Source organism: Glandiceps talaboti, chromosome 14 (assembly GCF_964340395.1).
Source record: "Glandiceps talaboti chromosome 14, keGlaTala1.1, whole genome shotgun sequence".
In the NCBI taxonomy this organism is placed as follows: Eukaryota; Metazoa; Hemichordata; class Enteropneusta; family Spengelidae; genus Glandiceps; species Glandiceps talaboti.
Genome location: NC_135562.1, coordinates 13,474,883 through 13,582,042, shown reverse-complemented (window position 1 = coordinate 13,582,042; position 107,160 = coordinate 13,474,883). Strand labels below are relative to the sequence as shown.

General features: G+C 37.3%; 7 protein-coding genes across 7 annotated transcripts in view; 2 read left to right on the top strand and 5 right to left on the bottom strand.

The window, feature by feature from the left end:
• LOC144445290 (hephaestin-like protein) overlaps window positions 1–5,979 on the bottom strand; it is a 30,838-nt gene extending 24,859 nt beyond the window's left edge. The window contains exons 1-6 of the mRNA XM_078134832.1: window positions 5,813–5,979; window positions 3,569–3,813; window positions 2,697–2,916; window positions 2,184–2,311; window positions 1,398–1,564; window positions 68–191 (exon numbers count right to left, since the gene is read on the bottom strand). Of these exons, the coding sequence (XP_077990958.1) occupies window positions 68–191; window positions 1,398–1,564; window positions 2,184–2,311; window positions 2,697–2,916; window positions 3,569–3,813; window positions 5,813–5,979 (1,051 nt within the window). The remainder of the gene's footprint in view (window positions 1–67; window positions 192–1,397; window positions 1,565–2,183; window positions 2,312–2,696; window positions 2,917–3,568; window positions 3,814–5,812) is intronic.
• A 3,986-nt stretch (window positions 5,980–9,965) lies between these two features.
• On the bottom strand, window positions 9,966–18,133 carry LOC144445289 (uncharacterized). Its single transcript, XM_078134831.1, has 9 exons — window positions 17,539–18,133; window positions 16,277–16,447; window positions 14,975–15,159; window positions 14,126–14,285; window positions 13,419–13,515; window positions 12,676–12,841; window positions 11,779–11,923; window positions 10,614–10,779; window positions 9,966–10,194 (listed from the first exon to the last, which is right to left on the bottom strand). Exons 1-9 carry the CDS (start codon window positions 18,131–18,133, stop codon window positions 9,966–9,968), a joined length of 1,914 nt encoding a protein of 637 aa, XP_077990957.1.
• A 7,800-nt stretch (window positions 18,134–25,933) lies between these two features.
• Window positions 25,934–50,259, bottom strand: LOC144445686 (uncharacterized). Its single transcript, XM_078135328.1, has 3 exons — window positions 50,033–50,259; window positions 28,046–28,677; window positions 25,934–26,737 (listed from the first exon to the last, which is right to left on the bottom strand). Exons 2-3 carry the CDS (start codon window positions 28,629–28,631, stop codon window positions 26,673–26,675), a joined length of 651 nt encoding a protein of 216 aa, XP_077991454.1. The 5' UTR covers window positions 28,632–28,677; window positions 50,033–50,259; the 3' UTR covers window positions 25,934–26,672.
• A 3,344-nt stretch (window positions 50,260–53,603) lies between these two features.
• LOC144445288 (endoglucanase F-like) lies at window positions 53,604–61,083 on the bottom strand. The gene is made up of 10 exons (XM_078134830.1): window positions 60,720–61,083; window positions 59,055–59,225; window positions 57,789–57,973; window positions 57,279–57,438; window positions 56,843–56,939; window positions 56,331–56,496; window positions 55,650–55,794; window positions 54,836–55,001; window positions 54,323–54,516; window positions 53,604–53,659 (listed from the first exon to the last, which is right to left on the bottom strand). The coding sequence occupies exons 1-10, from the start codon at window positions 61,081–61,083 to the stop codon at window positions 53,604–53,606; spliced, it is 1,704 nt and encodes a 567-aa protein (XP_077990956.1).
• Window positions 61,084–84,422: 23,339 nt separating this feature from the next.
• Window positions 84,423–92,962, bottom strand: LOC144445566 (endoglucanase F-like). The gene is made up of 11 exons (XM_078135173.1): window positions 92,714–92,962; window positions 91,140–91,470; window positions 90,569–90,739; window positions 89,881–90,065; window positions 89,286–89,445; window positions 88,728–88,824; window positions 87,877–88,042; window positions 87,014–87,158; window positions 86,598–86,763; window positions 85,861–86,051; window positions 84,423–85,269 (listed from the first exon to the last, which is right to left on the bottom strand). Exons 2-11 carry the CDS (start codon window positions 91,366–91,368, stop codon window positions 85,235–85,237), a joined length of 1,545 nt encoding a protein of 514 aa, XP_077991299.1. The 5' UTR covers window positions 91,369–91,470; window positions 92,714–92,962; the 3' UTR covers window positions 84,423–85,234.
• A 1,439-nt stretch (window positions 92,963–94,401) lies between these two features.
• On the top strand, window positions 94,402–97,632 carry LOC144445287 (uncharacterized). The gene is made up of 4 exons (XM_078134829.1): window positions 94,402–94,515; window positions 95,131–95,275; window positions 96,810–97,138; window positions 97,541–97,632. The coding sequence occupies exons 2-4, from the start codon at window positions 95,235–95,237 to the stop codon at window positions 97,630–97,632; spliced, it is 462 nt and encodes a 153-aa protein (XP_077990955.1). The 5' UTR covers window positions 94,402–94,515; window positions 95,131–95,234.
• An 870-nt stretch (window positions 97,633–98,502) lies between these two features.
• LOC144445958 (uncharacterized) lies at window positions 98,503–100,751 on the top strand. Its single transcript, XM_078135613.1, has 2 exons — window positions 98,503–98,669; window positions 99,297–100,751. Exons 1-2 carry the CDS (start codon window positions 98,562–98,564, stop codon window positions 99,579–99,581), a joined length of 393 nt encoding a protein of 130 aa, XP_077991739.1. The 5' UTR covers window positions 98,503–98,561; the 3' UTR covers window positions 99,582–100,751.
• Window positions 100,752–107,160: the final 6,409 nt, after the last annotated feature.

Sequence of the window (107,160 nt, the reverse complement as noted above, 5' to 3'; positions counted from 1 at the left end):
TGCTCGGTTAACAGAAGGAAACTAAAGAGCAAATGATATTAAAATGTAAAGCTAGTCAGATATTTACCATCATAAGATTCTGTAACGATACACTTCAAAAGCCATGTTCCAAGATGAGCTGACGTCATGGAGGCAGTCACAAAGGTTGCTGGATACAGTCCAACAGTGTCTGTTCTGTGTGCCGAATACACCTGCGTGACAATTTAGGACAACGTTAAGCACTAAAATATAGTTTGTGGTTAGGACATATTGTCCGATGTGATGTGACGACGCCATTATGTGTGTTTTTTTCATTCTCAACAAACATGTCACTCAGTCTAGTATTCATGGCACTTGCTGTTCGTTTTATTTAGTACTTTAGAGCAAGTGTGTATGTGGGGCCTATGTCATTTGCTTGTCCACGATTGGCTCTGCAATTGTCTTCACTGAAGAAGCAATTAATGCAGGGAGGGTTATTTTTCTGTTTCCCCCCCAATTTCTTCAGACTGCATGAGTTGGGCAAACGCCAAAGAAAAGATCTACGTGGAGGTATTTAAGTGATGCGCCCCCTTAACACTATTTTTAATGATTTTTATTTACCCATGTGAGATTGGTAACAATACCTATGCATTCAAATACATCATTCGTATGATACATTTTTTATACTCAGATAATTGTTGATGATGATGATGTTGATGTTGTTGTTGTCGTTGTTGTTGTTGTTGTTGTTGTTGTTGTTTTTGCTGCTGTTGTTGTTCTGTTGATAATGTCGTTGTTGTCATCGTCTTCGGCGGCGACGTTGTTATTGTTATTATTGTTGTTGATATTGTTATCATTATTATTATTATTGTTGTTGTTGTTGTTGTTATTGTTGTTGTTGCTGCTGCTGCTGCTGCTGCTGTTGCTGCTGCTGCTGCTGCTGCTGCTACTCTGCCTCTGATTATTATGTTTGATCTTTTAGGTTGTTTTAGCAGTACTGACGTCGACACGGTATATGTCCTGGCCATGGCTAGCTGTCCATCAATATAACATGATTGCCGTAATAACACATGTAATTCATTTCGTCTACAATTTTGAGCGATATAAATTTAGTCCATGACTCAAAGCAGCTACCCACAATATAAGATAATATTTTAAATTGACCAGTTTTTATTGCTTCATGCCAAACCCAATGTGACTCGGATATAAAACTTAATAGCGAAGATGTCTGGTTTTCGAATCATGATAATTTACAATAGTCAACTATTCCAATCCATGACAAATTGCGTCCAACTCATAATGCATCTCTACAATCTGTCATGGATTTATGAAAGTCCCCTTTGCATTACATCGTAAATAGAGGAGAACATGTGAAAAATTGGGAACATAAAAGACTTTTTCGGATTCCGTCATTAAAATATACGAAAACTAACAGTTACCAAATTATGTCCGTGGATGTGCACAGAATGCATATCATTTTCACCTCCCATACCAAACAAGTGCCAGGTGACCTTATCCCCAGCACAGACTCTGAGGTTTGGAAGATTACCATACATGTATCCATTGATACTGTACATAAGATTACTTTTCACAAAATCACTGTCACCTGCAATGTAGAATAAATAATTCTTGTCAAAATTCTTATCAATTCAGCATATATTTTGATTATCTGGTATTACATTATTGAGAACTTGGGGGCTCCCTGCAAATACTTTCGCAGTAACACAAGATTATGTTCTGTGTCTCTCTTTCTTTCATGTTCCATTTAATATATGGATATTGCTTCTGATGAATTAATTAATTAATTAATTAATTAATTAATTAATTAATTAATTAATTAATGGAATTTATTTCACCAGGTAACAAAAATAAGCTACTCTTTCAAAGAAACATATGATACAAATGTGCAAAATGAATTCAAAAGACTAAGTGAGTTACACAGTTGTTATCTGATGTGGACCATGGAAATAATTCAGCGGAACTAGTCTTGTCCATGGACCATACATTTTTCTACATTTCAAATCGATTATGGAAGCAATAAACTTTCAGAATGTAATAATAAATAATATAAAATTGCCCCCATAGTTAAACATATCATACCATTGTCAAAACCACAGCCGCTCAATTCTACAGGGATTTCAAAGAAGTAATCAATCAATCCTCTTTTGTAATCTATTATCTGTATTCATCCTTGATGTAGGCATAGTTAAACCTAAATCATTTACCTTTGTCGACGCTTGCAGGATCTTCACAGTAGGTGGCTATGTTATCATCAACGTACCAACTTTTGTTTTCATTAAATATGGTGAAAAATAATGAAAATTCACGGTCTATGTCTGTTCTATCGTTGTTGCTATCCAACACTCCTAAGAGAGAGAGAGAGAGAGAGACAGAGAGACAGACAGACAGAGAGACAGACAGACAGACAGACAGACAGACAGACAGACAGACAGACAGACAGACAGACAGACAGACAGACAGACAGACAGACAGACAGACAGAGAACATGTTAGATGTCAGAATCGTTTTGGGTCTGGAATGAACAGAGTACACTTGGAGAAAAAAAAAAATTCTCTCCATTTTGTATGAAAATCACAAACTCCATTTTTAGTATACCTTGACAATTGAAACGATGACAACAAATGAAAACTTAATGTTGTCCTTAAATTCTGTTGATAAAAGTGAAAAAGCAGTATATGAGATCCCTAGGCTTTTCACAGAAGATTAAAACAGTTTACTATATACCTTTTCGACAGACATGGATAGATCCAATTAAACCAGTATTTATATCTCTAGTTGTCTCGACATGACTATGATAGGCCCACATAATACAAGATGGATCATCTGCAGTTGGCCCAGATTCCTCCTTAACATTCCATATGTAAGTATGACTGCCACCAGGTGGTACTCTGTCATCTTTCTTTTGTTTTTCGTCAGTTTTATCATGGTATAAAGCCCCTGGAGGGAAGTTAAAGAATGCAATGCAATGTAATACATTTGGCGATTGTATAATTTCAGGGAGAAAATCTTAGACACATGTGAACTACAATTGGTAAGCTGAGTACGAAGCAAACATAAAATCATAATTTTCTCATGTTCTTCTGTATCCTTCTGTATTACTTGTATCTAAGATTTAGCATTCATTTTCACATTTGTATCGAGATCCTAGTTATAGGTGTATAAGATAATTATATACACAAGTGTCTCTGTATTAGTATGTATATATATATATATATATATATATATATATATATATATATATATATATATATATATATATATATATATATATATATATATTTAGTAATTAGTATCAAACTCGTAGAAGAGAGTGCTCGATGCTTGGGTAAGCAGGGCGGAATAAGTAAGTAAGGTGCTTAGGTGTTACTTCGAGTTACACGCTCAATATGATCTTCAGACAACTATATATATATATATCAGACTGACAGACAGGCAGACAGACAGACAGACAGACACATACGTATTTTCGTGCATGTGTCTGTGTGTCTTTCTATTTGTATGTGTCTGTGTCTTCCTATCTGTGTCTGTGTCTGTGTCTGTGTCTGTATCTGTGTCTTTGTCTGTGTCTGTATCTGTGTGTTGTAATTACCTTCTGATACCTTGTCATAAAACAGTCCATGTGGATGTATGGAGTATTCACGTGACGCAAGATTTTTGAAGCGGATTTCTATGACGTCATTAACTTCTGCTTTGATGATTGGTCCAAGTATTCCTTGCCACTCTTTCTTTGGGATCTCAACAGTAAATGTATCATCTGTGTACTCTTTGAATACTGCTTTTTTGTAGACCGCCCCAATTCTAGATCGCCCAGTTAACAGATTCTTTGACGATACGCTGAAATGGTAGCATTGCAGAATTTCTTAAGAACTACATTATGATATGGATAATAATTGATAAAATAGTGCTTTCTTTTAAAAAACAAATCGCACTATATTACGTCTCAGTGCTCTTTGCAATGCTAACAATGTACATAAGTGGATAAAATAATAATAATTTATGTGTAATAAAGAAGTGTAATAAAGCCAAGGAAAGTTTATACTAAGTGAAGAACATGCTTAACTATACCTTTATACAAAAGTATTTTCTTCCACTTTTTTCTAACCAATATTAAAATCTTGCAAAAAGCTTCCTCGTTTTATGTTAACCACGATGTCCATCTAAAAAATGTAAATCCAGTTCGTGACCAGCTCTGATGTTGATCACATTCAATGTTTTGTTTAAAGCCTGTTTCTTCACATCCTTATGAATGTGTATAAATGAGTATACATACATAATGCATACATGCAGGCAACCAGAAAGACAGACAGAAAGACAGACAGACAGACAGACAGACAGACAGACAGACAGACAGACAGACAGACAGACAGACAGACAGACAGACAGACAGACAGACAGACAGTCAGTCAGTCAGGCAGGCAGACAGACAGACAGACAGACAGACAGACAGACAGACAGACAGACAGTCAGTCAGTCAGGCAGTCAGGCAGGCAGGCAGACAGACAGACAGACAGACAGACAGACAGACAGACAGACAGACAGACAGACAGACAGACAGACAGTCAGTCAGTCAGTCAGTCAGGCAGGCAGGCAGGCAGGCAGGCAGGCAGGCAGGCAGACAGACAGACAGACAGACAGACAGACAGACAGACAGACAGCATGAGTATGTATGAAACAATGTGAACTTGAAAACTGACCCAAATGAGAATGTGTACTAGAAAGCAAGGCTGGGGCTATCATGTTATACGTTCCTGTAGAGCCGTTGGTAGTCTCTGCATGTATGGGGTATATACAGTTCAACCTTCGAACTGATTTCTTTCATGCATGGCATAAGACAGACAGGTGCGCATGAATGGTCATGAAAAGTACGGCTACAATTTATATGTTGTTAACAGGACTCGTTTGATGTTTGTGATTTTGTTTACGTTCGATAATCAATGTGTCCTACCAACATCCTCACCAAATATTGAACCAACTGAAACCCCAGAGTGTATATGTTCTTCAAATGGGATATGCTTTATGAAGTCTACGTACTGACCAGACTGTGCACATGTTTTTCACAATGATCGTGACCTGCGCATTGATCACTTTCACCTGAGGGTGACTACAATGACCTCTGAGGAGATATTACGTTCCCAACCAAATAACTGATAACAAAAATATCAAGCTGCCAAAGCCATATACTCTCTTCACAAAGTTTAATCAAACAGTATGATGGCATTTATGTTTACAATACTTTCTCAGGCCTTTGACCTAACAAGGAGTGCTCTACTTTAAGTTCATGTTCATTTTAAGTGTAAACAAACATCGACTTACACATACACATATATACAATGTCATGTATTTGCCAACACTTTGTCATATCTGGGTATTCACTACTTAATTATAATCCTAAGACCAGCCTTAGTATAACAAATAGAAAATAAACGAGAAAGAATGCCTAAACCACCAAGCAGTAAACGACACTATTGATACATTGGGTACATATGGTTTAACTGCAAAAAAAATAGGTCAGAATGTAACGATGACCACATGCTACTCATATGTTATTTATTTATTTATTCAGGTAAACCAACGGGCATAAAGCCCATTTACAGGCACCTTAAAACACCCAAGAAATCCAGTGAGGGCCATCCCTCATGGGTTCAGTGTTAATGCAGGAGGAAACCGGAGTACCCGGGGAAAACCTGCGTTGTTCGGTAGAGTCAAACTGAACGACACTCTTCTTACTTACAGCGTGGTAAATTTAATCGAACCCTGAATGGGGTTCGAACCCCGACCGCAGTGGTAAGAGGCAAGTGGTTTAACCACCGACAACCCCTATATAAGCACTTACCTATCACTGGCTATGTCCATTCCGTTGATCAAATTTTCACCAGTCGGTGCAAAGTTCCATTCTACTTCAACACTAGCCAGGAAAAACACCTTTGTAGCAGCAAAAGAGACGGCAAAACACCCATAGAAGACCGCTGCCGAAAGATGAACGTATTTCATGGCTGCCATTTGAGGACTAGGTACAAAGCGTTCTGATTTTGTAAGCAATGTGACCTCCTAACACATGTATAATGTATGCTATAAATAAACACCATGCCAATTTAAACGCTTGCCCATCATATTGTCTCATATTTCCAATGCAATAGGGGCAGATTTAAGTTGGAAATAGTGACTCGGGTATAATACTAATTTATACTGGATAGTTCTTTATTATCGTATGCCAAATATTTAGCGTTAGGGTTTTTTTCTGATATTTTCCACAGTAATGACTTCATTGAAATGGACCTGGAGTAACATTGGAAGTCGGTTACACGGTAGCCATCATCATAAATGTGGGACAAGTCACAGAGGGTACATTTTGCCGCTATTCGCAAGCATGGAATATGACCCTGAAACATGTGAGGTATTTTGTAGTCTATTAGCCTAATTTTGGGTGGGATTTAGTGTATTAAATGGGGAGATTTTCCTAGATTTCGTTAGTCAACCTGGGGACTCACTGGATGCTGCAACTTTGGGTAGGGAGTAGCCGACTTCTATAATACTGTCCGAGCAACTAACCCGGCAAGCCGAGCCCGTCTGTCTGGTCCGGTAATGTGGACGTTGGTAGATGCTATACGAACTGCCAGCAGTATAGCGAGACGCTGGACTTTGTAATAGACTCCATCCCTGAAGTACCAAACTGATGTCTTGTATGACTATTTTTAGTTCGAAATAAAAGTGACAGCTAGTCTGAAACGTTCTTACTGTGCGTTCTGTTTGTAAGTATAATTCATTGGGGCGATCCCTACTTACTCAACAGATATACTTTGACTTGGAGTCACGGGCCGGCTAGATTTACTGTTTGAACGTGGATTCGAATGAGAAGAAGAATAAAGAAAGATCACGCAAGAGAGAGAGTGTGAGAGAGGGGGGGGGGGGCAAACAGAAAGACAGACAGACATAGCGACAGAGACAGAAACAGAGACAGAGACAGTGCCAGACAGATAGGCAGGGCCAGACAGAGATCTAGAGAAAAAATATAGAGAGGGAGGAGGGAGGAGACAGACAGACAGACAGACAGACAGACAGACAGACAGACAGACAGACAGACAGACAGACAGACAGACAGACAATAAGTTCATAGTGCTGAGATGCATTTTCTTAAAACCGACACCTATGTATATTGAAAAGTGTTTCTTCTTAGAGAATGTAATCAAATTTAACTATTCTGTGGACCTTTCGATTTCTAACAAGCACTCATTTATTTAATTTTTTTAGTCTATAAGATACCGCTATCACGTGTCAGGGCGCCCTCATGGATCCAATCCCTGTATGTAAAGAGAACGCTAGTGATGAGGGCAAAACAACACGACGTGCCGAAGGGAGCCTTCAGTCTTTACAAGGAGGGGGTTGGAGGAAATCATACACGGTCTGTCAAGTAAAACATGACCCTCACCCATTCTCCATTTGTAAAAAGTGACCCTCCCCTTTGTCCCATTTTGTAAAACGCGACCCTTCCATGACAACTGCATATACTGAACGTCAATCAATATTCCCATTATATGTATACATACAAATTAAATGATTTTGACTCTGTATGAGAAAGCAATATTTCTACATATAAAATGACAAACAGTAAAAGACTGGCTGGTTACCTTTCTCTTATAATCATACACAATCTAGTTAGTATCTAAAACGTGCTTTCCATGTTGTGCATACTCTGTCTGATCTGGTCACTTGTAAAAGTTCCCTGATATTATTGTCATCATCATCACGTTCACCTTCAGTATTGCCATTATCAGTGTCACTCTAATCTGACTCACTGGTACTACTTGAGTCAGTACATGTATCACTGTCCGTGTTCTCTGTGACAAAACTAAATCATCAGCATCATCCTCATCCTCATCATCCTCATCATCATCATCCTCATCCTCATCATCATCATCATCATCATCATCATCATCATCATCATCATCATCATCATCCTCATCATCCTCATCATCCTCATCATCATCATCATCATCATCATCATCATCATCATCATCGTCATCATCATCACTGCTACCATCACCATCATATTTTAACAACAACATTCACGTACAGTGTGAGTGATAAGGTGAGATGGGTACAATCAACAAAATGTATCGTTTTATTAAACAACTTTCTTACAATATATGTATTTTAATTTTTGTATTTTTTCACGTAAAGTACTCGTAAAAATAAATGTTGAGTGCTCATCTCACTTTTACATCAGTCAAAACATACAAAACAAATTGACAATAATTGAATCTTCAATTTGGTCACAAATGCAAAATATGACCCTCCCCCAAGAACAGGTTTGTAAAATGTGAACCCCCCCCCCCGATTCCCCCCCCCCTCTCTGTAAATCCTGAAGGCTCCCTAATACGTGTACAGTCTGAAAGCCCTTGCCATTGCTATATCATATAACCAAGAGGACACACACACAGGACTCAAAATGATGACAATTATGTGTGTCCTATTACGTCAAATTTTAGTATATAATAATAGTTTATTGACCCCTACTCCTAAATGTTATTTTTCTCGCTTCTCCAAGTAAGTCCATTTTGTCTCTATTGCAAAACTAAAGGGTCCATCCACAATAGTGAATGCTTTATTACAAATGCAAAGGCCTCGGCCCATCGCACAAAACATTATACATTACAGTAGAGAAGAAAAAGAACATAAACATTGCACCTATGTTTGCTGCTTGAAAGTGGACCGAGTGTTAAAAACTGATATAGTTTATACTGAATAACTCTATTTCCATCCACAACACACATATACTAAGCCCATTGCTATACCGATTAGTCAGACTATGGTATATTATGCTGTCTTCGCCGACGATATTTATACCTTCATCTTATTCAAATAAACGACTCGTTTTCCATGTAAACAGACATTGTGTCATTTTTTTGCGGTTCCAGGTTTAAAAGGAGACATCTTCATAGCATATTGAGTATATTTAAGTACAGCAAACCTACATGACATAGATAAAGAAAACATGCAGTTCAATTATATTAGCCAATGATGATGTGTTCTAATCATCAAAAAGAATATATTAATAAATAGTGACAGAACAGTTTTAAAACAGGAACATATATGAGCAAAAAACTTAAGTGAGTAGATTATCTTATCACGTGACTTTTGTAAAAGAGTTATCGCCGTCAAAAACTACAACAATGTTCGACCAACTGTATCTCTTAGCCTGTCTCAAGCTGTGCTAAAACTACCTACTAGCAGCAAGTTCCTCTATTGATCACAGTATAATCTTTCACTCCCTGATGTTTAATAAGTGTACATTTCACCAGTGGATAGCCAAACTGTGGGATATCTAATCTGGTATAATAAACAAAGTTGCAATGTTGTATTGTGTTGTAGTTGCTAAATTTAACATCAAATGTTGGAATTGTTTGTTTTTTAGTCTGAGTGACGTGAGTGAGTGTATGTGTGTCATATCTGTGTAGTGACTAACCAGCCTTGGTCTTACCAACAATTTACTTACAATTAAACACCAGGGAGTAAAAGATTCCACTGTTATCAATAGAGAAAATTGCTGCTAGTAGGTAGTTTTAGCACAGCACAGCTTGAGACAGACTAAGAGATACAGTTGGTCGAACATTGTTGTACGTGTGTGTTTATGCATGTACTGGCGTATATTGTGATAATGGAGAAATTTGCAATACTGCAATGAGTTTTTTATACTGCAGTAATTTTACAAATGAAGGAGTAATTTTTAATACTGCAGGGAGTATTTTTTAGGGGTAGGTGTTATTTCGTTCCAAAATCAAATCGACCCAAAACCGACTAGCCTCAGGTCATCTCGTCCTTTTTAGGATTATGCCATCCATAAAGGATGCACTTTCGAGTGCTATAACACAGGAATTCCATATTTACTGTTCCTTCCTTGATTTAAACTATAGCTTTCATGTTAGTCAAGACATGTAGCTCAAGGTAGTATGTGCTTCGGAGACAAATTTTCATAAAAATCAAAGACCTTAGGCGGGAAAAAATAATTTGAATCTTAGCTTGCCTGCAACTGCTGATTGAAATCCAGCGTTGAAGTCACAGGCCACTTCGTTTGCCCTGTAGTCTTGTCTAGTGTCAGTATAATAATCCTCCATGTCAGGTCCACCGACGAGGGCGCCCTCCAAGCAGTGGGGATTCGGGTCGTCACTCAAGAGAGCATCTAATCCCTGTGGACCATCCCCAGCTGATGAAAGTGAACTAGATGAATATAAGAGGTAGTTATATCAACCATTACAGGAGGAATTTCGTCATTATCATTAATTCATTATCACACCAGTACATTTTACATTTTACAGAGATACATAGAAAGAGACAGGCAAACGTTATACATATACATATACATACATACATACATACATACATACATACATACATACACACACACATACATACATACATACACACAGACAGGCACACAGACAGGCACACGGACATACATACATACATACATACATACATACATACATACATACATACATACATACATACATACATACATACATACATACATACATACATACATACAGACACACACACAGACAGACAGACAGACAGACAGACAGACACACACACACACACACACACACACACACACACACACACACAGATGTAACTACCTTTCTCTGTGGTGTGGCCTAACAGGATGATTTTCACCAAATCCACAGACATAACTTCGTCCAGAGTCTCCCAGAATGTAATGCATTTGTTGTGTTGCAAAGGCGATGCTACTCTCCATATTTATTCCATTATTTGCTGCCATCAACGCTAAGAACGCATTGTTTCCTGCAAGGAAAGGGTCAGTACACTCTTGGAGTAATTGTACTGTCAGTCAAAGGGCTGGCGAAAGACTGTGTGTATCATTCAAATTTTGTGTTCCCCAAGATAGATAATAAGAAACAGGCTTCTCACAGACCAGTCGTTACACATGTAAGTAACACCACACTCCATGTGTACACACGTCACCAAGAGGAACCATGCAAGCAGATTCAAATTCTTGCTATCAACAATTTGTATTTGTCAAAATTTGAGCCTGCAATGTGATGACATTAAATAGCTTCTTTGTTCCAAGGCTGCTGTGTGTGTGTGTGTGTGTGTGTGTGTGTGTGTGTGTGTGTGTGTGTGTGTGTGCGTGTGTGTGCATATTAGTTGGGGTTGGATGGTGTTGTTTACATTTATAGTGAGTGGTCTGTGGGAAGCCTGTCTCTTACATGTATCTATCTATTATAAAATAATTTTTGTTCTTATATAGGGGACATGTAAAATGTATATGATACCACAGACAAGTAGCACGTTACTTGTCTGTGATGATACACACAATCGTTGGGCAACAATTCGATATTTCTGCTGTGAATATGTTTGCGTCATCGTATTAAACCACAGCCTCTTTTACGGCACCGTCTAAGATGCACCATCAAGAGGTGTTCGTATTGCCATGGAAAAAAATATCAACTCTTGTTTGCGAGAATGGTTTGCGTCTACGTGACAGCCTTGAAACTAAAAGGTTTGTTTGATTCACGCCACACATCAAATCGACGTCACACGTATGTGTTAATCCTTGGAGATGTTATTTGTGTTCGTGGCATATTGTCTGTAGTGAATTCTTCAACCACTAATTAGCTTATTAAAACACCAACTACCAAAACTATCACAGTATCAGATACCATTTCTATCTCAAGAAAACATTAGCTTCATTGATAGATTGAATAAGACACTTTGACACCTATATGCTAAATATTATAAATGACAATCGGGAACCCCAAATAAAAATACTCGACAGATTACCTGCATATCGAAGACTGCCCCATGGATTGCGATATACAAGGCCTTTACGTGTGTATGGAACTTCATTATAGGGCATCCATCTGTCGAAATAATCAGTGAAGTTGTCTCGGTATCCTTCATCTCCCGTCAATAGATACATCAATAACTTTTAAAACAAAAAGAAATGAAAAGTTAAACTTTCTTGTTTTGATTGTTTTTGACGTTGTCACAACATGATATTTGAAGTTGGACAGACAGACAGACAGACAGGCATGTGGCACACACACTCACACACACACACACACACACACACACACACATACACACACACGCTTGCGCACACACACACACGTGTATACACACATAAATATATACATACATACATACATACATACATACATACATACATACATGCATACATGCATACACACACACACATACATACATACATACATACATACATACATACATACATACATACATACATACATATTATTATTATATTTATATATGATTATATTATATTATTGATTATATTTAGAAATGTTCGGGTTTTGACCTGGCATTTTTGTGTCTCGCCAATGTTTCCTTTGAAAAAGAATATTTATTCGAAACGTCGAATTTAACAGCTATATATACGGACTGGTTTATTAGTTCCTTATGCATTCCTTTCCTACATACATAAAACATACATACATACATACATACATACATACATACATACATACATACATACATACATACACACACACACACACACACACATACATACATACATACATACATACATACATACATACATACATACATACATACATACATACATACATACATACATACATACATACATACATGTGTAAAGCACAAACTTCCACACGAAAATCAATCAAAATCTCCCCCGCCAGTTTTCAGACGTACCTGAACGCCTGGGCCAGAGTCGTCCCAGGCAAATGAATACGCACGGTCATATAACTCAAATTCAGTGTACAACTCTTTTGCATAGTTGAGATACCTGTCCTTATTGGTAGCATAATACAGCCAGGCTGCAGCCCAGCACAGTTTATTACCATACGACCGAGTAGTCCTAAAGAGAGATTTAACAAGAATAACGTTTGCAATGGTTAGATGTCCCGTCATGTCAAAACGACTTGAATAATGAAAATCATTTATGTGCCTAAAAAACTGTGTGGATCCGATTACGCTCAATTTTAGAATAGGTGGGTTAGGCCAATTTTAAATATATCTTTTATGTGTGTGTGAGTGTCTAGTTCAGGTAGTTATGTTTTCCGTTGATTTCCATATGGTTTTTGTGTTATTGGATTCTTCCAATCGGATGTACATTCATTACAGATTGGAAGAACAGTTTTAAATTGTCTTTTTAAGTTGATGTCAGTTTCTGTACCCATTATTTCTCGCGAGACTTCACAATTTTCGCAATTTTTTATTATCTTTTTTTTTTCGAATACATAGAAATAGTGTTTAAACTTGTAGTGAAATACTAGCATACATAAAAAAGGGGTTAGGGTCGGTAGTGAAAAACTATTTGGGGTCGGGTAACCGTAACCAAACATTTGTTTAGTCCTAATATAATATAATATAATATAATATAATATAATATAATATAATATAATATAATAGCAATAAGCCATAAAACTACTTACGTATAATATTCCGCACTTGGATAATTTGAACGATACTTGTCAGCAAACTTGAAGAGCTGTTTGGCATGTTTTAATAACAAAACTGCGTATGACGGATCTAATTAAATTAACACACGAGTACAAATAAAATAAATATACAATCACGCTTAAGTTTTAGAATACGTAGTTGTTTTAATGTATGCATTTACTATGAGTGCGTTATGGAATGTTAATGTGGAGGCAATAGTTGAAACTAAGGACGACATGACCATATATACAGCCAGGCTCATTCTCGCAAAACAGAGCTATTATTTTTTCCGCGACGTCGACACTGCTGGCGCTGCGCATGCGTTTTGGACGGTGCCGTAAAAGAGGCTTAGTTTTACGACGACGAATCTGACTGTATGTATGTATGTATGTATGTATGTATGTATGTATGTATGTATGAAAAAGAGTTTCAGTAAGCACTAAGTATCGATAATGTGTCATTTTTCAGTCGTATTTGCCATGAATTGTACAGTATGGCAATGTATACTTTCCCATTAAAATTTCTTATGTCATAATCTATGGAACATACCTAAAGACTGGACATTTGCCTTGATTTACCAAATTAACGGATCGTCATCATTTCGCAATACCTCTATACGTAGACAAAGGTTGTACATATCCACAAAGAGATACAAGTTATTCTAACGTCTAGGGTAACGAATAAACATATTTCGTCTAACCTTGGTCTTTGAAAACTATTGCACATGCTGCCAGGGCCGCTGCTGTTTCACCAACTACATCTGATCCAGGATTTTCGCGGTCGACTTTGAATGAAGGACGTGGAATATCCATGTCTTCAGCACGCCCCCAACGTCGATGGTCCGGCCCCGGATCACCAACCTGTCAAAATTATGACAATGATTGGTTTCTTGCGGAGAGCGAGAGAGAGAGAGAGAGAGAGAGAGAGAGAGAGAGAGAGAGAGAGAGAGAGAGAGAGAGAGAGAGAGAGAGAGAGAGAGAGAGAGAGAGAGAGAGGGGGGAGGAAGAGAGACAGACAGACAGACAGACAGACAGACAGACAGACAGACGCGAGAGACAGGGACAGAGACAGACAGAGTCAGCCAGATACAGGCAGAGTGAGGGGCCAGTTAATGAAGGAAGTTGCATAACAGAAAACAGTAAACACATCTGTAGGTAATTGTACATGTAAATGATATTGCTGGAGTCGAGAAGTTCTCATCTCAATCAGGGTTACATCGTACTCAAACACCAACTAGCAAAAAACAAGCATAATATGAAGAACGGGAATGATTTAATTTGTAAAAAGGTATTTTAAAAAACAGTTTAAAATTCAAAGAAGGGGAATCGAATACTTACTAGTTTTTTATCAGCGGCGTGGTTTCCCACTATTAAAAATAAAGTGTACACCTACACGGTACACATTGAAAATAGGCCTCTATTCAAAGTACTTGAACATTCTTGGTAAGAAGTACCGTACATCTGTAGCTAACGCCAACCTGTTGTGTGTGTTTTTGTGTGTGGGGGGGGGGGTATATTTTCGGTTCCCATCACTGTCATGTGTCTCTCACCTGATAATAAAATTCGTACTTCTTTGTGTGGCATTTCATGAAATAGTCTGCTGGCCATTTGATGCATTCCAGCATACTGGTGTAGTGACCGGCTTCTTCATAAGCATCCTTGAACGCAATGAGACCCCAAGCCAATACGGTTGTACTCCATGCCATTGGCAGTCCAAACTTGATAAAGTGACCAGCTAATAATAATCAATTGGTATGAAGAGGGAAATACGTACAGTGAAATATGGAAAGTGTGTTGTTTTAGGGTATAGGGGTTTAAAATATTTGTATATCCATAGTTCCAAGATTCAATTGAATTTAGCCTACAAAGATAAGAACGCAAAACGCAAAAGCAGTTTAAATTTTTTAGCATACACATTCGATTTATCTTGGTCGATGACCTCATCAGAATGACAAATATCCATTACAGCAGTCCGCTTGGTGTTGGTAAGATATCTGAAATGGCAGTACAAGTGTGCTGTAACTTTGACCCCTAACCTTTGACCCAGCTTACTTTCGGCGATAAAGTGGCATAGGAAAGCACAGAGGAAGTGAGAACTAATGGCCAGTGGAAATATGGCAAATTCAAATAGTGGTGTGCCATTCGCGTTTATTAGGTATACGTTATATATTTTGTTGTGTTGTCAAAATAAAAATGGGTGTTGGTATATGTAAACCCCGCTTTAATTATTTAAAATGATTTCTTTTCTCTTGTGTATTTTGCCAAACTTTGATATATCTTTTATAAATGCACTGTTGGAGGAATAGCCTGGGATATATCCCAATGATATAACCTCGACTTTCATTAATATATTATTAAGCTAGCACTTATAATCCATATGATCCTCGTTGATCGAATATTGTAGAATTATGTGACACCTGTAGGACATTTCATGGTGTTACATGTTATTATACCATGCATAAGCCATAAATATGGAATATCTACACTGGTTGTTCTACGTCACGACAACAGGCGTCTATGTCACGACAATGCGTGTCTACGTATACGTCACTGGTTCTGCTGTACTGTGTTCGAAATATGAGTCAAAACATTCAAAATTGCCATTACTTTCCCCGATCTTTCTTGGATATTACTGGCGGTGGTATAATTATGTTATTCTCCAATATTTTTCTTCGTTTAGCTGGAAAATACTCGCGACTTTAAGGGTGTTGTCACTACTCGTCTATATAGCAACTGGTAGCGACAAAGACCCCTTAGGTCACTCGTGTTTTCCGTGGCTGAACGATGAAAAATGCTGGGTAATAGCATCTAATTACCCCCTAGAATAAAGATAGCATTGCTATTACACTTACAATCATACCAGCCTCCGGATAGATCTTCCCCGAGATGCCCTTTATCGTCGATACAAGAGTCACTCCGCCATTCGATACGTCTGTTTGGTGGTAGGCGACCAGAGCGCTGGGCTTCATAAAATAGAATTGATTTTTCAAGAACTTCTCCATAATTATATTTTGTTTCTTGAACTGTGAATAGAAATAGCAGCAAAGCATGACTATGGGCAACTTGGAGACTAAGAAATGCAGTTAAAAACTGGAGACACAAATTAAAGTTTCATTAGACTGCGTGCATGCACACATACAAATGATAGAATACATATTCCTTCGAATCATCGTATCGAAACAACGGTAATTTTGAACCTCACATTTTTCAGCCTGTCTGTCTGATTTGATTATTTCCTCTCTAGTTCTATGTCTCTACGTTATACGCCTTTATTAACAGTGATTATATCAGTATATCCGAGTCGTTTCTAGCACATCTATCATTATCTGTGCATGTATCATGATCACTCTACAGAACTTGTTTGTGTCAAGGATTTTCCTTGTCTGTGTTTTCAACGTCTAAGATCTCTAGCCAAATACACAGTACCGTCCACTCTCCATATACCGCGTATGTCCGTCTTCTCTAGATCTGTCTGTCTGTCTGTCTGTCTGTCTGTCTGTCTGTCTGTCTGTCTCTCTCTCTCTCTCTCTCTCTCTCTCTCTCTCTCTCTCTCTCTCTCTCTCTCTCTCTCTCTCTCTCTCTCTCTCTCTCTCTCTCTCTCTCTCTCTCTCTCTCTCTCTCTCTCTCTCTCTCTCTCTCTCCCCCTTCCACTAGTACCATCCCAGCTGTTTTTTCTTTTTTTCTTTTCTACCATCCATTGTCACTTTCAATATATACCATTGTTATATTAGTCGAAAAGTATATATTTGGGAAGTGCTTTAAATGCACATTTGGAAATTAGTGTTCCACATGATGCGAAATCTGATAGCAAGCACTCACTATTCTCTTTTTTACGAAAACTGGGTAGCGTATACGTAATCGGAATTACGCGTGTTTTTGTATAGGTAAATATACATTTGTACTACCAAACCAGAGAGACTATAGCGTTTGAATTCGACGACACAACGTTTTTTTATGTCCCACATAACATTTTTGTTAATCTATTTTGTTTGTGTGTTGTGACAAAAAAAAACTGTGTGAGATGGGGAAAACATTGTGCCGACCAATTGAAAGTCTATACTCTGTCTAATTTGGCTGCTGTACTTTGATTAAAAATATAATTTTTTTTTTTTACCATTAGGGTTATATACCAAGCTATCCTTCGATAATGGCGAAATGTTCAGCTCAGCTATACAAATTCCAGTTCCAGACTTTTTACTGGCGCTCTTCTCTATCAATTCGTCGTCTTCTGTTTTCATCATTCGTTCCATTAACTTGGACCGCCAAACGGCAAATTCTTCGTCAAATTCAATATTTCTATCTGACACAGCTCTTTGTGTTTCAAGCTCTTCGTCAGACAATGATTCCTGACTAGAGTGGGGTATTTTCCTTTCGAGTATTCCCCTTTCTTCAAATCGTTCATTGTATTCTAGATTGTCCTTTTCAAGGTCAAAGTTTTGATGTATCGGTCTATCAGTAAACAAGTCGTCCTCGTTATCATCCTGGTACGGTTTCTCGTCTTCCGAAGCCATGCTGTATTTCCCTCTTCTTTCAACGCTAAGTTTCTTCAGGTTATTTTTGGAGCAAGGATGTGGCGAATGTCGTTGCCATAGTGAACTGCTTTCCTCAGATGATGAGAGTAAACAATCATCGTCTGAGACATCATCAAGTGTCAGTTTATCAATGTTCAGATTCTGGTCTAGGGTGTTATCACTTTGTAATGATGCCATCGTGTTCGCGATTGTCTGTCTGTTCTTGTTCTTGTTCTTGTTGTTGTTTTACCTGAAACAGATTTACAAGCACAACTCAGTACCTATAAATTGTGTATGTAAATTATAGCATAAACTTATATGTTGTTATTTATGTTGTTGTTATTCTTGTTGTTGTCTGTATGTTTACGTAATTGTTATTATCATTATCGTTGTTAATTATTTATAAATGTTGTATTGTGTATTGGTGTTACTTACTTCTGCTGTCGTTGTTAATGTATGTATGTATGAATGTATGTATGTATGTGTGTATGTATGTATGTATGTATGTATGTATGTATGTATGTGTGTATGTATGTATGTATGTATGTATGTATGTATGGCTGTGTCATTGTTTGTTGATGTTGTTGTTGTTGTTGTTTTTGTTTTTGTTGTTGTTGTTGTTGCTTTCAGGAGACATTATATACACCATGTGATCCTCAAATTAGCCGTACAAAATATTTCAAAAACGAAAGTGATTCAATTACTATAACACATCATATATATATATCATAAACGTCAATATCCCTAGATTCTACCTTTCTAATGCATGTTAGCCATTCTTATATACATATACATCGTGATTTCCAGTACCGAGTATTTTTAGGATTTTTTTTACCTTACACAGAAAGATAAACACACCAAAGTTCCTAGATGTGTTGTTCGCGAGCGTATAAATAATACAATCATCTGTAATAGTAGCAGTAGTAGTAGTAGTAGTAGTAGTAGTAGTAGTAGTAGTAGTAGTAGTGGTGGTGGTAGTAGTAGTAGTGGTGGTAGTAGTAGTAGTAGTATTAGTAGTAGTAGTAGTAGTAGTGGTAGTGGTAGTAGTGGTGGTGGTAGTAGTAGTAGTAGTAGTAGTAGTAGTAGTAGTAGTAGTAGTAGTGGTGGTGGTAGTGGTAGTAGTGGTGGTGGTGGTAGTAGTAGTAGTAGTAGTAGTCGTTGTTGTTGTTATTGTTGTTGTTGTTGTTGTTGTTGTTTTGATCACATGGGGGTATTGAATGCATCTGTGAATACCAACATGGTTTTCTATCCCACCCCAACCTCAAAGCAAATTTTACAACCCATAGCCCAATGCATGCATCAGTACATCATGTGACTGTTGTTGTTTGTTTGTTTGTTTGTTTGTTTGTTTGTTTGTTTGTTTGATTGATTGGTTGGTTGGTTGGTTGGTTGGTTGGTTTGTTTGTTTGGCATTATACGCTCCCGTCAATGTTTCAATAGTTTTCACCCACCCACCACTCCAGAGATAACATTCTAGATTCAGGTCGTATGGAGAGTTTTTGCTCATACCTTTCAAACATACCACCCACATGACCGGATGTGAGGCTAAAATAATAGCAATTTAACCCTGATGTAAATGTACTATTAACTTTTACTAATAAGGCTAATATTATATAGAGCTTTCCCACACTGCACTCAAAGCGCTGTCCAATTGTGTGTGTGTATACATGTGTCTCTGTCTGTCTGTCTGTCTATCTGTGTGTTTATGTATGTATGTGTTGGTGGGTGTTTATTTTGGACATACAGTATATTTTTACCAGTATAATCTTCTAGATAACCCTCTTATCTAATCTAACACGGTGGGGAGAGAGAATGGCATTATGATATCTTAATAGCTAGATATTACATCACAACAGCATACATTCAACACTGATTTATAGATATATTATAATATTTATGGACAAAACATTAACCTTGCCTTGATATCGTTCAGATAAAATATTTCCTCAGACCACCAATTAACGATGTTGGCAGGTACAAATGGAAGTTGAACTCAGTACATGTGTACATGGGTATAGTTAGGCGAGCTGTGTTGAGATATGCGAAATAGTCCATGGTTGATCCTTTTAAACTCGCAGTGTTACGCCTTACAAAATATTTGTTCAGTTATGCCAAACATCCAAACGATAAATACACACACATTATACCCCGATTACCCTGCGGGAACGACTACTGGTCCATAAAGAACACAAATAGGTGTGAGCATGCGCAATCGTTAAGTTAGTAGCATGCTTGTGATTAGGTGTTCGACTTGAACAGTACACAGTTATAAATACACTTTAATGATCTAGTTTTACAACAATGTGGACTAACAGAGTGAAACAAGACAAGTCATTAAAACAATGGTTTTAGAGGATCTTTACTCGATAGATAGAGTCAGTAATTATAGCTCCTGTCTTGTTATCAAATCACGGTGTACACTTATTTGGAGAAGCCATGGTCGAGTTCAAGTTAATATTACAAAAAAAGAATATACGCCCATTGTCAAGTTTACTTTTCTTGCTATCTATGAATGACCTTCACTGGTGTGCATAATAGAGTAAATTCAATCACCTGGTATTTCCCTATTTGTATTGCGAAGTCTGTTGACATGGACCATGCTGTACTGATGTTACTAGTAGCAATGCTATGGTGTCTCATACTATATCAATGCTAGAGGCTATCAGGACAGTTTGTACTTACCTATCATAAACATGCTGTCTGACTATGTCCATCGCGGCAGCTGACATACAGCTATATTCTATTTTCACCGACCCGGTGATGTTAAATCTGTTTGCTCAACTCCAGTGGTCTTCCAAGTGGTAATTAGGCTTTGGTAGGAAATGATTAATCCGCATTGACTATGCAAGTTATGTCAAGGGTCAAACGCTAACATCATAATTCACGGATACACATGATCTGTTTGGAAAGTTTAAACCACGATTTGGACACCGTGGTGAGGTAGTAGTGAAAGCGTTCACGGTAGCGTGGAATAGTGGCAATAGATTGATCCGCTTTTGTTAAGCCCTTCTTTTCAGAAGTCGTCGTTATGCAATTGTTGTGAGGCACTATATATTCGGACAATGAGATTGGCCATCTAATGGAGCTGTAACGAGCGGTGTCACCTATTCTTTCATGTTGCCTGTGGAAACATCGTCCGCCAGCCATCCTTTCTTAAGTAAACATCGTACTCACGAGAATTTAAATTCTAATGCAGATTCGCCGTCTATTTTGTTCAAAACTGGTGCCATTATGGAACATGTTCCGCCTTGCGTATATTGACCACTGAAAGGTTTCATTTAGACCATTTTATTTCCTGATGAGGAATGATTCTTTACTCGAGGGAAAACTATTCCATTATCGTCAACACACACACACACACACTGTCACTTACCAGACCTTGTTTTTGATGAATGTGCAAATGAAATGTCTAGAACAAACTTTATATGGCAGTGTTAAACGTCGGTACGGTCTGGACGCATTACCCCCGGGGATCCCGGGCTACTCCCCTTATATGAGTATACGTATATGTGCCGCCCTTTAGGGTGTATTTTCTAGCTCTTTTGGTCTGAAATGGGGTGTGTTTTTTCGAGTTGAAGAGTCTAAAATGGGGTCCACTTTCCATTATTTTTTATTTTGCTTGGTCTAAAATGTGGTCCACTGTCCTTATTACCAAATTGTAATTGCCATTAATTGCCCCAAAATGATGCCTCCTAAGGAAAATGTAGTTAGGTCTAAACTTTCATCTTTTAGAAACCAGTAATGGTCTAAAATGGGGTCTTGATTTTTGGTCAATGTGGGTCTAAAATAGGGCCTGGGGTTTCCAGCACTGGCCACACACCCCTGCCAGAGTTGGCCACTGGTACCGCCCCCGGGGCATTACTACGATCTAATAGTAAATTTGTCATCAATTGACCAATCAACATTTCATGAAAACAGCGTTGCATTAAGATATATATGCAATACATTATTGACTATTCGTTAATGGGCGTCAGAATTATTGGAAAAGAAAAGAAAAACGACAACACAAGCACACTGCAAAATATATAGCGCAGGGAGAGTAAAGGGTTTAGGGTTACTTCATGTTAGTGTTCACTCACTCTGTTTGATACAACCACCAATGAGACAATTAATTTAAATAATATACTTCAGACTAAATGTATATGGTTTTCTTGCGACACTTTTTTCTAAAATGAACTATGTTATGCCACCATGCAGACATCAAATGCAGACATCAAAACATTGGCGTCCGCGTGTCTGCGTCTAGCTAGTTTAAATCGTGTATTTTAATTCATTTAGTCAAAATGTAGCAAGAAATTGGCGATCTTGCTATCTTTAAAGTGTAAAATGTACATGTTCTTATTGGGGGGCTGTCTGATTGTGTCAAACGGGTGTCAGTGAATACCAACATGGAACGGGTTATAATTTCATGACTGCAAGGACGTACGCGTGTCTGACACTGAGTGTATCACTATCAGTGTTGTGGAGGTCTCAATCGCGATCTCACTATGAAGTATATTGATTACAGTGTACTTGACAGACATGAATTCACCATTTTCGTTGAATCCTTTCAAAGAATGACATAAGTTTCATTCTACATTTCTCATAGACCATTTTTAAAAAAAGCTCACTGCCAGTCGAATGCCATATGTATATCGTGTATTCATTAGTCCATTTTATACATGTAAATAGTGAATACCAAGTTACGAGTCGCACGTTTACCAAGGTTGTAGTCAAGACTACTGCGGACATCTAGTTATCGGCAAACTATGATAGCCACAACCAAAAACTATAGGATTGTCAGTTGATATGATATTGATTACACTCACAGTGGGGTGGCGCTTCTCAGTGATAGCAAGATTTCGAGTCCTCAAATGGTCACACATTTGACCCGATTTAGCGATCACACCATCTTGACTTCAAGGTAACTTTATCCACATAATCAAAGGCATGTTGCCACCCCCACCCCCCGGGCCGGACCGTGCCCCCCCCCTCCCCCAGCATGTTGCCATCCCCCAGTTCGTTGCCCCCTGGTCATCTTGCCCCCCCCCCCCCCGGCCTTTTGCCCCCCCCCCCCCCCATAGTATATCAACATAGTCCAAATCGTCAGGTTGAATTGATCATGAATGTACTTAAGAGGTATACGTCCATGGCTAGATGTCACATACATACATTGTACTACGTAACTGTCACGTGGGTTCATTTAAAGGAACCTTCAAGTTATATAATTCTTTGCGGTTATCGAATCTACTATAGTATTGCTATAATGCTGTAGAACTTTAAAGATTATCCGTGGGGTGGAAAACATTAGAGAAAATTATTAATGTTAAAATTGTTGGTCAAAAAGTGTCGTCATTTTTACTCCCGAGAGTTGACATGGCGGTTCGTATTGCTAAGAGAACCCATTGTATTATTTATTTTTATACTTGTAATTGTTCCCTGTGGCAGTGCTTTCTTATAGTCGAAGGTTGCCTATGTCGTGATTTCCGTAGAAGTGTGTTATTTCTACCCCAACAAAGAATTGTGTGAAAGCTATTTCGACGTGATTTTGATTTGTCTAGCATCATTCCGTCCCACAGATGGAAAGTAATCATACATATAAGCTTATGCATGCACTTGGGCCACTGACCCTTCCCTCTCCGCCATGCAATAAATTAACGAACATGTAGTTATTTTCCGGAGAAAATATTGTTCTCGATCAGATGGATTACTAAAAACAAATGCTTTCCTAGAAACCATCTTTTTTCTCTTTGTGTGTGTGTGTGTGTGTGTGTGTGTGTGTTTGTGCGTGTGAATAGATAATTTGCCAAAATGTCTTTGAAGTGTATTTTCATCCTATTATTCATAATTATAGTTTGTATGTGTATCTAACAGGAACGGCGATATGCCATATAAGGAGATTTTATTCTCATTTGCATACAGCGATATCGTTCGTCAGTTATCGTCAGCACGTGGCAATACATTTTCTATCACAGTTTACTAATTTGCATATCATACTCTTGTTGTTTCTTCACGGATTACAAATATATGAAATCCAATGTTGTGATCGATATACTTAGAGCGCGTTAACACCAGATAAATGTTTCAATATCTTAACAGATTACAATTCTTACTTGTCTGTGATAACAACTACTTCAACTCTTAAACAAACATGGACATACCATGCTTGAAGAAACGCGAGAACAATGCTTGTAATTACCCACTGCTACCATTTGTAAAGTTTCATTCTCATTGAAAATTGGGAGCACCATGATGTACAACAAATAATGAATACCTTCACGCCCCATTCTTCAAATAGCCCACGGCCTTTATTAACGGCTGAATGTCATTATAATTAAAATTTTCGGCTTCTCAGGATAAAATCCAAATCTGTGATTGGAACATCTAATAAAAGCGAGATAGGGGAAGGAGGACGGGGAGGAGGGAGGGGGGGGGGCAAAAAATAATGCTTCCTGCGCACTTTTTATCTTAGCCTATTCTTTTCATTAATCATCTCCAGAGAAAAGTTCATGCAGAAAACAATTGTTTACGCACGTTATACAACGTAGTTTTGTACCTTCAACGTGTGGATAGGTTAATACTGTGCAGTTATTCACATCCGCTATATCTTGTCATGAATGACCTCTAGCTGTCATAGACACCATCTTTGGTGATATCATGAGTCGCCGAATCGAATGTCTTCACTGTAGCATTCACAGGCAAATTTAGAAATTGGCCCAATGTCATCTCTGGAGTAGCATACCTTCAAAGAGGCGTTGCTGGTTTAACCATATAGCCTATAGGCTGAAAACTTAGTGCAGACACCTTGACTCGGAGATCCTTGTAAATCTATGTCAATACTATTATAGTAGGAGAGAATGTTCTAATCTAAGGGCAGGAACAACATAGTTTCCTCCTTTATCTTGCAAATTAAGAGTATTAAATCTTAAACTAAACACTACAGGACTGGTGGTATAATAGCCTCTAGTCAGAATGTTGAACCCACAGTTTATACACTCTTCTCGCAGCGTCAAACTGGCGGAATTTCCGACCCCGACGACAATACGTATATCTGTAACACGAAGGCTATAGAATTCTTTCACGTGTATGTGCATATCAAATATTAACTCAGGACCCATTTCAATAAAATGAATTAAATTGAATTACATTGAATTGAATTGAATTGATTCGAACACAATTGAATTGAATTAAATTGAATTTTATTCCACCGGAAAATACAAACAAATAATCAACAATAGATGGAAACAATGAATAATATGATAAAAGAAAAGTAAATATAAAACAAACGTTTCATTGGATGGTGGCTAAGTTAAACAGGTATGATATTATGTGTCGAGTACAAGAACAGTACCAAAGTTTTAGAAACTCTCACAGTTTGATGAGTTTTAAGCTTTCTAAAGTTACCCCTACATTTTAAACATCTGTATATTCGTCAGACATTGATTGAAACTACAAACTACAAATTAAAAGATTGATGTTGACAAAAAACTAAATATTTCCTAAGTATCAAACGTGTAAACATAAGTGTCTATTATCAGGGAAACAAGATTAATTACACCCTGAAAAAAATAAAACTTACTAGATATATCGGTATGTATACCACCTATTAACGCTAGGTGGGCTTTTATTTGTCCCACAAACCACATGCTAAACAAGGTATGACCGAGTGACACAGAGACAGACAGCCAACCAGACAGGCAGACAGACAGACAGACAGACCCATATATACATGCGTGCGCACGCACATACATACATACATACATAGTATACATACATACATACATACATACATACATACATACATACATACATATACACATACACACATACACACATACATACATACATACACACATACACACACACATACATACATACATACATACATACATACATACATACATACATACACACACACACACACACACATACATAAACACATACATACACACACACACACATACATACATACATACATACATACATACATACATACATACATACATACATACATACGGAAAATTACATTAGACAGGCTAAAAACAAAATAAAATACACAATAATTGTTAAACTATCTACAATAGCTTGCCTTTTGAAGTGACCCAAAAAATCTATTGTATACAAAAAATATATAAACTAAATAGGTTCATAGTGAACACTGAGAAGATAATAAACCGTCATCAGTATAATGAAATACATATAAGCCAGTCTTTGAACTTGGAAAAAATCCCACAATCCCTAAAGTCTTTCCGATAAGCTTAACATGCTATCTATTCGCCATATATTTACTATAATACTGTTTCAGTTATATGCATTCTGATCTATTACAGTTAAAATCGCGAAACCTGAGACAAAACGTCGTCTGGCGCGGCAAAAATCTGAAGAACACTGCTACATTTTAACGTCTGGCTAGACAAATGTCTCTTATTCGTAAGATGTTTTCCTGAGACAGACGATAAATAGAATATAGTATTGTAAGTAATTTTTTTTGTTGAGCCAGACGATAAACTGTAGCAATGTTGGTAAGATTTTTGCCGAGCCAGACGACTTTTTCAGTCATGATCAGGTTTCGTGATTTTAGTTGTACTTCTTATCAAACGAATACCATTTACATAATGTCGAAACGCCGGTTGTCCTAGCAACTAACAAAACATACAAATAAATTGCTCCAGAATCTTAAACCAGAACTTCTTTCCATAAATATGTTAGATCGTTACATTTTCCGGACTCCTTTTATACGAATTGCTTCTCATATGTATTACAAAATCACACAGGACCTTTCCTTCTTTGGCTCCGATTTGTCCTCTTCCTTCGTTTCTGTTACTGGTAACAAAACAAAGAGAACAAATTTATAGTTCAATAATTTGACACATTTGGCGAGGCAATATTAGTGTTTACTTGGATATACGTGTGTGTTTATTTGTTGCTAGTAGTTACGCTTACCTTAACGTCACGCGACTTTAATATGGGATGGTTGACGTCATGACATTCACCTTAAACGTCATCAGAGATCACCTTCTTGAATGAAATCTTTCAATTTTAGAAATCGACACTATCTCCATCAACCGTCACAATATTGCATGACGACCATGACCCGAAAGTGGATCAGGCGCAAAATTTTTGCTACTTTTTTCCTACCCACAAACGGGTATTTTACAGTTACAGAAGTGCTCAATAAGCCATGTAGTCCGATTATCAGAAAGACAAAAGATTGTGTAGTTTGGCCACTAGGGGTGCTGTTCAGAAGCAGCTTTTGGCTCAGAAAGTGATATGAGAGAACAGACTTTTATTTGAAAAACTATCATCCCAGCGTTACATGGCAAAGTTGGTTTCATTCTCAAGCACTCAAACCATTCTGTTAACTTTGCTTAAAGTGACCGTATGCATGAGGATTGGGTATTTATTTTGAATTTGAATTTACATAACAATTTTATCATGGCTTCCTTCTTGAAAAATCAACGTGAAACAACATATACCAAGTCCTTGTTTGTAGGTCAATGAATTGTACAAGCATAAATGCGTAAAATGTTTGTTATTGTACCTACGTACAATAACAAACACTTTTACACATTTTTTGGCTTTTTGCAATGTATTAAGTGACAAACACAGACTTAGACAAATGTTGTTTCACATAATACACAAGAACTCACGTAGTTGCTTTAGTATATTACAGTATGATATATATTGTGTTGATGTCTCATGTATTGTTCCACGATGGCGCCTCTCATTTTTCGTCACGTGGGGCGCCCTCTAGTGACACTTCTTTCGAAACGATTGCAAAGTGGACAGCTAGTTTTTCAATTATGCAAATAAGATATGATTGATTATAGAATGGTATGTCATTTTTTGACCAAATGGTCTTTGTCACTGTGGTCGTCTTATTTTCAGAATCAATGTAGCGGTCAGATGGACTAGTCACTGCTACAAATGTATGGTACATGGTTTGGGGTGAAAAGAAGGACTGGATCACTTCGATTAGATCTCACAGGATCATTGGATTTTATTTGATCACCATGGATATTACTACCTATCGATTCATTTCTGAGTCAACGTTAACTACCTCTTTATGGATGGTAGCCAAAATCGTAAGAAATAATTTTTGAATGACAAATATATAAGTACTCCACTTACCCTCTTCACTTTTGGTCTCATCGGCTGGCGCAGATGCTTCCTCATCATCTTTAGGTTTAGTTTCTTCCGCTACATCTTTTGTTTCTGTTTCTGGTGATGCACTTTCAGCTTCGGCTGGCAGAGGGGTGTCTTTAGCTTCTTCTACCACGGGTGGTACTTCAGGAGATTGTTTCTCAGTCTCGACCTCATCACTTTTCTTTTCCTCTTCTACTGCCTCTGGTAATTCCGCGGCAGCAGGTTCCTCTGTTTTAGCCCCCTCTTCCTCAACATCGCCTTTAGGGGGAGTAGACTCTTCCTCCACTGCTGGAGTTTCCTTACTACCAGCTTCTTCTATTTCAGCTACTTGTTCACTAACGGCAGCTTCGTCAGTTACCGGAGTTTCGTCTATTACGGTAACGGGATCCGCTTCTGGTGTTTCTTCGCTTACAGGTTCCTCCTCAGCGGGAACGTCTTCCGAAGTCTCCACTGGTTTTGGAGTTTCTTCTTGTATGTCTCCAGTTGGAGGAGCCGCGTCCTCAATCTTATCAATGTCCTTATCAACGTTTAGATTTGAATCAAATGCTTCGCTTCCTTCTATCGTCGTCATGGTTACCGGTTAGATATGTTTATATTTTTACCTCAGGTAGTGATTCCTACAGGTGGAAAAAGAGAGAGACAAATGAGGTGAGATGTAGCCGCGAAAAAGAACAGACAAATCGAGAAATCATTGTCTCAAATTTGAAATTCATGGAATGACGTTTAGCGAATGATACCTATACTAGTATCTATGCATGTGCTCGATTTACATAAAAGTTGGTATTTTAGTATTTTTTGGTAAAGTTGGTATAGGTATTGGTGATAGGTATGTTTGATCATGTAAAATGGCCATGTGGTGAGTTTTCAGTGTTAGTCCACAGGTAAAATATATAAACAGATAAATTCCAGACAAACAGATGGACGAGCGATATATGGTTAAGTCTTTAAAAAATATACGATCAATTTAAGAATAGGTGGGATACGTAGATGTTTCATTTTATGTTTTCTGTGTGAGTGTCTAGTTCAGGTAGTTATGTTTTCCGTTGTTTTCCACATGGTCGCTGTGTGATTGATTTCTTCTCGTCAGATGTACAGCCATTACAGACAGTTTTATACGGTCTTTTTAAGTTGATGTAAGTTCCCGCATCCACTATTTCTCGCGACACTAGTAGAAAAAATAGTACAGTTTACGACACTTTCCGTACTATAGTTCAGATTGAGTTCAATTCTGTACTTTTATGCTGATGAGGTGGACGTTTCTGTACTTTCCCATTAGCGCCTGTCTAATCGGATTATACTCGATCTGAAAAATAGTTCAGATTGCGAGTCGGAAGTGATTTGAATACATTTGCATTTAGTTCAGAATATATTCATGAGTTCACCCCCATAACCGGGCAGTAAACAAATGAATATTCAAATCTATCTCGCCTGCATGTGATTCAAGGCGTGTACACTAATTGTTTGACCCACAGAAAACTAACAGTAACACTATTTAGTTAGTTAGTTGTCTGTGTTTGACCACATGAAGGCGGAGGGGGAGGGTGCAAAAGAAAAGGGTTACACACATGTACAGTGTATGATATGATGAGAGCTACATTTAATGTACATGTACATACGAACTGACATGTATACGTACATGTACAACTACGCTAGCATGTAAACGTTAGCAAAAACTCTTACTACTACCTCAGACCACTAAAATACTAGAGTGGTCTGAGCTACTACTACTTGCAAAAAGTATTTACAAGCATTTCCATGTAGGTCAATGAAATATCACCTATGTGGGTTATACTTCAATAGTCGGTCAAACAGCGTAAAGGTCTACATTCTACAATGACAGACATGATTGTTCAACTCGGTGCGATCTAAGATGAATTCACGGTGTATATTTGGTTACGTCGCCTTTGAATTGATGATGACGACTCGTCCGACCTAGACTGTTCTGGTCCAGTTTCAAGTGAAAGTCAGAATTATCACGGTGCCATTGATTATACTAACTGTGATGAAACTCGCCCACTCTAGTCTCTATGACTTCATTAGCCCCAAAATGCAAGAACTTAATAATGGTATTGTAAATCGAAGTTCATGCATGCTCTGACTGTCGCCTGTTTTTTGTTTTCTTACATTTTATACAATTTTGAATTGTTAGCTTTGTATTTCCTGCATTAATGTTGAAAACTGGTCTTTTTACTGTGCGTCTTCAATGCGCAGGTAAAATAGTGTGTTAATCTAGCATCGTGAGTACGCGCTCGCTTATGGTTTCGCATACCTTGGACTGCCTGTCATTCAGTATTGTTTTAGCCTATTTATTTCTAAAGAAAAATGGTCTGTAAAGGGACTGCTTTAGTTGTCACAGTGCCTTTGTGGATTTATAAATCGATTTATGACAAGTGAGTCTACCTATTTTTTTCCCGACCCACTCAGTCAAGGAGTGCGATACACCAATCACAGTGTATTTAGCTTTGTATACAGTGTATGGATAATAGCAAGTTTCGGGACTGAAAAATCATAAATTGTTTGTTAGACTTATTTTTTATTCAATGTAATCTGGGTTGATTGGGAATTTTCAGATATCAGGATTTAAACCTCGGATTTCAACTCAGAAAGGCTATATTTTTTGCCTCAGTCTGAATTATATTAGTAGAACTCTCACCAACGTTCCCAATGTGAAGTGATCTGAAAGTTGGTGAGAGGTCCTCACGTTGGATTGCAGCACTGCATGTTCTTGCCGAGAAGATAAAGAGGTGTAGTAATTATGGTTTAAAACTGACTTTTACAAACGCCAGTCGTGTAGGGTCTATGATTTTTTATGTTGTGGATGAATGCGGCACTTTGATCTGAACCTCAGACCACTATAATAGGAACAGACTAGAATCGCTTTTTGTTTTAGGTGTAAATGGGGCTCTAAACCCATCTTCTCTGTCGTGCATGGTTACCCTTCAAACCTGCTTCAAGCCGAACGTTGTGCAAAACGATACTTCGTGTCTTTACGGGTTTTTTTTGCAATTGTGTTTTAGTGGCCTGAGTCTGAACAAGTGTTCATACAGTACAGCAAAGTCCCACCAACAAAATCCATAGCAATAGATGCAGGAAAACCTCAGTATGGGCGACGGTGAAATCATGGTGTTAATTCTAAAACTTTTGAAAGCAAGAACATATGTTTGTGGAACTTTTGTATTAAAAGCATACCATTCCAATTCAAGGACAACGATTTTGTTCAGAAATGGTGGTAGGACTATAATCCTTCCTACCTCCTTCCTTCCTACCTCCATAGTTCAAAACCGCTGATCGTAACTGCATGGTACAGCGCATCTACATTTATTTCTGAGTTCCGGAGGGCATTATTTGATAAGTACCCCATTCGTCCCTGTATTAGATCTTGTATAGTCATAACATTACAAAGATATGTGATTGTTGTGATCATTTCATTTGCTCATTATGTATTCAAGTGTAGTCAAATTTTCTTAGGTGTATGAGCAACTTTACTTCACCAATAAATTCTACTTTCTCACGAGTATTGTAAAATAACATGGCTATAATATGATACTACACAGCACGTTTTAGACGTATTTGCATATCAATGTCATCTTCAAATTTTCTTGAAGAATTCTTCATCCAGATACTCTAACATACCTGCACACCAAATGTCAGCCCATTCAATCGATTAGTTTTGCGGCTGTCATTCATTTTTACTTTGAATTCTTTTATTTACAAAACAAATGACAGTTTTTGACCCCAAAAATGACCAAAAACAGAAAATTGAAAATATCTTGCTGTCATAAACAAATATGAATAGACTTCTCGATAAAATTCCATTTACTCATTGGGAACATCGAACGTACAATGTCAAAAAGTCGCACTGGCGCAAAGTATCATGGGAAAACTTTCTTTGGCACACCTCACTTAGGAAATATAGCCGCAACAAAAAAGTTAATACAGGGATCATGTCTTTTTAAATTTAGCCTTTACCTTATAGAATAGAAGTATCAAAAGTGTATGCACTAACAAGTATCTGTGGTTTGTGCAAACATGCCAAATCGCTGATGATTGTTAAACAACAAAACTTTGCATACCATTGTCATTAATAATTCTACGTTTTACTTCTGAATCAGTTCTAAACACTTACGATTGAAATGATCGTCAACGATACGCTGATTTGTAGTTGAGGGTAATTAAAAATATTTTACAATGACGATTTCGACCATTAGCCGATGGAGGTGACCCCAACCAAACCTGTCACAAGATGTAAACTTGCACACTTTTTGTGTGTCAATATGTCTGTTCTGGTCAGTCTGTTTTGGGAATTTATGGTACACTCACTGTCGCAGTTTTCAGCCAGGGTCACGTTATTCGACGATTACTATTTGGATAAACACTGCAAAAAAGTAACACCCGTCATTGTTGCTTAGACATTTTCCTAGGGTCTTTTTCAACATGATTTATAGTAAGAAGTAACTTTGTTGATGGTGTAGTCACTGAATTTATAACCCTACATCGATGACTTAGTAATTGAACACGCAAATGAATTATCATGAACACTGATCTACAACCGATCCGACCCTGGGATTCGATCACAATTCATGGCGTCGCTTGCCAGTCTATGTCTATGTCTTGGTCACGCAAACGTGAACACTCTGATATCTGAAACACTTCTTTGCTCCAGATACGCACCTTTTTTTCATGGAAAATGTCATATAGTTTGAAGTAAGCTGGGAGAAAATATTAATGAGATATTTGTAGATTTAAATAAGAGTGAAATGATAGTCAAGTGATTTTGAACCATCTCCGTGTATTTTGCTTTAGCGAAAACACTGACAACTACTAGTATGTGATCGCCCGGTCGTCAAATTGCAAAGAACAATGAAGAACAGCTGAACACCTTCCTGTGGTCATCTGTTCCTTTCCGTACCGACTCTCAATTGTTTTGCTGCGTTTACTTGTATATCTTTAATAACAATAGTTTTTTAACTAACACCAATGTTCTTCCACTTTCTTTGCTTTCAAAATCAGTCACTTACTGTTGTAGCCAGTCAAAGACAGCCATCCTCAACTGGAAACACACCATGACAACAAAGATATACCAGAAAGTCATGACGTTTTGAATCATATCATTCGGCCCCCAACCCTGTTTTTGACAATTAAAAAATGCTCTACTACCCATCACAGCCAGTATCAATCAGACTTTTTCCATATATTATATTCCACCCTAACTTAACCCATATGACCGCCCCATTTATAACTCGTATGTCCGGACATGAACATGATTGGCTTTTCGCTGACCAAGGGGTATGAGACCATATGTGGAAGTGGGGGATAAGCTTATCAAATATGACCGTAGTTCCATGTAAATTAAAACTTATAGTTATGCTTATAGTCGTTACGTTTTCAGTTTATTGTGGTACCCGCTTGATGCTTTCTCTGAAGATGCCGACGGGATCAGTCTAAAATTCAGTTCTGGTGTATAAACTACAATGTATCACACATATCATGACTCTCACTATCCAATCCATCGGCTATACACTGGAGAACACAAGGACTATACTGACTGTTTTCTATCCAGCACGAAATAAATTGAGAATACGTGGAACTTATATGTACATGAACAGTAGCTCCGACAACTCTGACAAGTCTCTATATACCCCACCAGGCCTCTTTGCTGGAGTTCGCGGAGCGTGTGTTGTCAGTGCTAATCTCGTCTAGTTCCTATCACCGTGTTCCTAAACAGTATCGTTACCATTTACACCTCCACTCACTAAACTTGGTTTAGTCATAGAAAATAGAGAGGACCCTCTCTATTGTCTATGGTTTAGTTAGATACCAATTGGCATCTGGACTAGAGCTAATCACGAGTCCATCACAACGTGCATGCATCATTTTCTGATGTCCGCATTTGATTTGGACATTGAAGTAAATGATTTTACATTTCTGAGTCTCATTCGGTATTTTTCCACTGTTCTATATGTGGTAACTACTACTTTTGGCACAATAAAAAAAAAGATGTTACGAAGACGAAAAAAAATATAATCGAGATGCACGATAAACATTTTTGGAAAAAAAGTCACATAAATGACTGCAGTATCCATATTTTTAATTGGCATGATTGAAGACTTTAAAAAATGAATGATGATAAAAGTGAGATTTTGCCTCAGTGATGGTTTTTCTATACAAGCGATAACATCACGATACCGGGTACTTCACAAACATTATCTCACTGACTTCAAAACCATAGTGACTAAATCGTTTCGTACAATTAGACGGCATGATGTTTTTTACGTCTCGCACAAGCATATACAATGGTACACTTTACCAAATTGTAATAGACCATGTAAATATTACATTGACCGATGCAGATCTTGCTCGCGCAGGTTGGGTAGATTTATATGCTACGTTATGCCTTAGGCCTAAAAAATAACTGTTTGGTTTCTGTTACCCGACCCACCTAGTTTTTCACTGCCGACCCTTAACTTTTTTTTACGTGTTCTTGAAAAACTAACAAAATCGCAACAATTGTGAAGTCTCACGAGACATAGTGGATGCAGAAACTGACATCAACTTAAAAAGACAATATAAAACTGTTCCTCCAATCTGTAATGGTTGTACATCTAATGGAAAGAAGCCAATAACACAGAGATCATTTGGAAAAAATGGAAAACCAGAATTAGACACTCGCACATGAATAAAAATAAATCTACCTACCCCACCTATTTATTTATTTTGCCTAATCGGAACAACACAATTTTTTTAATAGGCCTATTTCCTAACTCAAGCTTAAATTATTGGACCCTTGTGAACCAAAAATGTGCGAAAATACAACGCCAAAATAGTAACGCTTTGCACGGTTTTCACACTGAGCAATACGATTAGATCATAGACAGTGAAGTTCTCCAGTGTCTCTGGTTAGACCGACAACAATGAAACCGTTAGCGGGATCTCAGAGTCATACTCATTCACATACAATTTTTTATGGCTGTTCACGTTGGTTAGCAACATCTCTGTCTTTGAGTTTGAATGAAATCGCTGCCATTCCCTACAGGAAACTGTTCTATGGAATTACATGCCAGGAGCGCTTTCAATATCATAGAATGTTTTGTTGATCTTTTTTTTTCTTTTTTTCTTTTTTTTTTCTTCTTTTTTTTTGGGGGGGTCGACAACTTTTACCAAGACAACCATTATATTAATCATTATAGTAACTACCTAGCATGGCTAATAGCCATACTGAGGTAGAACTGTAGATTGCTAAAATGTTATGGGTTGCTGGTTGTACACAACCTCAGCATATGCCACTTGACTTTCAGGCATTAATAGGTGGCAGAAATAGTCCGCACCAGGGCCGCTCTGTAGTCCGCATAAAAGGGTGACTAAGCCCAGACAATATTGTCCAGACCAGATTTGGAGGTGTGAACGCATTTAAAGCTGACTCGGTTCTAAATCTTGGTGCATATTCATGAGGTCGACACCTAGAAAATGAACCATGTGTACATTTCTTTTGTCTTTTGTTAGTTAATTTATGCGGGTAAACTGTGTCTTCACTAACATTTTCCACTAAAAGTTTCAAAATTGTCTTGTTTTTTGAAGGACTACTATAATAATATTTCACCGCCCTTGCTTTATTGTCATATCAGGAAAGTCAAGAACTTGACAAAAGCTATTCAAAACAAAGTAATCAAAGTTGTAAAACCAAAATGGTGCCGTGGAGAGTTGTGTCTGGTCATGTTCTGATCATGGAAGTATAACCCACGGTCTGATCTAGTAGCAGTATATCAACGACGAATCTACATTACAAACAAACAAACAAACAACACACACACACACACGGTGATATTAAAAAGCACGCAACACAAAGGTTGGTTCACATCCCTCGCATCAGTACCGGTACCCATTCTACTGAGTTATAAATATAAATCACATTCTCAGCTACAACATTGAACTTGTATGATACAAAAATCTTCAGAATGTGCGGGCCATATTTTCACTACCGGCATTGGCAGTCACCATCACTGCCTTTAAAAAAAATTAATACAGATAAATGGAAGCAAAAACAATCCTCTTGACGGTAGTTTAGTAGTCAGTTATGAATTATGTAACGTTAAATAACGCTATTCAAATATTTCCCTCTATGCCTCCCATATACCGATAGTAAATCTTCAAACATCCATACAGACATGCGGACTTTGCTCCCTACTAGATACATCCATGTTTTACGTTACTTTCGTATTGCAAATTTAGCTGATGATGTCATGTCAAAGCCACGTGGTCTAAAAACCTGAATCTCCGTACATACATTTCGATATGAAATTATTTATCCGTGATGTTTAGAATTTTGGTCGGTCAATACTAGTATAGTTTCAATGACCAAGTGTGACCCCCACTGATGTCTAAAGTACTAATATCAGTACCTGACCGGCCATGGCCATGGCCTTGTTTTTGTTTTTGATTTTCTTCAATATTCAAATCTACGTAATGTCTGGTTTGTTAGGCCATAAATTCCAAGCATATTTACCATGATATCACAAATATAGACCAGTTACAGAAAGTAATAAGTGTCAGCAAAATACTGTAATATCGACACTGTTTCACGGATTTTAGGGACGCTGGTGCTTGGATTATTTTACGGTTGACATTACCTAGCCAGTAATATAAGGAGTAGTACATGGGTATTTTATCCCTGGACTCTCTGTCTGTTTATATCGAAATGGAATAAGCTGAAACAGTTCTTCTTTGAGCAGGAAATATGTTGTGATTATGGATATTATATATATACATGTATATAATTGCCAACACATCGGCAACGAGAGTAATGACATTGACTATACGTAATATGTAAAGATGTAGTGTAAAATTGGAATACGGTCGTCAGGAACTAGATTAGGGTAGGGGGAGGCTCAGGAGAAAAATTGTTGTCACGGGAAAAAAACGAATTGGGACGTGCGTGAAAATTCGGATTGTCTGAAAGGGGCCCGGAGTCACGTACAAATATTTTGCTCATGAGTTGAACCAAATTTAACTCCAGGAGCAGACGTTTAACAAGCGTATTTTTAAAAGGGTGACTGGCAGAGAATGTGTGTCTCTTGAAGGGTAGACAATATACTCGCGATAGACTATGGGTTTCAGGCCACTGTGTCAGACGTGGTCTTGGAGGAGTCAGTACAATTCCTCCAAGAGTGGTAAGAGGCCAAGCCTGAAATAGACGGGTTTGCAAGTAGAAGTTTACATGCCTTGTCTGTGGTTTACATTGTGCACGCAAAACATCTCACAAAACCGGCCATAACTAAAGCGGCATATCAGTAAATATGAAAAACGTGATCTTGGTAATTTGGATACCAGTTCTGAAAATATTCTCTGGGAAAATAGGTTAAAATGAACATCGAGATAGCTGCCTATTTCCCATTGTTTATAAATCGTCAAGAGGTTAAGCTATCCACTCAGATGAACCACTCTTTGTCACTTTATAATCTGGCATTATACATGGGATAATTTCCAAAATGTACATGTTTTATCGTTTCATTTTGGACTTTATAGAAGTTGATGACTAAAATTACCTTACCCTCGATGAAAGTTATGAATGCGACTAGGTTTTACCATAGACAGGGTGGAGGGTCTATGGTTTTACCTACTAGAATTAGTTGCGACAAGATTGTAAATGCACATGGGCGAGTTTTGCCAGATTGCTTTATTTCAAGTGATTTGAAAATTGTGAATGGCGGACTTGGCCGTGGTCCATCGAATTGTCGAGTACTACCGTGGTGGCACTAGTCGTTCCTCACTGAAACGGCAAGTGCCACCTTCCGGCGATATTTATTGTCTTTGAACCTTTCTCAACAAATAAATCACACATAACTCCCCAAACGCTTCCATTCTAGAAATCCGGTGCCGACCCTAAACCTTTTTAATAAAGAAGAAAAATCAGTAAAATCGAGAAAATTGTGAGTGAAGTCTTGCCAGAAATGGTCATCAACTTAAAAAAGACAATAAAAAAAACGCGGTTCTTCCAATCTGGAATGCAGAGCAGATGTCTTTGAAATAGAATTATTTAGTTTGGTTTAAAATTTAGTTGAAGTGGGCACAAAACTTGATTTGGTTCTGACTGTTCTGAATTTAGGGACACGAAATCGTCTCCCTGATGGCAGGAGTTCAAAGTGTTGGGACATAATGTGGCCTTTGTCATTTACCATTTTCCCAGCTTTGTTTTGTACACGAGATGTAAACATTTCATTCAAATTAGTCTACTTTTCACTCAATACTTTACTAAACACATTTACAATTTTGTTCAAGACACTCTTGTAGCTAGTCCCTAGACTACCAAACCAGCACAAAAAAGAAAATGTTAAACCGACTCAAAACTCCGATAGAATGTCTGTAATACCTTGGCATTTACAAAATTTTAGGCCCCTCAATTGTTGTAGACAGTAAACTCTAGATTGACATTTCTTGTTAATGAAATCTGTGTTGGCCTTAACATTTGATTTATTATCCAAGACTGTTCCTATATATATATATATATATATATATATATATATATATATATATATATATATATATATATATATATATATATATATATATTAGTCACCTGTTCAACTTTAACATTGTCAATAAAAAGGTCGGGCACTACTTTAGGGTTCTTCCTAAAGTCGACCTTTCGTCCAAGTAGTTTTCTTTACACCAAGTAACAAACCTATCAACTTCATCGAAATAAGTACGGTCAGAATTTGACAGGTCAACTAATGCAGAGTTATCAGAATATTTGATAAGTGGATTTGTATCGGTACCTGATGAGCAGTCATTTGTGTAAAGTGTAAATAGTTTGTGTGAGAGTATCGTGCTCTGTGAGGCACCCCTAAATGTTGAATGGAAGGCTGAACTTAATTTTTGGTAGCGAACAAACTGGGAAAGGTTGACAAGAAAATCCATTATCCAGAGGATGAGTTTGGGGTTAACGTTTAAATAACTAAGTTTATGAGCCATCATGTTTGGTTGACTTCTGTTAACGACTGATGAAAAATCAGGTTTTTCAAGATGTGTATACGCATCGTGAAGTAATGTGAGAGTTGCATTATCAGTACCTCTATTACTTTAATATGTAAATTGGTATGGGTCAAGGTGTGAATGTTTTTGTGGGTTTTGACAAAGTAAAATACGCTCGAAGCATTTCATCACAATGGAAGTCAGTGCTACAGGACGATGCCTTGGAAGTTTTTAGGGACCGGACAGATGGTAGATGTTTTCCAAATGGTTGATATCGTATGATCATTGTACGACCAATTGAACAATCTACTGGAAACACTAGCTAACTGCGATGCATAGACATTCAGTAACCTACCACATATGTTATCAGGACCCATAGCTTTCCTTATATTTAGTTTCTTAAAAATAGACAACTCGTTTATCACTGATTTCAAATTAACTCTTCTTTTCTTCTTATTTACTCTCAAGATCTAACCCGATGTTATCTATTTCCTTTCCAAAATCGTGAATATCAAAGCGACAGTACATTACAACTTCGCCTCGCCACCACCCTGTGTTGCTTGGCAAGGTGGTAAATAAAACAAGTTTGCCTTTGGGATTATATTAACTGGGATTGTCGACACTGAATAATCCGGTCAATCATTGCACTGCGCTCATTGTATGTCACGGCGTACAAGTATAAACGACGTTCATACTTCCATGACCATAGTTTCTGCGACCTGTCATTTGTTTGACCATAGACACTCCACCTTTGTGGAGGGTCCATGGTTTGATGGGATGCGTTAATTCTGGCAAACTTGTTTGGCAAATCGATCTGACGCAATATAGCTTGTGACCGTGGCATGCATAGCTTGGGTCAAAATCTATAACACCATTAAAGTATAAATAATGTTTAAACTTCCACGATAACACATACCTTTGAGAAATTATACTGACAGTATAATTACTCCAAGCACAGACTATTCTCGTGTCAAACCCCGACACGAACTTGTTTTTCCTTGAAGAGTATATCTCGTGAGACCTATGGAAATTATCAAAATCTATATTGTAGTTGAAAAGAGCAAGAATGAAAAGAGGGGAAATTTAAGGGACATCATTTCTATATACACGTGTATTGTGCAAAGAACCCGATATCTTTGACCGCGTTGCCGTCAACCGAGCAATGGTAATATATATATATATATATATATATATATATATATATATATATATATATATATATATATATATATATATATATATATATATATATATATATATAAGAGGTAAGTCATAAACTGAAGGAAAAGTGCTCAATACTGAGAAGTAGAGCTGTATTTACACAAAGTACACAAGTTATGGTACGGAGGCCGTTACGATCTTCAGACGACTAAATAACGGAAATTCAAGTGATAGAATTCGAACTCACAGAAGAACTGGTACCCGGATGTGATGCGCGTTGTTGAGTGACATGGTGGAATGATAGAATGTATTTGTTTTCGTGGACGATTTAGTGGACGATCTAGTGGAATTAGTCTCTAAAAAAAACCATGAATCATGGTCTGAGTACTTCACAAATGTATTCAATGCTCAAGTCCAAAGTGATGAAAGTTTCTCGATTTCCATGATCTTATCAGATCCACCTTGATAGACATAAATTCAGGCATTAATGGTGAGATTAATATCCGACTGTAGTCTTTTGGACAAGGTAATTACTTTGATAGTCTAGTTCCTATACTGTATCATTACCATTTATACCTCCACTCACAGTATAGTCAGAGTCGTTACTCTAGAAGTCTTGAAATGCATGAGATGCAATTTAAAATTCATTTAAAGCCACCCACACAGTCATTAACATCATGTCTTTGTTAATAAATCACAAAACTCTAACCAATAACACAGTCCCTCATAAAGTTAGTGTTTATTGGGACAGTAATGTTCAAATGTGGTATATTTGTCAGCTCATGATGCTACTTATATACTGTTTACATCACCAAAACATTTAGGTTTCACTGATTGGGTGAACAACTTTTTGTGCTATTTGAGGGGCTTTTGGCTAGACGTGGTTTAGTTAGAAACCATATTGGCATCCAGACTATTACTTTGAAGGAGATCATTGAAGAACAATAAAAATAAAACTCAAGGTGTGGATATGGGATCAGTGTGGCATTCTACATAGACATTCTCCAACAATTCTTGTAGACATGTTATGTAACCATTTTTTCTTCACGAAAGGCATGTTCCCACAGGAATCAATGGGGTAGGGGTTTCTAACATTGTCTTTTGAAAGTAAATTACATGTATGTCAAAACTAAAATTATTGTATTTACTAAGAGATGAAATTCTTAAGAAAATTGAAAAGTGGTTATTGGTGGTCATAAACTCGACGTTGTTCGCTTTTTATGAATATCTAGGCGTGATTATGTCAAGCAGTGGTCTATGGTATTTAGCGCTTGCAGCTCAAGCGAGTAAAGCAATGATTGCGGTCATGAGTCAACTTGCAAAACTTGGGGACCTCCTAGTCAAAACTAAATTTAAAAGTTTTTGACTGTAAACTATTACCGATATTAAATTATACAGTGGAGATTTTGGGTTTTAATAGGTCTACTGAAACTGAACGTGTTCAAAGTAAATTTCAGTGTTATATTTTGAGTCGTATATAAACATATATGTAGTCTTTGAGTATGGGAGCTACAAAAATGCTTGACAAGTGTTCATTACGGGAAGTAGGCTGAAATGTTTTGAGATTGCTGAACGAGAGCTGCAAAACTTTAACCTCAGACCACTTCTCCTCAGCCCTGGTTCAAGTTCTTAGGTCATAGTGGTGTAAACTACATCTCAGACCACAATGTAGTGACCTGAGACTACATGTACATGTAGGCCCTACCTACTGGTATATTATGTAACTGCACTTGACGCCAGTGTGATTTCTAACTAAACTGTGTTATTGAAAGAACCGATGTGACGTCATCTGTTTTCTTTGTACCTGACACAATCCCAGCTGCTGTATTTTGGGCATGTTCAAGAGGGACAATGTTTTTAGCTGGCAGCCCATACAGAAGGGCCATTCAGTAGTCAGGTATCGATGATATAAGTGCATGACCAAGGTTCTGACAAACTCCGTTTGTAAGATACTGGCGTATGCGACCATAGACAGTGGAGGGGCCCCTCCACTGTAAATGATGCGACCTATTGTTCGGGGGTGAAAAAGAACTGATCTACATGTCAACGAGATGTGCTTCTTGAGGTTATAACGGTCATCAATTGTTACACAAATGGTACATGCTGAATCCACTAACTGCACAGAAGACGATCCCATGTTGATGTGGTTCATGAGACGAGGAAGCCTGTTGAACTGAGACGTGATAAGGAGGACCTCGGTTTTGCCATCATTAAACTAGCTTATTTTGGGTCGTTTAATATCATGTGCAACAGTTTCCATCTTAGTTACTGTAGTTGACGTATGTGATTGGGGAAATATATTGGTAAATCTGGTTGTCGTCTGCATGTTGTTGCATATTGAGATTTTGATGTCGGATTAGCTTTCCAAGTGGTGATGTGTATAGACAGCATACGCGTGTAAGAGTGGACCAAGCACAGGGTTTTGTGACACTCCACACTGCAAATGTTTGGTTTCTGATATGCCTTGTACAGAAATGGACTGTTGTATATCTTTGAGGTATAAAGACTCTAGTCGAATGCCTGTAATACAGAGCTCGGAATAAACTTGAAATTATGCTGGAGTCAGAATTTACGGGGGGGGGGGGGCATGAACAAAATTGAGGTTCAAAGGGAGGGGGGCATGACAATTGTGATGGTCTGAAAGGGCCCCCGAATATTCTGCTCATGATTTGAACCAAAATTAAACCTCAGGAGCAGTTGTTTACCAAGTAAATTTACATTTGTATAAGTGTATGCCTCTCTCTCTCTCTCTCTCTCTCTCTCTCTCTCTCTCTCTCTCTCTCTCTCTCTCTCTCTCTCTCTCTCTCTCTCTCTCTCTCTCTCTCTCGTCGCCGTATGTCTCCTTCTCTCTTGCTCTATCTCTCTGTGTGGAGACTTTGTTGAACATTCAAACCACAGGAGCAATCGTTTACCTTGTACTTTGCAAAATTGTTCACTTCATTTACCTACCACACATTTAATTATTAGGCAGCCAATGGCCAAACGAATGTGTGTGTCTGCCAAAATATCTATGTATTAGTTAAAGCGTAGGTAATACAGTTGTAAAATAATTTAATGAGAGTACAATTTGGGTATTGAAGACAATTTTCAAGTACTTTATGGCTTCCAATAATGTGTATGGTTTGAAATATTATGCCGCTAAATGGCCTCCTACATGTCCTTATTTTTCAAACAATTGCCTACTGTGGGAGGGGGACACACCCTCCCCACTAATTATCGAAGGGGGGTGCCGTTTCTGTCAAGACATAGGATTCAAAAAGAAAACTCTGCTGGTTAAGTTTTTCCAAGTACAGGTTACAGCCCAATGAGCCCACATCCATTTGTAAAGAAATCTCTATGTCTGATATGTATGGACACTGAAGTTGATTTCCACTGTTAGCTTACAGTGTGTCATATAGTGTACCATACTGTACTTCTCTGACGTGTATGGGGAGGGGGTAATGTATAATTGCATATTAAAATATGTGCAGCCGGGGGGGGGGGTATGGACGTCGCCATCTTTCAAGCGCTAAATTACCTGTTAATCGAGATTTGTTTCAAAACATTAGCATGGTTGATAATATATGTGAAAGGGGTAAACTAAGAATGGTTTCTGGGATCGCCTAAGTCAACACGACATATATTGTGGATGGTCTGAGATATTCGATTACGATTCACATCGTCCGATTTCCAATCGTCCCAATATCCATATTAACATTCTTTATCGTTTCAAAATCGTCTCCCCCTCTCTCTCGTCTCCGTATCGAAACTTATTCAGTCATAAAATCATCAGGTTTCTGACAATTTCCAATACCTGTTACAAGAAAGACTGCAGTACAAGAATATTTGGTTAGCTACATGTATTACATCTGATGCCTTATACGTGACACGCACGATAATTGTCCAGTTTGCATCAGAGGGTGTGCCTCGCCTTCTGTACATGTGCCGTACGTCTGGCTTGTCTGTCAGTGTCACATTTTGCTTCCCCTCTTCAGTTTTCTCAGATGTTTTAAGAATTTAAACATAGTCAGTGTCTGATCGACAAAAATTCTTTCCACTGAAGTTTAGAAAACATTTAGTGCAACTCTACGTAAACGTCATGTTGATGCATCATACATCATCATGAGACGTCACATTGACCTCACACTTCGCTTCGCGCTTCCTTCAACGTCCGGTCGTTATGAAACTAGTTCGAAGGCTTTCGCTAGCGATAGCGTGGCCAGTCTTGTTTTACTGCGTAATCGTCTAATGTTTTCCAAATAATTATGAATTAATTTATCTTTTTGTTTACACTTTGGGTATTTTACTTGCTATTAGAACTCCCGGGCAACTCATATTTAATTTTCCAACCTTAGAATTTGTTCAATGATCGTCAGGTTTGAGTACTTTCCTAAGCCGGTCCCACAACTGTTATACTTATAAGTTATAGCTGGGCGTTGTGACCGGTAACCGGCTATTATCTACATCACTGCCTACTAGGTACGTCAAAAACACACCGTTCGCACATGTGAGCCTGATTTTAGGCAAAATATCGGGCTATTAGAGTGCATACAGGCCCTTTTGTTCGCTTGTATTGTTTGCATTTGGTATTTGGCATTTCGCACGTTGTTTATTTGCACCATTCACAGTGTCTTATCATGCTTTGTGTAACTTGTAAGCCTAATCGACAACTGGGCCAACGGTTTTTACTAGACAAATTTGAAACAAATTTTGCGTCAGTTTGATGGTAAACCTGCTATATTGACTACCAAACTTAGTTAACCCCAGTTATATTTACTCATGTTGCATCACCATATATTTAGAAAGAGTATATATGAAATATGAGAGCCATGTGAAACTTCTTCAGTGCAAAATGGGATGAAGATATGAGGGCAAAGTCAGTGCTCCTTATAGTCTCGCTGCCAGACTCGAGACTATCGTCCCTAATCTGTTTACCGAGCGGCGCAGCCGCGAGAATAGAGGGGGACTGGTCCCGCTCTTCTCGCGGCTGCGCCGCTCGGTAAACAGATTAGGGACGATAGTCTCGAGTCTGGCAGCGAGACTATGCTCCTTACAGCAGTTTGTTTTTCCCGCATATGCATACATTACCCATAATCCTTTTAAGTATTCTGCAGATATCTGCGCAATGTGCACTCATGACTCATGAAAATCTGGAATGCACTGATCGAAGCCAATTGTACAGTTATACTATAAAAACAGGAGTTATGAGTATAATTGAAATAAAACAAGAGAATAAGAGATGAGGGCCCTCAGAATCGTCACGTAGAGTGATATAACAGTTACATGGATGCCGGGCATGTACCCATAGGTACGGGCCCGGGGGGGGGGGGGTTCTGCATGCCGAACGTCATTAAGTATTTCCTTTACTTTGGTGCTCATGATCGTAATTTGGATGATGCCCAAGATATTTGAGGCGTGAATACCTGTTGTTCTTCTAAAGGCTTGTTTATTACTGTGAAGATCACACCCTAACACTTAATTGTTCTATAAACGACACATGGACAAGAATACTATTCCCATAGAGGTTAGTCTAGTTAATTCCTGATGGACCGTATTTCGTTCAGCGTTACGTTGTACATAACACGGTCAGTCAGAAACTATAGACGACATGGACGACATGGATGCCATATAATATTCCCAATAGTCACTCAATTTTACTAAGCTAGAAATAATGTCCACAGACTCAAATCTGTCAGCACGTCTCTACTGTGAGTTTGTTGACGCTATTGGCCGGTCAGGTTTGTTAAGAAGCTCCATACACTAGCAATATTTGTGGCCCAATTTTAAACTATTATTGGAAACGATTGTCATGTCATCTAAATCTGTATTACTATGCATCAAACGCGTAGAAATGTGAAACACGTTTAGTGGTGGCGGTATGTAGTGCATAATGAAAAGGCGTACTACGAACATTTATTTCAAAATGAGCCCTGTGATATTACAATCTACGTACGTCCTAACCATGTAGTTCATATCATAAGCCTGCTTATATACATACATATGTATCGAATACACTAGCTACACGTATAGCGTTTATGTACGTATTGATTGCAAGCACGGTAGATTTGAATATTCATTTGTTTACTGCCCGGTTATGGGGGTGAACTCATGAATATATTCTGAACTAAATGCAAATGTATTCAAATCACTTCCGACTCGCAATCTGAACTATTTTTCAGATCGAGTATAATCCGATTAGACAGGCGCTAATGGGAAAGTACAGAAACGTCCACCTCATCAGCATAAAAGTACAGAATTGAACTCAATCTGAACTATAGTACGGAAAGTGTCGTAAACTGTACTATTTTTTCTACTAGTGCGAGACTTCACAATTCTCGCGATTTTATTGTTTTTTCTCTCGAATACTTAAAAAAAACAGTTTAGTGAAAACCTAGGTGGAGGTCGGGTAACTGGAACCAAAACATTTTTTTCGAGGCCTTACACATACTTTACTCAGCTGCTAGGAATAAATGTGTGCATAGTTCATGACAGACGTGAATTGATCGAAAGCAAGAACAAAACAGCAACTTAAATGACATATGATATATTATAATATGTTGTTTTGAATGACAAAATCTACCCATTATACATTGTGAAGACAGTCACGATATGTATGTATGTATGTATGTATGTATGTATGTATGTATGTATGTATGTTTATATGTATGTATGTATGTATGTATGTATGTATGTATGTATGTATGTATGTATGTATGTATGCCTGCCTGCCTGCCTGACTGCCTGCCTGCCTGCCTGACTGCCTGCCTGCCTGTCTGTCTGTCTGTCTGTCTGTATGTATGTATGTATGTATATATGTATGTATGTATGTATGTATGTATGTGTGTATGTGTGTGTGTGTGTCACGTAAAGAACACAAACTCACCCGAATATTTGTAATTAGATTAATTCAGAAGAAAAATGGAGCGTGTAGGAGTCGAACGCATTTCCCTTAATTCTACCCAAGATTGCTCTGATGTGTCACTTTTCTTTTGTCAACTTCATTTTAGTATAGTGGCTTGATTTATCTAATGTTTTGAAAATAAAATGGACACCGTACGGCTACGACAGAATAGAATCCGTACATATTATTCATAAGTATACTGAGTATGTGTATATCATTTATCAATGAAAAAGACTGTGTTTCATTTATGTTATTTTGATTAAATGTCATATTTCTTCAACAGAATGAATATAATTCAGCGGCACAGCCATGTCATACAAGACTTAAGTACGGCAGAGGATGCAAGTGTTATTTTGCATTTTCTTTACTTTTTCATCTCAAGTGAATTTTGGTCGCTGGTTTTTTTATTAAAAGTGAGATAAATCACTGAAAGAACTCTTTAGGCAAGGCCACCACAGAGGGCGACATGTAAATAAGTATTCTTATGTATGTCAGACATATCAAATTTAAAGAGTAACATTTGATTTCAAATCGTGATTTGTCTTAAGTTTCTTTTTTGTCTGTACATTTGCAGGCTCAATCAGTAGCTACACTCATACATCTTTTGGGCTAGCATCCTGTGATTCTGTTTCATCATTCTTGCAATCCCAAGCTCATGTTTTCCGGCAATGCAACTCTTGACGGTACATTCCTCAAAGTAGTGTCGTTTCACAATGATGTCCTTGATGAAACATAACCAGGAACTAAGCCCAAGGTCATGGAGTCACTGTGATACCAATCTGTTGAGCGTTGATCACCCTACCGATATTCGCATTCAAAACCTGAAGTTAATCATCAGCCAAGCAAGTGCCATATATAGTACCATCATAACAATCATAACATTGTTGCTGGGAGTTTCAGTGCCGGGTTTCAGTGGTTGTTTAGTCTAGTTCCTATACGGTTAGTAAGAGCCCACGTTGGCATACAGATAGACTAGTTATAACTTATATTCATCACCCATTACTCTATTTTTAAAGTATCAAACACACAATGTCCACCGTTACTATGGTGAAGTCAAGGTTGCTATGGACCTACATGTACATAAGAATTATTTTTCACTGATTTCGGAAGGAATGATTTCTACTCTAAATCAACAAACATCCATCTATCTGTGGCCTTGGGCTGCAGTTGCTATGTTCCGATTGGGCAATGTTCATGGTCACATGGCATGCTGGCTATATCTTTGTCTATTCCTATTTTAGAATCCCTGGACACTATAAAACACATGTTAGTTTTAAAATAAAAACAACATTTGGAACATCTCCAGCTCATGTGACATACATATCCTGGCAATCTACCAAGCATATGTCGATTTTCTAATGCTACCATTATTCACTTGAGTTAGTTTGAGAATGACGACTCTAAAAATAGCTTATAGAACCAATTGGAATTGAGGGAGGGAGGGTGGGGAGGAGTGAGTGAGTGAGTGAGTGAGTGAGTGAGTGAGTGAGTGAGTGAGTGAGTGAGTGAGTGAGTGAGTTGGTTGGTTGGTTGGTTGGTGAGTGAGGTGAGTTGGATGGATGGATGGATGAATGGAAACTCCAGCAATGCAATCACTGCATTCTGACTAGTGTTACTCTGCCTACGTATCAGCTACGTATAGACCGTTAGACGACAATGGTATGCTACGAATTTAGAATTAAGCTTTGCGTGACACACAACGCCCTCCAGTGAAAACAACTACATTATATGTAAAGTTCTGAAGTTGCTGGAGACGGTCGATGAAAAAGAAGGCTATTCCATTCACCTGATAGGGGTACAGCAACTCAGACATATTTATAATACGGAGTCACCTCGGTCAATGACCTCAAAGCTTAATACATTAATTTATAATGCCATACGTAATCATTCTCTATGTGTTTGAATTGCAGATATAAATTAACCACTTATAAATATGTTAATCTAACATTTTCTTGATGTTAGCCAGTGCATTACCCCTTAACATGTACGATATTGTGTTTGTTTTTAATCACTGTTGACTGCAATCGTTTTACCGTGTGGTAGACGTGAAATCACGGACTGAACACTCTTCGTAACAGTCGATCTAAATAACAAAGAGTACATGTTCGCAACTTTCTCAATGAAAAGAAACATTATAAATCTCTTATTAAATGAAACAGCTTCCGGGGAACAAAGAAAGGTCAACAAACTGTCAACTCCAGGGGCTTGACCCGGACAGCAAATAGTTGGGTGAAACTGGCGCCTTCGATGAATGGGCGTATCGTATTACCTTTTTATCACAAATAGTACATCATATTATCAATAAATGTTCATTTATAATATCATCAAGTAATTTATAACCCAAACTGTTAAAAAGTAAACTAGAACAAATCGTGTATAACATTATTCTACTCAAATGTATTATTTTGCGATCTGGTGTCAGGAGCTGGGAGGGTTATTTCAACCTTGGAAATAGTCTGTCGGCAAAAATATTGAAAGGGCACATTATTCACCCATACCAGACAGATCAGACAGAAATATATGTATCGTCTGATGTCTGGTGATATGATACCATGGATGAGATCAACGCACGTACTTTTTGATAATTAGTTACAACAGTGCATCCGGAACGACTGTCTGAGCAACGCAACACGTAAAATGACAAAAAAGAAGAAGTGTGATTTGATGCTATTCAAACTGAAAAAAATTAACTGCATTCGGTTTTTATCACTAGAAATCATGACAAGAAAGGCGTCAATATAATTAAGAGGAGAAAAGGGTGGTGATTGGGTTGGCAGTGTACAAATACCAATGTCGTGACTCAGAGAGTTCTGTACAAAAAACGGGCGTACATAACAGAAGTGTGCTGTTTACATTCAGAATCCCAGACCTGTTTAAGTCTGGATCATACCAGTACGTTGTTTACAAAATAACACAAAATAGTCGAGTCTAGTATTCATGATAAATATGTTAAAAGTGCACAATACCTTGCAAAAAAATGAATGACGGCGATCCAGTGTTCTTTTAACGGCAAGGCAAAAAAACAACAATCACACCAAGTTTGCTGTTTTCTCTCCTGTGAAGTTAGTCTGATTGCTATTAAAATTAGCCACTTGTGCTGCAAAAGTTAGTGAATTCAAGCCCTGAAATGTTTGATTACGCAACGCTCCAGACGAGACCGTCAACCTTGGAATATAAAGCTTGAAAACACGACAGACACGTGACGTTGTGATACAAATGAACCCTGGGACTTTCAGCCACGCATTCGACACTCGCTGCTAATAACGTGTAACTTTCGTGTATCCGGTATTTACGTGGTAATAAGGTCTGAACTCGAAATTGTCATCAGTATTTTACAGTGGCATACTGTAGGAGTAGTACAACGATTGTCTGTGTTTATGAAGAAACAGTGCCCTTGAGCCAAGTAAGAACTACAGGCACAATCACAAAATTTTGTTGAACTTTTGAACTTTTCTGCCACCCACGAGCGAGTTTTTATTTTTGCTAAGAAAAAAAATAACAAATTTTAAATATTAAACAATTTGTACTGCCTATATCAGTATTATGATTGCTTGTTTGAATCATGAAGAAGGACCAGCTTCCAGATAACAAATTACCTTTTTGAATTTTTGAAGTGTCCGAGTCTCGAAGAAAAAAACAAAAAAACAACAACAATAAAAAACAAAACATTTATACATTCTGAATTCTAGAACTGAAAAGGGGGCGTGTTTTGATACAAGCAAGTAGACGTTAGTAATTAATTGAGCTTAATTTAGTTAAGTCAAATAAATATTGTTGCGTTTGGTGAAAGAAGAACGGTGTGTTATGGTCTTTTTTTTTCATTTGTTGAAATGATAATGCCCCAATGTCATTTTTGCCCAGTTAATAAAAATCGTTGTTTCCCGAGTGTACTCTACTACCGAGAGCTATAAACCGGCGCACCCGGAAAATTAAAAAAAAAACATCATGTAAATGACATGACCATCAGTTTTAACGTAAAATGAAAATATCATGGCGCCAATAAAAAATGGAAAAGAATTCAATATTAATCATACGTATTTATGAAAGACATGTAATCTGACCCAAACTTTTTTTTTATTTGGCGCAAGTTGACTTCTGAAACATGATTCTAATGGAATGTGCTAAGTTCAGAATCGGAAGGCAGTATTACCTCACGACAAGAATGTGATAACGTCACAGGGACGTCATCACAAACATGATATGACGTCAGAGGACTTGAATGGAAAAACTATAAATACCGCATCATTGAAGTGTTAACTCTAAGAACAAGTCCGCCATCAACGTCTCGAACACTATACAGCTATTAGCATCGAAGTCGAACGTTGGCGTCACATAGATGAAATATTTCAAATAACATTACTTTAATCTGGTAAGAGTGTACACGTGTATACGTTACACTTCTAGCCATTTGACATATCAAGTCCCCTTTGATATTTAAAGGGCTGACCTATGATTCAATCCCAGATTTTCACATTGGTGTTAACTTATCAGCGGAACAGTAACGGTTGCATAGAATAATTCTGGCTCAACCTTTTCTATACCTCAGCTAATAACCAACCGTGTTCACTCCTTAACGTTAATCCTAATCCGAACCGATCCCTTCAACGCGATCAATTTAGACATATTAAAACCTTCCATTGGTACATTAAAATTATATAATGCTAAATATTAATAATTGCACTCTAAGGTTAATGGTGACAAACAAATAAAATATTATTTTTAACAGCTGTTTTAATCATAAATCCGATGAACAAATTGTACATGTTTAATAACAGCTTGGTCAAATAGAAATTTCAGAAGCACGATCTACACGTTATGTTGTGTATGGGGCTGTGTATTATGGATGTTTAATGTATGTTTCAAATGAAAGAAAAACATCAAAACCAAACCGCTAGTATTTTGAAATATTTGTATTTTGGAATACACATTCAAGTTGATACAGCTGTTCTCATATCACAATTCAATAAACACCACCCTCCTCGGGATCGGAGTGCGGCGACGTTTTTTAGTTTTAGATAATAAAACGTAGCAAAAAAGGCGCGAGCTACTGTCGACAGTCTACATACATACATACATACATACATACATACATACATACATACATACATACGTACGTACGTACATACATAAATATAAAATGTATGCGGTGAGGATTCACATTTTCCCAACCTTTGCCCTACCTGTGACCCACCTAACCACCATCTCTGTAGTACGAGACGCAGTACCATGCACTTTTGACTGCCTACAGCCCCACGGGGGAGAGATCACCATGGGTAAATTAAGTCAAAGGTGGAACTTCGTCTCACACTCATTACATTTGCACATACACTGGTGGAAAGACAAGGTCAAATATGGCTTTTCCTTTAGTGAGCATGAGACAGTGTTGTCTGACTCAACAACAATCGTATTAACTCTGCTACAGCGCGTTGTAGATTACTGTTCACTCTGTGTGTGTTTGATACAATCACTCAGAAACCAATTAATAGTCAGTACATTCTGCACTTTACAAAAGCAAGATCATAATTTTTTTGCTGAATAAAATCCATCAATTAACATACTGCAACTAGATGCGCACATGTGATTCAGCAATTCTTTTTTTATGTTTGCATGATGGCAAGTTAGTTCTTTTCATTTAGACAAAATGTAGCAAGAAAATTTATTCATTCAACCTTACTATCCGAAAGTGTATCATTTTATTTATCAATTTATTTGCATGTGTGGTGCAAACAGGGAGCGACGGTAATCTCCAACACGTTGCACAGTGTCTCTTCATGATGTGATATTGGCGCCAAAAATATGTAACATTCTTCTAAGATATTATATGGTATATCACACACAGACGACGAATACATTTTAATAAGTAATAGATAGTCAACGAGTTCGGGAGCGTTATGTGCCAATAAACAAGGGGGCGTAGCCCCCTAGCTTTTGGCACATAACCCTACCGAACGAGTTGTCTATCCGTTATACTACGGTGTGATTGGTTCATACGGATCTTTTTCAAAATTACGTGTAATTTGTTGCATGCAAATTAAGAGCTGAGCGTAATATAGGTGGGTTATGGCTCCATATAACCAACCGAAATCAAGGCCTCTGATTGGCCAAGTCGGTCTAGCCGTAGTATAAGTTTTTTTTGTCCTTGGTGCCAGCCAGGCTATGAAATGTGACAATGCTACCTCGTTCCTCGTAACTCCTTGTCGATGTAGACAATATGTAGCAATGTTAGTAATACTATATACTCTTTTTGCCAAACCAGACAACAACCCTCTGTTGCAGATGACATGACTTCCAATGTAATAAACATATAATACTTTCAAAAGCGTCATGCATATTAAATGTAATTTTGTCTTCACTATATGTTATCTAACATTCATATTCCACTGAATAACATTAATTTACATGTTATTCAAATGGTAGGATAGATCAACAAGACATACATATGCAATCACCCCAATTGTATTTTCCACAACAAAAGCGTTGAAAAATCCATATCAAGGTTCAGTTGGAAATCTCAATAACAGCAATTTTATACAGATATTATAATATGGTGCAACGTGCGTGCTTTGTATTCTGCATCTGGAGTCGTTTTAGTCCTGTGAAAGAGATAAATAAAATTGTGGATAAAAAGTTGTTATAAGTCACTTTGTTGGGAGTAATCGTAATTTATTTGGCAATGCAATATTGTTGATAAAATAGCATGTATATTGAGTGAGGATTTTTAATTTATAGTAACGGATGTGTGTTGGACATTAAGTAGAACTGTCATTACCATCGTGACCGTTCCACCACCACCCCTTCCCCCCACCACCACATCACCATCAGAACCACCATAACCATCATCACGAAAAACAACGACGACGACGACAACAACAACAAATTATCAACAAGAAGACCATCCTCGTCGATGCTATTATCATTGCCACCACCACCGCCACCACCACCACCACCATAACCATCATATTATGATAATCATCTTCATAATACCACCACTACTACTACCACCACAATAATAATAATAATAATAATAATAATAATAATAATAATAATAATAATAATAATAATAATATATGATCATCGTTAACGTTGTTATCGTCGTCACCATTACAGTCGTCGTTGCAACAACACTGTGTTATTGGCCATATTATTATGCTCTTGACTACATGTATGCGACTTTGCCATACGTATGATATAAACAAATTAAGAACAGGTTACACTTCGGCAATAGTCTCTTTCACAAGAATGCGATTTATACATACCAGCTATGGCGGACTGAAAGCCAGCATTGTAGTCTGTGGCAACTTCATTCATCACATAGTTACCCCTGGTGTCATTGTAATTATCATTAATATCTGGTCCACCAACCATAGCTCCGTACAAAATATTGGGATTGGGACCTGGGCTTAGGAAAAGTTCACGTGCCTTTCTCCGATCAGCTGATATCAATGTCGAGCTTGAATTGTAAGAATTAAATAATGTTAACATCTGATTCAAGAATTGAGGCCGTCTATACCCCATCTCTCTCTCTCTCTCTCTCTCTCTCTCTCTCTCTCTCTCTCTCTCTCTCTCTCTCTCTCTCTCTCTCTCTCTCTCTCTCTTCCTTCGCATTGTTATCAAGTTAACATTCACAATTTGTATAAGTTTGTTATGTAATGTTGATGAAAATGTGTGACATCTTTATACCACACTGTCATCAGAATACAACTTAATAGATAAATTGAATCACGATCATCAACAAATATAAAGAAGTTAGTTTCCGTAATCTCCTTTACCTAGCTCTGTGATGTGGTCTGTGTGGTGGATTGATGCCAAATCCACACACAAAACTTCTTCCTGAATCTCCCAGAATGTAATGAATTTGCTTCATGGCAAAGTTTAGGTATGTTTCTCTATTAATTTCATAGTCAGACGCCAACACTGCTAGGAATGCATTATTAGCTATAGAGGAAATCAAATAATAATTATCATTTAATACTTTGAAAAGGTAGTAATATATATGACAGAACCTAATGAGGCGCGAGTGCAAGTGAGGTGTAGTCTTGGTATTTACACGGGGGCTTGCAATGTTCTCTGCGACAGTACTTTCATGTATGTATGTATGTATGTATGTATGTATGTATGTATGAATGAATGTATGTATATGTATGTATGTATGTATGTATGTATGTATGTATGTATGTATGTATGCATGTTCGGATGGATGAACATATTGATGGTTGGTTGTGTTTATCTGGTTGGTTGGTTGGTTGGTTGGTTGGTTGCAATTTGTTGGTTTGCCAGTTAGTCGGTAGGTTTTTGGCGGTAGATTTTGCCGTTAGTTTGATGAAGGGGAGGGAAGGCGATGGATCAGTGAATGGTTGGTTTGGTGGTAGAAAGGTGGATACTAGGTGGGTGGATGGATGGATGGATGAATGGATGAATGAATGAATGAATGAATGAATGAATGAATGGTCTATTTATAGGCGGACAAATTCAAGTTAGTGAATGGGATATGTGAATGCCATAATAGATCAAGATGGGCACTTTATCACTATGTAGAATGGTCCGATATACTAAGTTACAGTAATTCCAAAATATCATTCTCACCTGCATATCGTAGAGGTCCCCATTCATTGCGATATACTAATCCCTTTGGAGTGTACGCTAATTTATTGTTAGGCATCCAACAGTCCAAATATTTGGTGAAATTATCTTTGTAAAGCTCTTCACCAGTCAACAAATACAACAATAGCTGTATGGAAACAGAAGTAGGGGGAAATATAATATCAATCAAACACGCTTTTCAACTTCCTTCTTGTATTTTCAGACAGACAACAACTCAAATATCACCTATTTAAAATGGCACAAGCTGATCGGCTCGGAATGTAAGCTCATTGACACGTGAAAATACTTGCAAAGAACTTGGGTTTACTATTCTAGTACAATGTTCATTATCGTTGCATGTGACATTACAATCTGTGTTCTGGCATTCTTATATATCTGCTGATTGCATAATAGGGAGTTCCTGTATATTTTTTGATACGTATAATTACGTCATTGGATCGTTTATCTAGTATCACGTTTGGGTTCAGTCAATCGCAAGTAATGGTTAAGTGTGTATCAGTAAATAGTATACTGTGAGTACTTTTTAATATGCAGAAAAAAACTTATACCCCAAAAACATATCAACACAGTCTGTGGCCCTTTAATAGTGTAATCATGTATGAAGCGATTCTCATAGAAACAGCTAAACGCCCCTACGAAATGTTTTGATCGTCGGAAACATACCTGAACACCTGGGGTGGAATTATCCCAACCAAAGGAGTATGAGCGGCCTCTTAGCTTATAGTCTCTGTAATATTTCTTTGCGTCGGCAAGATGTTTCTTCGAACCAGTTGCATAATGTATCCAGGCAGCAGCCCAAGCTAATTTATTACCAACGGTGGGTTGTACACTGTTTTACAAGAAGAAGAAGAATGAAAGATGTGTATTTATATAGCGTGGTAAGGCAGAAAAGCAGAAATGAAAAAAAAAACTTTCTGATAACATGACTTTAGAAATAGCGTCGATAGGTCGGGATTTTATTTTGTTTTACATTTTTTTAATTACTTCGATCTGAAGACAAGATACTCGTTGGATTGGGAGTATGTATTTAAACTATTATATTGTCACTGAATAATAGGTACTGTATGCGAGTACTCACCAAACCATAATTAACTTTCAGCCATAGATACATATATGTCTGTACTGGAGGGGGGAGGGTATACTTACTCGTTGGAGTGAGAGGGATGTGTACTTACTCGTAATAACCATCCGATGGATATTTTCCAACGAAGGTACTAGCGAATTCATACAACTGTAAAGAATGGTCTAACAGCATCCTAGCGTAAGTTTTGTCTGTTGATAATAAAAAGATTTAAAAAAAAACAAGATACAAAGTAAGTGGGTGTGTGACAGTACATATAATACCAACAATTGTTTCATTCCATACATTGAAACAGTTACCCCACACATATAACATAATAACATGAAGCTGCAGGTATATGACCGTGGATTGACGATAGGTATGACAGACAGGCAGACAGACAGACAGACAGACAGACAGACAGACAGACAGACAGACAGACAGACAAAGAGACACAATCGCACATGAACATATGCATTATGTTCATCGCGTAACTTTGTAAAAGCGCCTATATCTTTATATATGATATTTTACTGAAATATTTTACTAACCTGTGTCTTGGAATGCCATTGCACATGCTGCCAAAGCAGCAGATGTTTCACCAACAACGTCCGAGCCTGGCGTCTCCTCGTCGACTTTAAAGGATGGCCGCGGAATATTAATAGTTTCAGGTGGTTCCCAACGTTTGTGATCAGTTGCAGGATCACCAACCTAAAAACAACAACAACAACAACAAAATGCCCTGCATTTAATCTTATATACCATGGTCTATAAATCAATTTCAGGTTTTCTCCCAGACATAGTCTATCATTGAGAAGAAACTATGCAAGAAAACAAACGGAATGCAAACACTATTGTCTATTATAACTGCTCTTGAAAGTTTACAAATTTAAACCGGTTTACCTTGCGAAAATTATTGTGATGTTTATGGATAAAGATTTAGCGAATGGTTGTCTAAAGGTAAAATATGTATGTTTGACTAATTTGGTTGTCGCTTACCGATGGTGCGGGGTGGGGTTGGGTAGAGTGGGGTGGGGGTGGGTGGGTGGGTATTTACCTACCTGATGGTAGAATTCGTTTTTGTTCGTGTGACATTTTATAAAATAATCAGCTGGCCATTTGATGCAATCTAACATGGTTTCTAGTTCTCCCATTTCTTTGTACACGTTCTTATATTGAATCAATCCCCATGCCAGAACTGTTGTACTCCATGCCATGGGTAAACCAAATTTGATGTGATCACCAGCTAATAATAAAAGTAATAGACAATTGAATTAATCAATCAATCAATCAATCAATCAATCAATCAATCAATCAATCAATTAATTAATTAATTAATTGATTAATTAATTAATTCAAAACTCACAATACATGTGTGATTTTTTCTGTAAACTTTCCTTGTGTATACAGGTGATGAGACAATGGAAAATTAATTATTGGCAAGTTAACAAACACAAACTAAACTGTTATAATAATTGCAACATGTTGGTGTTGGCTATCCCCAGAGGCTATGCGGCACTACTGAAGTGATTACACTCACATTAGAGTGGCGTCTCTGATAGCAAGTTTTCCTCAAGTGGCTGCACATTCAACCTCATTCAGGGTTTATACTAGTCTATATGCTAGATTTCGGATGTTCTTCCGATAAAATACGACAAACGACCGAACATCGCTATCGAGGATGGAACATCCAAGTTCGGGCAAGCCCTCAGTGCGAACTTCGATCGCTTATAATATCGAAGGAAAGCCCGAACGTCTAGCAGCAAGACTAGGTTTACACTATCTTGATTACAGGGTGATTATAGCCACAACATGACCAAGGCATAGCTATATATCCACTAGTGTATCCCATTCAACAACAATCGTTTTAGGGTGTGTCTATCTTAGTTTGCCGATAGCTAGGTTTCCGACGTAATATAGATAAATTAAACCATATTTATACAGTCCGTTTCAAGTTACCGTTCACTGGCTCTGCTTGATACAACCGCGTAGAAACCAACAAGAAAAATGCACATGCAGTGAAATGAAAATGAACTACTGTGACACCATGCAGACACCTAATATTGGCAGACAGCTAATATAGACATCAAAACACTAGTCCTGGCGTCCGCGTGTCTAGGATCTGCATCTAATTGTAGCACGGTTTAGGAATTGGTATCATGCTATCAAAGTATAGTAGAACATGCAATTTCTTATTGGTTTCTGTATGGTTGTACCAGACACAGTCGCTGAATTTAAAACTGGTTGTAAGTGCAAATATTAGGAAATAAATACACGTCACTGCAAATACGGTGTGCTATGCGCTGAAAAACAATGGTTCAACTCACCATCAAACCATCCCCCGGTTAGATCTTCCCCGTTTTGTCCCTGGTCGTTTAAACATGAATCTCCGCGCCATTTTATCCTGTTGTTCGGTGATAGTATTCCAGATCGTTGAGCTTCGTAGAACAAAATCGACTTATGGATAACTTCTTTGTAGTCGTATGGAAACTTCAAAGCTACAAGATATTAATAATGATATATAAATGATTTCAAATTATGGAGATATGATATGATTTTTTAACAACTTTTTTGGACCTCAAATTTTCACGTTTATGGGTTATCGGCAGACAACTAATGATTCATTCTTTACGTCGATTGAATTGCCCATTATTATCTTTACGGTCATAGAAAAATCTTCGAAATACAAGTAATAAGTCACGCTTTCTCTTCAGAGTCTTAAGTGGTCACAGAATTGAACAATCTACATCCCATTCAAGTAAAATACCCCTTTTCAGATGTTCATCATTTTGAAAACTGAATCTACGATTTCTGTATTCTACATAGTGTCCCACAGTGTATTAATACTATTTATTAGGGGTTTCGCATTCAGTCTAGGTATACAGACGTGTTATCTTGACTCACGTGTTTGGCAAGGGTAAATATAGTAGTCATTCTGTTATCTACCAGGAATATCGCCCGATTGGGATAACGGGATAAACATTAATCTTTTTTATCCCGATCTGGATTTTCGAGAGCTTTAGTTTTACCCCAATGGAATGGGGTTTTTTATATCTGGTTTTTAGAGCGAAGCCAAGCGAGGGCGGGCATTGTCTCAGCTCCAAAACTGGACAACAATTAGACGCTTGTATTTGTACAGTTTCTCCGTGCGGTATTGAAGCGTGGTGGCAGCGTCACCAAGTAATGCAAATAGCTTGTTGGTGCAAGCGTGGAAGCATCACCTACACCATAGGTGATACTTCCAAAGTGTAAAATTTGTGTGTGAAGCCATAAGTGTAATAAGAACTACGATATGGCACATGTGGAAACAGGTATATGTGATACTTTCTACTCTCAAAGACAAAAAAAGCAAGGGGTTTGGACATAAGTTTTCCAATGCAAGTATTTTCTCAAAAATAAAATTGTATCTATTCATCCCAATCGCTTAAAACCAATTGTACCTGTCACACGATTTCATTCGAAAATTGTTCATCGCGACCGGGAGAATCACGGAAAGTACATACCTTATATGTTTCTATCACAATTATGATAATTATTGAGATAGGGGTGATATTCCTGACTCAGTGATTATACTAAGAGTAATGGTGATAAGAGTGGCTGGTGTGGAATCTGCAGGTTTGCAGGTTTGAGGCAGTCGCTGCCGTTTGTTTCTGAATGGCTAAGGGGAAAGATTTGAACCACGACTTTGCCTCAGTCAACTCAGCTGTATAATTGGGGACCTGGTAGGATAGAGGTTGCAATGTGAATGTATTAATCCTACGCGCTCATAAAGGTTACAATGGATTGTATGCTCCCCAAGGAGTTGAAATATTATAAAGTTGTGCAACTACGTATGTGTTCCAGGGATAGTAATTGTAAAGCGCTTTGGGAAAGCACTGTATAGAAACCAACAGTATTCTTATTAATATTACAATGGTTTGCAACACTGCATTATGCAAACATATAATGGTTAAAAAACATGTTTATAAGTAGGTAAAACCTAACCTCGTTACCTTTATTTTGATTAACAGATGGTTGTACTTTGAGTCCTTGTATATTTACTCCATCAATAGGTACGTCCTCCATCTCCGCTTCATCTGTTAACGCCTCCTCTCTCTCTTCTTCCTCTTTTTCTAGTCTGGCTTTTCTTCTTTCCTCACGTCGTCGACGTTTTCTGTCATCATCTGCCTCCACCAGTTCTGGATGGTCATCATCATCGGCATCACCAGTTTCAGTTACACCATCTTCGTTCCCTTCTCCAACAGCTACTGATGATTTTTTGTTGACGGTATCATTTAATGTTGCATCACAGTCCTCTACTTCTGGTGTCACATGTTTGTCAGCATCAATCCCCTCATTTTCTTCTATGGTTGTCATGGTAACTTATATACGGCACTTTTGTTGTTATCTCAGCTGAGAGGTGAAACAAAAACTCATAAAATTAATAGTCAAATTGAAGGTTATCAGCTAAAATAGTCTAAAATTAGCTATTGCAATTGCTTACCTCACACCCACTGTTTAACAATACAAACGACAGTTCTTGATGTTTAATTTGGTTCAAAGGGCCACAAATCTAAGAAAGTTTTCAAGGCCCTCCGTGTTCAGACCATCGGGATTTTCTAAACCGCCCTCCTCTTTTGATGACACAGTTTTTATCCAAAAACAATCCAACCCTTTCCTCCTCCCCTGGTAATTATAAGATACCATAGTTACACAATGAAATGAAGTTGTAACAACCAAAGACAAATTCAACTATTTGCCAACAAAAATCCACCCATAACCACCAATATCTTTAACCGCCAATACAACCGATGCCATATAAAACAGCGACAGCAACAGCAACAAGTACTACAGCAAATATGACAACAACAACATCAACTACAACAACGATAATACTAACATCAACCAACACAAAAAATCGCCATATTTTTATCTTGAGAAATCATCAGCTCGTCTAAAAAAGTTAATGTAGCAACAGCAGCAGTGTTATCATAATATGTCGGTGAACTTATTAAGTTTATTTATGGTCTCCGTGAGATTTCAACGGGTCTTTTTGCAACCTGTGTTGCTACCTCCACGCATACAATGCCCCCCCCCCCTCAAAATATGGTGTTCATAGAGAAGGTCACAATGGAAATGGAACAATCCATTCATAATGAGAATAACAAGTGCACAATTGTACCACATACCCACTTTGCTAAGCTAACCTGAGGGCAATGACCGAGTCAAAGTCAATACTTGTTATGTATGTATATTAGATAATTACTGTCTTTGTTTTTCAGAGTATTGGGGATTTAAAAACAATATATATGTAAAGTAGGAGTCAATTGTACAACATTTGGTTATTTTATGGTGACGTGAATTAATAGGATACATGAAGAAATGAAGGGACTTGGGTAATACACATGTATATGACTCGATGAACATTTGCATTGTGGTTCAGGGACGTGTCAATGAACCTCCGCGAACGTTTACCCTCATGATCTACCCAAAGGATGCATAATGCAAAATAAAAACCGACTCAATGTTAGAGATTCTCCATCCAGTCACAACCATCCAATCATTTACCTTTGTTCCTTTATGCTCATTCTGTCAAGGGATTTCTGGAGACGTTTCCATGTTATCGACCCCATGCTTAGACATTTTCAGATGAAAAGTCGACCCATGTTCAGGAATATTTTGTTGAAAAAGTGACCTATGGCGGGAACTACTCATATTCCTTTCTCCTCCTCCCCGGGGGGTTACACTCAGAGGCGTGGTCAAATCACGGTAACAACACCCGGTAAAATGAATATGCATTCTTACAGTTACACTGGGAACAAAGAGATATTTGTAAACATGTACCATTTCGTCCCTATACAACTCTGGAGGCATGACCCACGTGAAATGACCGCTGAGTTGTAGTAATGCATTGTATCCATGCATACTACCATTTTTTCTTTACAATTCACAATTCTTTGTTCGCTTCGCAAATGGCTAATTCCAAACATCTTTGATAACTACGGGTCTTAAATTATTGAATTACATACGCTAATGTTATTACTCCAGGTATTACTAGTACAATGTCATTATATTACGATTATTATTTTTTTTAAATATTATCAGTTATCTGTACAAAACAAACCAAAATAATAATCGTAAAGATAATGTTTTCATAAACGTTGATGCATAATTATATTTGGCAACGAGTTTGATATATATGAATCACACTTATTTACCTAAAACATTTGTTGCAAAATAATCATACAGATACATAGCAATGGCAAAATCACCCGACCCCTCCTCCACCAACCCCATCCCAAGCCTGTGAAACTGACTATATTATAAAATCCTCGCATGCACAGTTCAAATAAATAAATACAGCTGAGCTGGTGCTGATTGTCGACGATCACCTACATGATAACTTGAACTACATGTTGTTACAGCCGACCACTAGGTGGCGGTATGAGCATCTCGTCATAAAAAAGACACGTGTGTGGTCATTCAGTGCCCTTATTTCTGATTTACGATTGTATGGTCATATACCCAGACCTACTATACCCTGAACTTACTAAACCGATAACCTAGTAGACATAAGACATACCGAGTTATATATGGATGTCATTGAGACACATTTGTAAATAAATATTTCATCCCATATATTGACCCTTATGCGATGTTTTTATCTCTTCATAATGACAATGTGGATGTATCTGATAATCTCATTCACTAAAAAGCATCTATGGATGGCTTCATTTTACTTACTGAGTGATCATGGACATATATAACAAGCATATATAGGGGAACAATTACAATAATTGTGACGAGGCAGAGAAACTGGATAATACATGGAATAAGGGAGCCTTCAGTATTTACAGGGGGGGTAACATTTTACAAACCTGTTATTAGGGGAAGGTCATATTTTGTATTATAATGTTCGGGGAGGGTCACATTTTACAATCCGTAAGTTTTCTGACCAAATTGAAGACTCAATGACTGCCAATTTGTTTTGTGTGCTTTGAGATGTAAAGTGAGATGAGCATTCAACATTTATTTTTACACTTATAGTAACCGGCCGGTGCAAAGCTTATCACTCCTTTTTATTGAATAAATACATGTATAGCCTTTCAAATCTGTACTGCACATCGGCATTCTCCCTCTGACTCAAGTAGTGACAGTGAGTCAGATGAGAGTGACACTGATAATGACAATACTGAAGGAGAATGTGACGATGATGGCAATGATATCAGGGAACGTTTGCAAGTTACCAGATCATGTATGTTTTAGATACTAACTAGATTGTGTATGATTATAAAAGAAAGGTAACTAGCCATCCTTTTACCGGTTGTCACTTTATCTGTACAAATATTGCTATCTAATACAGAGTCAAAATCATTTAATTTGTATGCATACATATAATGGGAATATTGATTAACGTTTAGTATATATATATATGCAATTGTCATGAGGAGGGTCATGTTTTACAAAATGAGACAAAGTGCAGTGGAGGGTCACTTTTTTACAATTGGAGAATGGGGGGGGGTCATGTTGTACTTAACAGACCATGTGTGATTTCCTTCGGCCCTCCCCCTGTAAATACTGAAGGCCCCCTAAGAGCATTTACAACATCTACTTGCATTAAAACTCATGACCGTGTCCCCTTAATGAGAAACACTAAACTAGTGATAAAAAAGTGCAATTACCTTGTAATCTGTGTAAACAACGTCTTCAGTGCCGTTTTCGATTTCTTCTAATCAGCTTATACTATTGCAAGTATTTCAATATTATCTGTACAACGAATTTTCTGTGTGTGATCACTACGGTGAGAGTGCTAGTGACATCTGTTGGCAGGGTCCCTGGATTAAGCAGACTCCGATCCTGAACATGAAATTACGTAACATTTGGGATAATAAGCTTTGACCTATCTCTTTGCGATGGCACGTGACACATTGTTACTGATGAACCGTGGGAATTTACGACCAACGATTGACGAGGATAAAACAATGTTAAATTCCAATTCACAGTCAGGATTTACATGTCAAGTAGGGCTTAACTCACATGCCTATATTGTAACAGAGCTTTGTTTACAAATGCCATGTCATCCCAATGACTGAAAGTGGCGATGTTGATTAGATATTGGTATTTATCTTTATTGTAATTAATTGGACGATTTTACTACTTTTTAAATAAGGCAAAATCCTATTCGATAGATGCAGTAATTTTGGATAATACAGTAATCTAATCTAATATAATCGAATATAATCAACTTGGTTCTTTTTACAAATAACTTTCTTATGTACAACAATACATTTTATTTTACACATTTTTTTTGTTGCTGTTGCAATTTATTGAGCTACAAACATGGACTTGGTATATGTTAGTTCACTTTGTTCTTTCAAGTAGAAATCAGTTAAATTTGTTTTATTCTAAATTCTAAAATCCAACTTAAATACTCATTTCTCATCCATATGGCCACCTCATTCTAATTATAGTAGTTTTCAGACATGTGATGACCTTTGACACATATATTTCACTTAGCATACCAGAACTCAGAGTTACTGAATGTTTACATCAATGACATACTGAAGACAGTACTTGTAAATTCCAAAGTACCACTTTTTTTGCTGATTACTGCATCATCTACAGCGAAATCTCAACACACGACTGCACATCTCTACAACTTAAGAAGACATTAATGTCCTTGGAAAGTGGGAAAGGCCTGGCAAATAAATTTCAACCCAGCAAAATGTTATACCATGCACTTTATTCCGCACAAGAAGAAACCTATTATCACTAACTACAATATGAATGTAATCACTAACAACAATAACTCGCAACCCTTACCTTGGAGCTGAAATGAGCAATTACCTTTCATGCTGGGCACATCAAATCGAACAATTCACCAACAAAGCTAATAGGATGCTAAGCCTCATAAGACGAAACATCAGCTCTTTTGATAAAGTCGTCAAAGTAAAAAGAAAACCCTGGTTGTTCACGACAAGAACATTGTGCTAACATTTTGGGTACCTACCCACCGTCAAAATAACAGAGCTTCATTAATTAAAAACAATACGACATCGCTAGAGCTGATCACGCTCAGTCGCACACAATTACAACCCTAAAACTCACTTGAAAATTGAAGAACCAAACGACTAATAGATATTCACAATCAGCTGATCACGCACTCTCCCGATCCCGGCACAACATTCAACATTAAACCAGCACACACACAGACAGAGACCTAGAAGACAAAGTACGTGTACACCGGTCCACACATTCTGCATGAACCATCATTCAATAAAAACTGCAAAATTCGCTGTATCAAAAAAAACAATCAGAACAATTGAACTTACTGTTATACCTCCCACTATCCGTGCTGCCATGGACATATATAATCCTTTAAAACAGTACAAAATCTAAACTTACAATTCAAGACCTTTAAACCAGAGCTCACCATACACTGTACACGTTTAATAGGACATCATTTCAACACTGTCCTGTGTGTGATAACCGCAAGGAGTTTTGCACTACAGCTGCATCAAATAGACACAGAATCATCTAATTTAAATGTCATCTCATCATGTCATTATCATTTTTCAAATTAACACGTTGTCACCACACAGTGTGATTATGCAAATACATGACCTTAATAGAAATACACATTTGTTGCATTACACTAGTAGAAAAAATAGTACAGTTTACGACATTTTCCGTACTATAGTTCAGATTGAGTTCAATTCTGTACTTTTATGCTGATGAGGTGGACGTTTCTGTACTTTCCCATTAGCGCCTGTCTAATCGGATTATACTCGATCTGAAAAATAGTTCAGATTGCGAGTCGGAAGTGATTTGAATACATTTGCATTTAGTTCAGAATATATTCATGAGTTCACCCCCATAACTGGGCAGTAAACAAATGAATATTCAAATCTATCTCGCCTGCATGTGATTCAAGGCGTGTACACTAATTGTTTGACCCACAGAAAACTAACAGTAACACTATTTAGTTAGTTAGTTGTCTGTGTTTGACCCCATGAAGGCGGAGGGGGAGGGTGCAAAAGAAAAGGGTTACACACATGTACAGTGTATGATATGATGAGAGCTACATTTAATGTACATGTACATACGAACTGACATGTATACGTACATGTACAACTACGCTAGCATGTAAACGTTAGCAAAAACTCTTACTACTACCTCAGACCACTAAAATACTAGAGTGGTCTGAGCTACTACTACTTGCAAAAAGTATTTACAAGCATTTCCATGTAGGTCAATGAAATATCACCTATGTGGGTTATACTTCAATAGTCGGTCAAACAGCGTAAAGGTCTACATTCTACAATGACAGACATGATTGTTCAACTCGGTGCGATCTAAGATGAATTCACGGTGTATATTTGGTTACGTCGCCTTTGAATTGATGATGACGACTCGTCCGACCTAGACTGTTCTGGTCCAGTTTCAAGTGAAAGTCAGAATTATCACGGTGCCATTGATTATACTAACTGTGATGAAACTCGCCCACTCTAGTCTCTATGACTTCATTAGCCCCAAAATGCAAGAACTTAATAATGGTATTGTAAATCGAAGTTCATGCATGCTCTGACTGTCGCCTGTTTTTTGTTTTCTTACATTTTATACAATTTTGAATTGTTAGCTTTGTATTTCCTGCATTAATGTTGAAAACTGGTCTTTTTACTGTGCGTCTTCAATGCGCAGGTAAAATAGTGTGTTAATCTAGCATCGTGAGTACGCGCTCGCTTATGGTTTCGCATACCTTGGACTGCCTGTCATTCAGTATTGTTTTAGCCTATTTATTTCTAAAGAAAAATGGTCTGTAAAGGGACTGCTTTAGTTGTCACAGTGCCTTTGTGGATTTATAAATCGATTTATGACAAGTGAGTCTACCTATTTTTTTTCCGACCCACTCAGTCAAGGAGTGCGATACACCAATCACCGTGTATTTAGCTTTGTATACAGTGTATGGATAATAGCAAGTTTCGGGACTGAAAAATCATAAATTGTTTGTTAGACTTATTTTTTATTCAATGTAATCTGGGTTGATTGGGAATTTTCAGATATCAGGATTTAAACCTCGGATTTCAACTCAGAAAGGCTATATTTTTTGCCTCAGTCTGAATTATATTAGTAGAACTCTCACCAACGTTCCCAATGTGAAGTGATCTGAAAGTTGGTGAGAGGTCCTCACGTTGGATTGCAGCACTGCATGTTCTTGCCGAGAAGATAAAGAGGTGTAGTAATTATGGTTTAAAACTGACTTTTACAAACGCCAGTCGTGTAGGGTCTATGATGTTTTATGTTGTGGATGAATGCGGCACTTTGATCTGAACCTCAGACCACTATAATAGGAACAGACTAGAATCGCTTTTTGTTTTAGGTGTGAATGGGGCTCTAAACCCATCTTCTCTGTCGTGCATGGTTACCCTTCAAACCTGCTTCAAGCCGAACGTTGTGCAAAACGATACTTCGTGTCTTTACGGTTTTTTTTGCAATTGTGTTTTAGTGGCCTGAGTCTGAACAAGTGTTCATACAGTACAGCAAAGTCCCACCAACAAAATCCATAGCAATAGATGCAGGAAAACCTCAGTATGGGCGACGGTGAAATCATGGTGTTAATTCTAAAACTTTTGAAAGCAAGAACATATGTTTGTGCAACTTTTGTATTAAAAGCATACCATTCCAATTCAAGGACAACGATTTTGTTCAGAAATGGTGGTAGGACTATAATCCTTCCTACCTCCTTCCTTCCTACCTCCATAGTTCAAAACCGCTGATCGTAACTGCATGGTACAGCGCATCTACATTTATTTCTGAGTTCCGGAGGGCATTATTTGATAAGTACCCCATTCGTCCCTGTATTACTATTAGATCTTGTATAGTCATAACATTACAAAGATATGTGATTGTTGTGATCATTTCATTTGCTCATTATGTATTCAAGTGTAGTCAAATTTTCTTAGGTGTATGAGCATCTTTACTTCACCAATAAATTCTACTTTCTCACGAGTATTGTAAAATAACATGGCTATAATATGATACTACACAGCACGTTTTAGACGTATTTGCATATCAATGTCATCTTCAAATTTTCTTGAAGAATTCTTCATCTAGATACTCTAACATACCTGCACACCAAATGTCAGCCCATTCAATCGATTAGTTTTGCGGCTGTCATTCATTTTTACTTTGAATTCTTTTATTTACAAAACAAATGACAGTTTTTGACCCCAAAAATGACCAAAAACAGAAAATTGAAAATATCTTGCTGTCATAAACAAATATGAATAGACTTCTCGATAAAATTCCATTTACTCATTGGGAACATCGAACGTACAATGTAAAAAGTCGCACTGGCGCAAAGTATCATGGGAAAACTTTCTTTGGCACACCTCACTTAGGAAATATAGCCGCAACAAAAAGTTAATACTGGGATCATGTCTTTTTAAATTTAGCCTTTACCTTATAGAATAGAAGTATCAAAAGTGTATGCACTAACAAGTATCTGTGGTTTGTGCAAACATGCCAAATCGCTGATGATTGTTAAACAACAAAACTTTGCATACCATTGTCATTAATAATTCTACGTTTTACTTCTGAATCAGTTCTAAACACTTACGATTGAAATGATCGTCAACGATACGCTGATTTGTAGTTGAGGGTAATTAAAAATATTTTACAATGACGATTTCGACCATTAGCCGATGGAGGTGACCCCAACCAAACCTGTCACAAGATGTAAACTTGCACACTTTTTTTGTGTCAATATGTCTGTTCTGGTCAGTCTGTTTTGGGAATTTATGGTACACTCACTGTCGCAGTTTTCAGCCAGGGTCACGTTATTCGACGATTACTATTTGGATAAACACTGCAAAAAAGTAACACCCGTCATTGTTGCTTAGACATTTTCCTAGGGTCTTTTTCAACATGATTTATAGTAAGAAGTAACTTTGTTGATGGTGTAGTCACTGAATTTATAACCCTACATCGATGACTTAGTAATTGAACACGCAAATGAATTATCATGAACACTGATCTACAACCGATCCGACCCTGGGATTCGATCACAATTCATGGCGTCGCTTGCCAGTCTATGTCTATGTCTTGGTCACGCAAACGTGAACACTCTGATATCTGAAACACTTCTTTGCTCCAGATACGCACCTTTTTTTCATGGAAAATGTCATATAGTTTGAAGTAAGCTGGGAGAAAATATTAATGAGATATTTGTAGATTTAAATACGAGTGAAATGATAGTCAAGTGATTTTGAACCATCTCCGTGTATTTTGCTTTAGCGAAAACACTGACAACTACTAGTATGTGATCGCCCGGTCGTCAAATTGCAAAGAACAATGAAGAACAGCTGAACACCTTCCTGTGGTCATCTGTTCCTTTCCGTACCGACTCTCAATTGTTTTGCTGCGTTTACTTGTATATCTTTAATAACAATAGTTTTTTAACTAACACCAATGTTCTTCCACTTTCTTTGCTTTCAAAATCAGTCACTTACTGTTGTAGCCAGTCAAAGACAGCCATCCTCAACTGGAAACACACCATGACAACAAAGATATACCAGAAAGTCATGACGTTTTGAATCATATCATTCGGCCCCCAACCCTGTTTTTGACAATTAAAAAATGCTCTACTACCCATCACAGCCAGTATCAATCAGACTTTTTCCATATATTATATTCCACCCTAACTTAACCCATATGACCGCCCCATTTATAACTCGTATGTCCGGACATGAACATGATTGGCTTTTCGCTGACCAAGGGGTATGAGACCATATGTGGAAGTGGGGGATAAGCTTATCAAATATGACCGTAGTTCCATGTAAATTAAAACTTATAGTTATGCTTATAGTCGTTACGTTTTCAGTTTATTGTGGTACCCGCTTGATGCTTTCTCTGAAGATGCCGACGGGATCAGTCTAAAATTCAGTTCTGGTGTATAAACTACAATGTATCACACATATCATGACTCTCACTATCCAATCCATCGGCTATACACTGGAGAACACAAGGACTATACTGACTGTTTTCTATCCAGCACGAAATAAATTGAGAATACGTGGAACTTATATGTACATGAACAGTAGCTCCGACAACTCTGACAAGTCTCTATATACCCCACCAGGCCTCTTTGCTGGAGTTCGCGGAGCGTGTGTTGTCAGTGCTAATCTCGTCTAGTTCCTATCACCGTGTTCCTAAACAGTATCGTTACCATTTACACCTCCACTCACTAAACTTGGTTTAGTCATAGAAAATAGAGAGGACCCTCTCTATTGTCTATGGTTTAGTTAGATACCAATTGGCATCTGGACTAGAGCTAATCACGAGTCCATCACAACGTGCATGCATCATTTTCTGATGTCCGCATTTTGGACATTGAAGTAAATGATTTTACATTTCTGAGTCTCATTCTGTATTTTTCCACTGTTCTATATGTGGTAGCTACTACTTTTGGCACAATTAAAAAAAAAAGATGTTACGAAGACGAAAAAAAATATAATCGAGATGCACGATAAACATTTTTGGAAAAAAAGTCACATAAATGACTGCAGTATCCATATTTTTAATTGGCATGATTGAAGACTTTAAAAAATGAATGATGATAAAAGTGAGATTTTGCCTCAGTGATGGTTTTTCTATACAAGCGATAACATCACGATACCGGGTACTTCACAAACATTATCTCACTGACTTCAAAACCATAGTGACTAAATCGTTTCGTACAATTAGACGGCATGATGTTTTTTACGTCTCGCACAAGCATATACAATGGTACACTTTACCAAATTGTAATAGACCATGTAAATATTACATTGACCGATGCAGATCTTGCTCGCGCAGGTTGGGTAGATTTATATGCTACGTTATGCCTTAGGCCTAAAAAATAACTGTTTGGTTTCTGTTACCCGACCCACCTAGTTTTTCACTGCCGACCCTTAACTTTTTTTTACGTGTTCTTGAAAAACTAACAAAATCGCAACAATTGTGAAGTCTCACGAGACATAGTGGATGCAGAAACTGACATCAACTTAAAAAGACAATATAAAACTGTTCCTCCAATCTGTAATGGTTGTACATCTAATGGAAAGAAGCCAATAACACAGAGATCATTTGGAAAAAATGGAAAACCAGAATTAGACACTCGCACATTAATAAAAATAAATCTACCTACCCCACCTATTTATTTATTTTGCCTAATCGGAACAACACAATTGTTTTAATAGGCCTATTTCCTAACTCAAGCTTAAATTATTGGACCCTTGTGAACCAAAAATGTGCGAAAATACAACGCCAAAATAGTAACGCTTTGCACGGTTTTCACACTGAGCAATACGATTAGATCATAGACAGTGAAGTTCTCCAGTGTCTCTGGTTAGACCGACAACAATGAAACCGTTAGCGGGATCTCAGAGTCATACTCATTCACATACAATTTTGTATGGCTGTTCACGTTGGTTAGCAACATCTCTGTCTTTGAGTTTGAATGAAATCGCTGCCATTCCCTACTGGAAACTGTTCTATGGAATTACATGCCAGGAGCGCTTTCAATATCTTAGAATGTTTTGTTGATCTTTTTTTTTCTTTTTTTCTTTTCTTTTCTTTTTTTTTTTTGGGGGGGGGGGTCGACAACTTTTACCAAGACAACCATTATATTAATCATTATAGTAACTACCTAGCATGGCTAATAGCCATACTGAGGTAGAACTGTAGATTGCTAAAATGTTATGGGTTGCTGGTTGTACACAACCTCAGCATATGCCACTTGACTTTCAGGCATTAATAGGTGGCAGAAATAGTCCGCACCAGGGCCGCTCTGTAGTCCGCATAAAAGGGTGACTAAGCCCAGACAATATTGTCCAGACCAGATTTGGAGGTGTGAACGCATTTAAAGCTGACTCGGTTCTAAATCTTGGTGCATATTCATGAGGTCGACACCTAGAAAATGAACCATGTGTACATTTCTTTTGTCTTTTGTTAGTTAATTTATGCGGGTAAACTGTGTCTTCACTAACATTTTCCACTAAAAGTTTCAAAATTGTCTTGTTTTTTGAAGGACTACTATAATAATATTTCACCGCCCTTGCTTTATTGTCATATCAGGAAAGTCAAGAACTTGACAAAAGCTATTCAAAACAAAGTAATCAAAGTTGCAAAACCAAAATGGTGCCGTGGAGAGTTGTGTCTGGTCATGTTCTGATCATGGAAGTATAACCTACGGTCTGATCTAGTAGCAGTATATCAACGACGAATCTACATTACAAACAAACAAACAAACAAACAACACACACACACACACACACACACGGTGATATTAAAAAGCACGCAACACAAAGGTTGGTTCACATCCCTCGCATCAGTACCGGTACCCATTCTACTGAGTTATAAATATAAATCACATTCTCAGCTACAACATTGAACTTGTATGATACAAAAATCTTCAGAATGTGCGGGCCATATTTTCACTACCGGCATTGGCAGTCACCATCACTGCCTTTAAAAAAAATTAATACTGATAAATGGAAGCAAAAACAATCCTCTTGACGGTAGTTTAGTAGTCAGTTATGAATTATGTAACGTTAAATAACGCTATTCAAATATTTCCCTCTATGCCTCCCATATACCGATAGTAAATCTTCAAACATCCATACAGACATGCGGACTTTGCTCCCTACTAGATACATCCATGTTTTACGTTACTTTCGTATTGCAAATTTAGCTGATGATGTCATGTCAAAACCACGTGGTCTAAAAACCTGAATCTCCGTACATACATTTCGATATGAAATTATTTATCCGTGATGTTTAGAATTTTGGTCGGTCAATATAGTTTCAATGACCAAGTGTGACCCCCACTGATGTCTAAAGTACTAATATCAGTACCTGACCGGCCATGGCCATGGCCTTGTTTTTGTTTTTGATTTTCTTCAATATTCAAATCTACGTAATGTCTGGTTTGTTAGGCCATAAATTCCAAGCATATTTACCATGATATCACAAATATAGACCAGTTACAGAAAGTAATAAGTGTCAGCAAAATACTGTAATATCGACACTGTTTCACGGATTTTAGGGACGCTGGTGCTTGGATTATTTTACGGTTGACATTACCTAGCCAGTAATATAAGGAGTAGTACATGGGTATTTTATCCCTGGACTCTGTTTATATCGAAATGGAATAAGCTGAAACAGTTCTTCTTTGAGCAGGAAATATGTTGTGATTATGGATATTATATATATACATGTATATAATTGCCAACACATCGGCAACGAGAGTAATGACATTGACTATACGTAATATGTAAAGTAAAATTGGAATACGGTCGTCAGGAACTAGATTAGGGTAGGGGGAGGCTCAGGAGAAAAATTGTTGTCACGGGAAAAAAACGAATTGGGACGTGCGTGAAAATTCGGATTGTCTGAAAGGGGCCCGGAGTCACGTACAAATATTTTGCTCATGAGTTGAACCAAATTTAACTCCAGGAGCAGACGTTTAACAAGCGTATTTTTAAAAGGGTGACTGGCAGAGAATGTGTGTCTCTTGAAGGGTAGACAATATACTCGCGATAGACTATGGGTTTCAGGCCACTGTGTCAGACGTGGTCTTGGAGGAGTCAGTACAATTCCTCCAAGAGTGGTAAGAGGCCAAGCCTGAAATAGACGGGTTTGCAAGTAGAAGTTTACATGCCTTGTCTGTGGTTTACATTGTGCACGCAAAACATCTCACAAAACCGGCCATAACTAAAGCGGCATATCAGTAAATATGAAAAACGTGATCTTGGTAATTTGGATACCAGTTCTGAAAATATTCTCTGGGAAAATAGGTTAAAATGAACATCGAGATAGCTGCCTATTTCCCATTGTTTATAAATCGTCAAGAGGTTAAGCTATCCACTCAGATGAACCACTCTTTGTCACTTTATAATCTGGCATTATACATGGGATAATTTCCAAAATGTACATGTTTTATCGTTTCATTTTGGACTTTATAGAAGTTGATGACTAAAATTACCTTACCCTCGATGAAAGTTATGAATGCGACTAGGTTTTACCATAGACAGGGTGGAGGGTCTATGGTTTTACCTACTAGAATTAGTTGCGACAAGATTGTAAATGCACATGGGCGAGTTTTGCCAGATTGCTTTATTTCAAGTGATTTGAAAATTGTGAATGGCGGACTTGGCCGTGGTCCATCGAATTGTCGAGTACTACCGTGGTGGCACTAGTCGTTCCTCACTGAAACGGCAAGTGCCACCTTCCGGCGATATTTATTGTCTTTGAACCTTTCTCAACAAATAAATCACACATAACTCCCCAAACGCTTCCATTCTAGAAATCCGGTGCCGACCCTAAACCTTTTTAATAAAGAAGAAAAATCAGTAAAATCGAGAAAATTGTGAGTGAAGTCTTGCCAGAAATGGTCATCAACTTAAAAAAGACAATAAAAAAAACGCGGTTCTTCCAATCTGGAATGCAGAGCAGATGTCTTTGAAATAGAATTATTTAGTTTGGTTTAAAATTTAGTTGAAGTGGGCACAAAACTTGATTTGGTTCTGACTGTTCTGAATTTAGGGACACGAAATCGTCTCCCTGATGGCAGGAGTTCAAAGTGTTGGGACATAATGTGGCCTTTGTCATTTACCATTTTCCCAGCTTTGTTTTGTACACGAGATGTAAACATTTCATTCAAATTAGTCTACTTTTCACTCAATACTTTACTAAACACATTTACAATTTTGTTCAAGACACTCTTGCAGCTAGTCCCTAGACTACCAAACCAGCACAAAAAAGAAAATGTTAAACCGACTCAAAACTCCGATAGAATGTCTGTAATACCTTGGCATTTACAAAATTTTAGGCCCCTCAATTGTTGTAGACAGTAAACTCTAGATTGACATTTCTTGTTAATGAAATCTGTGTTGGCCTTAACATTTGATTTATTATCCAAGACTGTTCCTATATATATATATATATATATATATATATATATATATATATATATATATATATATATATATATATTTAGTCACCTGTTCAACTTTAACATTGTCAATAAAAAGGTCGGGCACTACTTTAGGGTTCTTCCTAAAGTCGACCTTTCGTCCAAGTAGTTTTCTTTACACCAAGTAACAAGTCAGAATTTGACAGGTCAACTAATGCAGAGTTATCAGAATATTTGATAAGTGGATTTGTATCGGTACCTGATGAGCAGTCATTTGTGTAAAGTGTAAATAGTTTGTGTGAGAGTATCGTGCTCTGTGAGGCACCCCTAAATGTTGAATGGAAGGCTGAACTTAATTTTTGGTAGCGAACAAACTGGGAAAGGTTGACAAGAAAATCCATTATCCAGAGGATGAGTTTGGGGTTAACGTTTAAATAACTAAGTTTATGAGCCATCATGTTTGGTTGACTTCTGTTAACGACTGATGAAAAATCAATAACCAATAGTCTTACAAATGAACTTGGTTTTTCAAGATGTGTATACGCATCGTGAAGTAATGTGAGAGTTGCATTATCAGTACCTCTATTACTTTAATATGTAAATTGGTATGGGTCAAGGTGTGAATGTTTTTGTGGGTTTTGACAAAGTAAAATACGCTCGAAGCATTTCATCACAATGGAAGTCAGTGCTACAGGACGATGCCTTGGAAGTTTTTAGGGACCGGACAGATGGTAGATGTTTTCCAAATGGTTGATATCGTATGATCATTGTACGACCAATTGAACAATCTACTGGAAACACTAGCTAACTGCGATGCATAGACATTCAGTAACCTACCACATATGTTATCAGGACCCATAGCTTTCCTTATATTTAGTTTCTTAAAAATAGACAACTCGTTTATCACTGATTTCAAATTAACTCTTCTTTTCTTCTTATTTACTCTCAAGATCTAACCCGATGTTATCTATTTCCTTTCCAAAATCGTGAATATCAAAGCGACAGTACATTACAACTTCGCCTCGCCACCACCCTGTGTTGCTTGGCAAGGTGGTAAATAAAACAAGTTTGCCTTTGGGATTATATTAACTGGGATTGTCGACACTGAATAATCCGGTCAATCATTGCACTGCGCTCATTGTATGTCACGGCGTACAAGTATAAACGACGTTCATACTTCCATGACCATAGTTTCTGCGACCTGTCATTTGTTTGACCATAGACACTCCACCTTTGTGGAGGGTCCATGGTTTGATGGGATGCGTTAATTCTGGCAAACTTGTTTGGCAAATCGATCTGACGCAATATAGCTTGTGACCGTGGCATGCATAGCTTGGGTCAAAATCTATAACACCATTAAAGTATAAATAATGTTTAAACTTCCACGATAACACATACCTTTGAGAAATTATACTGACAGTATAATTACTCCAAGCACAGACTATTCTCGTGTCAAACCCCGACACGAACTTGTTTTTCCTTGAAGAGTATATCTCGTGAGACCTATGGAAATTATCAAAATCTATATTGTAGTTGAAAAGAGCAAGAATGAAAAGAGGGGAAATTTAAGGGACATCATTTCTATATACACGTGTATTGTGCAAAGAACCCGATATCTTTGACCGCGTTGCCGTCAACCGAGCAATGGTAATATATATATATATATATATATATATATATATATATATATATATATATATATATATATATATATATATATATATATAAGAGGTAAGTCATAAACTGAAGGAAAAGTGCTCAATACTGAGAAGTAGAGCTGTATTTACACAAAGTACACAAGTTATGGTACGGAGGCCGTTACGATCTTCAGACGACTAAATAACGGAAATTCAAGTGATAGAATTCGAACTCACAGAAGAACTGGTACCCGGATGTGATGCGCGTTGTTGAGTGACATGGTGGAATGATAGAATGTATTTGTTTTCGTGGACGATTTAGTGGACGATCTAGTGGAATTAGTCTCTAAAAAAAAACCATGGATCATGGTCTGAGTACTTCACAAATGTATTCAATGCTCAAGTCCAAAGTGATGAAAGTTTCTCGATTTCCATGATCTTATCAGATCCACCTTGATAGACATAAATTCAGGCATTAATGGTGAGATTAATATCCGACTGTAGTCTTTTGGACAAGGTAATTACTTTGATAGTCTAGTTCCTATACTGTATCATTACCATTTATACCTCCACTCACAGTATAGTCAGAGTCGTTACTCTAGAAGTCTTGAAATGCATGAGATGCGATTTAAAATTCATTTAAAGCCACCCACACAGTCATTAACATCATGTCTTTGTTAATAAATCACAAAACTCTAACCAATAACACAGTCCCTCATAAAGTTAGTGTTTATTGGGACAGTAATGTTCAAATGTGGTATATTTGTCAGCTCATGATGCTACTTATATACTGTTTACATCACCAAAACATTTAGGTTTCACTGATTGGGTGAACAACTTTTTGTGCTATTTGAGGGGCTTTTGGCTAGACGTGGTTTAGTTAGAAACCATATTGGCATCCAGACTATTACTTTGAAGGAGATCATTGAAGAACAATAAAAATAAAACTCAAGGTGTGGATATGGGATCAGTGTGGCATTCTACATAGACATTCTCCAACAATTCTTGTAGACATGTTATGTAACCATTTTTTCTTCACGAAAGGCATGTTCTCACAGGAATCAATGGGGTAGGGGTTTCTAACATTGTCTTTTGAAAGTAAATTACATGTATGTCAAAACTAAAATTATTGTATTTACTAAGAGATGAAATTCTTAAGAAAATTGAAAAGTGGTTATTGGTGGTCATAAACTCGACGTTGTTCGCTTTTTATGAATATCTAGGCGTGATTATGTCAAGCAGTGGTCTATGGTATTTAGCGCTTGCAGCTCAAGCGAGTAAAGCAATGATTGCGGTCATGAGTCAACTTGCAAAACTTGGGGACCTCCTAGTCAAAACTAAATTTAAAAGTTTTTGACTGTAAACTATTACCGATATTAAATTATACAGTGGAGATTTTGGGTTTTAATAGGTCTACTGAAACTGAACGTGTTCAAAGTAAATTTCAGTGTTATATTTTGAGTCGTATATAAACATATATGTAGTCTTTGAGTATGGGAGCTACAAAAATGCTTGACAAGTGTTCATTACGGGAAGTAGGCTGAAATGTTTTGGGATTGCTGAACGAGAGCTGCAAAACTTTAACCTCAGACCACTTCTCCTCAGCCCTGGTTCAAGTTCTTAGGTCATAGTGGTGTAAACTACATCTCAGACCACAATGTAGTGACCTGAGACTACATGTACATGTAGGCCCTACCTACTGGTATATTATGTAACTGCACTTGACGCCAGTGTGATTTCTAACTAAACTGTGTTATTGAAAGAACCGATGTGACGTCATCTGTTTTCTTTGTACCTGACACAATCCCAGCTGCTGTATTTTGGGCATGTTCAAGAGGGACAATGTTTTTAGCTGGCAGCCCATACAGAAGGGCCATTCAGTAGTCAGGTATCGATGATATAAGTGCATGACCAAGGTTCTGACAAACTCCGTTTGTAAGATACTGGCGTATGCGACCATAGACAGTGGAGGGGCCCCCTCCACTGTCAATGATGCGACCTATTGTTCGGGGGTGAAAAAGAACTGATCTACATGTCAACGAGATGTGCTTCTTGAGGTTATAACGGTCATCAATTGTTACACAAATGGTACATGCTGAATCCACTAACTGCACAGAAGACGATCCCATGTTGATGTGGTTCATGAGACGAGGAAGCCTGTTGAACTGAGACGTGATAAGGAGGACCTCGGTTTTGCCATCATTAAACTAGCTTATTTTGGGTCGTTTAATATCATGTGCAACAGTTTCCATCTTAGTTACTGTAGTTGACGTATGTGATTGGGGAAATATATTGGTAAATCTGGTTGTCGTCTGCATGTTGTTGCATATTGAGATTTTGATGTCGGATTAGCTTTCCAAGTGGTGATGTGTATAGACAGCATACGCGTGTAAGAGTGGACCAAGCACAGGGTTTTGTGACACTCCACACTGCAAATGTTTGGTTTCTGATATGCCTTGTACAGAAATGGACTGTTGTATATCTTTGAGGTATAAAGACTCTAGTCGAATGCCTGTAATACCGAGCTCGGAATAAACTTGAAATTATGCTGGAGTCAGAATTTACGGGGGGGGGGGCATGAACAAAATTGAGGTTCAAAGGGAGGGGGGCATGACAATTGTGATGGTCTGAAAGGGCCCCCGAATATTCTGCTCATGATTTGAACCAAAATTAAACCTCAGGAGCAGTTGTTTACCAAGTAAATTTACATTTGTATAAGTGTATGCCTCTCTCTCTCTCTCTCTCTCTCTCTCTCTCTCTCTCTCTCTCTCTCTCTCTCTCTCTCTCTCTCTCTCTCTCTCTCTCTCTCTCTCTCTCTCTCTCTCTCTCTCTCTCTCTCTCGTCGCCGTATGTCTCCTTCTCTCTTGCTCTAGCTCTCTGTGTGGAGACTTTGTTGAACATTCAAACCACAGGAGCAATCGTTTACCTTGTACTTTGCAAAATTGTTCACTTCATTTACCTACCACACATTTAATTATTAGGCAGCCAATGGCCAAACGAATGTGTGTGTCTGCCAAAATATCTATGTATTAGTTAAAGCGTAGGTAATACAGTTGTAAAATAATTTAATGAGAGTACAATTTGGGTATTGAAGACAATTTTCAAGTACTTTATGGCTTCCAATAATGTGTATGGTTTGAAATATTATGCCGCTAAATGGCCTCCTACATGTCCTTATTTTTCAAACAATTGCCTACTGTGGGAGGGGGACACACCCTCCCCACTAGTTATCGAAGGGGGGTGCCGTTTCTGTCAAGACATAGGATTCAAAAAGAAAACTCTGCTGGTTAAGTTTTTCCAAGTACAGGTTACAGCCCAATGAGCCCACATCCATTTGTAAAGAAATCTCTATGTCTGATATGTATGGACACTGAAGTTGATTTCCACTGTTAGCTTACAGTGTGTCATATAGTGTACCATACTGTACTTCTCTGACGTGTATGGGGAGGGGGTAATGTATAATTGCATATTAAAATATGTGCAGCCGGGGGGGGGGTATGGACGTCGCCATCTTTCAAGCGCTAAATTACCTGTTAATCGAGATTTGTTTCAAAACATTAGCATGGTTGATAATATATGTGAAAGGGGTAAACTAAGAATGGTTTCTGGGATCGCCTAAGTCAACACGACATATATTGTGGATGGTCTGAGATATTCGATTACGATTCACATCGTCCGATTTCCAATCGTCCCAATATCCATATTAACATTCTTTATCGTTTCAAAATCACAAAAATGCATATGTCGTGGTGGGGTGAGTACCGACTCTAGTTTGGTCTCCGCTCTCTCTCTCTCTCTCTCTCTCTCTCTCTCTCTCTCTCTCTCTCTCTCTCTCTCTCTCTCTCTCTCTCTCTCTCTCTCTCTCTCTCTCTCTCTCTCTCTCTCTCTCTCTCTCTCCCGTCTCCCCTCTCTCTCGTCTCCGTATCGAAACTTATTCAGTCATAAAATCATCAGGTTTCTGACAATTTCCAATACCTGTTACAAGAAAGACTGCAGTACAAGAATATTTGGTTAGCTACATGTATTACATCTGATGCCTTATACGTGACACGCACGATAATTGTCCAGTTTGCATCAGAGGGTGTGCCTCGCCTTCTGTACATGTGCCGTACGTCTGGCTTGTCTGTCAGTGTCACATTTTGCTTCCCCTCTTCAGTTTTCTCAGATGTTTTAAGAATTTAAACATAGTCAGTGTCTGATCGACAAAAATTCTTTCCACTGAAGTTTAGAAAACATTTAGTGCAACTCTACGTAAACGTCATGTTGATGCATCATACATCATCATGAGACGTCACATTGACCTCACACTTCGCTTCGCGCTTCCTTCAACGTCCGGTCGTTATGAAACTAGTTCGAAGGCTTTCGCTAGCGATAGCGTGGCCAGTCTTGTTTTACTGCGTAATCGTCTAATGTTTTCCAAATAATTATGAATTAATTTATCTTTTTGTTTACACTTTGGGTATTTTACTTGCTATTAGAACTCCCGGGCAACTCATATTTAATTTTCCAACCTTAGAATTTGTTCAATGATCGTCAGGTTTGAGTACTTTCCTAAGCCGGTCCCACAACTGTTATACTTATAAGTTATAGCTGGGCGTTGTGACCGGTAACCGGCTATTATCTACATCACTGCCTACTAGGTACGTCAAAAACACACCGTTCGCACATGTGAGCCTGATTTTAGGCAAAATATCGGGCTATTAGAGTGCATACAGGCCCTTTTGTTCGCTTGTATTGTTTGCATTTGGTATTTGGCATTTCGCACGTTGTTTATTTGCACCATTCACAGTGTCTTATCATGCTTTGTGTAACTTGTAAGCCTAATCGACAACTGGGCCAACGGTTTTTACTAGACAAATTTGAAACAAATTTTGCGTCAGTTTGATGGTAAACCTGCGATATTGACTACCAAACTTAGTTAACCCCAGTTATTTTTACTCATGTTGCATCACCATATATTTAGAAAGAGTATATATGAAATATGAGAGCCATGTGAAACTTCTTCAGTGCAAAATGGGATGAAGATATGAGGGCAAAGTCAGTGCTCCTTATAGTCTCGCTGCCAGACTCGAGACTATCGTCCCTAATCTGTTTACCGAGCGGCGCAGCCGCGAGAAGAGCGGGACCAGTCCCCCTCTATTCTCGCGGCTGCGCCGCTCGGTAAACAGATTAGGGACGATAGTCTCGAGTCTGGCAGCGAGACTATGCTCCTTACAGCAGTTTGTTTTTCCCGCATATGCATACATTACCCATAATCCTTTTAAGTATTCTGCAGATATCTGGATATCTGTGCAATGTGCACTCATGACTCATGAAAATCTGGAATGCACTGATCGAAGCCAATTGTACAGTTATACTATAAAAACAGGAGTTATGAGTATACCACATTGAAATAAAACAAGAGAATAAGAGATGAGGGCCCTCAGAATCGTCACGTAGAGTGATATAACAGTTACATGGATGCCGGGCATGTACCCATAGGTACGGGCCCGGGGGGGGGGGGGGGTTCTGCATGCCGAACGTCATTAAGTATTTCCTTTACTTTGGTGCTCATGATCGTAATTTGGATGATGCCCAAGATATTTGAGGCGTGAATACCTGTTGTTCTTCTAAAGGCTTGTTTATTACTGTGAAGATCACACCCTAACACTTAATTGTTCTATAAACGACACATGGACAAGAATACTATTCCCATAGAGGTTAGTCTAGTTAATTCCTGATGGACCGTATTTCGTTCAGCGTTACGTTGTACATAACACGGTCAGTCAGAAACTATAGACGACATGGACGACATGGATGCCATATAATATTCCCAATAGTCACTCAATTTTACTTAGCTAGAAATAATGTCCACAGACTCAAATCTGTCAGCACGTCTCTACTGTGAGTTTGTTGACGCTATTGGCCGGTCAGGTTTGTTAAGAAGCTCCATACACTAGCAATATTTGTGGCCCAATTTTAAACTATTATTGGAAACGATTGTCATGTCATCTAAATCTGTATTACTATGCATCAAACGCGTAGAAATGTGAAACACGTTTAGTGGTGGCGGTATGTAGTGCATAATGAAAAGGCGTACTACGAACATTTATTTCAAAATGAGCCCTGTGATATTACAATCTACGTACGTCCTAACCATGTAGTTCATATCATAAGCCTGCTTATATACATACATATGTATCGAATACACTAGCTACACGTATAGCGTTTATGTACGTATTGATTGCAAGCACGGTAGATTTGAATATTCATTTGTTTACTGCCCAGTTATGGGGGTGAACTCATGAATATATTCTGAACTAAATGCAAATGTATTCAAATCACTTCCGACTCGCAATCTGAACTATTTTTCAGATCGAGTATAATCCGATTAGACAGGCGCTAATGGGAAAGTACAGAAACGTCCACCTCATCAGCATAAAAGTACAGAATTGAACTCAATCTGAACTATAGTACGGAAAATGTCGTAAACTGTACTATTTTTTCTACTAGTGTTACATAACAAGACGACTAATTTGCAGATACTTTTAATCTCACATTGAAAGCATCATACCACTGTATTCTGAATAGCTGTTTCCATAATTAAGACTAGCTAATTATGTTCATTTTTTTACGATCATAATTCATAAACTTGAACATTTCATATTATGGCAATCTATTTTTCGCTCGACCTTCGACAATGGTAGTTTGTTTTGTGAGTGTGAAACAGTTCATGGACGAGCATGATAAACAAAATGTAAAATTATTAAAATTAGATGGATAAATTAATATACAAACATTCGTAATATAATGCTAATTCGTAATGAAAATATCAAAATAGACCCAACATCCAAAACATGGTATACGTTGTTTGCCATAGTTTTACTGAAGTAGAAAACGCATATATTAATTTTTAAAAATCCAAAATAAATACTCACATCTCACTCATTCATATGACCACCACAATCTAATTATAGTTTGTTTGTTGTGTTTGGATATCTTTGACTTCACTGGCATAGCATAACTTATAATCATGTAAACGTGCATTTACAATGAAAAATAAGTACTATTTCATACTTTGAAGGTAATAACAAATTTAATATAATAACAAAGTGATGTCATCATACATATTCTTAGCATCTCCATCCAGAAGAGAGTAAATTGTCCAAGGGTATAGCATGACTATAGAGTGTGGACAGACCACTTGTTAGCTAACTGACTTATTATGTTGATTTATTGGAATCAAATGAAATATTTCAATACAACATTGATGGCACTATTTAAAGGTGCTTGCTACCATCAAGTTTAATATTTCGTCTGGGATAGGCATGAACAGCCAAGCCGATCCGATGATACGGTTTGAAATAAAGATGTCGAGGGGTGAAGGTCACAACACTTTCTCGTTCATAGTTGTACACTGTATCTATGATGGGTGAGACTTCTTTCAAGTCCAATTATTTATGGAACTCGTGTTACTCGAGTATTATTCTCTGTGACTTTGTTGATGACGACTGTAGTACATGACATTTTCTGATACATGTAGTCGTTAAGTTGACATGTTTGTAAAATGAAAATCGTGCAATTAGTGTCAAGTACTATTATTCAAAAGATTATTCCTCGTTTAACATACCTCAATGACTTGTAAACCTAATACCCTGTCTACACTACACTTGTTACATTAACAACAACATTTAATTTAAACAAATTAAATATACAACACAATTTACAAGATAAAAATAACCTGTCTACAACCAAAACCTATTACATAATTATCTTAATATGTTAATTTACTGGTTCTGTGTGATATAATTTACTCATGCATTTTTATATAAATAACAATAAATATATAATAAATAGTACTGTTAAAAACTCCTTTAACGTATATCATCATGACGTCACTTTGGATCTTGAAACTAAAAGTCTTCAGCATTCTATATTTTTTCATAATAACGAATCCTTACAGCTGTCCAGTTATTTCGAGGTGTACCAATGCTGAAATAAAATGATCGATTCATATTTGATACAAAGCATTTGACTTCTCAAAGAATATGATAGCCCATGCCACCATTCCCTATCTATATGGGAAGACAATGTATATCGAAGCCCGCCTCCTTGCATCGGAAGATTGTTAAAAAAAAACCAATGTATTATAGAATAAAAATGATCTTATATATCTTTCTGTTTCATAACAAAACGTTTATATCTTATTCATCAACCGATGGCACGTATGCAACTGCCATACTTTTCGAAATTCCTCGCCATGCATCACCTTCTGTCAGCCAGACGTGTGCTTCTGGCAGTTTGCACTTGTCTCCCTTCTTTCCCTCTAGATTTGTCTGTGTATCACCATTTCACTCCCTCTGTCTATCTGTCTGTCTGTTTGTTTGTCTGTCCGTCTGTCTGTCTGTGTGTCCCCCTCTCTCTCCCCTCCCCCCCTCTCTCTCTCTCTCTCTCTCTCTCTCTCTCTCTCTCTCTCTCTCTCTCTCTCTCTCTCTCTCTCTCTCTCTCTCTCTCTCTCGCTCGCTCGCTCGCTCATTCATAAACTATTGGCATGATCTCACCAAAGCTTAAAGTTACCCTCACCAGCGATAGCAGACTGAAAGCCTGCATTGTAATCACATGCCACTTCATTCATTTTGTAGTCTTTCCTGTCGTCCACGTAATTATCATATTGACCTGGACCACCAACCATAGCACCATGTAATACATAGGGATTTGGTGCTTCTTTTAGGAGATGACTGTTACCACCTCGTTCCGGAGGACAAGGACACGAACTGGAAGATATTTGAGGAAGAATTACTTATTGGATTTTAAGCACCATACAATTAACCGGTGTTCATAATTGTACGTTCATTGAGTAGGTTAACTATCGAATTATTCATGTAATGCAATACAGTTAGGAATTCACTTGAAGGAATTATACATGTATGTATGTATGTATGTATGTATGTATGTATGTATGTATGTGTGTGTGTGTGTGTGTGTGTGTGTGTATGTATGTATGTATGTATGTATGTATGTATGCAAATAAGATATTGTAATTGGAAGCAAAGTAGCTTCACATTTTCGGTTAGACATATTTGTGTAAATAAACAATTAAACATGCATACATACATACACACATACATACATACATACATACATACATACATACATACATACATACACACATACATTGTATTTTCGTGCATTAAAAAAGATATTCAACAATCGTCACAACATTACCATAATTTCATTCTGTGACAACTCAATGGGAGAGGCTATCATACCCCAGTGACTAATTAAATTAAATGCCTTTGGATCGATTGGGCAAAGAATACCTATTTCTGTGATGTGGCTTCTTGGGAGGATTGTTGCCAAAACCAATGATGAAACTTCTACCTGTATCACCAAGGGCATAATGAATCTGTGTTTTTCCAAATTTTCGATATCGTTTGGGATTCATGCCATAGTCTGCTGCCAACAATGCCACAAAAGCGTTGTTTGCTGCAAAAAACAGGACAATTATCAATTATTTCCAGTAGTCTTGTAGTGTTGTTATTCAGTAAATAAAATAAAGCTCGTTGCTCAACTGTCATTAAGACTAAGCAAATATTCTGTTTTTAATCAAGGAGGGAAAAAACTAAAGAGAATAACAGGAAAAAACAGTTTCATTCCATCATTATAAAAATAGAACCAAATAAAATAATTGATCAACATATGCTCACTGCTCCCTGTGGTAGCATCTCATATTCACCTGCATATCTGAGGGGGCCCCACTCTGATCGGAAGACTAACCCCTTTGGTGTATATGGAAGCTTTCCCCCCGGTAACCAACAGTCCATATAATTGGTAAAGTTGTCAAGGTACACTTGTTTGCTTGTTAGGATGTATAACAGCAACTGAAATCACACAAAAAGTGGTTAGTACATTTGTAGAGGCGAAGAGACATGGTTACTTTAGTTACATAGAGTCTATATTTTGCCGCATATTATATCTTTATAAAGGTTTCCTTACAAGCTGCCAAAGTAATAACCAATTTTTGCCTGCGAAATGATGTGTGTGTGTGTGTGTGTGTGTGTGTGTGTGTGTGTGTGTGTGTGTGTGTGTGTGATATGCTCTCAAAGCAGCTTAAGCACTCTATTTGGCAAAAGAAGAATAAAACTCTGTGTATACACACACACACACACACACACACACACAAATGATTGAGTCTTCATAGGAGCTGATTGCGATTCAAATATGACTAATTGCGATTTAAATATGTGTATGTGTGTATGCGATCCAGCTTCTCTGGGGGAATGCCAGGCAAGCACCAGCAGTTGTGTAAACCATCAATAGTCTTAAGCATCAGCAGTTGTAAAAACCATCAATAGTCTTGAAAGGACCAAAATCCAAATGGCAGTCAAGATCGCTGAAATATTGTTGTAGCGTTAGTCCTTCAAGATCACAGATAGATATACACCCCAGCCGTGATCTTCAATTCTGTCATTGCTTCATCGACGATTATCATGCGTTTACCAGTGTATACACCAGGACACCCCATCTGCGACTATCATATGTATTTACCTATGCACCGGGACAAGAGTCACCCCATCAGAGATTATCATATGTATTTACCTGTACACCAGGACACGAGTCACCCCAACAAAATGACCATGCTCGTCGTCTTAGGTTAAACGTTGCATAGTGAGATTCAGCTTCGTTTAAATAATGTTTATCACTTGTAGCAAAGTATAGCCACGCTGCAGCCCAGGCTAATTTATTACCAAACGTTTGATTAGTTCTGTAATTGGATCAGACATTACACCACAAGTCAGATTATTGCTGTAACACTGAAATATAGTATTTTAAAGGTAGCTCAAGTTATGCATTTTATTGTGTATCTTTTTTTTAACTTTTGATACATGCTACATATAAAACGTGCCTTTATCATACTACTTAGTGAAGCACACTTCGCAGTAAGTTTGCTATTGTTGGCCGAAAACGTATCTGGCTTATAGTGATACGATTTAGTATACATGAACATATACAACCCGTGGTATTCACTGCCATCGAAAACATGAATTGGTATTAATACTTAAACTAACAAGCTTTGACAGTAACGTTTGCTTTTTGATTACTTGCGGTAATCTGTTGGTCAAAATTAAATGTTTTTCCCCCTTTCGTCCCCGTTTGTCTGTCAGAGTCAGTCAAAAAACCAGTTAATCTACCAATCATCCAATAAAAAATCATTTACATATATTTATCTGTTTGTCAATCTATCTATCTATCTATCTATCTATCTATCTATTTATCTATCTATCTATCTATCTATCTATCTATCTACCTGTCTGTCTATATATATATATATATATATATATATATATATATATATATATATATATATATATATATATATATATATATATATATATATATATATATCGGTCTATCTGTCTATCTCGCTAGCTAGCTAGACCATAGCTTACCGATAATGGTTTTGAAGAGGGTAATTTCCACGATATTCATTGGCGAATTCGTACAGCTGTTTTGCATGATCCAATAACAATGCAGCATAGGATGTATCTAAGTTGGAGGAAAAAAATGAAACTACTGTTTCGTCACGTGTTTCTTTCATTATTGATTTTGTCAGATGATTCTTAAAATTCAGCTTGCCTTACTTTTCGAATACGAGTCCAAAATAATTCACCGTTGTAAGTGTTCGTATTGGTAAATATGGGTCTGAATGGTCAATTGATTATTGATGAATCAATTCTGAAGGGTTATCGTATCAAATGATCGTAGTGTATATTACACAATTTGCTCGAAACATTACCAGCCATGTAACTAGCGTACAATATGGCGAAAAAGCCTCTTCCAGCAAAACGAAACGAAACTTAACAAAATAGAATAAATGTTCTTTTTTTCCATATAATTGACAATATTGCATGTTATAAAAGAAGTACTTAACACAAATGGTAATTCGTTAAAAATAACAAATGCAATCATATGAAAAAATCAAATCGCTGATAAAAATTTACACCTACTTGTATCTTTGAATGCGATCGCACAAGCTGCCAACGCTGCTGACGTTTCACCAGCAACATCCGAACCAGGTGTGTCCTTGTCAACTTTTAAAGCTGGTCGATGTAACGTCATATCTTCAGCGCGCCCCCAACGTTTATGATCAATGTTTGCGTCACCTACCTAATAGAATGAAGAATTGAGGGGTCATTTCAAGTTGTCTGCTATAACTACTCATATACGAATTTCTCTTAGTAATGCTTAATGATTCAATTTGTTGTATTTGAATGTATGTTTGAATTCTAGATGGCCACTGAATATCTTTGTTGTCAATGCACGATGTCCCTTGAGTAAGGGTGGCTTTACTTAAATCTATCCTTCTTATCGTAATACCTTGGAAATAATGGATCGATCGGTAGAAAAAAGTAAAGTGATTGTGTACACAATGATACTATCAGTTCACAATCATATTTTAAGACAATGAATGATTTAAAAATGACAAAATAAAGCAGTAAAATAATAAATACATGTAAATTGTGATAACTTCTTTCCTGTCAACTGCAAATGTGTCTTTAAAATATGCCATTTTTTGCTATGATGGTGTACGTGTGACTTCACCTGGTGATAGAATTCATCTTTACTGACATGACATCTCATAAAGTAGTCAGAGGTCCACTTTATGCAATCCAGCATGAATTGTAACTGTCCTGTTGATTCGTAAGAGTCTTTATACGCTATCAGTCCCCATGCCAACACAGTGGTACTCCATGCCATTGGCAAACCAAATTTTACATGATCACCAGCTGAAAATGTTACAATGAAAAAACTGAATAAGAAAGGGGACATACCACACATAATGAACTATGACACATCATGGTAGTCTGCCTGTAAATGCACAACCTTGCATCTAACAAATCAGAAATTTATCAACAAAAGGAAACAAAAAAATAACAACAAATAAACACATTCACATGAATAAATACATTCAAGTCAAAACACCTCCAAACAAAATTAAACTTTTAAATTCAAATTCTCTTTTTTTTTCATTTCCCTGATTTGTTTTCCTTTCAATGGCCCAACTGCACTCTAAACAGTCAGTAAGCATGGTCGGATTCGAAACTCCGATTCATAGTTTCAAGAAATGGCACACCAGTTTGGAAATGGTCAGGGCGGTCGACACGGCGCTAACTATGGCTACAGACTGGCTTAAGTAAATGTCATCTCATAGATATGATAAATACATTCCCCATGATGCACCATTCAAGATGGCGTATATGTAAATTACCAATTGCTAAACAAGCCTTACCATCAAACCACCCCCCTGTCAGATTTTCGCCATTGTGTCCAGTGTCATCCAGACACGAATCTTCTCTCCAAGGAATACGTTTGAAGTCAGGCAGAGGACCAGATCGTTGAGCTTCGTAAAATAGGATTGACTTGTGGAGAACTTCACCATAATCATAAATAGCTTTACTCTCTGAAATCAAGAATAACTAATTTCCAGAAGTAGGCCCAATATTCAAACTTACATAAACAAGGTGTTATCTAAAATGGGGTACTCTGGTAGTCATGCTTTTCGATAACAGTTTAATAACTACCTTTATAATGAACAAGAGTGTTGCAACGTTATTGTTTAAAATAGATAATCAATTAAATAGATTCATTTTGTATTGCTGAAATGTGTGGATTCACACAAGCAAGAAAGTTAATTTTCAAACATTTGCGGATGTAGCAATGGAAAGCTTTCAGAAAATGGGGAAAATATTTTTCATACTTTTGAACGATTTTCACAACACAACACAACACAACACAACACAACATAGCACAGCACAACACAACACAACACAACACAACACAACATTTAAACATATACTTACTTTTACATTCTTTAGAAGCTAATTCCAGTGAATATGGCGAGGGTTTGGTTACACAAAAACCTGGAGAAAGTGTTTCCTTGTTCTTCTCTTTTCCTTCCTTTCTCTTTCTGTCTTTCTCTGGTTTATTTTTCGCTGACTGATTCGATGATGTTTCCGGGTCTTTCTCAGATCCACCCAGTGACATATCTCCAATATCAGGCATGTCTTTTCCAGTTGGTTGTGATGCCATGCTCCCTTGACAAGTTTTCGATGTCAACCAGTAACCTTTATGCTCTCCCTCAGTGTCGGAGTAGGTGGTTGTGTCCGAGGCACATTCCCAGTCACGTGCACACTAAGGAATAATTGAAGAAATGAAATAAAAACGTGGTCTTTAGTCTTACAAATGTGGCAATTACTATGTGGATGTATATTACAATATCACCGTAAGACAAAATCCATAACTGAAATGCGCATGCGCAAGCACACACACACACGCGCGCGCGCGCGCACACACACACACATACATACATACATACACACACACAGCCAAACCTACCGACTTACCGACAAACCAACCAACCAAATGCAACCAACCAACAATGTATCCATCCTTCCGAACATGCATGATACATATTATAGACACATATGTACGTACATATACATACATACATACATACATACATACATCAGACATACATGCGTGCGTGCGTGCGTACGTACGTACATACACACATACATACATACATACATACACACATACATACATACATACATACATACATACATACATACATCAGACATACATGCGTGCGTGCGTGCGTACGTACGTACATACACACATACATACATACATACATACATACATACATACACATACATACATACATACATACATACATACATACATACATACATACATACATACATACATACATACAAGGAACCATCCAACTTGTATCTGTTTATGAATTCATGTTTGTTTGAAAAACTGTGTAATTACATTTTACTTGGTCTTCAATGAAGTGTGATTATTAAATACATAAAATCAACATTGCTGCAGCTGTTTCCTTATAACAACTTTGCATACAAAATGATTTCAAACTATTTAATCACTTGTAACAGCCCTTGGTGTAATCCTGCACACGTGTTACAGCAACCAAAATAACTAATATCTAGGGATGTGAACTGGTTTATTATTCGTGTTCGTATGATCATTATTATGAAATATGTATTAACTATGAATAAGAAATGAGTAATATATGGTTTAGATTTTTAATATCAAACTGTAATTCTGTTAATTACATTTATAATGTCAGCTGTGTACACCTCGGTATTTTTTCAGTTACACATGTACATGTATTTACATGTAATGCAATCAATTTGGTTGTGGATGTTTATAATTATAGTGATGTTATTTACACAAGTAGAGCGGTTCTCAGTTTCGTCACACCGTTATCTTTTTCTAACAAATGTACACCTTACCTAACGAGGTATTGTAACTAACATTAAAACATATTTTTGTCAAGTGATCGCATATGATAATATAATGTAATGTACACAAAAATTCAACGAGTTAAAAAAATGGGACTACTCACCCCAAGCCCGCAATGCAAGATGGCGCTCTTTGTACACCAACTGGGCGTGAATTGAACCCAGGTTATCGAGGCCAAAATTAGAACTTTTCCGATAATACTAACACGCCCCAGTGTGACTGAAATGTTCACTCAAATCCCAGACTGTTTTATCAGTTATCACAACTGAAATTTAAACTTAATTTCCGCAGAAATTATACGTAACAATTTTGTATGGTGTTATTGGGAAACACATAATATTAATCCGGCACGTGGACGTATACACGTAGGTGTATTCTGGGTCATTGATGACGATAGTACAAGCTGCCTCAATAACGGTATTGTGTGTAACTTTCGCTTTTCGTACAATGTACATATTGATTTTGAGCATGTAGCCTACATCCATACATTGCATTCCTTCCAGTTTCTGATTTTGAACTCTACTTTATTTAGTCACAATACATATTATGAAGCATTATCCTGAGAAATTTGTTCAATACATTTGCTTCAAATAGTTATAAGCTTAAGCTAATTTCAAATTTACAATTTGAAGATATGTGAGGCCTATGTCATGTTGCACAAACGGTAATAGTGAGACAGTGACACACACCACATAATTAGGGTTTCCCAAAGTTAAAAGCTATAGCCCACCACGTGACAACAAAATCAAACTCTTCATCAAGTAACATTGTTATCTATGCGTTACAGATGAACGTCATGGTTAATACATTTATTTTCAAGAATATATTTTGAACATTTTAAAGTCAAATGTTTGCCTTTTCATTAGATATGCATTCCCGAGCTTCGTTAACATTTTTTTAAATCATAAAACATATACGAGAAAATAAATAAGTGAATAAATGAAATAAGTTTGAAAGGATAGTTTTAAATTTCCAAACCTTATTATCAAAGTTTATCACTGACGCATTTTTTTTTTTTTTTTTTTTTTTGGGGGGAGGGGGTTAAAAGATCAATATTATGTCGCAAAAATGACAACGAATAAAAAAGATATTGAAATTTCAACATACTGGTCAATTAATTTAATGATATGATTAAACCATTTTCGGGATCGTCCAGCGTTCTAATATACATGATTCCTATCGAAGTGGCCTTGATATTTCACCACTTTTGTCAATCAACCGGTACAATAACTTATTCGTAATATCGTTCACCCTGAAAACATCGCGTCACGTGTAGATATGTAGATAAACGTGTTTTTCTAGCTATACACGATAAATGAAATCATTTTTGGGTTAGCGCCCAAAAATCAGCGCCCTCAACGGCAGTCACGATTTTCTGCATTGCTCGTGGATGTTATCAGCCACTGTTTAACATAAGCAATGCCTAATTATTGGTACTTTAACAATTTTCAGTGAAAATATTTTGGTTGTACATGTCTGATCGAAAAATTACATTCCAGCACATTTTAAACATGGTGACCGATTCAAAACCAACCTTTCACTCAAGATAATTCAAACTTGTCACTACACGACACTGCATATAAAGATACGGCCCTCGAAATCAGTTTGCGATTATACTATTACTAGTGTTGCGCCGGACCGGAGTTTAGATAAAACGTATGGAAAAAAGGCGCGAGCGACTGTCGACAGTCTAGTTATTTGCGGTGCTTGGCTTGTGACCTGAAGTGACCTTGAAAGGTTCTATGACATCCGCGCATGTGCGATACTCCATGATGTCACATCAGAGGTTAAAGGTCGTCCAAAATAAACGAGCGTTCGATATCGCAGACGAAATCATAGCGATCGAATATGTATCATAAATGCATACTTTACGAGGAAACGACGGTGTGTAATTCATGAAAACAGGTAAGGGGACAATGTATTTAAACTTGTCGCAACGTAATATGCCTTATATGCAACATATATAAGGCAAAACACTTGTGTATTGAATGCTGGGGAATTCTAATTTCTAGCCAATGATGATCGCATGCATCGATGACTCATAAAAATACATGGAAATCCAGGGCATATTTGATACATGTACACGTATACGTTTAACAAACTGAAAGTTTCTTCTTAATGACACAAGTCATCGTTTAAATATTCTACTACTACAGAACTTACCTTATATTAGACTCGTCCTCGTAGTCAGTGCGGCCATGAGGTGACTAGTTGTGAGCCAGTCCTGATTGCAGACGGAGTACAGTCGGGACTCAATTCTGACATTGAATGGACAACGTCATAATCAACTCGCGATTTAATTCGTCCGCAAATAGAACTAGCATTAACTCCGTGTTAAATAGTATGTATGTATGTATGTATGTATGTATGTATGTATGTGTGTGTGTGTGTGTGTATATTTGTACGTACCTACTCACTCATATATGTGTCTATGTATTTGTGTATGGGTCAGTATGCCTATATCACATTTTTCAAATGCACACCAAACTGATAATTTTATATTCTGTTGTGAACACACAGCTGGAGATAAGTGTATGATGTTCCTCTGAACTTGAGAAAGCTACTACCATTGTGCTACATGTGCAAATCTCTCAAGCTGGTGTACTACATGTACTTAGGATTGAATGGAGGATAAACTTGGAAAATACCAGGACATTGCTAAAAGGTATTTATATGGTAATATGTTTTTACTACAATTTTATAAGTACATACAATTATGTATATTGTGGTGTAGTTCTTTATCACTGTAATGATCTCTGCAGATTATTTTTTGCATTTGTATAGCAGCAAGTGTAGTTAACATACTACCTGAGCTACCATGTATTTTGTTTGTAGTTAGGGTGTGGTGGGGATTTGGATAGGGTGGGGTCTGGATAGCCTGAAAGACCCAAGTGTTGTTTCCGGTTATGGAATATACTTAATGATGGATAGTTACATCTCGCATACATTACAAACTTTCAACAATTTGTTATAATTCGATTATTGGTTCTGGACCTAAATATCTTAGTGAACTTCTTCACCAGTATCGCCTGTCAAGAAATCTCAGGTCCTCTTCTGATTCTCGTCGTCTTAGAGTACCCTGTGTAACCACAAATCGCTTTGGTGAAAGATCATGCTCACTTGAAACAAACTCCCATCCAGCCTCCAGTACTCCAACTCCTTATTGCCCTTCTCTCAACACTTAAATCTCATCTCTTCATACAATAAATCAATTTGTCATCATTACTTGTCCTCTGCACCTAGAGCTCAGTGAGATTAGGCACACCACAAATTCCCTTTATTATTATTATTATTAGTGAGTGGTTATATAAATAAGTAGACCAAGTGACTGGACCATTCAGACTAGGGGCGGCATTATGATTGCACATATGCTTTTCTACTCCTTCTCACTATATTGGACAAATTATAGTGGTACAAGTAAAGTTCCTCAAGGGAAAATATGTAAATCCTCAATTTAACTAGACTAGTATAATGACAATGCTGATTATGCCTTCGACGGCATTACAGTTGTCTGCTGTTATTTGTTAGAACACTTGATTGCATAGTCGGCATTTCCTCAACATTTCATTATACATATAATAAATTATGTTATATAGTTTATATGTCATATTTTAATACCAGGTTTGAGTACAGTCACTTGCAAGCAATGGTTGAGTATGCGTCAGTAGGTACAATAACTGCGAGTACATGTACCTTTTGAATATGCAAGGATATGAGGCCAATAATGTATAAACTCAGCTTGTGTCCCTTTAATGAATCTTGATGAACACATAATTATGTATTATTTCATACCTAAGTGGACATGAAATGTTGTCATTAATTCAAGTAAGGGCACTTCATCAAATATTGACACTTTGCAAAATACTTTTATGTTTTTATAATCACAGGAACTAATTAATTAATATAGACATTATACCCTAAGTATTAATTAATATTCATTACATTACACCTCATTACACCATTTGAATTGGGATTCAATCCTCATGTTGGACAGATTAACATCAAATCATCATGCATAATAGCCCATTTACAAATGTACAACACTAGTCCAATATATCTTGTATTCCACTAGCACCATATTAAAACAGGCTACATGTGCAAACAAAAATAGTGAGCCGGTAGTATACATTACAAATAAATTACTTTGCCTTCATGCACTATATATTAAGCTTAGATTACTCCGATTTTTTCTTGTACAGGGTTGTCATGCCAAGGTTTCGATGCCCATGCAATTGTCGACAAAGCAAGCATTTTGACACATTGGGAGACAGTACACCTACTAAAACAGAAAGTGATGAAACATCACCAATATCAACACCACAAAAGGATGATGTAGATTTAAATCTTCAAGATTCTGAGGATGAAGATTCAGGAATATTTACAACTATAAAATTGGTGGAAGTGAAAGATGGAGAGGAAAATGTGACTTCCAAAGTTAATGGTGATGTGTCATCACTATCCAAAGACAACAGTGAACAATCTGATAAGGTTTCTACAAAGCTTGAAATCAAAACAGCTGAAAATCAATGTAAGTTGTGTTTGTTCTTTCCAGATAGTTCTGTGTAGGATCATGCCGTGTTTTGTTTAGACACAGTAAGAAGTAATTCACAATATATGTTTTTGTTTTGCAAATTGCATATGACTATATCATTCATTTAGGGTGTAGAACATTTTATTTATCTTGCTGGTTGTTATTACATAAAGATACAACTCTTTAAATAACACCGATGCACTCACTTGCTCACAGCAATGAGACCATGTTCATGCAAAGACATACACTCAAATCAGTGTTGGTAGAGTGTCAAAGTATAAACACTGTGGAAATCTAGTTTAATGATTAAAATACTGCACCTTATAACAATGGAGTGTAACTGTTACAGGTTGGTTTATTAACTGAAAAGTTGTTATGCAACATGACTAACTTCCACAGATATGAATAAACTGATAGAAGATTCATGGCAATCTACATCAGAAGCATCCAATCCAGTGTTGTTTTTGGATAACTTATCTTGTTGTCTTTAGCTAATTTGTCTTTGCGTGATGGCTTGTCTCAGCTCATCTCATGATTCAAGCAAACACACCAGTATTTTTTCACCAGTGGTATACTATTTTAATAGTGCATTGAAAGATGTACACATTAAAATAAATAAAATGAAATACTTAGTAAAATATATTAAACATATTGTAACAGTACTATTATAAATTATATTGTACAATATACTATCAATGTAAAATTGAATATGACAATTTTTTGGATTCATGAACTCTGAAATTAATGTGTTTATTTCATGAAGATAAATATTATTTCTTTGAGTTAGCCTCAGCAAGGCAACTTTTTATGTAAATCACAAGAGATTGAACTTTTGTTGCAGTTAAAGTGACCATATCGATGAGGATTGGGTATTTATTTTGGATTTTTAATTATAATTAATTAAACAACTTTATCTTGGCTTTCTACTTAAAAAGTCAACATGAAACAACTTATGCGAAGTGTTTGTTTGTAACTGAATAAATGCCAAAACATTAATAAATGTGTAAAATGTTTGTTAGTTACATACAATAACATTTTTCACATTTTTTAGCTTTTTGCAATATATTGAGTTACTATGTTGTTCCATTGATTTTCATGTAGAAAAATGAAATGAATAGTTTTATAAATTAAAAAGCCAAACTAAAGACCTAATCTTCATCCAAATTTGAGTTCAAAAAAGTAATTAAATTATACTCTACTCACTAAAATGCAAGTATTAGATGTCATTTTGTGTATACCATTCTCTTCAACCATGTTTTTAATTCCATAATCGTGACAGTGACACTATAATTGGAATTACCCTTTTGATATATAAAACTTCCTCCTTTTTTCCAATGATATAGATGATGTGCGTTACATAACTGAAGAATATCATCGAACATGCATCCCAAGTATTTCCTTCAAGGATATAAATGATGTTATGAAATACTTCAAGTCTTCAAAATCCAAAATACCAGACAATGATATGAAATGCCTTGTATTTTGCAATGCTGTCATAACTGCAGTTACAAAGAGAGGTGGAGAAAAGGTGAGATAAAACTATTCAGTAATGTTCTGTATATATATTAACACATGTATAATTTCTATTCATAATATACAATTTGTTGTACATTAAGTGCATGGAAGAAATATTAAAGAATGGGTGTGGGACAATATGCTAGGTCACTTAACCACTTTGAAATTAAATGTGTGAAGTGACAACCTGATTGTTGTCACAACTTCACAGTATTTGATAAACGTGACATTGGCCATATATACAGAGTAAATTTTGTGATATCAGTCATTAACAAAAGTATGCATATCTGTCTGTCTGTCTGTCTGTATGTATGTATGTATGTATGTATGTATGTATGCATGTATGTATGTATGTATGTATGTATGTATGTATATGTGTGTGTGTGTGCATGCATGTATTCACATTTGCATGTATATGTGTGTGTGTACCTGCACTGCATGAAAGGGTGACATTGCCAGTTCCTTATACATGACAGTCCCACAACGGAATTGCCGAAAATGGCAAGACGGTCATGTATACGGAACTGGAAATGCCACTTTTCATGCATGGATGCATGCATATACATACATACACACAGACAGACCTATCTGTGAGTACATTTATCAATGTATCAATCCGTCATTGTGTTTCCCTTTGCAGATTTGGCAAGATGCAACCCTAGCAGTGTATGGCAAGGCTATTACTGTAATTCTCCAATCAGGTGTTCATGAAACTAATCACTTTGAAGTGGCTCCTGATCATGAAGACAAACCAATTCAAAATTGTCCAAAACGGGGACTTCGACTTCAATTCTGGGATGGAGTTCCGATGGTAGTGTCAGCTTCTAAAACAATTCTGCCTATCATAATGAAAATGATACCACCAAAACTGGTCTCAGACCAGATTGGTAACTTAGTTGCAAAGTGGTTTCCATCTCCAAAATAGTTTGAGTGCAAATTGTACAGAAAGTGTCATCAATTGAAAGAGGACTTAAATTTATATTTACTGAATATTTACTAAGTGGCATTATTATACCACTCAGGACATTTACTGAAAATGTTTTTTTCTATGTAATTAATTCACAGCTGATTAATATGCTAAACAAGGTGACATTATTTAACTGATGGTATTTTGCTTGAGGTACAGAGGGAACCCCATAGAGGAAATAAAAGTATTGTCATAAACTTTGTGTTCTGAAGAGTCACTTCACTCAAATCAAACTGTTTTCACTTCTATTGTTCTAGTAACTTCTAGCACTGACATACTCTGGCTTCATGTGTCTAAACAGACATGAATATATATTAGATGAAAAATGCATATTCATGACTATTAATCTGAAGGTAATAAACACTAAGGAGTAATGAATAGATGATGTCCATCTAAGACATATTCATGCCTGCTAAGACCCATGAAGCAATTGCAACAGTGTGCAACGGCTAGAACAAGAGAGGTTAAGAGGGATGACTTGGTGTTATTTAGCAATCGAGTGTACTTTATACATGTATATGTGATATCAAATAATGAAGAGGCTCTCCATAACCCAAAGTTTCTGAAAATACCTTTATTTCCTGTTGTGGGGTTCCCCTTTGAAATAGTATAACTATTGTTTAACTTTTGGTTTTGCCACAATAGATGTTTGTTATCAAATCAAACAGTATGACAAAAGTTCATTTACTACATATGTATCAGAGATTACTTACACCGGTCCATGCCTATACTAGTGGTATTAGCACAGCAGTGCAATATCAAAAACATTTATTGTATAAAAATGATAAGCAAATGCTAACCTTTGGTCTACACAAAAGTGCATAATCGCATAATGTAATTTTTTACAGAAATTTATACTCTCGGATAAACATGTGCAAACCCTATGCCACATAGGTGTTAGTGTGGGTACTCAGGGATATTTGTATTCATGCTTGCAGTGTTTCCTGTTGCTCTTTCACTCGTTACACTCATGGAAGTTAGTGCCACGGAAAACACTGTAAGCACTCATGCAAATATTCCCAAGTACACCACACTTGCACTCGTGTATCATGGGGTTCTGTCATATTCTTTGTAGGATTGTATCGTTTCAAAGATTGCCAAATGTATTTACATTGAATGATACATCTATAAACACACTTGAAATGTATTAAAAGTACCTGTGTTGAATTTCATTATATTGCTGTGTGCTTTGATGTTTCTATTCCTTAATCAATTTATACACACTGACAGAAGTTTCTCCCCCCCCCCCCCCATGATGATTTAAGTGATTTTGAAATAATTAATTTAGATGAACAAAAAGAATCGAATAGCTTAATAAACCTCCATAACCAGGAAAATTGTGTTCTGGAATAGGGTTGTACAGCTTGCTTTGGACACTGTCTACCCTCCTGGTTCGTTTTGCTGAGACATTTTTCTGAAATGGCTTCCTTATGGATACTGCATGGCTTGGCCTTGATGGTATGTGCCAACATTGTGCCCTTGATGTTGGAGCTACAGGACACTGAGGTGGTGATACATACTTTAGCCCTCTTGTTCTGTACTGGGCTGCTTGCAGAAGAAGGGCAATAGTGTGGTTGCACAAACCTCTACTGTAGCAATATGACCAATTCTGTTGGATTTCTGTTGCTTTCTTAACTTTGGCGATTTTCTCTAGTATTTCAGACCTTCGTCAAAATGCCCCTGTCACTAGCTGTAGCATCAACAGGAAATGGATTGCGAGGGTGGTATAGTTATCTGCTCTCGCTCGTAATTTTGTAAATTATCGTTAGGCCAATTCGATGGATCGAAAACGCACATGGCAGAAAGTATGGGGTAGTCTTCAAACGATCTTTAGAAATCTATAATTCGTTAATCTACGGTCCGATACAAATTTGATTAAACCTACTTTCGAGGGCTCGTAGGCATTATTACGACCGGGATTGTTTGTCAATTGTATTGTATACCTCCTCGGAATATGCCATCAAGAGTACTTTCGTTAAACTGACGCTCACTTTGACCTGGTTCACGAGCAAGTGTCTGCAAGTTGTCAATGGTCTGTTGAAGTCCGTATTTTACTGATTAGATCGACATACAAAGTCATGCTTTAGAATTTCCACATTAACTATTGCAAGGGGGCGGGATGGGTCTGCATTAGTTAGACTACTGATTCATGGAGCTCCTGACGATCGATAAAAATCAAAGATTACTTGACAGACAATACGTGCCAGTTGACAGCGTATTGACTTTGAGCTTATTGACATGTGGTCACGTGCCGAGTCGCGTGGACATTGACGTGAAAATAAAACGCACCTTATTTTTAGTATCAAGTCACAGTTTCATTCAAAACTTAGTAGCCCAATCGGGCTACCATTCTCGTAATTTGGTAGCCCAGAGACAAACATTGGTAGTCTGTGGACGCGGGACTACCGCGAATTTCGAGCCCTGATTATAATATAATATGTGTACGCAAGTGTTCCTTTCTCATACTTTATTGTATTCAAATTCAATGCTGATGTATGTCAATATGAACAAAGAAACAATAACAGTAGTAATAACACATTTTCATAGTCAGTGCTGTATATTTCCTGCGAGTTCTTCCATACCGGTATGATTTAGTCTTATATCTAATCAACAGAACAATTCCTTTACTAATTGTTGGCTTAACGCACAAACCTTTCAAAATCTCAATCTCCATGATGTACGTACACATGTGACGTCTTCATCCTTCAAACTCCTGATCTTGCGCACGCGCACGTACAGTAGTTACCTTGGATTGAATGTTCAGTATAAAACTCAATCAACAAGATAAATATGCAAATCGAAGATAATGTGTCCTTTTTCGTTTCACAATAATGAACGTCGGCGGAAACATTGCGAACGTCGTATAAAACAGTAAAAGATACATTTCCTTGCTATTAGCATAAATGTTGCGATATATGAAATGTGCTAATATCCCGAACGCGGGAAAACGGTAGAAGTAGAAGTGTGCGATATCTACAGCGTGGACACAAATCAATCATTTCTTCCGTGATCTAGCTACCAGTACCACGAACAACCTTTTCGATGTTACGCCGTGTGTACTCTACGGTATGTTGTTTGTAACACTGATTTTAATAATCAATTGTGTATTCAGTTCGAAATGAGGGGGGGGGGGGGGGAGAGCTCAAACATTCCACTGTACAAAACTTCATTCAAAATCATCTCATATACATCATTACATGTATTTTATTTTACCCATGTGTGCTGGCAGCCATTTTGCCTTCAATATAATATTGTTGGGGCCATGGGTTGTTTTGCTTCCAAACACAATTACTTTGCGATCTGCGACGCCAAATATAAATAGGCGGTCACAGTATTGAGGGCGTGCAGCGCACGAGGTAGTCCAGCTTGCATGCGGAGTAATCCGGGACTCGATTCTGACAATTTGTCCCTCCTACCTCCAAGTCAGTAATATAGACTCGTGCACCGTCATGTAAGCAGGACTACGCCCGAGGCGGTGCCGAGGGGATGATTGTGAAAACTACCAGGTTTACCGTTTAGAACTTCTGTGAATATTGAAGTGCTTTAGACTAGAGTGCTTTTTATAATTGTTTAGGTAGAGAACTAAAATGGTTAGATTAGATGCAAAACTGGAAAACTAACTGAAACACTGACTTTGGTGTTATGTCTTTTGATAATACTATGTGAATGGGATGTGTTTGAATGATTTTGATGTCGGATAGTTTTTTTTTATAAATAGACTGTGACACTAAGTATTTTGATTTACTGCAAAGTCTTCAATACAAGCTAATGACAAGTACAGCAGTATAATTGTGATCCATTTATAAACACATGCAACAGTGCATTCATCATCCTCATGTTTACCTTTTACAGACTCTTTGCTTGGAACTATACTTGGGAACTCTTATTTTAATTTTCTGAAGATAGGAATTTGCCAAATGTTAATCTTCAGTTCAGGTTTAAATTTATAGCCGGTCACAGCTGTTGTAGCCGGGCGTTGTCACTGGTAACCGGCTATTATCTACATCACTGAATTACTACACTATACAGATGTAATATGTTTTACTTACTCCTATATGCTGTACAATGCTATGCTATACTGTCCTGTAGTACCAAGTTTTTGAAAGTATTTCAGAATCTGTATAATATTAATAGTATTCATTGTTTTATTCTTTTCTGAATTCTAAATAATACTGAGTTGAGTAGATTGTGATTCTGTTCTACACTACAATATAGTATACTACACAACAGATTGTATGTGCAATTTTTCATATTTTCAGCTCCTAAAAATCGTAAAGTTTATTTGTCAGTAGATTATATGGCTTAACTGGTACTGTACTACATGTTTGCTATAGTATCATCCTAATATAGTGACACGGCCAATTTGCTTTATTGCCTTTTCATTCCACTTATTTTTATTTTCATCTTCAAGGATCCATTTTGTCAGGAGTACATTTGAGCTGTTTATTTTTATATTTCCCTTTTTTCTTTCTTTTTGAATCTTGAACAGTTTTTAGTTTATTTTATTCATGTACTTTGGTATTTATCAATGAGTTAAGTATTTCATCTTTAAAATGCACCTTTGTTCGTAGATTGTAATTCTAGCATATAATATTGTGATGTAATTTTTAAACACATGTATTTATACAATGATGATGTTTTCAGTGTCGACAGCCTAGTTTCCTGGCATTTTCTTTCCTTTTCATGAAATGATCAAGTCGCCTTTCTTCAAGTCCTGAAGTAAAGGGAATATGCAGGGATCGTTGTCATCACCCTCATCATCATACTGGACGTGGTAGAGTGTCCTACATGGCTCCTTTTTCATCAAACTTTGTCACACTGACCACAATACCAGGCTGCTTCGATGTCTGCAGATAAACAATTATGTCTAATGTGTAGTCCAATAAGGCTTCTAGGGTTTGTAATAAATGATGGTAGTTTTTCCTGTGATGTTGCAATGAGACACTTTTCCCTCCCTAACTTAACCTTTCCTTTTCCATATCAATCGCTAACTGTATGTTTTCGAATGATATCGTCGATGTAGTTTGAGTTGGGGGACGTGTATGCTCAACTGGATTCAGAGCTAAAACTTCAAGTTGATTTTGCTTCTGTGTTTCTTTGCTTACATCTCTACGTCGTCGCTTGGTGTTTTCACATACTTCAAGTATGGCTGACAGTTTTTGAGGGCCTTTAGATTTTAGAACTGTTCTATGAAAGTCCATTTGGCTGAGGAGTGCTTTCCTATTTTCACATTCAGGTATACATTTCATCTGTTCTTCCACGTCTTCTTCCGTTCTCCACACTCCTCCATATCCTATCAGAGTGTTTGTGATACTAACTTTCTTGGTTTGATCTCTCATCTCTTTTCTCTCTTTGCTTTCTTGTTTTCTTAGCAGTACTTTCTATTTTCCTACTATTAATGTTGCTTTTTGCCACTTAAATTTTTCTAGAATTCTTCGTGCATTTACCCTGGCTGTTTTCATTATTTTGCCTTTTCTTCTCGTGATTTTTCATCTAACCATTTCCTTGTGGCATTGTTGGTCCACATTACCAGAGCTTCGTAGGATAGTGTAGTTGCTGCTGGTTGGCTCCTCATTAACATATCTAACAGGCCAAAATCTCTCTCACTGACTGTTTGTTGTTGGTACATGTACATTGCCATGTTTTGAATATATTGTGATGGTGCATTATACTTTAACCTCATGGAAGTTGATCTGCTGCCTGTCGTTCCAGTATTAGCAAGGAGTAGGACATTATTTCCAAGCCTGTGTTATAGTTGGTCAAAATCTGCTTTTTCTGTTGCATCTTTCTGAGATGGTATTGGAGAGTCCTCCATATCTGGGCCAAGGTGAAATACAGCATGGTAAATTTCATCCTTATGAATGTCAATACCGTTCTCAAAAGCTGGCTCTTCATCTAATAGAGAAGATACATCAGTACACCATTGTTCCAGACTGATCTGTAACTCGTGGTCGTGGTTAAGATCTAATATACTACTACTTCCCTCTGTGGCTCTCCAGAAAGGACAGTGATGATTTTATCAATGACTCCCAGTGCACACACCATCAATCTGGTGTTGTGCTAGACATCTGGCCTCAAATTCAATTAGAAGTCTTGACTTAACCCCCAATGCTGCATTTTTTCACGTGTTTTCCCGTTAAATTTTTGAGCACTACTTTGATTACCCAATTGACTTTATTCATACTTACTTACATTCATTGAGAGGAGATCCATCATTGTTTCCCTAATATCATCCGTGTAATGTCCATCTTGGTAGGTAACTATTTCATCGTCTTGCATAAGGTTTATAAGTTGTATTTGAAACCTTGCCCATTTCAGCGTCTTCACTTCTTTTTTGAGTTTAATTTCCTTTTGATCTTTTTTCAGGGATTTTCTGATTATGATAACTTATCCTTTTTGGATCCCTCTCCTGTCAGCTTTCAAAGCATTGAATTCAGTCTGTGTCATCTCTAGGGTATTGTGTTCATGATATATCTAGTGTTTCACGATGTTCAATATACTCCATTCTAAGTTCACTGTAACTTTCTTGCCAAATTTCTTTTTTCTTTTCTTTTACTAGACATGCAATACTACTGGCTTGTGTCACTAATGTGTCCTGATCTTTTTAATTTTTTTCATCTCACCTTGTGAGCTACTTATTTAAAATTCACAACACTCCTTTCTGTTCTGGCCAATTCCTTTTGTACTTCATTGAGCGTTTCACTTAGCACTTCATATTGTAGTTTAAGTTTGCTGTATATTTCCACTCTGTTTTCCATACCATCACTCTGTGTTAACTTCTTTAACCTTTCAGTTACGTATTCCATTTCCCTCATTGTATGACTGTGTTCCTGCTCTAGCCCTTCACAGTTTATCATATACTCGTCATTTTCATTTTCTACTTGAGCAACATCTCTCTTCAACTGTTTATTTTCAACTTGTTTGGCATTGAGGCAGGTAGCTAGCCGTCTTTCTTTATTTGTCTTGGTCCTTACCATTCTCCTGTCTGCGTTTAGTGTGTGCATGTGAATGATAAATGTGACAGTGAAAAATTTTTGGGAGTTGTGATGTTTTCTATTTTGTCTTCAACTTTTTTAACGGTCTCGTGAACAACTTAAAGGGATGTATCGAGTGATGTCAACCGACAAAAGGATGAAAATTTGCCCTTGAAGATCTCCAGTGTTGTTGACATCTTATCTTGCTTTTTTGTTTTCAGGTCACTGAAGATATCATATACCTGTTTATTATTTTACACTTGCACCTCTTTCTCCCTGTTCTCTACTGCTTTCCTCTTCATTTCCTGTTCTCCTACCTCTGCTACAGTTATTGCCATGCAAAGTAGTGCTCTTGTAATAAGGTATTCCTGATAAGACGTAAATATTCAGTCTATCTGGCATGGACTGAATGTAATATGCCAGATAGACTGAATGTAATATGCTGTATTCAGTTCCCACCCTAAAACAAACAGACAAATTATGAAATCAACATGCAATATATCTGCCAAGTGCCGTTAATTTCCTCTGAAAAATTAACCAAATAAATAGATGTGAAATATTAC

Excerpts from the sequence above, each read along its gene's own strand:
- LOC144445289 (XM_078134831.1), bottom strand. The coding sequence starts at position 18,133 with ATGGCATCATTACAAAGTGATAACACCCTAGACCAGAATCTGAACATT. Across the intron at positions 14,286-14,974 it reads AGTACGAATTTTATTATCAG|GTTGGTGATCCGGGGCCGGA; the intron begins GTGAGAGACACA and ends TAATTTTGACAG. Across the intron at positions 10,195-10,613 it reads AGGCCACACCACAGAGAAAG|TTCACTTTCATCAGCTGGGG; the intron begins GTAGTTACATCT and ends ATATTCATCTAG.
- LOC144445686 (XM_078135328.1), bottom strand. The coding sequence starts at position 28,631 with ATGACGACGATAGAAGGAAGCGAAGCATTTGATTCAAATCTAAACGTT. Across the intron at positions 26,738-28,045 it reads TGAGACCAAAAGTGAAGAGG|TAACAGAAACGAAGGAAGAG; the intron begins GTAAGTGGAGTA and ends TTTTGTTACCAG.
- LOC144445288 (XM_078134830.1), bottom strand. The coding sequence starts at position 61,083 with ATGACAACCATAGAAGAAAATGAGGGGATTGATGCTGACAAACATGTG. Across the intron at positions 59,226-60,719 it reads ATCTGTTAATCAAAATAAAG|CTTTGAAGTTTCCATACGAC; the intron begins GTAACGAGGTTA and ends AATATCTTGTAG. Across the intron at positions 57,439-57,788 it reads AAAACGAATTCTACCATCAG|GTTGGTGATCCTGCAACTGA; the intron begins GTAGGTAAATAC and ends TGTTGTTTTTAG.
- LOC144445566 (XM_078135173.1), bottom strand. The coding sequence starts at position 91,368 with ATGGCATCACAACCAACTGGAAAAGACATGCCTGATATTGGAGATATG. Across the intron at positions 90,066-90,568 it reads GACAGGGGGGTGGTTTGATG|CTGGTGATCATGTAAAATTT; the intron begins GTAAGGCTTGTT and ends TAACATTTTCAG. Across the intron at positions 88,825-89,285 it reads GATCGCATTCAAAGATACAA|ATACATCCTATGCTGCATTG; the intron begins GTAGGTGTAAAT and ends CCTCCAACTTAG.
- LOC144445287 (XM_078134829.1), top strand. The coding sequence starts at position 95,235 with ATGGAGGATAAACTTGGAAAATACCAGGACATTGCTAAAAG. Across the intron at positions 95,276-96,809 it reads TACCAGGACATTGCTAAAAG|GGTTGTCATGCCAAGGTTTC; the intron begins GTATTTATATGG and ends TTTCTTGTACAG. Across the intron at positions 97,139-97,540 it reads CAAAACAGCTGAAAATCAAT|ATATGAATAAACTGATAGAA; the intron begins GTAAGTTGTGTT and ends TAACTTCCACAG.
- LOC144445958 (XM_078135613.1), top strand. The coding sequence starts at position 98,562 with ATGAAATACTTCAAGTCTTCAAAATCCAAAATACCAGACAATGATATG. Across the intron at positions 98,670-99,296 it reads CAAAGAGAGGTGGAGAAAAG|ATTTGGCAAGATGCAACCCT; the intron begins GTGAGATAAAAC and ends TTCCCTTTGCAG.